The sequence below is a fragment of the Tetrao urogallus genome, assembly GCF_951394365.1.
Source record: "Tetrao urogallus genome assembly, chromosome: Z".
Lineage (NCBI taxonomy): Eukaryota > Metazoa > Chordata > Aves > Galliformes > Phasianidae > Tetrao > Tetrao urogallus.
This window is the reverse complement of record NC_136816.1, coordinates 14,662,069-14,806,247: the sequence shown is the minus strand read 5'-3', so window position 1 is coordinate 14,806,247 and position 144,179 is coordinate 14,662,069. Positions and strand designations below refer to the sequence as shown.

The 144,179-nt window shown below is 39.2% G+C and overlaps 2 protein-coding genes across 2 annotated transcripts; one reads left to right on the top strand and one right to left on the bottom strand.

The window, feature by feature from the left end:
- Positions 1 to 46,073: 46,073 nt before the first annotated feature.
- Positions 46,074 to 54,384, top strand: CCNH (cyclin H; the record flags this gene model as incomplete). Its single annotated transcript, XM_079548224.1, has 9 exons — positions 46,074 to 46,190; positions 46,311 to 46,433; positions 47,383 to 47,456; positions 47,722 to 47,932; positions 48,201 to 48,364; positions 50,173 to 50,243; positions 52,013 to 52,124; positions 52,670 to 52,730; positions 54,349 to 54,384. 9 exons carry the CDS (start codon positions 46,074 to 46,076, stop codon positions 54,382 to 54,384), a joined length of 969 nt encoding a protein of 322 aa, XP_079404350.1.
- Positions 54,385 to 62,580: 8,196 nt separating this feature from the next.
- RASA1 (RAS p21 protein activator 1) lies at positions 62,581 to 121,650 on the bottom strand (the record flags this gene model as incomplete). The annotated part of the gene is made up of 25 exons (XM_079548578.1): positions 62,581 to 62,664; positions 64,374 to 64,508; positions 65,731 to 65,808; positions 66,649 to 66,737; positions 69,950 to 70,017; positions 72,725 to 72,811; positions 73,976 to 74,091; positions 74,876 to 75,018; positions 75,215 to 75,374; positions 75,572 to 75,744; positions 79,353 to 79,429; positions 79,709 to 79,866; positions 81,756 to 81,833; positions 84,324 to 84,411; positions 86,755 to 86,911; positions 89,458 to 89,578; positions 92,289 to 92,367; positions 95,893 to 96,043; positions 96,696 to 96,748; positions 98,446 to 98,477; positions 99,522 to 99,639; positions 101,843 to 101,913; positions 102,530 to 102,665; positions 106,344 to 106,493; positions 121,271 to 121,650. 25 exons carry the CDS (start codon positions 121,648 to 121,650, stop codon positions 62,581 to 62,583), a joined length of 2,982 nt encoding a protein of 993 aa, XP_079404704.1.
- Positions 121,651 to 144,179: the final 22,529 nt, after the last annotated feature.

The following is a 144,179-nucleotide window of genomic DNA, read 5'->3' as shown; positions in this document are numbered from 1 at the left end:
TATAAAAACTTATATTGACTCAGGTGCAGAGCAGCATCAGAGTGAAGCCAAACTCAACCTGTATAGATCTGTCACTCAGAAACAAAACTCACAAGCTACTGGTTTATGACACTGGCGGAAGAGATCCCTGGTGCCTAGTTCACAGCAGTGTGAACAATGCTTTATCAACGAGGCACAAAAAAAGACTGAAAAATTTAACTCTCAAAACCTAAGTACAAGCAGATATTACCATTCCCACCTTTTTCCTTTTTCTCTCTTTTTCATGTTTTTTTATTATGTAGGCCTGCTTATCAAAATTATATTTAATTTTAAATATGTATTTAAATTTAATTAAATTTAAGGTTCCATGCAGACCTTTCACAGTGCCAGTATTTTTACAGTACAATGACAGTCATGGTATGGTCATGACTGGAACACACTCTTCACTATCTGTTTGCATGAATATTTATGAGTTAAAGGAGTTGTATGCTAATGCTCATGATACATGAGGCAAATACTGGTTAACAATGGCCAAAATTAAGGCATAAAAGATCAGCTTGCTATCAACAATAGCAACAATAACAACATTGTAAGGAAAACAACACCAAAATGATTTCACTGGGCCCTTTTTTAAAGTACAATTTTTAAATGATTTCAGTTTTTATTACTCACATTTCCTGATCAGGTAGAAACACTGCTGTCAGCACAGCAGTCCACATGCTATGGGATTCAAATAAGTAGATCTGATGGTAAAAATTTGACCTGGGATTGTATTTGCTGATGTGCTTAATATGTCTGTTGTGTGCTCAGCAACCGCTCAGTCTGAAGAAACACTAAATATGCTGCTAGAGTTTATTCTGTTAAATGTTATCATGAGTTCTTGCTAAAAAAGTAAATATTGAAATGCACAATAAGGTAAAGGTCTCTTCAGTGTTTTTAAATTACAAGAACAGAGCATCCTGTCAAAAGTTAATTGTTAGGCATTTTCATTGTGCCTACTGTGCAGGTGCTTGGCATTTGTTTAATTTCAAAGCATGAAAACAGACTGTAAAATAATAATGCAATACTATAAAGCTTTTCACTGTAATAAGTCGGCTTGTGACAAGAACATCAGCATTTTAAAAAGGTCTGATACATCACATTCTGCTTTGAAAAAGAAAAGAGAGATTCTCTGTAACTCCTGCATTCAGCTTGGTCATTACTCTTGTAAGCAGGATGTGCAAATTAAGCACTTTTAGACATAATTATATAGCAAACCTACCTTGGAGAGAGGAGGTGGAAATATTCCAATGACAGTATCTAAATTGTTCATATTCAAAACACTACCTTGTTAATGCTGCTCCAAGAGAACAAAACAGCACAGTGAATATAAAACACATCTGTATACAAAGGATACAATTCAAACCTCTTATTCTGGATGTGATCATATGAGTTTAACTCGTCATGATAGAGAATTTGTCCAGATCTTCAGAGCAAAGACTGGTGATACAAGTGAACCTTATGAGCAGAATAAAAGGGGGTAAGATTCACAGTCAGCTGCAATAAACCACAGCTACTTTCTCTGGATAGCTGTTAATATATGTAGCCCATATCTTTATGTATATACTACAGCAACTGGGACAGCAACAGAACAACCATAATATGACTCTCTGCCACCAGGGATACTGTTCTCTGAGGACAGGCAACAAAAGATTAAGGCAAAAAATTCATACATTCGCGTTAGGATTAATATATCTTTTATTTCACTCCCACAGAGGAATAGAAGGGGGAAATTGATGGTGCTGTCACCAGCTTGGCCCCACCATGCCCACTCACCTCTTTTAGTATCCAAAGATGAAAGACACCTTCCTCATAGGTTTCAAAGGTTACCTGCAGTGCACATGTGTTATTTAGATCACAATGATGCTATTTTGCGTAACAAACACACTTATTTCTGATAATGTAGAACAGTGCTTCTGTTTAGAAATCAGAGTAAATGCTATCTGTTTTTGCAGAAGTGCATCTATCCCACTCTTCTTTTGTCACCTGCAAAGTGGAATTAAGGACACAAAATGAAGAAGAGGTGAAATTAAAAAAAGAAAAATAATATGGCTGAACTAGTATTTTATCTGACCCTGTCCAGCAGTAAGCCCAAAAAGAAGAGCAATGGTACAGAGGCAGCAGTTCTTAGCACAGAGATTGCTTATGGGACAGGAGGGAGAGAATGAAAGGATCCAGACTGAGTAAAATAAGAAGGCCATCAGCCAAGTGCTCTTGCTCTGTACCTACAGCATCTCTACCTTGAGATGCATTTTGGTAGGCAAGATCTGTTATCACAGAAGATCTTGTGTGATCATGATGAGCAGAACAAGGAACAAACAATTGCAAACTTGCTTCGGCTTTATGGTAGGAGATCTTCCCAAAGGATGTGGCTTCATGGAGACGATGAGTGCCAGATCTCTCCTCCTGGGCTGAAGCTTGTCTGTTGAACATTTATACACAAAAATGAAACACATAATTAAAGTAGCTCTACAAGCAATGTTGGAGGTTGGTTCTGCCCATGAATAGGTTCTGAAATGACCTTAAAACTTAATTTTGCTGACTGAGGGATAACTGGGATAAAATTGGTCAAACCTGATGAGGGAGACATCAGAGGTATGTACTTAACTTTCTGGTCTTATGGCATCTGTATTTGAAATCCCTCAGCTCTCAGAATATGCCAACTGTCAGACCCTAATGACAGTGACCTTAATCACCAGATTCTCTGTATTGTCTACTTCACTCTCTGGTATTTTTAATGTATTTTGCTTCCATTTTGCATCCACAAAGCTGTCGATTTGATGAAATGCTTCCTTCTCCGTCCTCTCCTTTTCCACATGTACTTATAATTCTGATGATATCTGAATAAAGAAAAAAAAGAAACCAGAGCATCCTATTTTAAAAGTGGGAATATACATTATTGCCAGCCCACTTCAGAACTTTTGAAGTGGCTAAAAATGTTGGTCTGTTTATGGGCAATTCTGCAGTGGGATCTTATGGACAGCAAACCCAACCCCTCATACCTCCAAGGAGCCACTGGCAACCTCTGCTGAAACCTTATTTTAGGATTTGTTAGATTTTGTTTATTTGTTAGATTCTTCTAATTCTCTTTCCACTGTATTTGCCCTTGATTTTTTTTAAAAAACATTTTGTACCATCATCCTTCAAATCTTTGCCTTTAACATGCTGTCCAAATTACTCACTCGTATATAGAGGGGGCTGATTTATAGATTAACTATAGCAGATTAGATGAATAATAGATGAATTCTAGCAGACTGACATCTTTTCTTTGTCAGAACCTTCCTGAAAAGATCTTCAGCCTTATCCTCAGTCTGCAGGAAAGCAAAACATCTCTAAAAGGCAGAAGGACAACCAATGTGGCAAAATCCATATGGTTGAATGAATCTTTTTTCCCTTTTGAGTCTGAGCACAGTGAGTGTCTTCTGTTGTGTTTTTTTTGTTTGTTTGTTTGGTTGGTTGGTTGGTTTTGTTTCTTTTCTTTCCTGTTCTTTTCATCTGGAAGGAGAAAACTACTGGTTGTCATCCCCTTCCGAGGGCATTATCCAAACCTGCAGGTGTCAGTTTGCTCTCCGTTCCTGCCAACATCCCTGCTGATCCCCCTTTCCAGCCCTCTATCAAACCACACTACAATGAGAAGAGTCCCTGCAGTCTACAAGAAACTGTATTTATCACTTGCTGTCCAGGAAATCAGCTCAGCTGCTCTATGCCTTCTAAAATCACCCCTCTTTTCAATGTTGGCATCCCAGATCTCAGTCCTACGTCTTTTACCTCGTGTATTCTTCCACTCTTTGGAGATCTCCACATGAAAACAACCAAGCAGAACAAAACCCACTAATTTTTAAAAAATTTATCACCTCCTGCATCTTATCCTGTGTCCTGGAATAGACTTTGGGATGTGTAGCTGGTGTTACAATCACTGCAATATTTCTAAAGATAGATTAGAATTTCTTGTGGAGACTATAGGCTGAGAATGGAACAAACAATGGAGAATCAAAGATTGCCTTCCCAAGTAGTTACACTGAGTAATTCAGGGTTGAATCCTGAAGGTGCTGACACTGGTTTTTAATGTATGCGTGGCTGTTTGGGATTTGGTCCAAAAAGAGACAGGCCATTGAAAGGCAGTTATTTCTAAAGCTAACATTCAAGCATCATCTGTCCTTTAAAGAGTTGAAGAAGGAATGAAGCTCTTTTTCACTAAAGTGAGAGAAACTTCCCAGATCACTGGCAAACATTAAGGCAGGTTTTCTTCTCAGATTTAATGATCTCTTTTTAAAATCTGCAAGAAAATGTATAAAATTATTTTCAAGCCAATATCCTCGGGCACACCCATGAAAGCACCTTTTAGTTACTTAATACCTACATGTTAAAAAGCTGGACATTGAATTGCCAGACTGAACTCTAAGGCAAAATACATTCAGTAAATAATTTGTTTATTTGCATGCTTGTTTGCGTGTTAGCTTGTTGTACTGTGATAAAAAAAAACGGAGAAGGATGTATTGTATTTTGCTGTACAACATCATTATACTAAGTGGAGTCAGTGCTATTGACATTTTTCAGTTTGTTGAAGAAGAAGCCATATGAACTGATAAATAAACAAAATAATGCAGTGGCAAAAATTGTTAATGATGTCATGTTATATTGTGAAATAATACAAAGATATAAATATTTACACAATTTTTTAATGTAATGAACTGCAAATTCAAGAAGTTAAAACATTTGGGGAAAAAAACAACCTTTTACAATTCATAAAATATAGCAAATCATGTCATAAACATATAAGACAATGTATTTTTTGCCTTAGAAATTGTATATCCTTAGTGTGCTCTAAATGGATAAATACAATACTTACAATTGTAAATGCAGTATTTGGAGTTTGTTATCCTTTGAGTATATTCCTATTACTGTAGTGAGTAGAAAACTGAGCACTCAAGAAGGAAGGACAGTCTTAAGTCCTTTGGCCCTATTCTCGGTTTACAGTTTTGGTGAACTGTGTGCTGTGTACCAATTACTGAACTTCACAGGCTTGTATCTCACCTGAGCCCTGTCCTTTCCCAAAAGTTCGTTTTGCTGCATCATTCTGTGCCAAGTATCAAACCTTACACAGTGATAAAAAAAAAGTCATTGCACACTATTGAGAAGTCATCTCTCATTACCAATGTGAACAAAATAGATTGTGGCAAAATCAGAAAATGATTAATGTAATCCTAAACTAAAATAATTATAGCACTTAACTTTGATGCAGCTTCTCATTACTCCAAAGTAATGAGTGAGGGCCTTAAACTCACCCTTCCAATGGCCCTTGAGGGAATGCCTGCTGCTATTTAGGTGAGAAAGCCATCAAAGTGACACAGAGCTGTGGAAAAATGAGTGATATGGTTACAGAAATCCTCCTCTGGACTTATAGGATGTATCATCTTCTCTCTATAATTCCCAAAGGGATAGAGAGCATCAGACAACCTGTGATGACCACTGTACTCAACTCAACCCTCCTCTTTTTCCGAGAAAATGGGTTCAAGAGGGTGACTGACTCAACTTGCATGATGAAAATATGAGGACAGTGAGTTTGGTGATGAGGACTGTGGTGAAACATAGTTCTACCTATCACAGTCTCTGGGGAAAGAGATTGCTGGATTACAATGTGCGGGCCAAGATTTTTCAATCAAACTGCTGCCAGGAATGAAAAATGGCATTTTCTGAGTTGAAATTCTTCTGTTGCATTGGATCAGACACACCAGGGCAGATCTCTGTTTCAGCAAAAAGCTGACTTGATTGGAGATTTTAAATGCTCTTTGAAAATTACACTTGAAAGACTCCAGAACTTTCCCACATCTCATCTCCTAAACCAGAGCAACGAGATAAAACCCCAAACCCAAACAGAGTAGGTGAACTGAAAATATACCTGGAAGCTTTTTAGAATTTAAAATGTTATTTTCTGCAGTAGAAAACATGATTGTTCCACAAGTGTAAAAACCCAGAACAGAACCCAGGGCTATTAGCCTTTTGCTCCTGTAGCATCACAACAGTGCATATTTGAAGCTTTTTTAACCTTTTTTTGTAATGTGCTCCACTTAGCTCCTGAGAATAATCTAAGTGTTTGACATTTATAGGAACAGAAATTGCACTGCTCTGATACACCCTGCAGTTCTGGTTACGTCTACAACTAATTCACTATGTAAAAATGATTCCTGCAGTTATAGTTATTTCACCATAGCTATTTTTGTATACTTGATAATCTATCAGAACTTTTGCTCTAAATAATTATTATTTGTTTGCAGCAAATAACTTCAAAAGTCCACGTGAACGATGATGCTGTGCCTGTGGCCCCAATTTGTTTAAAGGATTCCTGAGGCAGCACCTTTGTTTCCTTCTGCTGTGCCAACAAGGACATTATCAGAAGAATTCATCCTCTGTGAGGATGGCAGAGCACTGGAACTAACTAACCAGAGAGGCTGTGAATTTTCCTTCCTTGGATATATTCAAAACCTTCCTGGACACTTTTCCTGTGCATCCTCCTTTAGGGAGCCTGCTTTTGCAGAGGGTTGGACTAGGTGAACTCCAGACGTCCCCTCCAGCCTATAAGATTCTGTAATTCCTTCAGACAGGACAGCCAGGTGTCCAGCCCTGGAGCCCTTCCTTACTGTGTAATCCCATGCTGCCTCAAGAAATTTCATCATGACAGCAGCTACAGGTCAAGAGCAGTGAGCTGTTAACAAGCTGCTGCCTCCAGACACGGAAGAATGATTTAGCACAGGATAAGATGCAACATCTGTGACCACCTGCTAATAATATATTTCCAAATAGAGAGATCATTTACACAGTTTCTTTGATAAGTTTTCCACTTCTAGTGTAATAATACATCCTCTTTTACAACTACTAACTCTAGAATCCCTTTAATGTGCTAAAGATTGCTTTGTGTCTATTACAGTTGTAAACATTTAATGGCTGGTGATTAAATATACAGTGATATTACTAAATCCTGCAAGGTTTAATTAAATATATGTGGCATGAGATGTAAATTCAAAATTAGCTTTAATTATTGTACATAAATTGTATTTTTTATCTAATCACAAGGGGCATTTTTTATTTCGTTCTATTAATTTCTGTTTTTCTTTCCTATTTCCCATCCAAAACACCACACACCAATTTAAGGGAAAAAAGTACAGCAAAAAAATTGGCAAACAGGTCAAGTAATAAAACATGCTCCTGGAGATCTCCCAGCCAAGAACCCTAAAAATATTCCATTAATGACATTTAAGAAATCTCAGAAAAAATTATTTGAAGAAATAGCATGACTCCAAATGAGAGAAATAACAACTAAATTATCCAAGGCATTTTTGCTTCCTTCTCCATTCCTCCCGGTTTCAGCTTGCACCAGATTCTTAGGACTAGCTGATACCAGTAGAGAAAACACAATCCTTTATTCAGCATCCCTCTCATTACAGATTACTGCATGGTAGAAAAATACATCAGCTTCCCAGCAACTGCGTTGCACTGCTGGTTACCCAGAGTCAATGTAATTCAGTAATGATCCTTTGTTAAAATCCAGGCAGTTTGTTTGTAGAGGTGGTACTGAGAGGCTGAATCCACAGATAGTTTAGCATTCCTGTTGTTGCTTATGAAATGGAACAGCCTGATGGATACATGCTTTGATTACTCACACCATTTATTACGACTTTTACAGCAACTCTTACCATGCATCACACTTCTCTTTTGTTCTCTCAGTTTGTCCATCCCTGTGCTTGCACTGGGTTTATCTTTGGACTTCCCAGTGGCCAGCTTGTGACAAGCCTTTGGATCAGAACTATGAGTAACAAGCGGGCTCTGGGTACAACTGCTTTATCCCCCAGGGGCTCATTTCAACAGATGAGACAAAGCCAAGGGCTGAGCTAAGAATAAGAATAATTATGCTAATTATCTCCACCATTTAAATATACAAACTAGCTTTGACAGTGAAGGAGTTATGCCACAGAATTAAAATACTAAAGAGAGAATGTTCATTTCTTACAGACTCCCACTGGCATTTCTCTGTCCTTTTGCTTGAAAAAACAGCCTTGCATGTAGGTCTTAATAAAGCATAACAGAAACATCTAGAGTTCGTTCCTATTATGTGCTTAAGGACTGCGCTTACAGAGCCACAAGATAAAGCTGACAAGCACTGCTGATATTGGCTTGTTACAATGATGATGATTACAGATTAATACACTGCAGAAAAATACTGGATAGGCCTAAAATCAATATGACTAAATAAAGCTTTTAAAAGCTGTAATTCATATTTTAGTTCACTCTTTTCTGTTCTTCCCAGCTACAGTTTTCAAGGTTTATTTGTCATTTTTCCCTATTTTTCTGCTACACACAATGTTTTTGAGCTATGGCAACCAATGCTCTTGGGCTTTCTTTTGCTTTAATTTGCATAAACACAGCCATCATATGAATATTCAGTGAATGGGTTTGCATTAAATAAGTGCCCTTAATCAGCTTTTCAGTTCAGTTCAGTCAGCTGTTTCATCCAGAAATTCTGAGGGCCCCGCATAGCAACCCAGTAAAGACTATAATTCTTTGATGTATTTAATGAAGGAAAACTATCACTGATTACACAGATTCTGGAGAATGCTCAAACCTTGCTGGTTTGCTCATGGACAGGCTGTGTGCTATTTTTTTACGTAGTAGAAAAAAAGATCGTTGCTGTTTTTAACCCATGATGGCAAGGTGGGCACATGCCTCTGCAGTTTGTATAAACATTAGCTTTTAATGACTAATAATGCTTGAGGGCTGTTTTGAAGACCAGGCTCTGAGCACAGTGTACACTGCAGTGTGATTGGCTCTTCGGTGTTGTTGTCACCAGCAGATAACCCTATAACATGGAAGATGCTACAGAAGCTGAACTCAACATGCTGTGTTTGTTTTTGGAAAATGTCAGCTATCTTCTTGTCACAAACTGCACAGATTCCCTGCTCCTCCACCCTGGTTATTATTGCTCCACACTTTCCATGAAAAAAAATTACCAGCTTGGCCATGACCAGTGCCTTAAGGTTCTCTGTCTGTAAACTTGTATCAACATGAACATCATGTAAAATAGGAGCCAAGGAGCTGACACACATTTCATGCTGGAGACCTCTCCACTCACCACCATTAAACAGAATGCTGATCTGGACAGGGGATGGTTACACGCACGTCTGTACTGCTGGCCTGCTTCTTCCAGTTCTTTAGGAATGTAATTTCAGAAGGAGGAAGGAAACCTCTTCAAAATGAAGGAAAGGTGAAAAGGAAAAAGTTAAGGAATCACCACTTGGGAAACGCCTAGGTGGATGGCCCCACAGAGGCCATTTATAAGCTGGCTCACAGGAGCTGTTTATAGCTGGCTCACATAAGCTGTTTATAAGCTGGCTCACAGGAGGCTCAGGAGAGACACCGAGACGTCGGGTGCAGTGGCAGGCACAGGATGATGCAGTGCCCTCCTGCAGGAGCCGTGCCTGATGTACCTTGCCTTTTGAGCACCACAGCTTGTGTATTTCCACAGAGCAGTGACACCAAGCAGCATTTGTAAACTTTAATATGGTGTAGTTATTTCTGGGGAAGGGCTGTGTATATTGTGTTACTCTCAAGCACATAAATATCTCCTTCACTGTGGCATGACTCCTTCATTCCAGACACAACCTTGTCTGTGATACAATTAATATTATTGTTATTCACTATTAGCTCTCTTTTTAACTCAGTCCAAAGTTGCAAAGACCAAACTTCTTCACAATTAAAAAATAAGAGAAAAAAATATATAAAATGCTAAATCAGGTTCAGGCCTAGCTACACAAGTCCTTAATAATAATATTATCCTAGGCAATCACCAGAAGTGATATTGATATTTCACAATAAAATATTTTAAAATCAGAATGACGCAGTGTATCAGCATTGCTACTTCCTTGATGAGAAATCTTTTTGCTTTTTTTTAAATTCCGTGTGTTATATTTAAGCCTTTTCAATTTATTTTCAGCAATAAATCACACTTGCATAGGAGCTTTCCATTTGCAGGCTATTAATAATGTCATTCTTATTCAAGGTTCAAGCAGGGTCAGATGAAACTAACTCCAACAGAGATACTTGAATTATGGATCAATAGCTGCAAAAGGCCTTTAAGTTCTGTGTGACTTTCACCAGTGTCTGTTGTTCACAGCTAGCAGGCAACTGCCACTGAAATTCACCACAATCATCAAATGCAAACCCAATAGAAACAGCGTCCCTGTGAGCACACATAAATGGTAATCAACTGTTTCAGGTATCTGATGGACTCCCCATTCTGTCAAGGCAAGTTGAGATAAAATTTGTGTTCTCAGAAAATACAAAGTGATCACATATTTACCAGTGGCTGGGACCTCAACCGCTGAAGAAGAAGAAAAAAGTGCCTGGGGACAGCTGTCTTCAAAGACAGAAGGCAGAGATGGAGCCCAAGGAGAAGAGTCCAAAAGAAGAGTCGTGAGAAGAGTAGAGTCTTACACTCACTCAGAATGGTCTCACTAGCAGTAATAAATATTCAGTAGATGAACAGTGGTCAACTGGTGAACATAACTGTGTACTGAAACAAATAGAGTGGGAAAGGCAGTCACAGGAATCTCTCCTCTGTATTTACAGAAAATAAAATATGCAACACCTTACTTGGAATATGCATATCTTCATATCAGAACTGCTGATGAAATAGGTCGCTTTTCTTCAAAATTCTGATGTCTCAGAAGGGACTGTGCTTCATCTCCTCCAATAACTTTATCTGTCTTAGGAATTTCTGAGGAAAATTTGATGACTAAATAACCTCCATGTCTTGCATCTGTCCAATGTAAACTCCACTCATCAGATTTCCTATCCCAAGTTCAGTTTAAGACTCAGTTGAGATATTTCCAAGAATAAATGCTCTAACTATTGAAATTAATGACTCATTTTTTCTTTTTTTCATTCAGTCCCCCTCAATGACAGATAGGGACAAAACTCTCAAAATTCCCATCCATTGAATTACACATCAGCCCTTCTTTCAGAGGAGGTGAACATCTCGCTTTCCTAAGAAAAGAAAGCCGCAAAAATAATATTTATTTTTTTTTTCAGAGAAGAATCATATTCCCAGGTTGGACACAGAGCCAGCTGCAACACTGCTAGTATTCAGCCACTGACAGCTAGATGTGCATGTGAAGGCTGATGCAGTGATTTAGCATAACAGGATGTCGTTCATAAGATACATGAGCACACAGGCGAGCAGGCATATTTAAGAGGTAGAAATGATGTCAGAATATGGAGAAATTGCAAGGAGATTTAATTGGCTTTGTTTACTTCACAGGTAACAGAGTTTACACCATTTCTGGGAGATTTCATACTGCATTCTGTGGGGTGGGATAGGATGTGGGTGAAATAGGCAGCTGCCTTGAGTCCTCGCATACTCTTATATGCATTTGTTCTTAACATTTGTCATGATGTGATTCAGAATGTGCTAGGATGCCATTTTATTTTATCTTTTTTCTTTTCAATATTTTTAAAGAAAAAGTTAAATGCAAACAGAAGGTGACAGCAAGGTGGTAACCTTGTAGTGAAGATATGCATGTACGACCTGATTCCGTGAAATGATACTGCTGCACTCTGGTTCTGTCAATTCTCACCTTTTGTGCACACTAAACCAAGAAAGTAAATTATTTTAAAGAATAAAGAATCAGCCATAGTTTGATCTACAAACTGACTTCTTTGTTCTGACAATTGACTGAATGACACTTAAGTCATCTCTAAGTGCAGGGAAGAAAATAAAAGGCATTTTTTAGTGAAGCTGATGAGCAATTAGGCAATTACAAAGCATGAATAGCAAATTGGAAAATGCATAGTAATAATGTTTTTCATTTTCCTCTCCCCCACTTTTTTCCCTCACCAAATACAATAATTGGAGCAGCAAAAGATTTTTACTTTCTCATCTCAGGATTATTGATGATGCTGGCAATTCAGTCTCTTTCCAGAAGTGCATAAATGGAGTTGACTCTTCCACCTCTGTTTCATCATTGTTTACACTAGGAGGGTTGTGCTGGCTTGCTCTTTCCAATTGAGACCACACTGTATTTAACATTGGGCACTCATTCACTTTCCAAAGCCAAATGGTAGAAATAAATGCAGAATTCACCATGTAAATTCATTCTTTCATCAGTGTAGTATATCTCTAGGATCTACAGATTAATAAAGCCACAAACTCAGACCACAAAAACCTACTGATGCATGATTCAAACTTTTCAGATCTTTCCACCATTCCAGAGATTTCACCTCACATTTTTGAAAAGATGCTGTTGAAGAGCTCCATAAATGACAGGTTTCCTACTCCTTGTCAAAGATGTATATCTGTATATCAGTCAGAAGTGGTGTGTCTACTCACTTCTAATCTTCTTTATTTCCTTGAGTAACATTCCCTGTAAAATTATTTTCTCTTTCCCTTCTCTTTGACTTTAATCTCCACTGCCATTAACTGTTTACCCCTAGTCAGTAACTTCCTTTCTCTTCTAACCAACATCTTGAGAGATTCAGGTTGGACTTAAAGAAGTTTTTTACAATAAAGGTAGTGAGGCACTGATCAGAGAGGTGTTGGTTCCCCCTTCCTGGAGATATCCAAGGTCATGCTGAGCAGGGCTCTGAGCACCCTGATGCAGCTGTAGGTGTCCCTGTTCACTGAAAGAGAGTTGAACTAGATAGCCTTTAAGAATCTCTTTCAACTCAAAAGATTCTATGATTCTATGATCTAAGCTCATTTGAAATCCTCTCTTGGAATCATCTTCAGTTACTAATGAAACAATAGAACATCTCTGTGCCCAGATATGTCACATCAGGAAAACTAGATTTCATGTAATGTAGACATAGATCAAGTATGAGAAAAAAGCTTGAAAAATGCAGAGACACAAGTAAGAATCTTAATCTTGTCAAAATAATTGAAGAGTCAATAGAGAAGACTGAGAGATGGTCACCTCAAAATTATATGAACTATTCCTTATCTATTTTAAAGAATAACATGATACTGTAAGATCCATAAGACTCGTTCATATAAAATAATTTTTTAAAAGTGTTACTGTGAGTAGAAAACACTGAGTTTAGAGACCGAAAATAAAAGGTTTACTTTCAGAAAAAGGTAAAGATTAAAAAATGTAGAGGACTGTGGGATTGTGTGAGGTGAGTAGTAACGTCCTTTGGAATGTTTATGACATTTTCTTGAATGACACAAAAATAAATTTTCAGAGCAAAATTACTGCAGCAGGGATAAGAGAGAACTTGCTTTAGTGGAAGATATTTCTATTAAAACTGGTACAAAATAGAGGGCAAATAGGATACCATACATTTATTTTTATGACCTAAAAGGATTCTGAAATTAAGCACAGCAGGTAGAAAGATTGTGTGCAATTTCAGAAGAAAAACCAACACATTGCGTGTCTGTACATGAAAGCAAGCTCACTTTTCAAAACATTCTGCTGTCCCCAGGAAATGGTGATGGACATACAGTCATTTTCACAGGAAAGCCATACAATAAGGGCTTTTGGACCCAGGCCTGGAATCAAAATCCAGACTAGAAATACAAAAGATTGAAGAACTTTCATAAATTGACTCTGAATTCCAGCATCTTGATATGCTACTGCACCAGGAGGTCTGCTAAGAGGTTCTTTGAAAAGTGTGTGGTTTAGGAGGAATTTTTTGTGATCACTGAACCTGCAGGTGGCCCTGTGAATGGGCACACAATCTAACATGACTATAAAAACGTCTCCCTCAAGCAGTATAAAAGACAAAGGGCCACAAGTAAAACTGTTCAGAAGCAACCAAAAAATAAAAGAAAAAGGAAAGAAAGAAAAAGGAGAGAAAAATAGATTACCTTCTGATTCAAGTCCTGAAACACTGTTCTGTTACATGGAAGCAGAAATTATGTGCTGTGAGAAAAGTCCTGTGAGGTCTGAAAAGTAGCTGGGTTAGAGCTCAAGTCCTCTGTGCAAGATGAAATTTTACATAGGAACTGAAAAATGAAAGCAGTTACCAGAGTCTGTGCATGCAAGGTGTCAAGGCTGGCAGTGCTAGTAACCTGATATATGTTCTATGCCACCTCCTTAGTGAATGAAATGGTATGATATTCAGAATCAGGGATAAAAATGAAAGAATTTCAGTATTGGTCCCTTTTTTTCCCTTTGAATAGCAGGTAGTTTACATCTCCAGGTAATTGGGCATGAATGACTGAGCAAGGGAAGATCTGGATAACCAGTGAAAAGTTTCTACGGATTTTAATCTTCCCTTTCAATAAGAAAAATTCAGAAAAAAAAAGATTTTTGCTTTTTCTTTTGCTCATTCTCAAGCCACAAAAGAATGTTTTTCTCCTCTATTTTATGATGGAATTAATAATGACCTAAGACTTAGCAAGAGGCTGCAGCCTGAATCTATTAACTGCCAACTTGATTTTTGGAGACACGAAAAATCTCCCGGAGACAGGAATGTTTGTGCCCACTCATCCTTTGTGAGAACTTCTGTGTGAGTTCAAGGTCAAGCACAACAATAGAGTTGAACATGGGCTCAGTGCCACTGGGATGAAAGATTCAGGTGTCATTTTTCCTCCTGTCTTTCAGGCTTCCCATTTATTTATTGTTTATTCAAATTTATTTGATTGTTTATTACAAATTACCTGATGGAAGGCAGTGGGTGCAACAGCCAAATTCCATCTGAGAACCATGAGATTTCCATACATGTGAATGCTGTGTTCTGTGCACACTACTTAATTGTTACTATTACTATTGCAATTACTTTCCTGATTGAGAAACACAATGGTTTCATAGAACACATAGAAAAAACTTTCCTTTTTCTGAGATGAGTTAATAGTTCCCATCCAAGACGTCGTACAACAGATTTGCCAACACACCTAATAAGCTTGAGAACAATTCACTGGAGAACACTGGGTCTCTGTTTGCATTGGAAATACAAACCATTGCTTCCTCCGTACTATACACTGTGCATAGCAAGGTTAGTGTTTTGATGAGCTGGCAGCATATGACAACAAAGCTAATGCATTTGACATCAAAAACTGTACCAAAGTACATTTCAGATAATTTTTCTTTGTTTCTCAAAATCATTTCAACAGCCAAAGCAAGGTGAGAAATGTTTCTGTTATGTAAAGAATGAAATAGAAAGAAACGATATGTCTGCTTAAAATAATTTTTCAGAAAAAAAAAGAGATGTTCCTTGGGAAGTGAGGCATTCAGACAGGTAGAAAACGGCATGCTGGCTATATAATTCTTTGTTGTTTTTTGTTTATTTCTTTATTAATTTGTTCCTAAACCAATTCCTAAAAAGAGTGTACATTCTCAGTCTTGTCAAAGGAGGTGATCTAAGACCAGTCTTACTTCTCTCTTTCTTGACAAAAAAGTTAATGACAAAGAGGAAAGCAAGTCACCAAATCAGTTGTGACGTGGTAGGAGGTGAACCTCACAGCCAGCAAGACCCAGGTCATACATACTCCATGAAGACAGAAGGTGCTGGTGTCTCCCTGCATGTCCTAGCAGATCTCAGAGGACTGCATTTGCTTCCTACATTCAAACGGTGCGTGGATAATGGTGTGGCTAATGCGTCATACCTTGCCAATTTAATCTATATACAATTGTACAGTTACAGGTCTTAACAGAACTTATTCATGTCAAGAAATACTACTTTTAAGAAAAACTTACAAAACAGAAATTGGCTAATATTTATCAGTCACTATCGTTCTGATGGAAGTACAATGGAGGAAAAATAAATATCTTTGACGAGTGCTTGAAAATCTTCTTGCTAGAAACCACAGCACTATTGGATGGCTGAAGATCTCCAGCTCTGGTGTTGTGTAGTCAAACACTTTTCAGCTACAATTATTATAGACTAAGTTCAATGGAGATGTCGCTTTAATTACTTAAATGCAATACTAATAAATGCAATTTCCATGACTATAAAATGGGGAAAAAAATAAGAAATGAAGAAAGAAATCAGAGCCCTGTCAAGATTTTCTAAGTCTGTGAGCATGACAGATTTCAACACTGTCTATAGGTGTGTTGGGTGCTTTGCACCCATCAAAAGTTATGCTAAACATAATAACCATGTGTCAGAGTTCAGGAGGTAAAAATAACAGTACTTCAACAGCACTATTAGTTGAGGGAGTGCATTCATTACAGTGTCTAATTTGGGAACTATATGAACACTGGAAGTTTGCAAAGTGTGTTTGAGCATCATTGGAATTTTATCTTCTGCAGAAAGGACTGAAAAGAAAGAGTGAAGAGTGGAGAAGAGTATAGAAAACATGCAGAAGAAACTTCAGAAGCCCTTATGGACAGGCTCTGCACAAGGGTCTAAGGTCTGTGCAGGAGCTCTGTGTACACCCTGTGTGGGCTTCACATTCATGCTTCAAAGAGACATGTAAGAGTCCTAACTTAGTTAAATTTCCTGAAACGTCAATTTTTTTTTTAAATCTGTAAATAACTTACAATTCTCAGTTTGCATTAAACAACAAAATTGCTAACAGAAGTGAGTCCTCACTTTCATAACAAAAGGTAGAAACTCTCTGCAGGAGTATGAACCCAACTATTATAAAACAGCTAATTCACAAGATGTCCCAAATAAATTACACTGAATTGCAACAAATGGAAATCAGAGAGGATCACAACACAGTTTTTAACGGAAATGTTAGAAACACCATTTGATACTCTACAAACATAACCAAAAATTTGTTTCATTAACTGCATGTTGGTTTCCCTAATGCAGCACAAGAACGAGCACAAGAGCATTACAGCTGGTCATATCTAGGGCTTGTATAGCCCTAAACCAAGTTACCCACCTAATTAGAAAAAGATTCACCAGCAGAGCTTCTGTCCCTTATAATCAGAAATTGTTGCTCTAAAAATCTGGCAAGTAACATCTTCAAGTTTCTCAATAGCAGTTGAGATAGGATACTTTTAATAGTTTTAATAGCTTTATTACAATTCACCAAGAAGAAGTAAACCGTTGATAATTGAAAATTGGCAGTGACTTGTGAGGAATATTTTCTAACCAACACTGCATTTCTCTACGTTTAATTGAAATATACTGAACACATTGTTCCCCTGAGGTCATGCATTTCGTTGTGATACATGATGTTTAATATTATAGTACACATCACAAGACTTCACTTACAAAAGTTAAATTAGGAATAACTACCTGGAAAAAAACACTTCCGAAAGAGGTTATTTTTGCAAGTAAAAAATTATGTTCTACGTATATTACTATTTTTTTTTTTTAAGGCTATTTATATATTTTTGAGATGGTAAAAACAATTTTGAAGCCTTGCATTTCAACTTTCTGTTAACTGAGAGAAAAATGTCAGATATCTGACAGCTAAGATGGGGATCATTCAAAAGGGAAAGAGAGAGAAAATGCTGCAGAGATGATGTACCAGCCTGTCAGCATTCAGAATAAAGGAAACTCTTGTCACTCTTCCAAGGGTCTTTTATTCACACTGGCCACTTTACTAGGGGAAAACAATATGAAGAAAGTGGATTTTTTTTAATATCAGATTTTCTGGATGATCATGTGGCATAAACTTTAAAGGGGAAAGGAATCTGATTCAATTCCAATGAATTTTGCAGGTTTGGGGGCAGCAGCTATAACTCTTATGAGTCCATCACAAGTCTCCTGCTATTTGTAGATTTTCCTAAGGACCTGCTGGTTGAAATCAAGAGATTTTGTATGAATTTCCAGCTTCATTTTTCTTTTGAATAAAGGGAGACTTGCTCTCCTTGTAACAATTTCACCAGCACACTGTTACCCATGCAACAAACAACAAAGCTCACAATAGGGACAGCTCAAGTGGCTGCTGTACAGCTCATGAGATGGAAATATGGCTTAGTTAAAATAACTTGAGAAACAATAAAAATGGAGATCTTCACTTTTCCTTGCTGTATTAAGAAAATCAAGATGTTCAGAGGAGTATCGATGTGCCCAAATGCAATCAGAAGCACTGAAGCTCCAGAAGGGTTTTCTACTAATTTTGGCAAAGGCACACAATGGTTGCAGAGTTAGTTTTCTTCCTTTTGTTGACTACACATGAGGACAGTGTGCCTCAAGAGGAGATAGAATAATAGGAGTAAAAGTGCAGGGAACAGATTACCTTTGATTTTGTAGGAACTGGGGCTACATTTCAGAGGGAGTAAGGGGAGTAAGGCATAATTTCTGTACAGCTGGATACCCAAGTTCATTTTACTGTGGTTAGCCTCAAAGGGACCCATGCAACCTTCCACTCCTCCCATGCCCAGCATTCTGTGTTACTCAGTGACAGTGATTTTCTCTTGGTGTAAAAGCCCTCAAAATGGCTGAAGCTAACATAAGTGATAAGGAAGAAGTGATTTTTACACCCAGAAACTTGTTTTTGGGGTTGTTCTTGAGGAATGTTTGCCATCCTAACACCTTGTTTATCACTCTTCTTCCCCCCCTGCAAAAAATTCAACACAAAACAATATTTGTAATATTTGTGCAATACCTAGATGTTCCTATGATCAAACAAAAATGTATATTCATCATACATATAAATATGTATTCCTAATGTTAAAAAACACATCACTTACTTCTATCTAAACTGACTCAACACTTAATGTGTACAGATCACCGTGAACTTTTATTATCATGGTTGTGAACAAACCAAGATTCATTACTTCCAACTGCTGAAATAGATCTATGGCATAAAGGACATTATCATAGAATCATAGAATCATAGAATCACAAGGTTGGAAATGACTTATAAGATCATCTAGTCCTACTGTCCTCCCATTACCATTGCCACCACTGGCACTAAAACATCTCTCGTACCTCCTCATCCAGACGCCTCTTGAACACTGCCAGGAACAGCGACTCCACCACCTCTCTGGGCAGCCATTCCAGTGCCTGACCACTCTCTGAGACAAAAAGCTTTTCCTCATGTCTAACCTAAACCTCCTCTGATACAACTTGCGGCCATTACTCTTTATCCCGTTTGTTGCCTGGGAGAAGAGGCCAAACCCCTCTTCACCCCAAACTCCTTTCAGTCAGTTGTACAGTGCAATGAGGTCTCCCCAGAGCCTCCTCTTCTCCAGACTAAACAATCCCAGCTCCCTCAGCTGCTCCTCATAAGACTTGTGTTCCAGACCCTGGGGACAGGGAGGTCATGAGGCTGAGCATCTGTAGTTAACTGAATGGGGCTGTTGTAGTTGCCAGGATCCACAGGGGTCCCTTGGCCTTCAGGAAACCATGGCAACTGGTACCTTGAAGACAAGACATGCCACATGTCCATTGGGCACAGATAACTGTAATTAGGGTGATTGGTAGCAATAAGATATGGGGAAAGCTTTAAGAAGTGTGTGTTGCTTGCAACAAATGCCATTTTGCCGCTCATCATATTGGTGTCATAAAAAGCATGTGAAACTGACCGGGGCTGTTGGAACACTTTCACAAAGGGACTTCAGCCAGGGTCGCCAAAACAAAGGCAACAAGCATCCTTCCTGGCAAAATTTGTGTTGGAAAGGCTACTGAAATGGTGAGCACACAACTAAGGACTGTTTTGTCCAAGCAGTAAACCTCAAATATTATTTTACATTTCTGTTGCTAACTAGTCACACTGTGTTAGCAGCAATAGTCACAGACAGACGTAGACCCTCTCTGCTGAGATAAAATAAAAATACTCAAAAGAGTGTGTGGTAAACTAATGCAAATCAGAGATTCTACCTGAGCAAGGAATGACAAAATTTATATATGCATTACTATATTTTCTACAGATACACCCACGGTCATCTTAGGAGTCTTTGACTTGGATGTTGGTCTCCTCTATGTCCCCTCTATGTCTTTCATTCATGGAGCATTGTACGGAGTAAGATGTTGCTCAGATGAATTGCCAGCACCAGAATCAAGCCTCTATATTTTGGGATAAGACAAGGAGAATGGTTTAAAACTAAAAGAGGGGAGGATATTAGTGTTAGGAGGAAATTATTTACTGATAGAGTGACGAGGCACTTGCACAGGCTACTCAGAGAATCTGTGGATGCCCATCAATGAAGATCTTCAAAGAGAGGTTTGACAAGGACCTTCTATTACTCCATGATTCTATGGTTTTATTCTCTCTTTGCTGATTTCCCACTGATTTGTCTTGCTTTCCATGTTATCTCACATCCTGTCAATGAAACTTGTTGCCTGGCAAAACTACTGCTCCTGACCTTTCATTTTTCCGTCTGCTTCACCATCTGCCACATTTCCAGACCTCAGCAGCTTCTTACTTTCACTTTCACTTGAACAGGGTCTGCTGCTCTCTTATGTTCACATGCCTTCTTTCAAAAGGTCCTCACTTCTGCAGTTGATGTTACAGTGTCCAGAATCCCTACAAAATAATTTGTGTTTGTGTTGTGGATTTTGTGACTGCTAAGGAGTTCAAATACTACTGAAGTAGCTAAGAAAAATATCAGTCAAGCTCTTCTTACTTACACCAGGTTCTTGGGCATTTTCCTTTTCCTTTTTTTTTTTTTTTTTTTTTTTTTTTTAATTTTTTAAATTTTTACTGTATAAAACCAGTCAATACCATTGCAGATTTGGTGACTTTCTTGTAGCTTCAGCAGTTTGTTATGGTGTATTGTGTGAATAAAATGACTGACCAATATCATGAAGCTCATGTACTATAAGCAAACTGTGAATTTAGAATGGTTAAAAGCAGAATTTAAATTGGATAGCTAAATATCGAGTTTGAACTCTGCACTTTCTTCTTATTTTCATCTGATGATTGAGTGTTCAGATGTTAATGTTAGGAATAGATGAAAGGATACAGAACTAAACCAAATAGAGGCTGATTTTCAAAGTCAAATATTTTAGAAATAGTTTTCTGCTATATGATCATTTTCATTGGCTGGTCAGTGACCAGGGACCTAAATCCTAAATATGCTCTTTTATGCTTTGGTTCTCATTCAGTTCAGAGAACAAAGCACCTCTACAGTTTTATATTACTTCAGTGTCATGTCCAGGGTAAGAGCAAAAATTCAATAGCATGTTTCAAATGACGGACTTTCAAGATATTCAGGGTAGAACTATCTTCCTGTTCCCATTTCTCATGGATTACACTGCTCAGAAATGTTTTTGGAGACAATAAAATGTTGATGCTCTATTCTTTTGACTGCTTATTTTTCTGTCTCCCTGCCTTAGATTTTCTTTCTAGCACTAATTTTAATTCTCACTTTTGAAGCCCTGCACAGACTTGGAAGTAATCTCTTGCTATCAGTTACCCCATGATGCCCTTTCCCTGTGGATCACTCAAATTATTTCATACATTTCCCATCTGACACTTCACACTCTTGCAAGGAGGTCCTGGAAACATTACATTCCTGTTTTCAGCAGTGAGATGGATGGCAGAAACAGGAGTCCTTGTATGTGGGTATCAATTAAAACTCCCCAGACCATAAGTCATTCCCATTTTGTTAGGAAACAATGATTTCTGCAGTTCTGCCTCTCAGGAAAGAAGTGCAACAGATCATCTGAAGACATCCTGCTCAGGAGACAGCAGATCAATGTTATTAGGAGATCCCCCCTGCGTACCAAAAATGCCTGGGCCAGGTTCATATTTTACTTGTTGCTTATGGACCTCTTATTGCATCTACTGTAGACATGGTCATCTTGTCTGAAAAGGGGAGATGGATGCACTTCCTTATTTACATGAATTGTATCTGTTTTGTTCAGGGATATCAGAGGTCAGAGTAAGAATTAAAGAATCCTTTGGACAGACACATACTCCTTATTTCTCTCTAAGAGTGGATACCTGATACTACAACCACACTCAGACATGCAGTTTAGCTTTGACTGCTATTAACCACAGAGGCACTTCATAATCTAATTAGTTTTAATGCTTATGAAATCCCAAGTCTGGATCTCATCATCTAAGCACATGTGACAGTCTGGCTCTGAGTTTAGTCAGCTCAGCTGCAGTGGCAACATTTGACATTCGTGTTTTATATTTTATCACTTTTTACACATTGAAGAGCAGAATTATTACTGCCAAGCAAGTTTTTTTGTTTAGTTTTGTTTTGTTTTAACAAGACAGTTGTTGCATCACAGGGCTGGATTCATTCTTCTTCTGTTGCTTCTGCTTCAGATTTCACTTTATTATTTACAAATGAAAAGTCCAGAAAGCAGACTGATTTTGATGGGGAAAATTTAAAAAAAGAAAAAGTGATGTAAAAAATAAAGGTATTAAAAGATGTGCAAATAAAATAGGAGATAATTACTTTGGACTGTTTAAACACATTTTTAAAAGTAATAAATAGGGCTATTTGTCTGTATCCCCAAGGACAGTAGTCTTCTATAATGGTGAAAGTAAAGTGTAAATCAGTGCTGATAATGTTACTGTGTACTTCAGCATCAACTTGTGTGTTGCAAAACATTTATATTATCAAGTTCATAGGTAGTACTTTCTTCCAAAATTTTATAATTTTTTTTTTCTAGCTTAAAGCACAACTCTAAATTTCTCTCTAAATAATTGTATCAATTTATACCCATGAAGCAATTCTTCCCTAAAGGCTCTTTCACACAGAGGTGTGCAAACCTCCAAAATCTTGCCATTAGTCCAGTTTTTCAGAATCCATCCATTCTTCAGATCACAGAATCATAGAACCATAGAATGGTTTGTGTTGGAAGGGACCTTCAAGATCATTTAGTTCAAACCCCCTGCTACAGGCAGGAACACTTCTCTCTAGACCAGGTTGCTCAAAGCTACCTCCAGTCTGGCCTTGAATGATTCCAGGGAGGGGGCATTCACAGCTTCTCTGGGCAAATACAGTCCTTGTGCTGGAAAAGCATGTGAGTGTAATGCTTTTCTATACCACCTGAGGAGCCCTGCAGATTCCTCAAAAAATGCTTGAAAGGTCTTGGCCTCTATGTTTTTGGCTTGACACAGTAGATAATGTGTTGCAGTAATATGAAAGAATATGAAAGAATGCATGCAATGGAAATGCTGAAATATTTTTTATGTTGTTTGACACCTTTCAATGAAAAGAAAGAAGAGATGGACAAGTGAGTGACACTGACGTATAGCAAATGCAAGACAGACACAAGAACACAAAAGCAGTAAGTTGTGGCACAAAGGGCTGTCTATTTGCAGGGATGAAGTAGAACAGAAAGCAGAGTGATAATAAATGAGATGCATATTAAATTATTGGTACGATAGGACTGTTAGTAGCAATGCACAGACACGCTCACCTAATACCTGTCTAAATTTATCCAGTGGGCAAAAGTATCATTTTTCTCACTGCAAATATACACTAATTAGTGATACAAATGCTTGATTTTCATTTCTCACATGCACAAACATAAATCGAGAATGACTTCATATAAATAAAGTTATACTAATGCAAGCTGATATAAGAAAAAAACATCTAGAAAACCTTTTTCTTTTTAATGTTTCCCTGCTATTTTTGTCTTTTTATTTATTACAAATCACATACTTGAGTTTCTGATTTTATTTATTTTTTTTTTTATGCTCAAAGAACAAAAAGAAAGCATGTGAAAGGTTTACAGTGGTGAAAGAAGTCAGAGTCTTGCTGAGAGTAATACAATAACTGCAAAGATTTCATAAATACCAATAGCCTTTTCTGTTTCTATTATTCACACCAGGGCTAGAGTTGATACATGGAAGAGCTGGGTATTCAGGACTGATTATTATGTCCACTGTAATGTCTGAGGAAGAAGGAAGCAAAGATGGAAGGAGGAAGAAAGGAAAGAAAGAGGGAGAAAAGGAGGGGAGAAGGGAGAAAAGAGGGAGAAAGAGAAGGAAGGAGGGAGGGAGGGAGTGGGGAAAGAAGAAAGGAAGGAAAGAGGTAAGAGGGGAAGGAAATCTTCAGTTCCAAACATCTCCACTCTTCAAGTTCTACTACTTTTTCCAGTGCTCAGTATTTTCTAAATCTGAGTTTTCCTGAGTGATGATTTTGTCCAGATATTTTTAGATGAGTTATTTTAAAAATGCTGCTTGTGGCATACAAGTCTACATGTGCCGAATACCTTTCATGCCTACAAATGTCAAAGGGAAATAAAAGGTGTTTCTTAATTTAAGGAATCAAACCATCAGATGAGGATTACTATGTTTCCTGTGTTGTTTTCTATTTTTTTTAAATCCTTTCCTTAAATGAAACTTAGAAGACATTTTCTGTAAAAATTATCATAATCATTTGTACTCAGTAGATACCATTGCATGTAATTAGAATAAAGCTGGTTGATAATTATATCAGCCATAATGAATTCACCCCAAGATGCAGCTGTGCTGTATCTGAAGCAGTTAGTAAAATTGTGCTGAAGAAAAATAATTGCCACAGATGTAATTAAACAGTTCACACCCATTCATTCATTCATTCATTCCCCAATTAAGTGACCTACAAGAAGTGCCTATTCATGCTGTTGAGAGAGAAAAGAACCAGTTATTCTAGCTATCTTTCACTGTACTGTTTATCACAACTTTTAAAAAATTTAAGTAGGAATACCTAGCTGTGCAAATCTATCCATAAATGACAGTCATGATAGTAATGATGTCATAAAACTCTCTTTACCTGAGTTTTCCTGTGGGCTGTTTTTCACCTGACTAGCTGCATGGTTTTAGCCCCGTTAAAATGAGGCTGACACTTCAGAACAAAATAAATTGTGTTTGAAATTGGGACTGTTAAAATGTGATAGTGCCAGCAGGAAATCCACAGTGGTAATACTGAAGTCCTGTAAAGGGCAAAAAGTAAAAACGTGAAAGGTGATACTCTTTTTGTTTTGGCATATCTAACATTTTTAAGCTTCTAGAAGCTGGTTCATAACATTTTGTCAGGTTATAACTTACCAACCAAGCTTGAAACATAACTGCAATATAATAGTTATAAAGATTTCATAGCAAGTGGCATTTTTCAATGGCAAATATTGGTCTTTTTCAACCCTTCGAGTATTTGCAAAACAGTTTAGCTAGATCAAAGGTAGTAAAAAATCCCACTCTTCAAAACTTCCCCATGGTTTAGTAAGAAGAGATCTACAGCAGGCAGATATTTTTCAATACACAGATTTTACGTCAATCACTAATCTGAAAGGGGGAATATTCCTGTCTTTTCGTCTGGTAATAATGGAAAGATGTCATGTCATTGTAGAGTCTCAAAGGAAAAGAAAGGAAGGTTGAGGCTTTCTGGCTTCCTAAATCATCCTTCTCTCCCTGTACCTCGGTGTGCCATATTTAATAATAATGTTCCCTAATGAGAAAGCATTCCCTACACATTTAATGTGATTCACAGTCTAGTGCAGACTCTCCTCGTAACACTTCTCTCTCAAAGATGCACTTACAGATCTCTGTTTTCAAAAGAGCTCAGCATATCACAATTGAGCCTAAATTTTCAAAAAGATTCAGTTCCAATTTGATCTCCCCAAAGGAGTGCCAGATTTTCAGAAAAGCACAATACCCAACACTTTAGCTCCTATTGTCATATGCACAGCCTAGATTTTCAAGTTATTTTAACATGTGAATTCCTCTTAAAATATAATTGCTAATTTAATTCCTCACTGGGACTGTTTCATTCCATAGTTGATTCTCATCTGTTATTGCCAAGATTTTATTTTGTAGGAAATGAAAAAATAGCATTCTGTGGCTCAAGTGGATATTCATAAAATAAAATTAAGAAAAATAATTTAAAAATATATATATCAAAACTCTTCCTAAGTGGAAATAAAGTTCCCTTGGTAATCTAATTTTGATGTACTTTTCATTCAGAAGTGCTCTGAGGTCCTGAACTCACAAAAGGAAGTGAAAGGCTTCTCTCAGTACTTAGGGGTGTTTATTTGGGTTATGGACATGACAGGTTCCTGACTGAAATGGTATTTTGTTTTCTGGTCAGCTTTGTTTGTGGGCTTTCTATAACAGCACAGGAGAAAATGCTCCATTTAATCTGATAGATTTCACCTTCCCAATCCTAGATAGTGTGATACATAATTCAGGAGTGTTGTAATGGCCATTTTAAACCAATAGTATTTTTTTTGAAAGCGTCTTCTATTGCAATAATTCTAAAACTTTCCAAAGGGAAGACAGAGATACCAAGCAGCTAACGAATTGCAGTTCTCCAGGTTTATCAGGGTATCCAAGAGCATTCCCAGACGTATCTTCACCTCTCCTCACCTTCCCATTTCCTCCTACACCCTCTGGGAACTTCCCCCTTGGGGATTCTGAAGAACCTTGCTACTATCCATCATAAAGAGGGTGGCGATACACTGGAATAGGTTGCCCAAGGATGTTGTGGATGCCCCCATCCCTGGAGGCATTCAACTCCAGGCTGGATGTGGCTCTGGGCAGTGTGGTCTAGGAGTTGGCAAAACTGCCTATAGCAGGAGGGTTGAAACTAGATGATCATTGTGGTCTTCTTCAACCCAGGCCATTCTGTGATTCTATGATAAGTCTCTCTAAGCTGAGTCTATTTTGCCCATGATGGTAATTGAATGAGAGATCTCCTTGTCTTTACCTCAATCTGTGAGCAGTTTTTTTTCCATTGCATTTTCTCCTGCTGTCCTTTTTAGGAGAGGGAGTCAGAGAGCAGTGGGGTGGTGCTGAGCTACTTGCTGTTGTTAAATCAACTACTTGGGAATGGTTTGCAGACTAACTTTGTAAGTGTGGCGTATTTATTTTTTTTTAAATATCATTTCAATTATTTTAATAGTAAAACAAGTTTTCCCCTGAACTGTCCTGGCTTCCCCTGAAAAAGCTTGCTTGGCTTTTGACCTGGAGAAGACATTGGTATTATGTCTTTATATAGTAGATTATAGATAGCAAATAGCTATCAGTGTTTTTCTGTCAAGTGAGGCAGATGTAGCCAGAAAGATTCTGCAAGTTGTGTCTGGATCTATCAGTATTTGATGTTTTAGTTTTTATCAGAATTGTTGATTTTATTTTATTTTTTATTTTAAATAAAAATAGAACCACATAATGGCATTATAGGATATACCTAATAAATCCACAGACAACAGATAACTGAGACGGACTGATGCTGCTTGATTGGAGACAGGTTTAGAATTCAAAATAACCTTAACAAATTGGACTGAAAGCAGTAGGGAGTTAGAGTATGACCTGATGAAAACTATATCATGACCATGGGAAAAGTGTAACTGAGGAGAAGTCACCTGCAGACCAATACAGAAAACCTAAGATGTGGCGCATACCTGGGCACTGCCACTGCTTCTCTTCCTGTGTGGCCATGAGGGATTTTCCCATTTCTAGTTCTCTCCTTCTCTTGATGTTCATATACGAACCCTCCCAACTAATCTTAATGTGTGTGAACTTAATAACCTTTATGAAACATGGGATGTTGTTCCTGCACACCACCCTTTTAGCACAGTATTGGCTCCCTGGTCAGTTCAAGCTGAAATAAATCATAGTTGCTGCTAGAAGGGGAAGAACTGCTGTGGCTCCTGCATTTGGATGTTGCTTCAACACCTCAGTTATGACAGCAAAGTTTGTATGGTTCTTCAGTCTACCAGTCCTTTCACTCCTCAAGCTTTGTTTTTGAATAAAACTACTCCCATATATTGACTTTGAAAGAGGAGGAGACTTTTGGTGGTGAAAAGCTGGAGACAAACCTTCAGCATGAGAGCAGACTAAATCATCCTCAGCCACTTGTGCATCTCATCCTGAGGAAGAACAATTAAGTCTTTAAGACACGGCAAGAGCCTTCAGATACACAAGAGATGCTAAAGAAAGTCCAGGAATAGTATCTCCATGTTTTAGCAAGTATGACTTGCATTAGCTAAATTCAAATACTAAGGGTAAGGAAGAATTGAAACAAATTACCTGAGAGTTTCATGGCTCCTCCAGCTTCGGAGATCTTTCTAAATGGTTGAGATAAGAACGTATTGCAATCGCCATAGATGCAGTCAGTCCTGTCCTTGGAAAAGAGGGAGAGTTTTAGCAGCTTTTGGTTTTGCAGCAGTTACTGTTGGAAAAAGCATTGTGGTGTTATTATTGGAAAGAATATCATAGAGAAATGGAAAGAAACAAACAGAGAAGGAATGTTCACCCACATTCAAAGAATGAGGCACGCAATAAAAGACTTCACAAAGAAGGGATCTCTAGAAAGAGATATTTCCCCAGTCGTAGTTAGCTGTTAAATGGGGCCAGGCTCCACCTCTTCTGGTCACACAGGTGAATTGCCTTCACCTGTGCTCCAATGGCTAACCCAGTCCTTGCCTCAGGTGATCAATCGGTGGTTCAGGCTGTGATTCAACAGTTCCCATGCAGCAGCTGAACAGAGATCAGCTGATGGGCTTCTCTCTCCAGCAGTCATTGAATAGCCTCCAAATGCCTCCTCTCTACCACCCAATTTTCTTCACCATGTCCTGCAGGTTCCCATCTAGATAAACTCTGAGGTATCAAAGAAGGCAGCCCCTGCATCCAAATTCTAATTACTCCCAGTACATTCGAAGAAAGAGGAAAAGAACACTCAACTTTTTCTTTTACAATGCCTTTCCCACGCTACATACCACTGTACACATATCTGATAGCAATCAGCTAGTCTGACAAAATAAAAATATGTATGCTTCTGAGAATTTATTCTCAGAATATTCTCTTATATTTTCTCTTTATTCTCTTATATTGTCAATAAGATAATAAGATAATATATATAAGATAAAGAATTATCTTCCCCATAAATTATACATGACCCATTTTAAATGCATGTCTGAGGAACAGGCAATAATACAAGTGAAATAGGCAGTGAAACATTATTTCAAAGGAAATACTAGTGGTATTAGATCCCTTTTTTCTGTTTCCATCCAAAGCACAGTGCCTCCTGGATCAGAGCATCACATCTATGCACTACTTTTTACAATGAGAATTGTACAAACACCATGGTACTAGATGATCCCATATAAGCTGCTAATATTTTCTGGCCCTTCTCTCCTCATCCCACTGCAAACAGTACAACAGATGTACAAAAATGTTCAGTGAAGCACAGTGACAGACAACAAGAAAAAGAGAGGCTAATTAAATCAGAAGGCAATAAGATGGGGATTTACACTAATATAGTAACTAATGGACTATATACTGAGCATGGTTTAGGTATATTCTGCTGCTCTTTCATATACAAAATGACTAAGGTGTTTGATTAAATATAAAGGCAAGACTTTAAAAGTTTATGATATAAGGCAACAACTAAGTCCTGAAGACAAAAGGATTCTTGCCCTTTTGCCTTTTTCTCTACTATCCCAGGTCAACATTTTTAGTGGGGTTAGGCCCATTGCTCAACGTAAGAAATTATCAAAACATCAGTAAAATAGCAGACGTAAGAACTTTGCTGAAATGTGAATGCAGATGGATTGAAGATCTCAGCTTAGATGAATGTTTCCTTAAAAGAGAAAAGGAAAATGAGACATCTAAAGATGTTGGCTATTCCTAATTGACTCACAAAAGAAGTAATGATAAAAATATAACCTTACTGAACATTTTGCAAAGTAATGCTATCAAAGCAAAGTATATTCACAAAATCTGGCTTCAGTTTGTACTGCTGAAATATAAAGACTAAAAGAGCAATAGTCCACTGAATTTTTGGAAGATCACTTCTATATGCTTTCTAATTTTTATTATTATTACTTACACTTCAAATACAGAAAATCTACTTGGTAAACAAGGCTGATCATTTTTAAAGATCACCAAAATAATTAGACTTAGAAGCCTGAGTAAATCTGATTAAATCCAGTAATGAATTTTGAAATGTGGTTTTAGCCATCCTCTATCAAACTCATGGGGTCTTCCAAAGTAGTTGTTGGCTTCTGTCATTCTGTCATTCTGTAGTTCCTTTCAGAATAACAATCCCAAACCCTTTCAAAAAGTACTTCTACCCTTTGAGCGCTGAATTTTTGTCTGTTATATATCTGACTATATTATACATAACTAGCCACTGAAAGGAGCAGCAGTGGAAATCACATCAGGACTATGGGCTGAAGAGCAGCTGTTCTTCAGCTTCTCATTCTCATGTTCCTGACCAAGCTCTCCAGACTGGACACGTCGTGATGGTGAGGTAAAGAAGTTGTTCATGGAATTAAACAGTAAATAGACTAAGATCATTTTTTTCTGAGGACATGTGCTATGTCCCCTACTTTTTCTTGCTTCTCATCCTCTTTCCTCTCCCATTCCCTGCTTGCTGTGCTTGATACCGTATGACATGACTGTGTATGTGCTAATGGATCAGTCAGCTCATGCATGCTGACTGACCAGATGGCTGATGTCTCTTAGGGGGCGTCTTAGGAAGAAGCTGAACTATAACTACCTTTGCCCCTACTGGGGCATTAATCCGGATTTCTGTTTCCCATCTTGCCCTCTGCTTGCAGCTACCAACTAGAAGAAGACAGCCAAGTTCTTCCCCTCTCTCTCTTGGCACAGCTAGATTCAGGTCCCTTTTTGTGAGTAGCTGCCAGTTTCTTACAGTATACATATGAAATAAATATCTTTGAGCCTCTGACCATCTGTCAGAACAGGCCAAAAATTGCTGAAAACTAACAGGTAGGTTGCATGGTCAAATATGATTCAAGTTCTTCAGAGTTGGGATGACTGTATGTAGAAAAACTGGAATAAGCAATTATGTTCAAAATTAATGCTCAAAATGACAAACAAAACCTGATTTTTGGGTGACATCATCCATTAGCATCTGTCAAATGAGTCACTGCAACCACCTAGGGACACAGAGTCATCATGTCCCAGCTTTGAAAATAAAGCTCATTAGCCAAAACCTCAGTATGTTTCTGTGAACAAGTACCTTTGCAGGTTTGGCTCTTTTGAGTTCAAAATCATATTTTCTTAGGCAATTACAATTTTCCCCTCTTTTGAAAAGCAGATTTATCCAGCTCCAAATATTTTTGACAAGAGGTTAGCTTTTGGCTAACTTTGGCTATTATATGATTTAGTGCTCTAGAATTGAAGTTTGCAGTGCAGCACAGTGACCCTACCCCTACTTCCCAGGATAGCGTATGGTCTTAGCTAAGAAAAACAAAAAATCCCAACAATGATCTCCATGGACAAAAGAAACACAGTAAGTATATTAGTTTATTCTGAAAAGCCTCACATTTTCCTTGCTTTCAACAGATAATTTATTTAACTGAGAGTCTCCTAATATTAGACCACTAAAACTTTTGGAACATTTGCCACCACTGACTTCTCTGGATTACTAACAGCATAGAAACATTCAGTAGAAACAAAAGTAGCAAAAGTACAATAACAAGGACTGAAATAAGATTTTAATAAGCATAGTGAAATGTAGTATTGATCCTGGGCTGGTGGTTTTATGCATATGATATTAATCAGAAATTCTGAAGCCTAGAGAAGCTGCAAGAGTCCTTCAATGTCCATTATGTTTTAGATGGAATATGCTGCTTTTATTGCAATTAAACAAGCCTTGATGCTTAACTAGTTTGCAAGTTGCCTTATGATTTTCTGTGCGAATAGAAAAACAATGGAGCAGACTGACAGTATTTTCCACTATCATACAGACTGCACAGCTGTTATTGACAAGGTACTCAGAAGTATCTGTCTGTGTGCTCCTCAGATACTTTTTCTGTTTTGCTCCTTAGTTTTCACACACTAATTCAGTGCTCATTATTACTTTAATATTGTAAAATTCCAGTGAATGGAAGACTGAATCCAGAGAAGCACAGCGCTTTTTAGTCGTAAATCAGCAGCAGCCTCATAAATACCATGATCATCACTTGGCTTATTTGATATTCTACGCAACAAGCCTGCTTTTAGTCCTCCACTAGAAAGCTAGTACTTCTGGATTCCCATGTGAGTAAGTCATGCCTGCAAAGGCTCTATTATTGCCATTATCCTACCAGCTAGAAATGGCAGATTTAAATATTTTAAACAGGAAAGGGACATAAGATGGAAAATAAATATTTTGTGGGCTAATAAATTTCATTTTCTGTTTGGAAATCTGCTGTTCAGAAAACGTTTAAATGCTAAAAAAAAATGCTAGATTACAGAAACAAATTTTATTCTAGCTTCTCACCCATCACATACAAACTGAGGAAAGAAATAATATGCATTTTTGTAGAAACAAAAGTGAGTAACAAGATGGAAATGCCTTTTAGAAGAGGAGGATTGGCAGTCAGTATTTAACAATTGTTTGCAAAGCAGATGGAGCTTCCAACAAATGGCCCCATCTCTCTGACCTGCACACAACATCTCCTTACTCCAGGAATATGCCTTGAAAGTGCTGCTCTTTTTAGGTGACATTTTACATTCATGCTCCATGACTGTATTTATAAGGAATGGGCAAGGAGCTAGCAGCAGTAGTTCTGGTGGACGGATAGAAATTGAGTGTCACGAGAAATGTGCTCTTTCAGCTATAGTCCTCTTCCTCCTCACTTAAATGGATATGGACCACAGTAAAGGTATAAAAAAAAATTAAGAGAGAAAAGCCCTTGCTAGCAGGGATATGCAAGGAAGCATCTGTACTTTAAAGAATTGAGGCTAAATTCATAGGCAGGGCGTTTATGATTAACAGAGATAGTTGCTGAGAATAGAAGACTATTTAAGGCAAGGTTTCAGTGAAGGACAGCTCCTTTGTCTGCGTCTAGAGAACAGCAAGAGCACCTGTTCCAGAAAGATAAAATGGAAGGAAAATACATTCTTCTTCCATTTCTTGCATGAAGAGTGGTGGAAACAGATACAAATATAAGAAAGCACAGTACAAGCCAACACGAAGACTTGATTTAACACAGTCTTGAACTTTTCTGCTTGGATGATGCTATTAAAAACCTCCATGATCAATACATTTCATTTCTGCTGAGGAAAAGAGGGAGTCTGAAACCATCAGCAGTTTCTAAAGAATGTGCAAACAGCAAACAGCCAGTGATTCATTCAGCAAGTGACCTGACTTCTTAAAGATTCTCTTCTAAATCGAGATAGCCTGCTTGAGAAAGCACCATATTCATGATGAAAACCTCTGCTTTGAGCTTTTCAGCAGGATCAGATGTAGCCAGAATTCTGGCATCACGCTGGAGGTGACCTGCAGCAGCACAGCAGGTAACAAGCCTCCACGTCTCAATCCCATCTCATGCTCTGAGCTGTCCCAGGAACCCAGGCACCACTTTGCCTCGAATTTTATCTTTGCTGCAGATTAGTTGCTGTGTTTCGTTTGTTTGCTTGTTTTCGCTTTTGCCTGGTTTGGTTAAACATCTAAAACCTGCAATTGCTTTTGTGCAGTGTGGTTCCTTTTCTCCGCAGCAGTCCCGGACAACAAAGGCATCATTTGTAAAGCAATAGGTTAAATAAGTGGCTTCAGCTTTCTTTTTATCATATGAATAGATGCAGTGCTGGTCACAGTAGGCACGGACTTAATAGGAAGACATAAGGGACTCACACTGGCATACAGCTTTGTGTCAGTGTGCTTCTACAAGCTGTGCAGAGGGAGAATGTACCAGCTGTGTCAAAATAACAGCAAGTATGAAAATGGTGAAGATTACTCAAATTTTCTTAGCCACGATTCCCAGGAAAATAGTGAAAACATGCATGTTTGGAAAAAAACAGTCTTCTGTAGATGAGCAGCTTTTAAAACCAAAGGAACTCCCTTATTACCATCACCTTTTTATGGGAACTCATGTTCAGATAAAGGTTTGTGCAGCAAAATGCAGATAAAGTCAGGAAAAGCAGCTCTGAGCACCCTGATGCAGCTGTTGGTAACCCTGATTGTTGCAAAGTATCTGGACTACATGACTTTTAATTGTTCCTTCCAACTTCAAAGATTCTATGATTCTATGAGATAAAGAGCTAGTGGTTAGCCTCACACTAGCTGAGCATTTGATGTACAGATATCATGCAGTGTTCGGACATCACAAATTAAATAATTTCTCAGATAATAGAAACCACAAACTTACTCTTGCGTGTTGTGGACTCTGGAAGAGAGAGTCTTGTGAATTTTGGATCTGATTTCAGGATGACAGTAGGATGGGCTTATTTTTCAGATCTTAATGTCAGCTTAAAAAGTTAGCTGAAAAAGAAACACATTTGTCACTGCCCCACAGGGTGTGACTGATCAGCCCTGCCCTGCTGGGCTTTCAAAATAGGAAGGTTTTACCTCGCTTCCAGGAAGAAAAGGAGTCTGACAGAGATAATAATAATCAAGATGGCAGTTCTGCTCAGGCTGCAGCAGAAGAAAAGACTCAGACAGTCACAGGTGGCCCAACAGCATGATTTGTTCAGACATCTCTAAATCTTTTCTTAAGATGATCATCATGATGCTGACCTACATGGCAAAGCAATTGTTCCGTAGAGCACGAGAGATGATACCTCTGACGGAGTCAGGCAAACTTCCCTGTATTCACAGCAAGTGATAGACCCTCCTAGATCCAACAGGATGCATTGATGGACACACATTCCTGGGCAGCTCTGAGACAGTAAATTTTTGTCTGCCTGAGAAAAATAGTCCATTCATACAGTGTAAAACCCAATGCCTGCTTCTCTCCTCTCTCCATCTGCTGCACACGTCAGCAGCATTCACCAAGGGCATTAGGCAGCTTCTCAAACCCCCAGTGAAACTAGCAATGAAAATAGATTGAGGATTAGAATCTGAACTGTGTAATTTATTTCAAACATTATGTGCATCTTAGTGAAAACAGTTCTTGAATGGGATTCACACAAATAGCCAACAGCAGCATGCAAATAATGGGAAGAGCTACATGGATGATGGAATGAATGCCCTGAAGAGTTCCCTCAGAATGGTAAGGGCCTAAAGAATTAGAATACACAGAAATATAAAAAGCAGTTACCAAGAAAATGAGGTGGTGCACTTCTTTTCCCAGAAGACTGGAGGCTTGCCAATGTGACTCCCATTTTCAAGAAAGGTTGTAAGGAGGATCCGGGAAACTACAGGCCTGTTAGCCTGACCTCAGTGCCAGGGAAGGTTATGGAGCAGATTGTCTTGAGGGAGATCATGCGGCACGTGCAGGATGACCAGGGGATCAGGCCTAGCCAGCATGGGTTCATGAAGGGCAGGTCCTGTTTGACCAACCTGATCTCCTTCTATGATCTAGTGACCCAGCTGGTGGATGAGGGAAAGGCTGTTGATGTGGTCTACCTAGACTTCAGCAAAGCCTTTGACACTGTCTCCCACAGCATTCTCCTGCAGAAGCTGGCAGCCCGAGGCTTGGATGGGTACACTCTTGGCTGGGTGAGGAGCTGGCTGGAGGGCCGGGCACAGAGAGTGGTGGTGAATGGAGTCAAATCCAGATGGCGACCGGTCGTGAGTGGTGTTCCCCAGGGGTCGGTGCTGGGGCCTGTCCTCTTCAATATCTTTATTGATGACCTCGATGAGGGCATTGAGTGCACCCTCAGTAAATTCGCAGATGACACCAAATTGGCTGGAAGCGTGGATCTGCCTGGGGGTAGCGAGGCCCTACAGAGGGATCTGGACAGGCTGGAGAGCTGGGCTGAAGCCAATGGGATGAGTTTCAACAAGGCCAAATGCCGGGTCCTGCACTTCGGCTACAACAACCCCAGGCGACGCTACAGGCTTGGGGCGGTGTGGCTGGAGGACTGCGTAGAGGAAATGGACCTGGGGGTATTGATTGATGCTCGGCTGAACATGAGCCGACAGTGTGCCCAGGTGGCCAAGGCCAATGGCATCCTGGCTTGCATCAGAAACAGTGTTGCAAGCAGGAGCAGAGAGGTGATTGTTCCCCTATATTCAGCACTAGTGAGGCCGCACCTCGAGTACTGTGTCCAGTTTTGGGCCCCTCACTGCAAGAAAGATATTGAGGCCCTGGAACGTGTTCAAAGGAGGGCAACAAAGCTGGTGAGGGGTCTGGAACACAGGCCATATGAGGAGAGGCTGAAGGAGCTGGGAATGTTCAGCCTGGAGAAGAGGAGGCTCAGGGGAGACCTCATTGCTCTCTATAACTTCCTGAAGGGAGGTTGTAGTGAGCTGGGGGTCGGCCTCTTCTCTCGTGTCATTAGTGATAGGACCAGAGGGAATGGCTTCAAGCTACGGCAGGGGAAATTCAGGCTGGACATTAGGAAGTATTACTTTTCAGAAAGAGTGAGAAAGAGTGGTCAGGCACTGGAATGCCTGGACCAGAGAGGTGGTGGAGTCACTGACCCTGGGGGTGTTCAAGGAAAAGATGGATGTTGTGTTGAGGGACATGGTTTAGAGGGAGCTATTGGGAATAGGAGAACGGTTGGACTGGATGACCTTTTAGGTCTTTTCCAACCTTGGTGATTCTATGATTCTATGATTCTATGAAAGAAACTAACACATGCTAGCTAGCATTCCAATACCACATGTAGGGAAATTGACTTTCTTCCTCAGATCGCTCAGGCCTGCAGCCATTAGACCGGGTGCCGAGCAAATGGCCCCATGGTCAAAAAGCCCAAAGTTCTGTGGCGGCACCAGCCTCTCAGCCACTTGTCCATTACCTGGGCTCTGCTATCCCACTCCGTGTGCCTCACCGCCCCAGGAAGGATGGAAGCAAATATCACTCGTGCTCCCACTCCCGCCACCAACCGCCCTACAGCCCCAAAGTCCTTTTGGTAGTTTGCAGGCTTCTCTGAGCTACTTCATGGCTGCTTGCCTGCACTAATGAAGTAATGGGTAGTAATCAGAGGGATGAACCAGGTCAGGGAGTTTTCTAGCTGTGTCCTGGACCTGGGCCCCAGGGAGGCGGCACACCTCCCTGTGAGTCGGGTCCGGTCTGCATCCGGGGCCTTCTGTTCCCATGCGGAGGGAATCATCACCAACGACAACCCTAAGTCTGTCTTTGCTGCAGCACCTAGCATTTGTCCTTGTTGAATATCATGAGGTTCAAGTGTTCTCACTTCTCCAGCGCGTCCAGGTCTCTCTGGATGCCTTTCCTTCGTTCCAGTGTCTTGACTGCACCGCTTAGTTTGGTGTCATCCACAAACTTGCTGAGAGTGCACTCAATGCCATTGTCTGTGTCATTGATAAAGATGGGGAAGAGCACTGGTCCCCTGACTGAGTCTTGGGGGGCACCACTTGTGTTCGGCTTCTGCCCAGACATTGAACTGTCTATCTCAACCCTTTTGCTGTGACCAGCCAACTGGCTCTTTATCCATTGAATGGTCCGTCTTTCAAAAGTATACCTCTCCAATTTAGAGAGAAGGATGTGGTGAGGGACCATGTGAAAGGCTTTGCAGAAATCCAGGAAGATGACATCCATCACTCCTCCCTATGCACTGATTGCCGTCACTCTATCACCGAAGGCCAGCAAACCAGTCAGGCGTGATCTGCCCATAGTGAAGCCATGCTGGCTGTCTTGGATTACTTCTTTGTCTCCTATGTGCCTTAAGATGGTAACGAGGATGATCTGCTCCATGATCTTCCCAGGCACACATGTAATGCTCCCAGGCCTGTAGTTCCCCAGGTCTTCCTTTCTCCCTTTCTTAAAAATGGGAGTAACTTTTGCCTTTTCCCAGTCACCGGGGGGTTTTCCCCCAGTGATTTCACAGCTATGATTTTTCAAATATGATGGAGAGCAGCTCAGCAACCACATCAGCCATCTGTCTCAGAACCCTAGGATGGATATCATCTGGCCCCATCAGTTTCATGAGGATGTCTTGGATTTGTTCTGTTGTTACAGTGGGATGAAACCCACTCTTCTCACCCACACCTAGAGCACTATTTCAAGGACTGACAGCAAGAGGAGTGAAATGAACACAGAATAACACCATAAGAATCAGAATTTGTGAATGGATACATGTGACAGTAGAAGTTAATTGGAGATTCTAGGTAGTACCTGTAGTAATATTCCATAGGATCCACAATACAGACATTCTATTTGTCTGACCTCTATAACAGCTCAGGAAGATGTCTGCCCAACTACATTTAGGCATTTTTTTACTTCACGATTTCATCAAGCACTGCACATGAATGGTATAATTTAGAGAATAAATATCAGTTCATAACGGCATGTAATGAGTAGCAAATAAAACCTACAGACAAAGAAGATGCTCTCAGCAGCCAGAGACCAAGTGTCTTTGTGGCATAATTTTACAGTCACCCCTGGTAACAAGCACTGACACTGTTCTACTTTCTAATACTGTGTTTTATGTATGTACAGTGACTGAGCAGCATTTATAAAGAACAATCTCTAGAGCAAGATTGGTTAGTGATCTTGCCTGTCTGCCTCTTTTTATCCATCTAATTCTTACACACTGTAGTATTTTAGAAAACATCTGAACAGCTAAACTGCTCAAACTGGTCTGATTTGAATCGCTAATGGGATGGTCCATATATAGCAGCTTTGATTACATTTCTTTTTGTCACAGTCTTGACTTTATAGATTTAATTCAAATGAGGGGAGGAAAATCAGTTTTTTTGCCATTCTTCTGCTTTACTTATTGAATTCATTCCATAATGGGAGGAAAAGTAAAGTTTGGAATATACCCCTGGGCAAAACCTAGAATAGCAATGACTTTATACTTTAAAAAAAATAACTTCAATTGAGGAGCATCTGTATTTGCTCTGTGCTTATGACTTACAGTAATGTCAACAACTCATAGGTGGTGTGACTGAAACACAGTACCTAATAAGCAGAAAAATATTTTAGATTAATTTTGAAGATAACAGCCTAAAGCACTGAAGGAATAATGGGGTCAGAGCACCTCTTCCAAGCATAAATTCATCTCCACATCTTTTATTGTTGCATTTGATGTTCACTTTTTTGGAAAAAAAAAATATTTTAGAGGTACTATGGAATGAGAATAAACTCAACAGAGTTCTATACTTCAGTTTACTGAGAATAATGTAGCTAGCAGAAGATTGAAAAACAATGCAATCAGATAAAAGAACAGCCCATTAATATCAGAATAAAAAGGTAATCAACCACATGAGTTCTCTGTCTTCCGTTTCCTTTTACTGCTTTGTACTAGTGTCAAAGTGATTTACACTAGCACCATTGATACTGTTGTGCTTTTGTAAATGTATTTCCAAAAAACGAAGACATTTCTAGCCTTTGTGTAAAAAACATGAGGTTTCTTTAAAGGAAAATGAGGACAGCTTCTGATGCATAATTGAGTTGAGGCACAACTTGTTTTCCTGATCAAGTTCTCTCACACAAAAAATGGGTCATATTCCTTTACTGTTGAGGCGAGTGGCTTCAGTACAATACCTCCGATATTTTCCCCCAAAGCCATACACTAAATGTCTGGAGTTAATATGCGATTCTCTCCTAATATCAGGAGAATCTATCAGCTCATTTTCTACCAAGTGTTTTGAATCACAGATGTGAATGACATGCTGTGTATTCCATCAACATCTCTCTTAACATTTGAAAGGAATGCTCTGCTTAAGTTCAACTTGTTTATGTACAGGAAAAGATACCATGTTTTACGTTTTCCATAGGTAATCTTTGAAACAGGGAGTCCTCTCATGCCCAGATTGTATAGCAGAGGTTTTAGTAGATCCAACTTTCTCCTTTGGCATACACATTAAAGAACTCTAATTTTAAGCATGAAGTGTCTGTCATCCTGTTTTATAACCAAATGTCATTATTACATGTTCACTTTCGTATTTCTGAATTAGGTGTATTTTGATATTTCCAGATGCATCATTTCAAAAGTAGTTCAAAAGTAGAATTTTGGAGTAAATAATGATTCTTGAATTACAATCTGACATAGTCCAAGCTTGAATTATGTTTGAAAATGTATTTTGGTGCTTCATTAAGCACCCTAGAATAATCAGAGCGTAGCGCATTTCACGGAATTAAATGACTATGATTATTTCACTCAAATGAAAAGTGGATTATTTCACTCAAATGAAAAGTGGATTATACCTATGAATGGATATGTACAGTATATTGAATGACTATTGAATAGTATATGAATGGATATGTACAGTATATTCCAATCATGTAACTTATCTAATTACTACATTAAAATCAAGAATATTCCATTAATAAAGTGTGTGTGTGTAAAATGTGAATAAAAATATTCATAAACTCTAATCTTAGTAAAACATTCTATCTCTGCTGTACAGACAAAATGCTAGCATATGACATCAGTTTACATGGCAAGTAGTATAGGAAGCCCTATACTACAATATAGAATACTATATTATATTATTATATTACTATACTATATAGAAGGAAGGAAATTTTTAACTGTTTGGCACATACCTGACTGGCCAAGGGAAAATCACCTCTTAACCGTGGCATTTCTGACAGATAATCACTAAGTAAGTGTTTAACAGCAATCTAATGAAATAAAAGAGTTAAATGGAAGAAAACAAACAAACAAACCATTTAAAACCACTTGCAATGATCTCAGCAATAAATAAAAAACAAACAAACAATCAAACAAACAAGCAAATAAATAAATAAATTCCATTCAGTTCAGCAAAGAACAACTCTCAGAATAGTATAGGTCATGGCATCCTAAATGGCCATGCAAATGATGTGTGAAAGTAACCTGTGAGACTCTGCACTGCTTTGGACAGCATTCTTTCCTAAGCTCCTGTGAGCAAAACAAATATCGAATATCCCAGTTAAAACACTGCTGTGGATTCAGTGATTTTACAGTCATGACAGAGATATGGCCACTAGCAGATTAGCTGTTTGTATTTGTAACATTTATTATATTTATTCATTTATTCATATTTTTATTCATATATATTTTTATTCATTTTACAGTTTCTTATAACCTCAGTAAACTTCAGTAAAATCACTGAATTGTGGAATTATCTAGATTGGAAACGATCTTCAACTTCATCAAGTCTAATCATCAGATTGACTGATAGATTCCCGTCACTAAGTCATGTTTAAATCAGGTACCACAGATACCCGAAGGTGATTTCTGAATTCTCCATCCAGTCTCTCAGTTCACTTTGTCTCAAACACACTGCAAAAGCAGCGCTCCTTCACAGGAGGAAAGAAATTTTCAAAGCAGTCAAATACTAGCACATAGAAGAGAACAGTAGAATAATAGAATAGTAGAATCATTTGAATTGGAAGGGGCTTTTAAATCCAAATGTTCTGCTATGAACAGGCACATCTACAGATGGATCAGGTTGCTCAGAGCCTGGTGCAGCCTGACACTGACTGTCACTAGGAAAGGGCCATCCACAGTGTCTCCGGATAACCTGTTCTCTATAATAAAAAGCCTTTTTTGTCCTTATATCCAATCTAAATTTCCCCTCTCTAAGTTTGAAACCATTTCCCTTTGTCCCATCACAAAAGGCCCTGCTAAAGAGTCTGTTCCTTTGTATCTTACAGGCCCTCTTTGGATACTGAAAGGCCACTCTCGAGTCACCTTGGAGCTTTCTCTACTCCAGGCTGAGCAGCCCTAGATCTCCCAGCCTGTCCTCATAGGGGAGGTGTTCCCACTCCTTGAATTATTTCTGTGGACTTCCTCTGGATGTGCTCCAAGAGGTCCACATCCCTCCTGTGCTGAGGACTCCACATCTGGATGCAATATTCCAGGCAAGGCCTCACCAGCAGAGTAGAGGGGTAGGATCACCTCCCTCTCCCTGCTGGCTGTACTTCTTTAAAGGCACCCCAGGCTGTGTTTGGCTGTCTGGGCTGTGAGTTCATATGTCTGGCTCAGTGTGTCCAGCTTGCCACCCATCAGTACCCCCAGAACCCTTTTCGGCAAGGCTGAACTCAGTCATTTCATCTCCTAGCTTGTATTGATGGTAGAGGTTGCCGTAACCAAGGTGAAAGGCCTTACACTTGGATTTATTGAACATTATGAGGTTCTCCTGGGCCTAGTGCTCGAAACTGCCTAAGTCTCATTGAATGGCATCCCGTTCCTTGGATGTGTCAACCACACCAAATAGCTTGCAGTCATTCACAAACTTTCTGAGGGTGCATTCAATTCCACTGTCAGTATCATTGATATAGATATTAAAAAGCACTGGTCCCAGTACAGTGCTCTTAGGGCCATCACTCATCACCGATCTTCATTGAATCATGGACTAGCACTCCAGAAAAAATCTCCCCAGCATCATGAGTAAGACGAAACAAAAAGTAAAGCAATACATAGCAAAAGTAACAAAGGAGAGAATCTAGTTTTAGCTAGTATTTCAGTAGTAAGACTGAGGACTAAAACATAGTACTTGAAACACTGAATTCAACACCACTGACAAATTTGCAGTTGTAATAACTATGGTGAATATTAAAATAATATAGTAATAAACTTATGTGTTTTTTCCCCTTTCAGGCTTTTAATCCTCTCCAAGTACACAAGATTAAACCATCACATTCTAAGCTAAATAACAAAAGGTAGTATTTGAGGTTAGGCTTAAAATGAAACTGACTATCCTCAGACTCTGTGGAATCACGGGAAAAATGAATTATCTCTCTTGGAAATCACTAGGAGTGGTGCCACTGATTTTAATGGAAATGGAAACGTTTGATTCTAAACTGCTGGGGACCTGTAAAGAACCTGAAATGAGGAAAATACAACTGGCAACAACAGTCTGAAAACAATTTTCCTTGGCAGTAGCTTCACAGCATTCCAGTTCTTTGACCAAACTAAAATTTAGATCGTTTTTTAAAACCTCGGGAAATAATTTTACCATCATACCACAGACTTGTTCTGTTTTTTCAACATTTGCATAATCCAATATATTTTTTCCTTTACTATTTGATGAAATACAGCTCCTCTGAGCTGTTGCAGAGTTTTAGAATACACACAGCACTGATTTTTCTGCATGTTTCCCATCTCTGGTTTATTGTGAAAACACTAATATTATATTCAACTTATATCTGCTTTCAAGAATCAGCATAATTCTTTCATACTCAGAGGCCACTGAATAGCACTTTAAATTTATGGTCATTAAAAATAAGCAACAAATACAAGGCTAATTTGCCTCAACTTTAACAGAAGTATTGGAAAACTGAAGATAAATGACATGACCCATGTAAGATGGTAGATCAAGAAAAATGGTAGCCATAGTTCCTAATTACATGGTAAACATGTAAACATGATAAACAGGTAAACAAGTAAACATGACTGTACTACAGGAAACACTATTATTTCCTTCACGAAAACTGGCCAAAACATCCCTTCTAGAGGTGGTATAGATTTGGTTATGGCTTGAGCAAGGAAACATCTTCTTCTCTGGCTTGTGGATGACACAGTCTTTTTCTTACATTATTGTAATAAGGAGCTTCATCTAGAACAATGTTTAAAAACTCATTCTAATAATCTAATTCAAAATGGTGATATATTTTGTAAAATAATGAATAAGGAGCTTTCCCTGTGGATACAGCTACTCAAAAATACTTATCAGAAGACCCACACTTGCAATTCCAGTAATGATTTGCATACAAGGAATTTGAATATTATGAATATATTATAATTATGTATCATTATACTATATTATATTAAGTTATACTGGAGTACCGTGTCCAGTTCTGGGCTTCCCAGTACAAAAAAGACAGGGATCTCTTGGAAAGAGTCCAGCGGAGGGCCACAAAGATGGTGAAGGGCCTGGAGCATCTCTGCTATGAAGAAAGGCTGAGTGAACTGGGTCTGTTCAGCCTTGAGAAAAGAAGACTGAGAGGGGACCTGATCCAGGTCTATAAATATCTAAGGTGTGGGGGGCAGAATGGCGAGGCCGGACTCTTTTCAGTGGTGAGTGGAGACAGGACAAGGGGAAACGGCTGGAAACTGCAGTATAGGAAGTTCCGCACAAATGTGTGCAAGAACTTCTTTACAGTGAGGTGACGGAGCACTGGAACAGGCTGCCCAGGGAGGTGGTGGAGTCTCCTTCTCTGGAGATGTTCAAGACATGCCTGGATGCCTACCTGTGCGACCTGCTGTAGGGAACCTGCTTTGGCAGGGGGTTGGACTCGATGAGCTCTGGAGGTCCCTTCCAACCCCTACAATTCTTTGATTCTGTGAAAATAAGTCTTACAACTCATCTGCATGCAATATGCTTGTAATAACTATTCTCACCCCTCCACATGTTGTTTTATGTTTTTTTGTTTGTTTGTTTTGGTTTTTGTTTTTTTTTAAAGTAGAAAACAGACAATGAAGTTTAAAGTTTTTACGAATACTTAATGCTTCAACAATAGAATTTACAGGGCAAACAACAAAATTCCTCTCTTATGTGGTGCATGTGGTGATTTTTGGTCCTCCTCAGTTGCCTTTAGATGATCTAAGAAATCATGAGTTTTGTGTATTACTCATGACATTACCTATGCCTTTTGAATAACGTAAGAAAGGATTGACAGGAAATTGCAGACCTCAAAGCCCACCTGGTTTCACCACCCCTGGCCAAGATCAGGCTGTCCAGGACCCCCATCCAACCTGCCCTTGAACACCTCCAGAGATGGGGCATTCACAGCTTCTCTGGACACACTGTGCCAGGGTCTCGCCATCCACTGAGTAAAGAACTTCCTCCTAAAATCTAACCTAAATCTCCCTTCTTTTAGTTTAAAGCTATTCCTCCTTGTTCTCTCACCATCTGCTCATGTAAAATGTCAGTTCTATACCTGCATGTACTCCTGCTCCTATTAAGTGCTGGAAAGCCAGAAAGAGGTCTCCGTGGAGCCTTTTCTTCTCCAAGGTACACAATCCCAACTTTCTCAACCTTTTTTCAAATGAGGGATTCTCCAGCCCTCTGAGCATCCTAGTGCCTCCTCTGGACCTGCTGCAACAGTTCCACGTTTTTCCCGAACTGAAGGCCCCAGGCCTGGATGTAGTACTCCAGTACTCCTACACATGAGGGCAGAGAAGAAAGAGACAATCCCCTCTCTCCCTGCTGGTTACCCCTCTGTTGATGCAGCCCAGGTTACTGTTGCAAGCACATACTGCCAGATCATTTTTTCATCAACCAGCACCTCCATGTCCTTTTCCATTGGGATTGGGGAGATGTGTAAAACACCAGATAGAACCATACAGTCAGCAAAATGGTAAGACTAGCTAACATGACAAGTTGTTAAATCACCTTCATAGAGATATTAATGGAGAAAATACATCAACTTACACGATACAATTTAGCAATAATGACACCAATCCTGGCATTACATAGGAGAACAAAGAAGAACCACTAGAGCATCATTTGTTCTGAAATATTTCATTGAAAAATCCTGAAGATTGATTTCATTTGGCATAACGTAAATGATTCCTTACTTTTTCCCCCCTACATGTATCACTATTTGATGTTGATAAATTACATGGTTTCATAGCTACATTGACCAAAATGAAAATGAAACACATTAGAAACAGCATTCTAGCATACTTCTCAGCAGTTTTAAGAAGCCTGAAGAAAGAAATCAGGAAGCTGCATCAGGAGGGGAGAATCAGCACTGAGTTCTGCAGTCTGTGACAGCAACAGGGCCGAGCTGTGTCGTGGGAGGGGCAGCTCGGGGTCAGGGAAAAGGTCTGCACCGGAGGGCGGTGGGCACGGAACGGGCTGCACAGGGCAGAGGGCACGGCCCCGAGCTGCTGCAGCTCAGGGGGTGTTTGGACAGAACTCAGACATAGCGCTGGCGTTTCGGCGCTGCTATGTGGAGCCCAGGGCTGGGCATGGTGATCCCCATGTGTCCCTTCCAACTGGGGATAATCTGTGATTTTGTCGTTATTATTAACAAATAAATGAAAACATAAGTCCAACCATAGCAGCAGCAGCAAATCCTCCAGGTGTGTGATTGTCAAAAGAAAAAGCAGATTACTCATTTCTGAATTTTCCTATAGTTGTACGTATTTCAAGCTGCACTCGCCCCAGACCAGATCCCAGTTCCCTCACTCCCCGAAGCTCGCATTTCGTTTTCCGTTTTGTGGAAAGATCCAGCAGCAGATTAACATTTACGGTTGTTTTTTTTTTTTTTCGGTTTTCCGGATTTGCAGCCAGTTGGCTTACCTCCCCCGTTTCCTTTACCCAGCCGACGCCCGTGCAGCCTGGTCTCACCCTCCCGCGCTCACCGCAGCCTGCGCGGCCCGCCCAGCCCGCGCTGCCATCTTTCCCCGCCCCCGAGTGCCGCCATATTGGGTGCCGCGGCGTTCCGCACTACGGCTGCCAGCGAGCGCTCCGCGGTGCGCGCTGCAGTTCGGTCCCCCGTCGCGGCCGATTGGCGGCGGGGAAGCCATGTTCTACAGCAGCACGCAGCGGCGGTACTGGACCTTCCGAAGCGAGGAGGATCTGGCGCGGAGCCGGGCCGATGCCAACCGAAAATTTCGCAGCAAAGCGGTTGCCGGCGGGAAGGTGCGGGGCGGGGCTGGGCGGAGGGTGGGGGGGGGGGGGTGGGCTGGACCGCCTCTGCGGGGCTGCCGAGGGGAGGGGCGGCTCGGGCCGGGCCTCTTCAGATCGGTGTGTTTCCCCCAGGTGCAGCAGGGTGACTCTTTCTTGCTGGAGGCCCACGAGGAGCTGGCGATATGCAAGTACTACGAGAAGAGGCTGCTGGATTTCTGTGCCGTCTTCAAGCCAGCCATGCCACGGTCTGTGGTGGTAAGCAGAAGCGTTCCGTCGTGAGGTGTTCCCTGCTTCCTCATGGCTCTGCCGTCCGGGAAAAGATTGGTTTCCTTAGTGGTCCTGCAGGAATTGAGCTCGGTTGGGCCTACTTCCGTTTTGGTTTTGGTTTGGAAGGGCTTTCGGAGCCCATCCAGCTCCCCCCCCTGCTGTGGGCAGGGCTGCCCCCCCAGCTCAAGCTGCACAAGGCCCCGTCCATCCTGGACCTGAGCAGCTCCCGGTGCAGCCTCACCACCCCCTCAGGGCCAGGGCCTCACTGCTCCCTCAGTGAAAAATTTCTCCCTCTAAAGTTTCCCCAGTGACTTGAGTGCATTGAGAGGGAGGAAGGAGGACTTACAGCTGAAGCAGGGAATCGAATTGTGCTTCACTTCTAAGCGTGTTGTTCGGAAGCATCCCACCAGTAGTCCCTCTTTTTGGCTGCTGTGGTGAATAACAAAATGATGAGCGTCTTGTTTGTATGCACTTTGGCTGTGTCACAGTAGGCACTGTTACATGCTGTGAACCCCATCTTTGCATTTGAGAACTGGGCCCAGTAAGGTACATGTGCTGAGTCAAACTTCGCTAGTAAGAGGTTGGAAATACTTGATCTGTGCTGATGGAGTTCACATTAATTTGGAAACTTGGCACTGACGGACTGAAGTATTCCATTTTAATGTGAGATGAGATTGTAATGAAGGTATTCTAGACTGCACATTGTATTCATGAATAAACATCTAAAAATGATGTAAAACTGCTATTTTGTAGGGTTTTTGCATGCATAAATGAATTAGACTTTGAATGACATGGCATTCTGTGAATTTTAGTGTGCTTGTGTATCTTGTATGCCAATAGTACGCATTCAGACTGTTTTATGAATTTTATTATTATTGTTTCTTAATCCACTTTTATTTCTGCGTTTAACTCTTTCCTTCTCTTTTTAAAAATTAAGGGAACAGCTTGCATGTATTTCAAACGTTTTTATCTCAATAACTCAGTGATGGAGTATCATCCTCGGATAATAATGTGAGTTTTCAACACATTGTGAGTTATTATACCGATCAGAATAATAGAAGTATTGCTTTATTTGTTAAGATATGAACAAAATAGGAAAGGAAATGCAAAAAGTGTGGTCACTTTCCGTTTCCACTTGGAAAAGTTTATTATATTCTTAATGTAGTACTTCAAAAACTTTTAAAATAATAATAAATCTGCGCGGAACTTTCGATAAAAGGCTGAATGCTGCATGTATTAATTGTTTGCTTTTTTTCTTTCCCCCAAACTACTCAAGGCTAACATGTGCATTCTTAGCCTGTAAAGTGGATGAGTTTAATGTGTCCAGCTCTCAGTTTGTTGGTAACCTTCGAGAAAGCCCCCTTGGGCAAGAAAAAGCTCTTGAACAGATACTGGAATATGAACTACTGCTTATTCAGCAGTTGAACTTCCATCTTATTGTGCACAATCCATACAGGCCATTTGAGGGAATTCTAATTGATTTGAAGGTAATGCCGTTTTATCTGCTATGTACTTTATATTTTAATGTAATACAAATACGGATTTTATGCTTTTGTTTCTGTGCTCATAAAGGTATAGATTCTAAAGTGATAGGCAGAAAATATCTGAAAGGAGGTGTGTGTTGTTGTGGTCTTTAAACATTTTAGGAATGAGATGGCTTGTCACTCTTCTGCTTTACAGAAAATTGTTGAATTTTGTGTGTTGAGCTCACAGACTAACAGGAATAGCTGCTTAACTTTCCCAAATATTTCTTAGACTCGGTATCCATTGCTGGAAAACCCTGAAGTTTTAAGGAAAACAGCTGATGACTTCCTCAATCGAGTGGCTCTGACAGATGCATATCTGCTCTTCACTCCCTCACAGATAGCTCTTGCTGCTATAGTATCTAGTGCTTCAAGAGCAGGAATTAATATAGAAAGGTAGTCTTTCATTTTCTTTGAAATTTTCGTTTGTGTCGTCTTTAAAATTGTTTTGCTCTAGACATTCTTGGCTAACAGAAATTTGTATCTATTTCATAGGTAGCAATCTGCTACATTCTTTAAATGTGCTTCAAAACTAAAGCAGTAATGATAATTTTTTAATCCTGAAGACTGAAGTAGAGAAGCTGGAAATACAATAGGAAGTGAGAGTATGAAATACATAAAGAATCGTTGAAAGAAAAAAAAAAAAGTTTTTAAGAGATGTCTGAGGTTGTGGGGTCAAATAATATTATTCTGAACTGGTGGCAGATAGGAATGCAGAAACTGTAAGTGCTGTACTTGACCTCTGAATTTCCCTGGAAATAGACTAATGTTAAGGCGCTGTTCTTCTGAATGGTCTGTCTACTTCTGCTTGCAAAGCTGTCATGAAATGCTTTGATACTGTTGCTGAAAGACATAATTTATTTTGCTTGAGGACTCAAGTGACCTTTTTTCTTTAGAAATACAATTGCATCCGCTGTATTTGGACTTTTATAACCACATGATACTCCATTTGAGTTTTGCATCAAGAGTGCAACCACTGCTGTCACAAGGGCTGATGATAAAGTAAAACAATTCTGTTTAAATAACTTATTTTCCACCTGACCTGTACAAATGACAGGTTGAGGTTAGGATAGAGTTCTAGAGGTTTGAAAATCTCTTCCTCCCACAGTGTTAGTGTTTGTATACAAAAAGTTACAACTTAAGGAAAAAAAAAACTGCAACTGTGCACTGGCAAATAGTGGCTTCAGTTATGGGGTCAGCACAAAAATTCATTTAAAGTTGCACAAGAGTAGGTGTTATAAACTGGACAGCTCTCAGCTTACAACAGTTACTGTCTTCATGGTGGCTGGTGCATCAGAAAGCTGAGAGCTGCAACTGACTGAGTTGAATAAATTGTTATTTTGCACAGACCAAGCCGTGAATTTTATCTACAAATTTTGTTTCCCAGCAAGGAAAAAAAAGAGATGTTGGCAAGGATTGCTGCTCATGTATTTTGTGGTTTTGGCCAGGTGCTGTGTGCATCTTATTTTTTTGCTTGTTTTATTTTGCTTTAAGGTGTGGAAGCACAAATGAGAAAGCAAATGCTAATGCTAAAAGTGAAATCACTCCAAATTTCATGTTTTTTCTCAGAAGCCACGTAGAATATGTTCAGTATTGTCTCATTACTGAAGTGCACCTTCTAAGGAAACGTAAATTCCTTTTTCTTTAACACTGGAATGTGATAAATACTTCTGTGATAGTTCCTCTGCTGTGTTCTGTTTCTTGCTAAAAGGAAGTTTGAATCTGAGAGGACGGTGCACACAAACTCTGAGCGAGCGCTTGGGATTTTTTTCCAGTGGTCGAGCTCGCTGCCAGAGTTCATCTTGCAAGCTTTCCTGTCAGTTAATCTGCACGAAGAGTGCTCTTCTGTAGCATCTGCTTTGCCTGTAGTCATACTATGCATAGTGTGATACTTCATAGAATCTTAAGTTGACTTAACTGTTAATAGTCTTACTGAGTTGTTTAATTCTGCAGTGCCGGTACCTTAGGTTCTTTATGTGGTTAGGAAATACTTTTGTCAAGTTCTTCGTAGAAGAATAATGCTGAAAGTGAACAACTCACTTTTTATCACTTTATAACACTTGTGCAACAGAAGTGTTTTCATCAAATCGAATTGTATAGCTTTAGCAGATAGAAATTACAAATAATGCATTTTATTAAGTAATGCTAGGTGTTGCAAATTATTACAGCACTTTAAGAGTTTATTCTTTTGCTTTGTTCTGCAGTTATTTATCAGAGTGTTTTATGCTGAAAGAAAACAGGACATTCTTGACCAAAATACTGGAGGGCATGAAAAGTAAGTAAATATTTTAAAAAGTATATATGAAAGAAAATGTATCTCTGAAGAGGAAAAAAAACAAAGAAAAAAATCAACCCAAAACCTTTTTCACTTAAAGCTTTTGCTTTTTGAATAAAAGTGTGCTTCAAACAGTTTTCTTCACATCAAGGCTTACCAAAGATAATTAAAACATTAGCAATAGAGTGAACTTCCTACTTGATGGATGCAGGGGGAGAGACAGTCAGAGTTACCTTTGATGTTAAGCAAATGAAATTAAAATAGCAGAGGACCTGATGATTCTCAAATCATGTATGTTGTAATGAATTAAGTGTTAGCAACTGATGTACTTTCAAAAGTGAGAGATCCAATTTGGGCAAACTGAGTAATGTTTCTGTGTAAGTCTTGGGTGAATAGCTTTTTTCCATTCACTGACTTGAGAGTATAGCTTTTGACAAAAGCTTGCAGATAACTGCTTCTACCACTAGAGGATGACTTGTTAGCAAGTGATAAGTGATCTGCCAGGATTTATAACTCACTTTATTTTGTAGCCATAAAGGTAGTTCAAAAGATGCTTAGGTTTGCTTATGCAAAACAAAGAAAGTACATTATGTGAAACACCAGGAGTGGTAGCATGGTTTGATTTTGTTAGGACAGTGGAAGTATGGTGCACTGATTATTTATTACCTTTTTTAATTGAATGGCAGGATTGGAGTATGGAATTATATGTAATCACTTCTCTTAATATTCTAAGCTAATGCATGTATTTAGAATGGGAGAGTATTAGTATTTAAAAATAAAAATCTGGCCCATTGAGTAAGCCGATTTCAGTAGTGAGTACAAGTCACCAAGGTCTGCAATTCAACTTGAATTTATAAAGCTTTGAGGTGTTTTCCCCTCTCTCTTCTTGCTGAGAAAAACAAAAAAACAAAACAACCCCAAAACAGAACAAAAAAACAGACTCATTTGATCTTTCGGTTTCTGTTAGTAAAATGCAGAGGGAACTTTGGGATCACATAACTTTCACTTGCAGTCCCGTGGAAGATAGCTTTACCCTATAGGCTGCTGTTCTGCAAACGCAGGATGACAGGCAGAACATTTTGAAGCAGTGGAGGTGCTAAGTCTGTGAATAATTTGTTTTACATAGAAGTGGTGGTAGAGGAGGTCATGTTTCCTCTGTAGCAGTTAGAAGTTTGATTTTCTTTCTCACAAGACAAACTTTATTAAGAGTAAGGTTCCGTGCTGAATACAAAAATTGCCTATTTTGAAACTTGCTAGCAGAGCAGTGTGAATTCTGTAATTTCCTTTGAAATCCAAACCTGTGATGCTGACAGCCAGTTTCTGTGTAGTTCTCAGTGCTGGTGTATCTTGATGTTATTTAGAATTAAACCACTGTGGTAAGATGATAGTCAAGTCATATGTATGTAATCTTGGATTCTCCAAAGTTGGAATGCTCTGTTAGATGGAAAGTTTCATAAGCAAATGTTATGTGAGCTGGAGAAGTTAGTACCTGGAACACCTAACGCTTGCTTTGAAAAAATACAAGGATTTTATTTGGAAAGCTTTCTGTTTCAACTGCTGTAATACTTGCCTTATAGCTTGTTGAAGTCTATTTTAGAAAACAAGTAACAATATTTTCAAAACCTAGCAGAAGTTTAAAAGATGAAACAATATTTGAAGGTTAGATCCAAGGGATAAGCCATGAAAGTAGCCACACTACTGATTGATACTGAGCTTGTGTAGTTCACTTTGTGAAATAGGAGTTACCTAATATGTTGTTGCCACCACAGGCATGAAAAATCTTATAAAGAAGTACGAACTGCCAAGACCTGAAGAGGTTGCAGCTCTAAAACAGAAGTTAGAGAAGTGTCACAGCCCGGAGCTTTCACTTAACACTAACATGTAAGTAGATACTGCTCTGTAATGTATTATCCCTCTTTTTCTTTTTTTTTAATGTGGTGGGAACATTACTTGATGCTGGTCTTGCAGTGAATGAAAATGAAAACATGTCAACATATTGTAAGAGTGTCAGTTCAGATTCTTGGTTCTCAGGATCAGGTAGTTAAACAATGCTTAAATACGTTCTGTGCTGATTTGCATTGCAGGCCCTAGTGGTGCTTATTTTTTAACACAAAACTGGAATCCCGAGTGGCTTCTAAATATGATCTCATATGTCTTGAAAATCATGGTCTTCAGAATTATGTGAATTCTGTAAGGAGTTAATGCTTTCTTAAGAATGATGTTGCAGGTAAAGGACTTGCTAACATGTTCTATCTGCCCTTTTCATTTTAGTACCCACTGTGAGCTTCTAGTAGGCTGCTATTGTTGAATTTTGATAGCTTTTTTTTTTTTTTTAATGTGACAGATTTGTTCATAAACTAATCTAAAATACTGTACCAGATAATGAGTCTGACTCTAAAACTTGTTTTTTCCTATTTGGGGCTTAGGAAGAAGAGGAAAATTGGTGAAGATGATGAATATAACTCAAAAAAGCCTAAAATGGATGAGGTCAGTTAATGTACAAGACATTACTTTTCCACTCAGTAGTAACTGGCAAAACCCGCACATTGTTGAGACAAACTTCTGCCTCTCACATTACAAAAGTTGCTCAGAATATTTTTAAAGTTTTTTTAAACATCTAGTGTAAATCTCCCTTCTTTTATTTGTAAACCATTTCCTCTTGTTCTGTCACTACCAGACCACTTAAAGTCTGTCTCCCTCATGATTATAAGCTAATTATAATTACATTACTGTAATAATTAAAGTACTGGAAAGCCATGATGAGGTCTCCCCAGTGTCATCTTTTCTCTAGGCTGGTCTTGCCTAGCTCTTTAGCCTGTCTTCGTAGGAGAGGTGCTCCAGCCTTTCTTGTGCTCAGTTTCCCAGGCCTGGACGTGTGGTACTCCAGATGAGTAGTCCATTCCAGTGGCCTTCTGTGGTGGGAGTGATGTTATGAGTAGATGAAAGGCACCTGGTGTCCTCTACCTGCACTTCTGGAAAGTCTGACATCATCCCACAGTTCATTCTTATTTCTAAATTGGAAAGATACAGATTTGAAGGGTGGATTTTTGGATGGATAATGAACTTGTTGAAGGCTCTTTCAGGGTACATTTAGAGCTGCGAGATGGGATGTCTGAGGAGCAGATGCAAGCAAACTGCACTTAGAGCAGCACAGAGGGTTATAGGTTTTATTCGACATGCACAGACTCATACACACAGGCATCCATTTTAGATAATGCCCATAAGCAGGAAGCAGAAACTCCCTAAGCAAGTGTACTCACTATACTTGCTGACCCTTGAGAGATGGCAAAGCGCTGAAAGGAGAGAGAAGGAACATGCTGGTGGTACACTCAATAGGTGGTGCCAGCCAGGCGTCCCCTGCTTCGAGGTGCACTTCTCTCTCCCCTGCTGCAGCCTCTCTCCTGCTTTTAATTCTCCTCAGGCTCTGCAGGGCTTTTTTTCCACCTGCACACTGTACCTGTGTGGCCAGTGTGTGATGCAGAGCCCAAGTGGAATACCTGCTTGCAAAACAGTTACATGTGGCATGCTTTTGTTTTTTGCTCTTGGAAATGCACAGCTTATGGTGGTGATTGTGTTAAAAAGTAGTGTTTTGTATCAGAATTTTCTCTATCAAACAGCATTATTGTGTGCTCTTTGTATCTTTTGTAGTTTCCATGGAAATAAATGGGAGGCATTATTTTCAGAGCTGTCCATATACATTTGGTGTAGGACTTGAAAAAACTTGTATTTCTGTTTGGAGCTTGGTCTTACATATTAGGTAGGAATGACAGTGTTTCTTGCTGGTTGTCAGGAGCAAGAAGATTGTCAGTATGCAAGAAAGGTATTGTCAATCATTAATGTGCTTCTTTTGCACCAGCGTTTTGGCAGAAGGGCATCCCTCAAGAAGATAAAGCATGTGTTTTAAAATCAGTTTAAACTTGCTGTTTAAGTTATTTACTTGCAATAGACACAGTGTAGAGATTAGTGTGAAGTTGGTTGTATTACTTGAACTCTCTTTAAGCAACATGTATATAAAAGATATTACTACATGCAGCACTATCATGTGCACAGTTTTGTATTGCTTGGTCACCTTACTGTAAAATGACACTTGTTTTCCTTTCCTTAGGAAGAATGGACTGATGAAGACCTTGGGGACTTGTGAAGCCTATTCCTTTGCTTACTGTTCTGTGGCACATGTGAACCTGCTTATTGAAGGTTCTGTAGACTGAAGCAGGAGGTATTTTTTTACATCGCTTTTTAATTTCTTTGCAATAAAACCTTTATTTTAAATTTTAGTTAATTATAGCTCTATTTTAAAACATCTCACCATCCAAGGTCAGTAAGAAGTATTCAAGTTTTGGTTTAGCAGCACCTTCAGATGCAACTTAAGAATTGGCTTACAGCACAGCAGTACCTAACGTCAATTCTGGCATTTAGCAAAGTGATTAAATACATGGACAACACAGATCTGCTAATAAATCCTTAAGTACTTAAGAGCAAGATGTGCTGCTGTCCTCTGCCCAGGTTTGCCAGTGAAACTGCTAGAAGAATATAACCTTGCTCATAACATTTTTTTGCATTTGAGAAGCTCTTCTCAAGTGTTCTAGATTTATTTTCATCATTGCTTTTTTTTCATTATTATTATTATTTTATATAAGCAGATGCAAATTTGTTCAGTTGTTTTATTTTTTTGCTGTGTTATACTGATGATACCCAGCCAACCACATTTTAAAAATGACCTATTCTAGACAGTATGCTTTTCATAAGTCATCATTAACAGTGGCAAAGCTGCTTTTCTTCCTTGACTGCTCAGCCTATCATAGCTTCACCTGAGGAGGCCTCACCATTTACATAGTACCTAGCAGCTAAGGGAAGAGTGATTTAACTGAAACACCTTTTAATGGGCCATCCTTAATATGTTCTGAACTAGCTGTAACCTGCTAGCAGAGCACTAAAAAAAGGAAAGTTATAAACTGGCCCTGTGATTTCTGTATTTTAATTAATTACCTTGCTGTGTTACATAAGCAGGCAAGCCTGGTAGCGAAGAAAACAGTATTGTTACTTCATTTTTCCTATGAGCTGCAATTTAAAATGGACTTGACCAGACCTTACTGTGTTCTGAGACTTGTGCTCCTGACCCTTTGCCAGCTCTGTTGCCCTTTCTTGGGCATACTCACTGCCTCAGTGTCTTTCTTGTAGTGAGGGGTCCAAAACTCAAGAACACAGTACTTGAGTTGCAGCCTCATCAGTGCTGAGTATGGGTAATAATCACCTCCTGCTAGCTACAATCCTGCTAGCTACAATTTCTGATACAAGCCAGGATGCTGCTGGCCTTTTTGGCTGTCTGGGCACTGCTGGCTTGCATTCAGCTGGCTGTCAGCACTCCCAGATTCTTTTCCACTCTACAGTTTTCCAGCCACTCTGCCCTAAGCCTGTGGCTTTGCATGGGGCTGTTGTGACCAAAGCAATAGTTGGTCTTGTTGAACCTCTTAGAGCTGGCCACAGCCCATCAATCCAGCCTGTCCACATTGCTACAGAGGGACTTCCTACTCCACTCCTACTTGGTGTCATCTGCAAACATATGAAGGATGCACTCAGTCCCTCATTCAGGTCATCAATCACAGAATCATAGGGGTTGGAGGGGACCTCCAGAGCTCATCGAGTCCAACCCCCCTGCCAAAGCAGGTTCCCTACAGCAGGTTCCCTACAGCAGGTCGCACAAGTAGGCATCCAGGCAGGTCTTGAACATCTCCACAGAAGGAGACTCCACCACCTCCCTGGGCAGCCTGTTCCAGTGCTCCGTCACCTCACTGTAAAGAAGTTCTTGCACACATTTGTGCGGAACTTCCTATGCTGCAGTTTCCAGCCGTTTCCCCTTGTCCTGTCTCCACTCACCACTGAAAAGAGTCCGGCCTCGCCATTCTGCCCCCCACACCTTAGATATTTATAGACCTGGATCAGGTCCCCTCTCAGTCTTCTTTTCTCAAGGCTGAACAGACCCAGTTCACTCAGCCTTTCTTCATAGCAGAGATGCTCCAGGCCCTTCACCATCTTTGTGGCCCTCCGCTGGACTCTTTCCAAGAGATCCCTGTCTTTTTTGTACTGGGGAACCCAGAACTGGACACAGTACTGCAGATGAGGCCTTACCAGGGCAGAGTAGAGGGGGAGGATCACCTCCCTCGACCTGCTGGACACGCTCTTTTTAATGCATCCCAGAATGCCATTGGCCCTCTTGGCCACAAGGGCACACTGCTGGCTCATCTCAGTAAAGATTTTAAACAGGACCGGCCCCAGTTCTGATCCTTGGGAAGCATCACTTGTGACCGGTCTCTAACTGGATTTAATTCCATTCACCATTGCTCTCTGGGCCCAGCCATCCAGCCAGTTCTGTGTAAGGCTCAGGGTGTATCTGTCCAAGACACCGGCTGTCAGCTTCTCCAGGAGAATACTGCAGGAGACAGCATCAAAGGCTTTGCTGAAGTCTGGGTAGACCACATCAACAGCCTTTCCCTTATTCACCAGATGGGTCATTCGGTTATAGAAGGTGATCAGGTTTGGCAAGCAGAACCTGCCTTTCATGAAGCCATGCGAGCTGGGCCTGATCCCCAGTTGTCCACACATGCTGTATGATGGCACTCAAGATTGCCTGCTCTGAGGTAAGGCTGGCAGGCAGCTGGAAAGCAATTGGAGATTTTGAGATTTTGATTTTGCGGGCTCCTGACTCACTAGGGGCGGAGCTGACACCTCGTGGCAGTTTTCAAGGTACTTACCACGAGTCATCAGCCAGCAGACACTGCCTGCTCTTTATCTCTGGAGCTTGCCCTTGACCCATTTTTTGTGTGGATAAAAAGAGACCAGGGAGGGTGGGAACCGGTTCCCGCCCACACAACACAGCTGTGTCTTGTGTCTGCACGGGTGGGTGCTCTTGTCTTTTTCTGAGGTGACTGGCTCTCCTGTTGACAGGCCCTGACACCACCTCTTCAGTCATGGTCCTCACCAGGAAACGTGCTTCCCATGCAAAGACAGTGGCAACCCAGACAGAGGGTCTGCTTAATAATGTGGCAGTTCAGGTCTCTGGCTGCCAGGAGTGCCTCAACCTGCTGCTGCCGGGGGAGGATGGGAAGGATGCCACTTGTGTGCGGTGTGAGCAGCTGGACGAGCTGCTCAACCTGGTGGTGGAACTTAAGGAGGAGGTAGGTAGACTGCGGACCATCAGAGAGTGCGAGCGAGAGATTGACTGGTGGAGTGACTCTCTGTGAGAAAGGCGCAGAGATTGCACTACCCAGACTGAGGGAACAATGGACCCTCTCTCTCATTGTAGTCAAGCAGGGAGAGACAGCTTGAGAGAACATGAGGAATGGCAGCTGGTCTCATCCCGGCGTCGCAGGCAACCCCCAGTTTCCCGACCTACCTCGGTTCCCCTGGTGCCTCTCTGTAATAGGTATGAAGCCCTGAAACCAGAGGGAGTGGTGACTGATGATAACGTGGGAGCACTGCCCCCAAGCTTGTCTAAGGTGAGGCGGTCAGCTCCGCGTTTAAGGACTGCCTCCTCCAAGAAAGAAAGGAGAGTGGTAGCTGTTGGTGACTCTCTTCTGAGAGGAACAGAGGGTCCAATATGTCAGCCTGACCCTACCCATAGGGAGGTGTGCTGCCTTCCCGCGGCCCGGGTCAGGGATATTTCTAGAAAACTCCCCAGCCTTATCCGCCCCTCTGATTATTACCCTCTGTTGATAGTTCAGGCTGGCAGTGATGAGATCCCTGTTAGAAGCCTGAGGATTATAAAAAATGATTTTAGGAGACTGGGGAAGTTAGTTGATGGAGCAGGCATACAAGCAGTGTTTGCCAGTATTCCCTTGGTGGCAGGGACGAGCACTGTGATGACCAGGAAAAGCCATCTTTTAAATGCATGGCTGAGAGGCTGGTGCAAGCGCAAGAATTTTGGATTCTTTGATCATGGGGTGGTCTACTCAGCACCTGGCCTGGGGTCTGCTGATGGGAATTGCCTGTCTCCAAAAGGGAGACGGATACTTGCCCAGGAGCTGGTGGGACTTGTGGAGAGAGCTTTAAACTAGATAGGAAGGGGGAAGGGGATAAAGCCAGGCCTGCTAGAGAGCAGCCTGGGGAAGTGGTACTGGGATTAGGTGAGAGGCGAGGGGCTCAGCTGAGGTGCGTCTACACTCATGCACGCAGCATGGGCAACAATCAAGAAGAGTTGGAAGCCATTGTGCAGCAGGCAAACTATGACCTAGTTGCCATAACAGAAACATGGTGGGATTGCTCCCATGATTGGAGCGCTGCAATGGATGGCTACAAACTCTTCAGGAAAGATAGGCAAGGAAAGCGGGGTGGCAATGTGGCTCTCTACGTTAGGGAATGCTTTTACGCTACTGAGATTATGACTGGGGACGATAATGTTGAATCCCTATGGGTAAAGATCAGAGGAAGGGCTAACAAGACAGGCACCCTGGTGGGTGTCTGTTATAGACCTCCAAATCAGGATGAAGAGACAGACGAGGTATTCTATAAGCAGCTGGCACGAGCTGCACAGTCGCCTGCCCTTGTCCTCATGGGGGACTTTGCTGGGAGTACAGCACAGCACACAGGAAGCAGTCTAGGAGGTTTCTGGAATGCGTAGAGGACAACTTCCTGATACAGCTGGTCAGGGAGCCCACGAGAGGAACTGCCCCACTAGACCTGCTGTTCACAAACAGGGAAGGTTTGGTGGGAGATGTGGAGGTTGGAGGCTGTCTTGGACAGAGTGACCATGAAATGATAGACTTTGTGATTCATGGTGGAGCCTGGAGGGGGAATAGTAAAATTGCTACCTTGGACTTCAGGAGGGTGGACTTTGAATTGTTCAAGGGACTAATAGGGGGAGTCCCCTGGCATTCAGTCTTAGCGAGTAAAGGGGTCCAAGAGAGCTGGTTGCTCTTCAAGAAGGAAGTCTTAAGGGCGCAGGAGCAGGCAGTCCCCCTGAGCTGCAAAATGAGCCGGCGGGGAAGAAGACCGGCGTGGATGAATAGGGAGCTATTCCTGAGGCTCCGGGAGAAAAAGAGAATCTACCGCCTGTGGAAAGAGGGACAGTCCCCTCAGAACGAATACAAGGGAGTCATTAGGATGTGTAGAGGTGAAATCAGAAAGGCAAAAGCCCAGCTTGAATTTAACCTAGCCGCTGGGGTGAAAAGGAATAAGAAACTCTTTTATAAATACATTAACAGTAAGAGGAGGACAAAGGAGAATATCCACTCTTTGCTGGATGAGGCTGGGAATGTGACCACTGAGGATAAGGAAAAGGCAGAGGTTTTGAATGCCTTCTTTACATCTGTCTTTAAAAGTCAGACCAGTTATCCTCAGGATACCCCTCTCTCTGACCTGGTAATCTCGGCTGGGGAGCACACTAACCCCCCTGTGATTCTGAAAGAAACAGTCAGAGACCTACTGCTCCAACTGGACTGTCACAAGTCGATGGGGCCAGATGAGATCCACCCGAGAGTGCTGAGGGAACTGGCGGAGGTGATAGCCGAGCCGCTTTCCACCATCTGTCAGCGCTCCTTGTTGACTGGTGAGGTCCCAGAAGACTGGAGGCTTGCCAATGTGACTCCCATTTACAAGAAAGGTCATAAGGAGGATCCGGGGAACTACAGGCCTGTCAGCCTGACCTCGGTGCCAGGGAAGGTTATGGAGCAGATTGTCTTGAGGGAGATCATGCGGCATGTGCGGGATGAGCGGGGGATCAGGCCTAGCCAGCATGGGTTCGTGAAGGGCAGGTCCTGCTTGACCAACCTGATCTCCTTCTATGATCTAGTGACCCAGCTGGTGGATGAGGGAAAGGCTGTTGATGTGGTCTACCTAGACTTCAGCAAAGCCTTTGACACTGTCTCCCACAGCATTCTCCTGCAGAAGCTGGCAGCCCGAGGCTTGGATGGGTACACTCTTGGCTGGGTGAGGAGCTGGCTGGAGGGCCGGGCACAGAGAGTGGTGGTGAATGGAGTCAAATCCAGATGGCGACCGGTCGTGAGTGGTGTTCCCCAGGGGTCGGTGCTGGGGCCTGTCCTCTTCAATATCTTTATTGATGACCTCGATGAGGGCATCGAGTGCACCCTCAGTAAATTCGCAGATGACACCAAATTGGCTGGAAGCGTGGATCTGCCTGGGGGTAGCGAGGCCCTACAGAGGGATCTGGACAGGCTGGAGAGCTGGGCTGAAGCCAATGGGATGAGTTTCAACAAGGCCAAATGCCGGGTCCTGCACTTCGGCTACAACAACCCCAGGCGACGCTACAGGCTTGGGGCGGTGTGGCTGGAGGACTGCGTAGAGGAAATGGACCTGGGGGTATTGATTGATGCTCGGCTGAACATGAGCCCACAGTGTGCCCAGGTGGCCAAGAAGGCCAATGGCATCCTGGCTTGCATCAGAAACAGTGTTGCAAGCAGGAGCAGAGAGGTGATTGTTCCCCTATATTCAGCACTAGTGAGGCCGCACCTCGAGTACTGTGTCCAGTTTTGGGCCCCTCACTGCAAGAAAGATATTGAGGCCCTGGAACGTGTTCAAAGGAGGGCAACAAAGCTGGTGAGGGGTCTGGAACACAGGCCATATGAGGAGAGGCTGAAGGAGCTGGGAATGTTCAGCCTGGAGAAGAGGAGGCTCAGGGGAGACCTCATTGCTCTCTATAACTTCCTGAAGGGAGGTTGTAGTGAGCTGGGGGTCGGCCTCTTCTCTCGTGTCATTAGTGATAGGACCAGAGGGAATGGCTTCAAGCTGCGCCAGGGGAGATTCAGGCTGGACATGAGGAAGTATTACTTTTCAGAAAGGGTGGTCAGGCACTGGAATGGACTGCCCAGGGAGGTGGTGGAGTCACCGAGCCTGGGGGCGTTCAAGGAAAGACTGGATGTTGTGCTGAGGGACATGGTTTAGTGGGAGCTATTGGGAATAGGTGAACGGTTGGACTGGATGATCTCTAAATCTTTTCCAACCTTGGTGATTCTATGATTCTATGAGAACATGTAAGGAAGTGTCACAGCAGAGACTCAGATGAAGTCCTTTCACATTAGAGTGAAAGTAAAAGCAAAATGCTTAACAGACAGGAAATGCTGTGTAATACCTTAACAACTGCATTTGTATTACACAAGAATTATTTGTGTGATTATCTCATTAGTCTTGTCAGTGACTCTCAGCATCCTTTTACTCCTTATCAGATCAGTCCCAAGAGTTGCTGTGAATGAGGAATGTAGAAACACTCTGAGCACCCACAAAGGTACATACTGAATATTTTTCCCCTCCCTTACTCAAACTCCTAGCTTCTGTGTGTTACACTGCATACCAGTATGGTAGTACTGTTCTGCGGATTCATAGTAAACACTAAAGTGATGCCACAAAACTAAAGGGACAGTGGGTACACTTTAAAGTACAAAGTATAATCATGTGTGCAGACAGGAGAAAAAAAATCCCACAGCAGCCAAAGTTAGCCACTTTTCATAGAGTTGATCTGCAGCTTGATTTATTTCCAAAACTTACTTTTCATGTATAAAAATAAGATTCATGGTAGACTTACAGTACACAAGAGACCAACCAATACATATTTTATAAAATGGTTTAATGAATGCATGCATGTCTGATACAATGATCAATAAATTTACTGAATTCAAATTATTTACTGTTGTAAACATTTTACAAAAGCATTGTGATTTATCTGGATATACAGTCCTTGATGGAAGAACTATTTCAGACTGAATCAGTGGCACATCAAAAAATAAAGCTGATGAGATCCATTCTGCATATTCTCTTTCAACATGATTCCAGCAAGAGAAACAGTATGGTATAAAAGTGTACAGTAAAGATTGTTTCTACCATAACATCAAATTCTGAAAACTGTAAATACAAGTTAAAGTGGTTGAAACAGTCAGAAGTCATAATTATTGTAACCAGTCAGAAATTACAGTAAGAAATGTTATCCAGTTATATGTAGCTGTCAAGACAAAACATTTCTTTCCTTGTCAGTTGATATATTTTCCAACAAGACAGCAAACTTTGGCAATTAGAGGTGTTGAAAGTAATTTTCAAAGTTCAAGACATAGTCACAGCATTTTCTTTGCAGAAGGTGAATTGTACACCAAGGCTCAGAGGTTGTGAAAACTCTTTCCAAGTGGAAAAAAAGTGCAAACATCCTGCACAGATAGCTTAAAAAGCTGCTGGTACAATCATTCACCAACAGAATCTTTGTTTTCTTTTTGCATAGTTCACACATCACTGGGAATGTGACAGGGTGTGCTATTTTTGGCAAGAGCAAGAAGAAAGTGATACTGGTGTGAGTTGCCATGTCAGGCATGCTGGATCCATGCAGAATTCAGGTACAGGGCTGCTACCTGATGTTATTAGACACTGAATACTGATTCTGTTTTTGTTGAAGCAGTTCTGTAATAGCCAACAGCTTCTTAAGAACATGCTGTAGAAAAAGAATTGGTACAAGACATTATTAACAACTAGAAAAAAAGTCTTGATATGCATTTTCAACAGCATCAATTCCCTAATTAATAAGACATTATTTATTTCAAAAAAGGAACTTGAAAACAACACTGTGAAATTTAATCATTGTGTGCACTGATCTTATTGCTTTCTGGTTTACCAGAGGCTAAGAAAATGTACTGCCAACATACTGTTGGATATTCAGACTATTTTCTTTCTTGCACTCACTATGGTAGAACTGTTTTTAACTAAAATAGGGTGACCATGAATCATTAGGGCATCGATGGAAAAAAAGAGAAAAAACACAAGGGAATTTTGCCAAAGAAGAAACCCATGAGAATAAATTTGTCCTTTGATGTAGAAAGTTAATTTTTTGCATGACACAAACAGAACTACATCTTTCATCATCTTGTATATTAGATTTTTCTAAAGATCTACCTTGATTTTTTTTTTTAAACTTATAGTATTCCATGAGAGGGTTTGTGAACGAAACAATACTCGTTTGTACAAGCACATGAATTTAGTACTGAAAGCTTCTTCTGTGCTGCCTTGCCAGCCCTGCCATTGTTCTTCTGCTGTTCATCAAGAATACCAGTTGCAGTGACTGAATTATGAGCATGACAGATTTTTTTCTCACTATTAAACTGCTGGGTTGCCCTTATTAACCTGGATTAGATTGGAGCTGCTGCTAATAGAAAAGATCATTTTAATATTCCTTGCGCTTTTTTTCCTGCCAACATAATAAAGTTGAATAAAAACATGTTGTCAGGCTGTGCAAAATCATCACGCAAGTTCTTTCCTCTAGTTTGGAAAAAAATGTACTGCTGAAATACACATTATTTGAGTAAAAGGCCTCATCTGCTTCCAGAAGAATCCGCCATACAGATTTAGGAGTTTAAGTTAAGGCCTTGAAAATAATTTTTTTAAAAAGGTAATTATGAGAGAGTATTTAGAAGCAGTGGAATTAATTATCAATCTCCAAATCTTCACCTACAGCAGCTGCCCCTGCCCTGAAAAACAAAAAAAAGCCATTTCCTGCATAGCACCACATACTGCACATTACTCGTGCAATAACAAGAAATCCTTACTTGAGGTTCACTGTAATTAATAGACGAAAAGGAGGCGTATTACTAAATACCTTATCTCAAAAGTCTACAGAAGTAATTTGAAGTTACTCCTTTTTATGTTTTATAAAGCTATTTGTTACAAATTAGTCTGTAGGCTTAGCTACTTACAGTAGCCCTGCTTAACAGCTGGCAGACTAATAATGGTTCACAGTGGGTTCGGTAGAAAAGTTTGCCATGTTTATCGATGTACTAGAAAACTAGGAAGGCAGCAATAGAAAGCTAAGGAAAGCAAATTCCATCCAGCTGAAAACAGTAAGACCACTAAACCAAAAATCTAGAGAACCTGTCATGAATTTTGTGGACTTAAGTCTTCCTCTAGAAATTAAGAACTTTCACCATAACTGTGAAAAAACATCCTTGTTTTTATTTGCATGAAGAAGCAGCTCACAACTATGGGCTGTTTGGCCTTTATAGCTAATAAACTGCTGGTGATAAGCACATTTTGAGATGTTTACCAGGTATAATGCTCTTCAGAAGTACTACAAAAGAATCCCAACATTGCAGAATAACTTGAGATATGCTGTTTGTACCTCTGATTTGACTGTTAAGCTTTCTAACTTACCTGCATTACACCTCTCTCATTACTGAGTGTCCGAAGTTCATCTGAGTGTGCCACGCAGATCTCATGCAGGGCTGCCAGATCACGAGATAGGTCAGTTCGAGAGTGCTCTGTAGTGTCTGGAAGCTCAGGGACATTCTTCAAGAAAAGCAATGAGAGCAGATTCAAGGGTGGTGAATACTTGGATATACAGGAAATTATGCTACTGCTGTACAGATGTGTCAATTCAGTTGTTTTACACTGCAGAGTAGTACGGCAGTGTTAAGTCTCCTGAGCTAATTCTTCTACCCATGTTTTCTGTTTCTTCCTCTCCAATATAAGCAATTTCTATTCCTGCTAGAATAGCTCAATAAAAAAAAAAATAAAAAAAAATCTTGTTTTGCTACACTACCACTAAGTGAAGAAAACTATTAAGGATAAAGACTCAACCTCCCAGTAAACAAGGAGATAATCCATCTATTATGTGCCCTTTTCAATTTAAATAAAAGAACATCAGCAGCAAAAAATAGAGCAAAGTCTGTAATATCAAGTAGCAGACTTGTTAAACCAATCATAAAACAGTAACACCGTAATTAAAGCAGATTAATCCAACCATTATTCTCAAACCAGTTGTTATGACCTCATACAAACTAATTTAAAGAAAACTGACACATAATTTCATACAGAAACTAAAGTTGAACCAGAAGAGGTGACATACAGCAACCTACTGAGTGCCAGAAAAGAATATTCGTTTTTGAATCTAATCAAAACATTCTAGGACATCCTTTAAGTCACTTTAAATGAATCAGTTCAGGAGGGTAGGCACATATCCTTCATCTTCATTTATAAAATAAATATTTGTTTCAAAAGATCTACCCATGAGCTTCTAATTCCTTTTACAGCTGTCATACAGAAAACAGAGTTTTGTAATAGAGCAGTTCTTGTTCTACACTGCAATATCTAGTGTGCTAGCAGACATCTGGAAATGGTAACTGAAATGCAGCATACTGTTTGAAGAGAAGTTTAAATCTTCGATAAAAGCTCTGCAACAGATTATAGGCAGGAATTTTTTGGTTTAAGATACATTTGTAAAGGTTTTGGCCAGTATATAATTCTTACGTAGATATTTTAGCTTCTCACTTCTACTTCTTCAGAGGTGCTAACTGAATAAAGTCTAATGACATCTGATGGTTTTAGTTTTGTGTGACCGGACACTGATCTGCAGGTTTTAAAGATGCAGAAGACAAATTTTATTCAGTAACAAGCATTAAAAATCATCTAAGAGCTGATATGTTTTTGAGCTAGTTCATAAAAAGGGTAAAGAAATTTTCATTTATGGTGTAGCATGTAACTTCCAATGAAGAATTCTTTAATCACTTACCCCAAGTTCATCTAAGAACATGATCATGCGGTGTTTGTTGCTCTTGATGAATGGATTTACCCCTTCCATATATGGCTCCTAGTAATTTTTAAAAGTCTTCATTAAATTATTCATACATTCATTGGATGTATTCATAAAAATACATACTGGCACGCAATCCAAAATTTCTGAAATATGCATGTTCTTCCAACACTAGCCTCAATAAACAAATACTACTTTCAAAAAGTATAATAAAAAATGATTGTAAATTTACAAGACTGTAAATTTCAAAAGTGTGATTTTTAGCAATATTTTCCTGGGTGTAGATTGGGCACAGACTGCATATGTGACAACAGAACACAGTGGAGGAGAGAGCACACTGCAGTGCTAACTGCCTCTTGTGCCCACAGCGCTCAGTCAGATCGAAACCCAAGTGCCTTATACGATACGTACAGTTGTGCCATTTGGCAGGTACCATGCAGTGACTGCCAGTAATGTTCCAGCCTACCTACATGCCTGTGTGTGAGCCTGTGAAGACGTGGGGTTTTTTCCAAAACTAAGCAGACCTGGCAAACCAAAAGGTTGGATGCTCCTGCTCTACACCAACCTCAGAGTTTAATTTGAAAATGAATTACTATATACAGAGATGTCTGCTGAGTTTCTTGTGTTCTCATAGCATCAGTATGTAGAGGCATCACACATTAAGACAGGTTTCTTTCTCCCAGAACAGTATGGCCTCTCTTCCCAAGGCAGCTAGACTACTACTGCCCTACTTCAGGTCAATACTTCAGGTTCAGTTCCAAAGACAGAAAACACTTCAAGAACTAGGATAACACTTCAAGAACTGATGAGGACAAACATGTCAGGTGACAAGCTCTGCATATGGAAATGGCAGCAACACAATCCTAGTTGGTGTGTGCGTGCGTGTATAATATTCACCTTAGCTCCAAATTCAACCAGATTTGCTAAGTTCTGCACAGACTTGGCGACCAGCGTCAGTGTTCTTGCAGCAGTAGGGGAAGGAGAATCTGATAGGAATACAAAGTATAGTTACTGGCTATAGCATACAGATCCAACACCAGCCAAAAGAAAGCAAACCTCTTCTGCAGCTTGTATTTTTAATAGAATTAAATGCTTTGAATGTTGTAACGGAGCAGTATGTGGAAAATGGCACCTGGTGAGGCAAAACTTACAATGCTTTAGTAATTATATCCACAAAAATAAATGTGAACGTGTGGATTTCCTTTATTATTTTTATACTGAAGAAATATGCCAAACAAACTTTAGTATGAGTTATGTGAAATGAGAAACATTTCAGTAATACGAAATAGTTCTGCAGAAAGGAGGATTGCTTGTTAAAATATTAAAAAAAGTTTACACTTTTCCTTATTTGTGTATACCTACCTAAGCAGTCTCTTAAGCATCACACAAGTTATACTTTAAGTTACTTGCACCAGGACTATAGAATAAACACAGTGTGCTATCCTAGCTTGTATTTCCATGAAATTACATTTACTTACTGTACTCAGTATTGCACTTAACACTTTACATTAACCTCACAGTCAGCTAAAACTTTTTTTTTTTTTTTTTTAAAGTGACAGAACCAGGTGCATCTCTGCTTCCCCTACTTTACAGGAAGCAGCCTGGTCAAAAGCCAGGTTTTAATTTTTTCAGATTTGGCATATAAATTCAGAATTTTCTAATTCTCTGTAAATATGGTGCATACTGTTTGTGTCTAACTGCATCTTTGTCTTCCTGCCCTCCTACTTACTAATCCAGCAATGCACTGAAAATAAGTTCTGTTTCTCTCTTGCGTAGCTGGAGTTTAGATTGAGCCACTCACTGAGCAACTAAAGCCAGCTGTTGATAGTATCTAGTGTTATAGTGCAATTCTTTGAAGAAGTGCTGGGTAACCTTTGTACCTTGCAATCCAGAACATCAAGTCCACTGAACCAGTGTAAACACATATATTATTTCAAACAACTCCAGTATGCTTGGAGCAAAGATTCTTTCAGGACAGTTACGCAGGGTATACGACTCGCTGCTGAAACTGAGCTGTAGCTCCATACCCAGCCTTCAGGATACTTTTTTCTCATTACTGAAGTTGAGGTATGTTGGAAGACTTGCTCCCAAAGAAGAAGCCTCCCCCAACATTTTTTTTTTCTTTCCTCCCAGCAGCTCTAAATCCTGTAGCTGTATCTGCGAGTTTACCTTAGCAGTAGTAAATTAGCTGAACATATCCAGAGGACTTCGAGACAAGCTTAAAAGGAGTTACACATTTTGATACTTTGTGTTTGAGCCCTTCTTATTTAGATATCTTAGAGTATAAAAGAGAAAATATGCTACATTGTCTGAAAAATTAGAAAGAAAGCTTTCCTGTATCCAATTTCTTATTTCCTCTTATTTCCAAATCAGCATCTTACTAGTAAAATCGGGGAAGGAAGAAGAGCCATGGCTCATGCAAGCTACATGTCCCCTACTCTGGGGTCATCTTTGCCAGAATATATGGTAACAATATATGGTAACAAAGATGAGGTACAATTCAAACATTTAAAAACTGAGTTTTAATAATTTTCCTTTCAGCATTTCACACCTTTCCTTTCTTTTTCCTACATAAGGAATACAGCAAAATCTCAATTTTCATTTTCCTCAATACATCCTTTTATCTAAAACACACATAATGATGTTCCATCTTAAAAATCTCACATCTGTAAGTTTAAAATGTCCACAAACATTCCTAGGTGACTACAACAGAAGTTCACTCCAGGAAAGTCCCGTGCCAGCTGTGTCAGACGTGATTCCTGGTTATGCCAACATCTCAGTTTCTGTCAAAGAGTTGGCTGAGAGAATGCTATCTGATGCTGGCCTGCACTGCCACGGATCAATTTTGCAATTCTGCTTTTGCAAACAAGAATGTTCCCTTGCCATTGTTGTAGTTACTACTACAGATGCACCCTACCAAGAGAGCAGCAAAATTCCAGGTTAACTAAAATGTGGTGAGAATATTTACTTGGGCAAGTTCATGAGAACACTCTTATTTATGACCTGCAAGTCAAATGAGATTACCGATTCAAGTCCATGCATCCCGCCTTTTCTAAATGCTTCCCCTCTTTCATCTTTAAAATTAAGTGACTGCACTTAATGACTAAAAGAGACTTCTACAGTGTGTGGCAGTTATCTAAGCAGCAGATTCAATCCAGAAAATTACTCTTGAATAACTAAGGGCCCACAAGTATTCCAGGCTCTCCAGGCACACTTCCACAGAATCATAGAATTAGCAAGGTTGGAAAAGTCTCCGAGATCATCCGAATCCAACCATCTACGTATCACCAACATTTCCCACTAAACAGTGTTCCTCAGTACATCTACAACACCTACATGGTTCTTGAGCACCTCCAGGGTTGGTGACTCCACCACCTCCCTGGGCAGACCATTCCAGTGCCTGACCACCCTCTCTGAGGAGAACTTTTTCCTAATATCCAGCCTGAATCCCTCCTGCAACTTGAGGCCATTCCCTCTAGTCCTGTTGTTAGTTACATGGGAGAAGACTCCAAACCCTACCTCTCCACAAACTCCCTTTAGGTATGTAGAGAGCAGAAAGGTCACCTCTGAGTCTCCTCTTTTTCAGACGAAACAATCCCAGCTTCCTCAACTGTTCCCCGTAAGACTTGTGCTCCAGACCCCTCACCAGTTTCCTTGCCCTTCTCTGGACACACTCCAGAGCCTTCATGTCTTTCTGGTAGTGAGGGGCCCAAAACTGAACACAATATTCAAGGTGCAGCCTCGTCACAGCTGAGTACAGCCTCTGTAGATCTTGCATAGCTCTCCACAGACTCTACACGTCAACTCTATAGATCTTTTTCACATAAAACATATCATGAAGTTCAGCCATGAAGTTCAGCGCTGCATTGTATTCAAAGTGAAACCTGAAGATCACACGTTTAATTTTTCCACACTTCTAGAATATACTGCACATTGCTAGACTTCAACTCCACAACGTGTTATTAAATTCAGCAACACATTCTTCTGGGGTTTAAAATGAGACACTAGAGATAAAAACCATCTAATCTTTGAGGGTGAAAAGCACATGCTTATCACTTTAGGGAAAGACATGAAGTGATGTGGATTACATGAGTTTGGACACTCTTCAGTAACTTCCTAATTAGCTACATTAGACACTAAAGTAAATCCATGTCTATTAGTATACAATGCATGAAATTGATCTGAAGCATATAGTCACCTGAGATGATATTAAACATCCTTGGGTTCAGGATAGCAGGACAAATCAGTCGGAGAAAAACAAAGCCACTGAAATTGAAAGAAATTTGTATTTTGTTTAATAGTAATATTAACGTAAAATTGTGTAATCTTGAACAGTTCAAGTTAATGTGGAAATCTTTTTGAGACAAACAACAACAAATCAGCCTGCACTTTGGGAATATGGTTGTTAATTAGGAATGTCGTGGTATGACTTCAGCTACCAAAAAAACTGGAAGAGGAGGCATACTGATTTCCCAATTAAGGTGGATTGCTGAAACCAACTGGGAAGAACTTGACTGTGAAGTCACTATGAAGCTAAGACCACACTGGCTTCAAAAAGAATAAGTCCCTGGTCCTCTACCATCCAGAGGTTTTCCAGTTTTCTACAGAAGGCATAATCATGCAGCCTTTGACTTCCCCAACCAATGTAAGTGTTGCAGGAGTACAAGGGCAGAAGGAAAGCTCTTTTTTGGCAGCAACACAGCTAAGCAGATCCAAATCCTGATGACAGTATGCTGTAGTAGAATAGCATGGGATTTGCTGTGTTCCTCCCAGAACTAAATGCTGCCACTTAGGAAGCTGAAGAAAAGTATCATTCAAGATAAAACAACTTTCAACTGTGTTGAGAAAAATCTAATTTTCTTCAAAAGCAGAAGTAAAAAACATCTAATTCATGTCAACCTTAATTCTTACTAACTGCTGTAAGAGGAAGTTACGTAAAGACCAGCTGAGGTGATTTACATCATGCTTCATTTTGCTTGGACCAGCAGACTGTTTTTCACTGTAACGATAACAAAACCTTAACTGACAAGGAAGGGAAGGGGATGTCAAACAGCCTTGTTTGCTGTTGAGTGCAGAGTGACTGACATTCACATTACTTGGAAATGATGCATGGGTTATTGGTAATGTTAGCATATCTTCCATATGCCCAAGACATCTGAGTTCTAATACATACTTGTAAGGAAGTTTCTTTTTCCTCCAAGAACCACAAATTATGGGCTGGTAAAACAACAGTCCTGAACCTCAGTGGAGCAAAAAAAAAAAAAAAAAAAAAAAAAAAATTGTCTATGGTGTGAATATAAAGATATGAGAAAGTATGCAATCTGGAAATCATGGAATACAGACCAATCTCTCCTAAGTGCCTAACACTGAGGACCTGTGAGGTATGAATCCTGCTAATACAGAATACTTGGGGGCTCTTACTCTTTCACCCTGTGTTAATAACGAGTCTGATGTGGAGTCCTGAAATAACGGATAATATAATAATGAATACTGACATGGAGTTTTGGAAATCAGGTAGAAATGGCAACATTTTTTGAATGAGGTAGCTGGTAAACTATTCAGACATCTAAAAATTAGTCTTATAAAACAGTTTCCTTCATAAAAGGTTGCAACAGTCTAGTAAGAAGTTGCAACTATCCACTTATGAAGACTAAGGTCACAGGAAAGAGATTCAAAAGTTAGAGCATTTAGGGAAACTTAAAATGTAAGCTGCATTCACCTAAGGAAATCTATGTAGTTCTCTGGAGCTGAGTAAGTAGAGAAAGATGTCACTTTTCTTGAGCTCTACAGCCCTGCAATATGGTAGCCCTTCAGAATAAGCAGGGCTCTCCTAATAGGAGCAGCTCTGATTTGAAGGCAAAGCCCTAGCTAGCATAGTACCCTCAATTCTGTAAGCCACAGCTATTAGTGTCAAAATGATTTAAAAAAAAAAAAAAAAAAAAAAAAAGGGGCAAAAATACAAATCTTCTGAAAATCCCCAACAGGAGGAAAATCTAACCTCAGCAAATCATGATTGCCAGATACCGGGGAAGGGAGGAAAGTGCAGGATGGGACTTGCCCATAACCTCAAACACTAACATCTAGGAACAGATTCTCAAGGTCACATCTTTTTTTTGGACTGGCAATAGGCAGTTAGAGGAAGGACTTGTACATGGCTTTGGATTATAAATACAGATTGGAGTTTTTGTACCCAGTGTAATTTCAGAGGAGTCAAGCTGGATATGTTCCAGTGTGGCAAGGCTGGAACAGAGAAATGAGGGATACTAATACAGTATAGAATTACATGGTTTCAGAAGCCAACACTGTTAATAAGAGTGACTGGCATCAGATCATGCAGCACCAGCAACTGGCATCTCTCTCTGATGCAGTAAACTAAATACTGCAATACAGACAGTAGCTCAGTGAAGCCTAATGACACCTGGATTACCTTTATGAGAAGACTGCACACCATGCTGGTTCTGCATTTTAAGGGGCAGCAACCCTAACTTGTGTAGGTTTTCTCCAATAATCAACATATGCTTACATAAGTGTAGCTGAATAATGTCTTCTCAGGTGGCATATGACAGGATCACAATCTCCAGAAGATATTACTCTCTACAAGTATTACAAAGGCTAAATATTGCTTTGAGAGAAGTTTTCTTTTTTCCCCCTCTCTCCCCCACATGAAAATGGGAATCATTATTTAAGTCGTAAAGCTTAACATAATGCAAGTAAATTTGAAGTTAAAACTATTACGTAAAGCCATCCTGACCTCTGTGCTACATCTTATTCTGCAAAAGTCTATGAATGTGCATCTTGCAAGCTCATAATCCTTAATTGGGATATCATGCCTCAGTATCATAACTATCTTCAATGTCATTATCTATGTAAGTATTACAAAGTTTTGTCACAAAGAAAAATAGATTAAGCACACTGAAGCTTGTTAGAGGAAGACATTAAAAGATTACTTTCAACACAGTGACACACAGCTTACCTAACAACTCTGGTTCTCATGGTTGTATTAGCAGGCCACTTGTTTTGAACAGACTTCTGCAAGCACCCATAAATATACCTCAATGTCCTGTAAAAATGGTAGCTAATTACTCATCAGATAAGATCGGAGAATAAAAAAAATCTAGTCAGAAAGGATCCTGTCCAACTGCCTACTTGATACACAAATGTTATCAATTCCAAGTCTACTATTTAGACATTTAAATTAATTAAAAATTTCTAAGTTAATAAATCTGTAAAAACTCAGCTTATAATTGTTCATTAAAAAGTAGATTTATAAACTAGGAAAATGTTTTCAATGATGCATAATAGTTCTATTCATGTAGGTAACATTAAATGTGCATTTAACGTTTCATGTTTTTTTTTTAAAAAACCTATGTTTATTAAAAAAGTACAAATTTGATGTTTGGATTTATTTTTTACTTTTAACTCAGTAGCAACTTTTCTTTCCATAAATAAGGGTTACATTTTAATAGTTAAGTGCCTAAGCAACTACAAAATTTCTCCTCTCCAACACTAACTGTGGCACTTTCCACGTGTTTCCATGTGTTGAGAACTGCATGACATAAATTAAAAGGAACACACCTTTTAACCTTGCCAGCACTACCAGAAAACAAACATTTCTGTTATCTACTGTTAAAGAGTTTGTTTACTTTGAATGCAAATGGAAGAGAACTGTTAGTACTACCAAGTTCTTTTTAGATGGCTCAGATCTAAAATAAGAATACAGGGGTTGCATTGGCACTTAAAAAGGAAAAAAATTAACCTCTGCATTCCTTGATAGAAATAATCATAGCACAGCACACTAATACTCTGCTTATATTTTTAATGTACTGTTAACAATTCTGTCTCTCTTCCCCAGAAGAGGAATTATAAGAACCTGTTAAATTAAAATTAAAATTAATTAAAATTTAAAGTTAATTAAACTTTTTAAAATTAAAGTTAATTAAAATTGTTTTCTACACTCTTTCAGGAAACAAAATACTGATTATTTTTGTGCTTCTTTCCCTGAAAAGCAAGAAGCTTTTGTAAAAAGGCACTATTTATACCTGAAAATGTTGGTTTTAAATCCTTCTGTATTCCACTGTACAAATTATCCTGAAGACCCTACCAACTCTGAACAGTCTTGTGACTGATTAGCAGAAGGTGATCCCATAAAAATACCATTTTAAGGTGCAATGTAAACCACATAAGCAGGAATTTTCAAATACAAATCAGAAAAGTGCCAACTTACGGAGGCAGTATTTCTGCAGCCATGAATATTTTCTCTACCAGTTCTGAAAGTATACTGAGTAGATGTGCCAAATTAGTGTTAACATCTTCATTCTTCTCTAGTTTTGAAGGATTCAACTAAAAAGAGAAAATGATTAGGCTTCCACTCCTACCAGAACAACACAGCTTCATAATACTACACAACAAAGACTTCTTCAAAGGAAATTAAAAATTCTGCTACAGTAGAAATCTCAGACTCCTACAGAACTCCCACATCTGCTTCAGTGGCTACACAGGAAATCAAGAGCAGCAGAGGTTCTAGTATGTTACGCCTTTAATACTGAAGATATTTCACACTGCCATTCACATGACCCTTTCGTATCTTTTTAATTCAGAATTCTGAGGACCCCCATCCTTTCCACAATGAAGTTGCAGGAAAACACAGAAGTTAGGAGAATAATTTAAAATAAATAAATAAATAAATCCCCTCCCCTCCAACCCTACCCTGAAACCTGCCCCCAAAAATCAGCAAGATCAATAAGCAGCATCAGGGAGTTCAAAATCAGAACTAAAGTTCAGAAATTGACCTGTGTGACATCTTGAGCTTACTGGAAGTTATTCAGGTCACGTTGCTCAGTAACTGCTGCAGAACAACTTCTGTTAGCTACAGAGTAAATACCTAACTTGAAAGTTGTGAATTTAAAAATTCAGCACTTCAAAATCGCTACCATGAATATTGCTCACGGCAACACTAGAAAAAAAATGAATTTAGATCCTGTATCAATCACATAAATGAAGTTTTGTTCTGAGAGATAAATGAATATCTCTAAAGATAACATTTAATCCAAGCATAAAATATAACAGTCAGTAGATAGCTGTCTCAACAAACCAAGATGTTCACAAACATAGTTCAAGCTATCACCTCACAGGACTGCTTGCTCTCCATTATCTTTAATATAGAGTCTTTCAGTGCATGGTGAACAAAACGTGTTGCAGTGGCTTTCATATACTGCTCCATAAGTGTACTTGCTAAAGTGGTAGCACGAAACAAGGTAGTAGCTTCATCTGAAAGAAGAAAAAAAAAAAAAAAAAGAGTGAATTAAAAGGTTGAGAAAATGAGACAATAAAGAGCAGAGAAGAAAAAAAACTGCTGCTCACAACTGTATGTTGTAAATAAAGATGACAAAAAGTAAGACACCACAGCCCTCTCCTCCCTACCTGCCCAGAGTTTCAGTAAATTTCAGTGTAAATAGAACAATACCTTCCATGCTTATTTCCCTGTCATTTAGTGTTCGTAACAACAAGGACTCAAGCTTTTCATGAAGAAAAATCTTCAGTAAAATGCCAGCCAACAGTGTTCTATCCTGTCCACAAACATGTGATAAGGCATAGACTACATGAAGTTCTTTCTGGAGTATAAGCTGAAAGAAAAAGAATGAATTTATAAAATTCAGAAACTTATGTAACTATTCAGTAGAAACTGGTGTCATATATCTACAGTAAAATGGATGTCACTATAAATATAATTAAACTGTGTCAGGCACTGTTTTCAAAATTTGTCTCAAATAACAAAGTGAGCTTTGACAGGTGAATTAAGGAAAGTTAAACAGTTTTATACCTCTTTAAACTCACTGTATTCCTCCTCTGGCATGATCTTCTCCATAGAATATCGTGCTCGAACCCGCAGAGATCCTGGCTCAATACCCTTTAATGGTACATGGGAACTGAGTTGAAACCACTCATCTGTTGCATGTCCTTTTTGTAATCGGCTTAATTGGCAGCGCATAAATACTTCAGGAAAAAAGCATTATTCAATTAATTTACCTCCAGCAAAATATATCAAGTTGTTCATATCAAATAAAATAACTATTTTCATCACATGCCATCTTGCTTCACCAAGGGTATTAATAATAGCAATCAAGATTTTTGCCATCAATAAATTAGCAGGCTCTCTATTCACTGGTTTAGAATATTCCTGTGAAGTGGAAACACAAAGCAGTCTGTGAGTAATGCATAAACATGCATTCAAGAATGCCACACAGGTACTGATACTGTTTCCTTTGTAACACCCAAGCAGCAGATAAGTGAAGTGCTACCTTGCAATTCCCAGCAGGCATTAGAAAATAAAAGCAGATAAAGTATTCGGAATTCACTGTGATTTTTTTTTAACCAGTCTTGGGCTGATATCATCATCAGGCCTACTTCCTCACCACTTTCTTTTTACTTTTATTACAGTAACACTACTGAAATTACAATACTCCAAAAATTTTTTTTCCTTTTTAAATTCCATTACTGCAAAGTCAAGTCTTCCAGAAATTGTCAGCAGTTCTAGCAGATTTTCCATTGCTTCAGTATTGCAATGTTATCAGGTAATCACCTGATACCCCAATAGAATAGCACCACATTCATAATGCTCACTTCAGGGCACATCAGTTGCCTACTACTTCATGCTCTTTGGAGCTGATAAACTCCTGTGAGATAATTCATTCATGTCAGTTAAGTAGCTGGAAAAATAATTCTTCCATCTTCTACTTATTACCAGAATGGATGGGACCACAATCCTACTAATCAACTTTACAAGAATATTTCTTCCCATCAAATCTTATACACTGCAGCTAAGCAATGTGTTTGGTTTCTTTGGTTGCAAACATATGGCATGTGTCATACACTGGCACACTGATAGGGACAGTGAAATACAGGATCTAGAATAATGTATTTATTTTTTCCAGTGGCTACAGTAGTATTTTGTAATTGCAATATTGCCTGAACAACAGAGGAGCCCTTAGCCTGCCAGAGCAGACATAACTTCCCAGCGTACATTTGCCAATTCTGTGGCACCACAGTGACTTTTTTCCACCTGGCTGCAGCTGCATAACCTAAACGACCAGCTTCAAAACCAACCTGTGGCACTTCTGCAAATACAAACCACGCTCAGAAGAAAAACAAAGGCTAATACAGTGTTTTACAGACGTGCCCGCAAGTGCCGACCTCCTCCTTTATAAAAAATATTCAGTTTTTCCTCCATTAACTAAATGAAATTAACCAAATATTGTGGTGCTAAACCAAACCAGAACTTCCACTACAGTTCAATACTGTGAAGTACTGCCCTGGCAGACTGATTGCTTCAAATGTCCAATCAAACTTGAGCATCCCAGTTTTCAGAAGCAGCAAAACAAAGTCTAAATATTAGGACTTAATTGAATTTTTTTCATGTTTGTTTTAAAGACACTAATATATGCCTATGCAAATAAATCATTGTACAAGTTACTTAGTTCCTCTTTGGTAGAGAAATAAAGAGAAAAGGTTTGAGCAGAAATTATACCAAACTCCTTAGTTAAACTCGTATAATACTTTTACAAGGTGAGAATATTACAATAATTACTGATTACTTTTAGCAGACAAGCATCCAAGTCAAAAACTTGAGAATTCACAAAACATTTTAAAATACCGAAAACCAGCCTTCATGCTCTTATTTTAGTATTTAAAATGAAAGAAATGGTGGAAGAAATGAAAACAGTGAGACCCATACGTATTAGTGGGCCTTCAATCTGCTTACTACAGCAGAAGCAACAAGCAGGAAAGCTGACTTAACCAAATAATGGGGAAGAAGAACAGTGCCAGAGTCACATGGTTCCCATTTCAGGGCAATCCACATTTAGCAACTGCAGCTGGGAAGCAAAATATTTGTGGAAGAAATGAATTTTCTTGCTTTTGGAGAGTTCAGGTGTTATTCAGGCAATGCATCCTGGTCTGTTAGATAAAATCTGGTATTGCTCATTTATTTCCATTTACAATAGGGCAGAGATGCATACTAATTCAACTTGACTTTGTCTAATCCTTGTCCCCGAATTAAATTACTGTTGAGTTATGCTGTGAGGGGAGCTAAGTAACTCTACCCCTAATTAAACTTTCTATCACCTTCCAGCAGCTGGATGCATCCAAAGCCAATAATCTCCTTAATCTGGACAAAGAAGGAAATGACAAAAACAATTTAAAAGAAATTGAAACATTCAATTCACAAATTATCATTGCAGTGGTTCCTGTATTGACTGAACCACTGGGTTCCAGTGGCCAGATATTTTTTCTGCTCAAGCAAATATAAGAAGAGTGCAAGAACATGAACCATGATTAAAGGTGTTCTGTGTGTCAGAGGGACATCATTTTTCCTCCTATTATATGAGAATTTTTCTAGTCAGAGGAAGGACAAAGTTTTGGAATTGCACTCTGGAATTGAGTTCTACAAGAGCACTCAATCTGAGTAGTAATTCTACTTTGATCACAGTTTCTAAATCTCTTCTCTGAAAAAAATCACAAAATTAACAGAGACATAGATAACAGGCTACTAACACAATATATGCAAACTGAAACAACTGCAATAGACTAAGTGCTCTGCCAGGCTTTAAAGCAGGCAGGTCTGAACACAATGGAAAAGAAAAATTCTTGGAACAAACTGAGGGTGGGTGGGGTAGTGCTGCACTGCAGGCAACAAACAAGGAGGGTAGGGGCTGAAGCTCTTAGAGAAGCAAAACAGCAAGTGATAGTTTTACTAGGAAAAGAGGTTTGAAATATATTATGTGTGAAGGGAATTGAACATAATTTTTTTTTTTTTTTAAATATAGAAGAGCTCAGAAGTCATGCTTTTCAAAATGAGTCCTTTCTTCCTAGAAAGCTGATGTTGCCTTACTAGCTTGCTACTAACCTGCTGAAATACACAGAAACAAATCAACTACTGAAGATGCAGTTGTCTAGTTAATAGGAAGAGAAAAAAATCTTGTGAACTCATGTAAAAAGTAGAAGAACACATGGATTCTTTCCTGAAGTGATACTGAGGTAATTTCAGGTTTAAGCCTAAAAGTCATGCCAGGAAAGAATGGAGATGATGCGAAACAAAGAAAATGGCAAATTTTCCAGAGACTCTCAGGATATTTTTGATTCATTTTTAAATGAAGTAACACATTTGCTCCCTTACCTCATTCCCAGTAAATACAAAAGTATTAATGAGGAATTGCATACATGCATACTTAAAACAGCTCAAATAAGTTAACTCAGTGACACAGTAAAACTGAGCAGACTATTACTGATAGATTCTCTTTTGATCTTCCCTTTTTGTAAGCACAGTCACTGCATCACATAATGATGATTCTGAAGAACAGCTAGGAAAACCAGGAGATACTTAGGACTGGATTACTGTGTATCTCAGTACTAAAAACCATGCAAGTTCTCACTGTAAAAACATGAATGCAAAACCATTAACAGACATCCAAAACATACAAATAGTAGAGTGGTAGGTATAAAAATACACTTAATTCTCTTGTGATAATGTTTCACAAGAGCCATGAAAACTGCAGAAATAATCCATTGCTGCAATACATATGCAACTTTTACAGAAAAATACTTACATATATCTGGATCTTTACTTTTCTTTGTTTTGTTACTAAGACTTATCTCAAATCTGTTAATATCAGATGAAAGATCACTAGGAGAAAAGACAGAAAGCCTCAATTAATACTTACAGTTGGCTGGCGTTTAATTTTAAATAAACTCATTTCAAACCTGAACTCCATTTACAGACAAAGATACACATTAACAAAGATATTTAGCTGCCTACAGAAAATCTGCTCACACATTTATGGATAAAAAGCTGCTGGTCTTTAACCACACACACAGTACTTTTAAAAGCACATGCAAAACAGGAGACTGCTAATGATCTTAAATGCAAAGCATCTTAGCAGAACTAGAGAAGAGTAAGACTTACTCAAAGACAAATTCTTCTGACCACACAGGGTTCTGCCCTTCCCTGATATGTGTTTTTGCTACCTGAACACTGTTCAGGTAGATGTTACAATATGGATTAGTAAAATGCTTTACTGGGAGCGTATGAGCTTCTTCTACATGCAAAATAAGACTGCTGACCTGAAAAAAAAAATAAATAAAATTACTCCTTTTTTTCTGGAACAGAAACATTAAAAATATGAATTTTTTCTTCCTCTATGTGGAGGCTTAATGTTAACTTATGAGTAGTGATCACAAACTATTACTTCCTAATAGAAAGGGCAAGGAACAGACATAATGGATCAGTATTTTAACAAGTACCAGTGACAAAATAAGAGCAGTATCAACTACTGAAAACAAATCTCTGGCACCACATTTTTAATATAACCTATTTGTTTTTGTTAGTGGTGATGGTTTTTATTTAACTTACCTCTAACAAACATTAGGATTTGTAAATGCTAACTTTTCTACACATAGAAAATTCTACAGAAACCAAAACCTTGGTTTGGCATCTTGAGTAAAAATCACAGATGATTCTAAGCAGAATGGCTTACCCTGTGCTGTTCCAACAGATCACACAAAACTCTTGTTATGCAACACATTATAACCAGTTTTCCCCCTAAGCTGAAAACACTTGGTCCGTAATATGGACTCTCAAGACTACAGCAATTGGTAACCCCACATTTCCAAAGAATGAGAAGTGAACTTTCTGAGATCTTACTCATATCAAGGAAGATATTTTGATCTACTTTTCTACAAAATTCCAAACAACGTGTAATTCATAGCTCAATCCAACATGTACTGATACCAGCTAATACCAAATAAATATAGTAAGAACACGAATTACTGCATTTAATTCGGTCAACATTTCATTCAAATTCAAATATTCGGCAATACAAGTTTTGAAGGACAGTTAAAAAAACTGTAAGAATTCACATTAGTGTTTGTATATTCCCTCAGAAGACTGACCATGCCATATAAGTCACTATAATAAACACTAGCAAGGGCTTTACTTTCCATCACACTTCACAAGTGTGCAATACAAAGTAACTGATGAAGCACGTTTCTCAAACTCTGCTTCCTGATATAATTTCTGTAATTTTCCTCCAAATGGAGGTGTTTGTTTTTTTCCTGTCTTGATGATTCATACTTATATTTTTCACTTTTCTTCTGTTCTTCACCTTTATGCAGAAAAACACTGTATTTTGAGGGACAGAATTAGTTTAAAATGCCACCCTTCTTGCTTAGCTTCTGCAGCTTGCAAGCCTCCAATTTCACCTACCAATTCACTTAACACAGTTATTTTCTTCAGAAGCATTTAATCTTCTTTAATGCTAACTACAGAATAATTCCTTGTGTCCTGGAAAATGCATTTATTTTTCCACAGTAATTACGTTCACTGTTCCCAACATTCAGAATTATCAGGGATTGCTGAAGTACATTATGTGACTTTGCAATGATTACAGATTTGGTCATAACTGACCATCAGTCCTCCAACCTCTGTGACAATTGAGGCCAAAGTAGCACTTTCTAGAGGCCAAGAAATTTTAAGCCAAAAGCACGGCTCAGCACACACCAGTTACTAAAAAATGAGTAACAGTATTTGAACAAGCATTCTGTTCACAGTATTTGAACAAACATTTTGTTTACATCACACAAAAGATGATTTGAAGTCTGTATGGTTTTTTCTGGTTTTTGTTTTTTTTTTTGTTTGTTTGTTTGTTTGTTTAGGTCTCTCACAATGTAAAATATTAAGTTAAACAGATAAAGAAAAGCTGACTTTATCCCAGTTATATGACATCAGAAATTAGTATCTAGCATAGTATCTACAGATTACATAAAAACACTGTTCTTTATGCATACAGGTAACAAAACTGAAATCATTCTGGTTCTGCATAACTCCAAAAAGGAAAGTAAGAATGTGCAGAACTTACTAATACTGAAAGGAAGATTTATTTGTCAATATATCTGCACAACATAGAACTTTAACCCCAATAAAGCAAAACCCCTTAACATCTGTACAGCTTCACCTGGCGTAGACGTTTGTTTGATGTTCCTGGACTGGTTTTTCTTAAACTGCAAAACATCTGCAAAGCTTTCATCCAGTCCTAAAAGAGAAAGATGCAGAACAGCATAATAAGGCAAAGTCAGGTACAGCTTCTTGCAGGGGACTAGACATCTCAAAGGGTACATTAAATATCTTAATTATTCCTCAGCTTCAATTTTTATGCCACTCCAAATATCTAAATTTGAATAATAAAGCAAAATTATCTTCAATAAGTAAATAAAAATTAAGGATTTGCAAATCAGAAGCAATGTATTTTTTGGAAATATCAAACATCGTTAATTGGATATACACAGACAGTGCAACCTTTAACGAGTTTCCAGTCTAGTAACATCACGTTAAACTGTAAATGGCATATAAAATGAAGCAAATCCTGCTTACTTCTGAAAAAATAAGTTAACAAGACAAACTATGCTGTTTTTTTCCTCTCAATTTTATCTGTATTCCTGTCATAATACTGCATATAATTCCAATGTAAACTAAACAACGTTAACAGAAAAACACAAAAGAAGGATATCCTACATCCTCCTTTTGTCTTCTCATAGCCTGATGTAGTAGAATGGATGGATGGAATCCACTTTAATATAGAAAATGAATAGGCCACGTAGGAGCAAACTGAAGAAAATTTGTGCTTATTTTTCCATTATTATACAAATAAGCTGCTAAGAGGCACCATCACCTCACCAGACCACCTCCGAAAAAGTTGAAGAAACTTCCTAACATAAGAGTTTTGTATGGGAGTCTTAGCTTTAGAAGATAGGAGAAAAGGTACAGCTGCTTTCTCTTGTTTCTGTCCCACAGCCATCATGTTGTGCATTGCTGCTGCAAAGCTCAAAATGTAGGTTCTGATCAGTTGCATTCTAAAGTCTATCTCAAAGATCTGCCGCCAATTATCCCTGAAGTATAATTTAACAGTGTCATTAAAAAAACCCACAATATTGTTTGAATCTTCTCCTTCACTGCACATTCCACATATTAAAAAACAATACAGGAGCATCATCTACCGCAGCCATTCTTAGCGAGACTACTTTGAGTCAGGCTTCAACTTTCCAAGCCTTCCACAGAAGGAAAAGCTTCCAGGTGTGCAGCACGAAGTTTTAGTGGCTTGTTCCTTTATTCTAAAGTAGTAGCAATGAGAGCCAAAGCCTTCCTAAATACAGCGAACCAGTAAATGTTTTGTAGATGCACAGTGCATCCCTAAACCCAATCACTACAGGAAAACCTATCTTCTTAAATGCTAAAACTGACAGCAGTGAGAACAATGCACCAATAGCACCATTCTTCTAACAAAGAAACAAGGACAACATGTGACCCATTCCATAAGATGGCCGCTTTGATATCCATTTACACTATAAAGAAATAATCATTTTTTTTCCTTAATATGTAGAAAACTTAGTCCTCTATAAAATGTTTGACTAAAAAAAATCGTGATCTTCTCAGAACAGATCTAAATGAGAGCTGATGCGCATGAACCAAAACCGTATCATTAACAGAACTGTACTTTGTAAAGAATGCAGTGAACAGTGTGTTAGATCGATCAGAATCAGAAGTAGATTAAATCAAACCACTTGGGGAATAAGGCACACGTTCTGCTTTCTACACATTCTTTTAATTTCTAGAACTCACAAGACACTGGACATGGCAAAAATGAACCTACATGTTCATGATTGTAGAAATTAATGGACATACTCTCAATGACTGCATGCTGCTTCTCAGAGATGATACTGACAGCTGTGTGATAAACATCAGTGCAATATTCAGATGTTATCCCAGTGACTTTCATAAACTTTTGACAGTTCAACAAGAAAATGTGTTCTTTCCTGTGCATACAGCTCTACAAAAATATTGAATGTATACGGCCTACTGTAAGTGCTACTTTGAAAAGCTTTAATTCCACTCAAATTAAACCAAATGGAAAGCCTAACTTCTGATGCAACATGTATATTTCAAAATTGTAACCTTAATAAATAAGAGCATTGCCTCAACTTACACTCTCCTGCTGGTAAGAGGATTTTAGAGCACTAAGCTCTATACAATCACATCACTTCTCATGCACAATCAGGGCCCAAAACTATGAAAAATTACTGATTCAGGAACAGGAAAACTGTGGAAGATAGCCATCCCTTCTAATTTGGTCACAGCACACACAGATGTGCTATTGTTTTATTTCACATCAGGAAAATACTCTTGAAGGAAAAGTGTTGGAGAGCAAATTATTTTTCTGAACTGAATTATGCCAGAAGTTGTGTTCTGCAAAATGTACAAAAGAATATAACCTAAGTTCATTCCACAGAACAGGAACTTGTCCAAAGTAAAAATCCCCAAGTACAAGTAATATAGGTACTGGATTCCCAACAATAGTTTTTCCCTCCTCGACCTCTTACTCCTGTATCATAACACCTGCTGATATAAGCTCAACCACTATCTCATTTATGGTACCCTTGCTTCCTACTGAAGAATTGCTGAACACTGCAATGCCAACAAAAAATAATACATCACTTTAAAGATTATATTTACCAACAAAAGCTCTCACCTGTGCTTGTTCTGGAGTTTCGCCTGCAAAGTAAAAGATGTAATGCTCTTCACTAAAGTGCTGAACTACTATCTGAAAACAGTTTGGCCTTAAAGATAAACAGAACAACAAAAAAGTTTTATTAATCTTTGTAATATTTACAAACACCTTCACTTATTAATCTCAGAGTGGACATTAGGAATAGCTTCTTTACACCGTGAGAGTGGTCAGACACTCCCAGGCACAGGCTTCCTACAGAAGTGGTGGATGCCCCACGCCTGTCTGTTTAAGAAGCATTTGGACAATGCCCTCAGTAATGTGCTTTAACTTCTGGTTAGACCTGAGGTGGTTAGTCTCCAGGATCTCTGAAGGTCCCTTTCAGCTGAACGATTCTAATCCTTCTGTGCCAAAATTTACACTGAACTAACAGTTTTCTGCTCATTTTGTGAAAGCAACATTGAACACAAAATAGACAGGAAAGACTATCAAAAAATATTCTCAGGTATTTCAAAATTGCATTTTTGCTTGAACATGTTACTTTTAAGAAAATTATAGCACAGCTATTTTGTTTATGAGCAGTAAGAGACTTGTTGAATGTTAGAATATATATATAGATATATATATATATAGAATATATAAAAGAGCATACTGACTTACAGTCAAGACAATAAGTAATCACCTTGGAACATGAAAGACTTGCCACTAAGATCTATTCCCGCAAGCTTTTAAAGACAAGCAAAGGTTCAGCATTTGCTGCCAAGCAATTAAAGACACATTAAGGATTTGTTCTTTCAGGATTTCAGGAAATGCTATCATAAGAAATCCCCTACATGATTGTGCCCCACAGGTCTCATGACCAATAAAATGTTTATTGGGTCACACACCAATCATCTGATACATACCTCTAAATCTCTGCATGGAATTACGGTGTCTTGGCCATTTTGTATCACCATCCATTTGTCAAAAACACTACCAAGTGTTAAATTACAAGCTATTTTAAATGACACTTCATTCACAACCTTCCAGTTTGTCTAAGGAAACTTATCTGTCCCAATCACTACATTACACAGAATCTCATTTCCTTTTCAGCCTTCTGCTCTCCATCCATTTCACTGCCTGATGAACTGTGTCCATGTCACAGGATGGGGAAGAGCCGGAAGTAACCAGAGCTAGGGCTATTTACATCACTACCCTCAAAGAAACCAGCAGATCTACGAGCTTCACTGTACTTCTGAGAAAAGGGTAAAAACAGAGTTTGGGATTGTTCTTGTTTCATTTTTTTCCTTCTTCAAGTAGCAGCTACTTAAAGTACAGGAGGAACTTTATACAGTTCCTCACTATCAGCTTCCTATAGTTGATGCAACCATGCATTTCTTTCTATCCACATTCAGAACCACTTACTGCCCAATTTTACAGCAGAGTACTTCTTAAGGGGTAATCATTAAACAAACTGTTCTTCTTTACACTGTACGAATGTACACTAAAGCTTTCTTCATAATTGTTAGCTTACATACAGAAAATTTCAATAGTGTTTATTTATTATGGTTAGTTCCATGGATTTTCAGAATTTTTGAGAAAAGTAAAAAAAAAATATTGGAATAAGACAACAAAATATTTGTACTTTAAGAAACACCAGCAGTTTCAGACATCTAATATGACAGTTTTTTTATTGTTGTTTTTTTAATAGTATTGTCAGCTACAAATCACTTGAATTAGATATGGGAATTTCTACATATGTGTTTTGCTATCTGAAACTTCCAGTAGAAAGTATTCATACTGCTCTTCTGTGGCATTAAGTACAAATTGGTGGAATTATGAACTATCAATAAGCAAAAACATAACCTCTTTCTTGCTAATAACAAGTAATATCAGAAAGAGTATTTATTCTCAATTTCTTTGTTAGTAATCACTTGCCTTGCAATTAGCATAGTTTGATGAAAAATATTACAGTAAAATAAGACTTCATGCAAAAATGGTCTCTGAGTATAGCTCTAACAAAAACTTACCTTAAATAGAAAACTACTTTACAAACTCTGCCTAACCAAGGTAGCTTTCAAATATCTATCAAAGGTACACAGATATTTCAGAATTGATAAAATCCTTAATCTTGTCAGTTCTTGGTTCTAACTGGTTAAAACCCTCAGCATTAGTTCATCATTTTTCATCTATCACAAAACATGGAACAATTATTATGCTCAAATATTCAAAAACAATAATGCAAAAGTTTGAATAATTGCCACACCTTACTTCATAAAAAAAGCTTTAACTTAAAACACTAAAATCATTGATTATAATTTGTTTAGGAACAGTTACTACCAACTGAGTATGAATGAACAGTTGCAGTCAATACAAGCCAGCTCACTGGCAACAAATCTCACTTGCATTGTACATGTCTCAAACTAGCAGTCAAGTCTCCTGCTGCACATACAAGAATTATGAGCCAGCATCCTACCTGCCAAACAAGCTGTCATGTACTCCATAGACGGAACACACACTAAGGTCTATTAGTCCTTTGGGTTTTGTGGCTCGTTTTTCACTTTCAAAATAAATAAGCTGGGCATCATTTCCCTCTAATATAAAGTACAAGTTTTTCCATCTTTTTCCTTTACCTGTAGAAAAGTAAAGCCAGAAGTTATGATTGTTTTAAAGGAAATATCAATTTTGTAAAGTAAGATAAAACAGAGCAGTTTGTTTTCGTCAAGTGTCAAATAGAAGGACATTTAGCTAACCACTATTACAATGACATGCTAATCACAGTGAAAGATCAACAAAAAACACTTTCTGATCTAGTGGGGTGTACTTGATTATGTTACAATGGCACCCAGTCAAAGACCGATGTCAGCAAGTATAATAGCCTGTCCTCTGGTGGGATAAATCCTTCTCTGACAAACTGGCCCTTCTTCCCACAGTAAATTTTATCTATAAACTTCTTTTTTATAGTTTTGCTTTGGCAAACTTTCTTGTTTACAATCTTGGGACAAAGCACCTGCAAACCTAGCAGGCATCAAAAGAGACCTGAGAGAGTCCCCAAAGGGTCACCACCTTCATATTGTTGGTGGTCATCATTACTGTTTCTGGTTCAAAACTACAGTCTCTGGACAAGTGTACACACCCTCCCCCCATCCCTTCTCCAGCACTACCGGCTGACACCAGAACTCTTTGAAACAGACCTTTTAAATAGTCTGGTGACCCATCTTTTTCCTGTTACTTTTTCCTGACTCTCATTCCTTCTCTCTTTTCCTCAGTTTTTTCTTTTCATCCTTTTTCTCTCATAAAATTATTAAGTAATCACTAGATCTATTTCAATTTCTTAAAAGCTGTATCTCATACAGTTGTTAAGTCAAAGTTGTTAAGTTCCAGGATTATTTTGGTTCCTTAATGCCATACAGTTTAGAGTCCATCTTAAATTGTCCTGCTAAGTATTGGAGCGTCAGTATTTTGGGATAGTTGTTTGCCAGTATTTTGGGGATAATTGTAGCATGTAGGTTATCATGAAAACTGATGATTGCATGCGGACCTGTATGCATCATTTTACCTTAATCTAACCAGGAGCATTTGCAAATTTGGTCATCAGTTCCCTCCCCTTACAGGCAGGACGAGACAATCACGCAAGGCAGAATATCAGTATACATACTCAATGTTATGCAACACAGACCTCAATCTACACCATCACCACAGATTTACATACAGTTGCAGTAAGTTCTTCAAACATCTTAATTTCAACAAGATAAAAGCAAGTGCATACGAGCTGCTGGGACACTGTGTTCATATGACCATAAAGACTCCCTGTCTGTATAGTTAACAGTTTATGTCCTGATTCTCTGATCCTACTTATTACAACCTTTAATTAGGAAATAGACTCTAGAAAGAGAGAGCTACTCCTGAACTCTGAACTTCTGGAACTAATTCACATATAGGTCACAGTATGCTTTAGAAAAAAAATGCAGACTTATCTTTATAGTTTGAATATGATAAATCCACCACAGCAGCAGTATGCTTTTGAAAACATGACCCCACCATCCAGTTATCACACTGTCCGCTAGGTGGCGGAGAGATTACGTTACATTTGTTCCACACGTGGCTGTGGCCTATCTCTCCACATCTACACAGAACTCCTGTTTGCATTTTCAAGTATTTCATTTTCTTTCTCAGCTAAAAGGTTTTCACTTAATTCTCATCTGATTCTTCATTCCAGCACAGCCCTGTACATCTCTGAGAACTAGTTCTCTTAATAGAATAGTTTCCTTGTTCTGACCAAAAACTGTGGCTTTGTGGATTTTTTTTTCTCTTTTGTGTTTGGCTGTATTTAAAATCATACCTTTCTTCTTTTTTTTTTTTTTGCTTGCTATCTACATTACTATCTGAACTTACCATTTTAGCTATGGACTCCCTCTCCTCTAAAAAACACACCATTAATAGTTTTTCTCTTTTCATTACTGTTGATATAAAAAAAAAAAAAAAGAAAACAGAATTGAAAAACTTTCTAAGGGATTAGTTGCCTCAGAACTTTAAAGACTTCCTCAGTGACTCTCCAGCCTCACTGTCCCAAGCTTATGTGCTGTGTGGCATTGTTCTGATCAAAGCGCAATTCTTGTTGAATTCTTCAGGGATACAATAATGTGAGTCTAGCCATTAACTTTTAACGTACTCATTACACGTTGTTTGATGGTACCATGGTTATAACTCTAAAAAAGTCCCTATGTATCTTATAGGTAAATTTTTTTTTTTTTTTTTAATTTAAAATAGGCAATCTAGCCTGGAATAACAAAACAGTTCCCATCTTCAGTGACCAGATTTACAGCCTTCTAGCTTCAATCTAATCTGTCTGCAAAAATATGAGCTTCAAATAAAATATAATTGTTTCCTCAAAATACACATCATTTAATGTGCTTGAAATCGATTCATGACAAACATTCCTAATAGATGTAATATACTCCATATTTTTCCTGAAAAACTGCTAATCACCTTCATGCTGCATGTAGTTTTGGTTACCGTGCTTTTCACACTCTGCTTAGGAAACAGACTTTTTCATACTCTACACGTTTTCTCCATCTTGTTCACTTCTATTATGCCCTTTCTAGTACCAGTTTTATATAATAAGTTACTAAACATGCATCCATGTTTGTTCCACAACAAAATCTTCAGTAAGACTCACTTTTTTTCAGAAGATAGCCTTTTTTGACAATATTTTTATAGAAAGCATCCTTAGTTTTGCGACGAATTGTATTGTAGATTTCTTTTCCATCTAGTGAATCATTGAACACTTGCTCTTGGTGCTAAAAAAGAAAGAAGAAAACATTAAGTTCAGTAATTGCTATAAAAAAAAAAATCACATACTTTGAATGCTGCAACCAAAGTTATCTTACTAACAAACTCCTTAGTATTGCGTAATACATTGCTTTATTAAAAAGCATGAAATTTTAGTACAATACCCTGGCTAGAAATGCATTAACTGCTTTCTATGGAACTATCAAAGAAGTCTCCAATACAGACCAACGTTTACAAAGTTCCACCTGTGCCTTTTTAATATTAAATAGAAAGCAGCATCTCTCACAGCAACTTCTGTAAAACTTGTGAAAGTCTTGAAAATCACACCCATTTCTACTGAAGGTTTTCAGACAGAATAATAAAAGAAATTTATTCTGAAGCTACAAGAATGGTGCAGATCACAGTTAAAATTGACATGCTCACTACGTTGCATACTTCCTCTTTAACATCATTGAAATTCATATGTTCTAACTGGGTAGGACTGTAATAGAAGACAACAGAAGAAAGAAACATGAAATAAAAAGGATAAATCACACAAAGCTTTAAGATTTGTAAAGTCAAGTAGCAAATGGAAATGGACCAAAGACATTCTGTGCCCCTTCAGTTAGCCAAGCCAAATTTGACCTTTCCTAGTAATCTGATCAGTAAAAGGTCTTTAGCCGTAAGATAAATGAAAAACTGGACTGTCAAGTCCAGATGAAAAATTATATGAGCATTGGCTGGACAATAAGTATTTTACTTTTTCTCCTAGCTGTATAAAGAATTATAATTTTGAACAAAGCAATAAAGGCAAGGTGAAAAATACTTCCGTAGTATTAACAGGAATTGCAGGACCCACAATGGAAACAACATCAAGATGTTTATGACCTTAAGATTTCTGTAACTATGCAAGAACAGCAACCTTCCCATTGACACAGGAAGTCCATCACACCCACACTAAACTAAAGCTAATAAAGCATGACTTCTGAACTTTATTTTTTATAGAACATAGACTAATACATTAGAGCAAACACAGGCCACACACAGCAAAACCTAAAAAAACATCACTGGTCACTTTTTAAACAAAACTAAGTCACAAACATGAATAATTTAAAAGCATATAAAGTAGTCTCATGGAAAATTACAATAAGAAAAATTAACAGAAAAAAAATATCAGTAAAGGAACTGTAAATGCATATGAAAACAAGCTAAGATTGTTAATTTATTCTACAGTCCAAAAGTTACAGTCCATGAAGAAAGTTACTAGCAAAGCTTTCAATGATTAGTCTCCAGATACACATTTGCTGCTTATTCCAATCATGTTACTGAGCTAAAAAGCAGCAAACAATTGGGGAGCATCAGTGGCACGAGACTTTCAACAACACAGGAAAGATTGGAATGATGCTGCATGGAAGCTGTATGTATTGTTATTTATCACTAGAATACAGAAGATTTTGCCAAAACAGTGTTGATAACACACCAGGGTTTTGTCTGCTGCTAAGCAGTGCTTGCACAGAACCAAGGGAGTCTCTGTCACTTACCTCACAGTGACGGGCCTGGGAAAGGAAAAGAAGCTGGGCATGGACACAGCTAAAACAGCAGGCCTGAGCAAACTGAAGTGGAACTGAATGCCATCTAACATCTCAATGACATTAAAACTGGAGTTGTTGTTTGTGTTCTGGACCAACTGTTGCTCAGCTACCAGCTGGGCAACAGTCTGCTTGAAGGAAGTGGTGATTGCCTTTGCATCACAGGAACTGTGTATTTTTTTCTGTTCTTTGCTAAAAATTTGTCTCAACCCAGGAGTTGTTCTTTCTTAAGTTGTGCTCTTCCTAATCTCTCTCCCATTACATGGGATAAGGGAATAAACAAGCAGCTCTGCAGGCTCTTGGCTGTTCACTAGAGCCAGCCTACCACAAAAAATGACACAGATGTTATCACAGAATCAACATACAAGGGCTTACAGTAGAGGGGACCTTAAAGCCCATCCAATTCCAACTCCCTGCCATGGATAGGGCTGCCCCCAGCAGATGGGCTGCCCAGGGCCCCATCCAACCTGATCTTGAATGCCTCCAGGGATGGGGCTCTCACAACTTCTTCGGGCAGCTGTACCAGGGCCTCACCACCCATTCACAGAATCATAGAATATAAAGAATTTTTGTTAATTATTTTATTTAAATATTTAAGTAAAAAAAATATTTTATACGATATCATGATACCATTCATATTAATGATATGGCTGTTCTGGTCCATCATATTCAGGACAGATGAGCTTGTACTGGAATAAGTCACAATAGAGTAGCGATAAGAAGAAATGGTGTGAGGAGAAATAAATAGCTTCAACATCTTAACTTAGTGAGCTGACTAAGGGAGAATTGCAGGACAGAGTGACCTTCTGTGAAAGGGCAAGAGTACTCCTAAATAAGTCCTGCAACTGTAATATGTTTCCTCTGGGAGGAAAAGAACACCAGACACTATAGATTGGAGTGTATTATGGTTTTCCCCAGCACAAGATTAAATCACAGCATTGTTCAGCCATGGACCAAAGCAGGGGGCACAGATCAGAGGATGAACACTTCAGGGCACAAGCAGAACTTATCATATTTTCTGTTGACTACAAGAAAACTTTCGATAAGTGAATGCATGCAAAGATAAAACAAGAGAAACACACATTCTTATATCATAAATAGATTTGATAATGATCAGATCTTCAGCAAATGCTGAGAAATGAAATCTTACCTGCATTGGAACAGGATCTTTAAGGTAATATCCTTCAACAATTTGTTCTTTCCTATAGTGCTCAATGATGTCAGCAATACTGTTTCAATAAGAAAAATTGGATTTTAATATTAAACTTGTTAGCTTTTCCTGTGAATTTGCTTTTCCATTCAAATCACAGAAAAATTCTTACAGTTTTTAAAATTGGTATTAAATATCAAAAATCTCATTTGTAGCAACAAGAATTTACTAATACAATATATCCCATTAATACGTTATGAATACCAATACTACACTGAACTCTGAAAAATATTTTGTTGCTTAACATGCCAGTGTTTTTTCCATATTCAAATAGTGCATGTGCATTACCAGCTCTCCAAACAGGCTGAAAATTGTTATTTCATTAGCAAGAATTTTCAAAGTCTTCTACTAACTAGGGAAGGAGGATTGTAGATACTGCACTGATCAAAGTAATTTATTTCTAGGAGAGGAGGAGAAAATAAAGAAGGTTTTTTAGGAGATTATATTTAGAAATTGCACAGCTTTTATACTGAATGAAGTACATAATCAGTAGCACTCCTCAGAAGTCTGCATTGTAATTATCAGATTTAGACAAGTTGGAAGGCTTAGGAGAGAAACAATGACAAACTGAAAACCAAGGTAAGAGTGGCTCTAACTTATTTTTGCAGTTTGTGAAAATTACCACTGTATTCGTGTATCACACAAATACAAATATTAAACAGCAACCTGGAAAAAAACAAGAAGTAAGTAAGTAGACATAAGGGAAATATAAATAAGCAACATCATTATTAAACTTGTTTTGATATTCAATTGCAAAGATGGATCTTAATACTGCATTATAGTAGACATTTTAAAATGCGTTGCACAAGAGCTTGTTCCTCAAGAATTGGCTCCTTGGACAATTTCAACAGTATCTCATCATCACGAGCAGTATCTTTTTATTTTGTAATGCTTAAGAGGCAAATTGAGTTACCCCAATTGCTGACATTTCAAATTATGAAGAATCCAGAAAGCAGGAATAAGCAACAACACTCTACACATTGTTAAGTTGTAAAGAAAAAGAATGAACATACTTGATCCATAATGTTCAGACTTTGAAAATACAGACTAACTCATCAACTGGAAACAAAAATAATTTCCAGTTAACTAATCAATTTTCAGATTATCTCATCGCTGAAATTAAATCTCAAATTCACTCTAAAAATGTTGAGTCAGCATTTCTGACCTTCTTTGCAACAGAATCACAAGTAACAAACAAAAACCCTTAACTTCAACTGCCATGTAGGCTGAATTTAGTAAAGAAGATAGGTGGAAAGGGCAGAAGAAATGGCCTGATACTTCTCTCCTACCACATTTTCTGAAATTAAACAAACACTGACATCATTTAAAATAAACAACATCACATAACTGAACATTTATGAAAATCTTCCACAGGCCTGCTGAACATGGAAGGCACTTCTGGAGATTACCTAGTCCTGCCCACCTAGTTTAAAGCAAGGTCAACTAAGGCTGATCGCTTTCGGACCCTGGTCAGCAGTTTGTCTAACATTCTGGGCAGTGGGCTTCAGTGTTCAGTCACTCTTTCAGTAAAAGAAGTTGCCTTACATTTAAATGGAGTTTCCTGTATATCATTTTGTGCTCAATGCCTCTTGTCCTGCTGCTATAAAGCATCAGTAAGAGCCTGGATCTGTTTTCTGAGCTCTTTCTCATCAGGTACTGATGCACTCAAGTAAAATCCCCCAAGGCCTTCTCAAGGTTAAAGCAAACTCAGCTCTCTGAGTCTCTGCCTGTATGTTCCAAACTTTGCACTTTTGTAGAAGCCTACAGCACCTGGACATGGCATTCCAGGGTCTCCAAATCAACCTTACCTTGCTCAGTTTCAGAGACAGGATCAAATCAGACACATCTAAGATAGTGTTGCTCCATGCTGGTAACTGCTGATTTTACATTGAGAGTTTTTGACACAGCAACATCACCAACACAGCAAAATCACCAGTGCTAGGTCAGCTTGGATACAGTTACTTTTCTTCACTGCAGCCTTAACAGTATTTTGTTTTGGATTTGTGACTACAACACTGTGATAGTAGCACAACATTTGTTTTGGCTATTACTGAGCAATAGCTTCAGCATTCAGGCTCTACCTCTTGTTTCCAGGTCTATCCACCCCTCCACCAAATGGGAGGGAGATGGGCAAGATGCTGGGAGGGGGCACAGCCAAGACAGCTGAGCCAAACTGACGGAAAGGATATTCCATACTGAATGATATCATGTTCAGCAATAAAAGATGAAGAGGAGAATGAAGAGAGAGATGTTAAAAGGATGGCAGAGGGTAGAACCCAGCTCATAGCAGGACACCTAAGAGTGCCACCTCACTCTCTACCCTCAGAAGAACAGGACAGAATGTGAGAAAACTTGTGAATCAAGATAAAGACAATTCAGTAAGTGAAGAAGTGGCAGGGAGAGAAGATGCAAGTGGAGGTGAAGGCTCAGTGATGCAAAGACAAATCATTCATTACAAGCAGAACTGATGGCCAAACTCTGACCAGCTACCTTAGAAGACCAAACAGCCCTTCCTATTTCTATTCCTTCATGTCTCTCTTTGGTCAGTACAGGTCTCTGGAAAACAACACTGTACAAGCACCACACAGCAACAGCCTAAACAACGGAGTATATCAATCAGTTCATTACAAATCCCAATCATGTCACCATATGGCTGATGGTAAGAATATAACTAGCCAAACTCAATACAGCCACTAAGAACTGATCTTGTCAGTTGTTCCTAGAAAATGTACTAAGGCAATTAAAGGAGCAATTTGTGATCTTCTCCCACTATGTATGCTATATATAATATTATGTACTGGGACCTTCAAGCATATAGCTAAAAGACCATCTGGTTGTTCTGCAATGAGCTTTTGTCACTGTGAAGTCTTGCACCTACAAAAATTCTTTAAGTATGATTATCAATGATGGACTGACAGCTTCTTCAAAGAAAATGAGAAATACATCTCATTGTTTCTGTTTTGGTTTTTTTTTGAGATTGTTGTGTTGTTCTATCATTGGCAAAACAAATGCACTCCAAGTTTCCTCATTCTAAATGGAGTCATCTGCAATTCCTACCAAAGTATCACTTACTTACTACACTGCAATTTAGTAACTTTTTTCCAAAAATGAAAATATTTCTTCCCTTCCCTGTAAATACCCATTTCTCTTATTCACACTTTGAAAGTCCTGTGGAATATTTCAGATAAAACTAAAATCTTTATATTCCTCTTTCAAATGGAGAACTTCTACTACAAACAGCAGCTTCCAAGACAACGCAGCATTCTATTACACCCCCACAAACGACCCATATGATTCACAATTTATAGACTGCAGAAACTAGTTTGCAGAAGAGCACTTCAAAATAAAAAAACAAAATCTATGCACAGTCCTCAAAAACTTTCTTGGTTTTAACTATTAGAATAGCTAGGCAAAATATTCAGTATGCTGTTAAGAAAAACAAAGTCTTATACCAGTCAATAACTGGTATAAGATACAGGAATAAGATACAGAAATCTTACATGAACACAGAATAGACACAATTCTTCTTACCACAATAACTTACCTGTTATAGTATCTGCCTCCCATCATAAACTGATTGTTTGCTGTTGGACATATTTTAAATCGCTGAATATTTTCACTGGTCCGAAAATAAAGTGAATAATCACCGGGTGTATTATCTGAAGGCCTCACAAGAAAACTGCACACCTGGCCAACTGAAAAGATTTGACAGTGTTATTTAATGCTTTTTTTTTTTTTAATAAGTATTACTTATAAATCTCATAAATTTCAATATAAACCAGAAAGAATTGTCCACTTAAAAGAGATACAAAGTTGGTAAGTTTCAAGAGTGATCCCAAATCAGATGTTAATACAAAATTGTTTAGGTGTAGATGGCAACCTACTTACGTAGCGCCATTAAAACATCTCATAATTTGTTCTCAAAAATTCATTTTTCTTCTTATGTTTGAAGTATACATTTTACAGTAGGGGTCAGAAATCTTGATGTTTTCATTTCAGTAAGTATTTCCTCTTTGAAAAGATTTGGAAAGCCTTTATTATATTTTCTTTTGGTCTAAAACTATTGTTTTCTCCTGAAAAAACCTGGTATTTTTTTAATTCACGTATTAATCAAGAAGTATTTTATTATTTCAATGAAGATTATTAAATTAGTTGTAAATAAGAATTTAAATATACTTAATACTCAGCCTCAGATAGAAGATAGAGAAGAAGATAGTAGAAGTAACAATCGCAGAGTCTGATCAAAGACAATCGTAATACTCACACATGAAAACCCACAGGTTTTGTCACACAATACACACAATGGCTTTGAGCTGCTAACTACCACTATCTCAGAAATACAAGTACCTGTCATCAGCAAATTGTAAGCCTCTTGTTTGGAGATCTTCCCATGGAACCATCTTAACAAAGATGAAGAGAAAAATTAGAAAGCAAGATCTCTTTTTCGTTGTGGTGACATCCAAGGCTCTGGCACCTATGAATTTATTTTAAAAGACCTAATGCATAACAGATGAGATAAGATTATGCTACTCAATGCTTCTATTACACCAACAGCACGAAAAAGGTAAGATTAACAGGCATGTAAGTTATTTTCAAGAAAAAACATCCAACACATGGAGTTGATGTTCAAATCTGACTGCATTTAGAGATTTAAAAACAAAACAAACAAACAAACAAACAGAAACAACATTAAAAGGGTAGCTAACTTAATGGGCACTATGTGAAGTTAATCCTATACAGGAATTTCCCAAATCATGAAATCCAAGGCAAAAATAAGGAGGATAAACACAGTAATGAGGAAAAAAAAAAAAAAAAAAAAAAAAAAAAACAAGCTAATTTTGCCAGAAGCTGTGGAAAAAAAACCTAGGTTTTTCTGAATGAAAACGACTTCAATGTAGAATCTTTTATGCTCTGCAGAGCCCTGTGTAAGAGCAATGTCCCAAGAAATTTCAGTAGCCTCTGTCTAGTCTCAGCCTGATACCAGCAGTCAAAGAGCTGACATTATAGTTTAGGTTCAACACATCACGTGCCACAAGTTAAAATCTCATTCTACCCTATAAAGGGAATCTAAAATTATGGCCTACAGTTCATTACATTTACATTGGCCAGGGTATGGAGCAGAAGGCTCTCTTATGCATTAAAAATGAGCTCTATCTCTAAATCTTTTTTCTGTAAAAGATTTAGAGGATGTTTTCTTGCTACTGGAATATTTGAAGCAATGCTGTCTCCCCAGAATTCCTCTGAGTACTGCAAATCTCTGTAAACAGAGTCAACCTCCAAGCATTTAATTACAGATTTCTTAATAAATAAATATATGTTCCTGTATTTTTGAAAGCTCCCTGCTGCCAAAGTGACTAGCAGAACATTAGGAAGGAGTAAGCAAAATAAGTATCAGTGATGTTCTTTTGCCAATTAAGATAACAAGAAATGCCTTATTCAGCCATCACCCTTTTGGAGACTGCAAAGAGGGCAAGAGAGACAGGAAGCAGCAGTAGCAGTTACCACAGGCAAATGCAGGACAGACAACACAGCCAAGCCTAGAGATTTTCTGAAACTTGCTTTGGTCTGCACTACTGAAAACAGTGTAACTGTCAGCAGTCTGCTGTATCACTACAGAATTAAGCCTGAAATGTATCCACTCCAAAAAAAAATTTCAAATACTGAAGGAAAGGGCACAATTATCACACAGCCCTTGGTTTCCACCTTTAAGAGTTATTACATGGAGATAATGAAGATAAGATGCAATTATTACACCACCATTCTTCTGCTGGTACTTTACTCTGTCTCCAGCATCTGCAGCTGAATAAGTTCTGAATAAGGCTATCTCTAAGGCAAAAACTGCCTTTGCTCCACTGTGCATATTTTGGCTGAACATTACCATAAAAGATTCATTGAAGATTTTAACCCATTACCAATAGACATCACTATTACAAGACTTTAAGGTCTATTTTCCACGCATCTTCAGCAGCTGAAACAGAAAAAGAATTCTAAGGCAAAAAATAAGCATCTTCTGTTCACCCTTCCAAAAGCCAAGAAACCTCATAGCTGAAGTTTGTATTTTATGTTTTAATAAACAAACAAACAAAAAAATCCTTACATTTTGCCTTCATGTGGATCTTCTTCTCTTCCCTAATGAGAAAATTGACATATTAAGTGCATGACAACAGTACAGGTTAGGTCAGAAAATAAACTTCATAGGTTAAGATCTTCTGTTTAAAAAAAAAAAAAAAAAAAAAAAGACTCTAGGATACTTCTGAACTAAAAGGGCTAACTGCAGTTCTAGGCAAATGAGTTTTCCTCTTCATTCTGTAAGTGGAAATTCAGCCAAAATATGTTCTTTGAGATAATCCTGTCATGTTTCAAGTCCTTCTTTAAGGGTGACAAATTTTAAAACCAGCTTTCCTCAGGTTAACTTAATCAAGAATATAGAAGACTGCAGTTTAATATTCCAGTACTGCTGCCACATTATAACACAGATCTCTGAAAAGCAGCTGCAAGTAATTATGCTATTAGCAAAAATACTTAGACTACACAGGAAAACTTTATCAGGACTCAAAAGCAGTGCTGAGGTTAAAAAAAAAAAAAAAAAAAGCTCTTATTATTTAAAACATCCTTTAAACCCTCTTTTCCCTTGCAGTAACTCAATTATCTGCATGTCACCTGGTTAACTTCTTGAGCTCTACCTGTCTAGGTATAGTCAGTTCACTGGTATGCTTTTTTATCTACTATCCTTAAAAATCACCCTCCTACAACAACGCAAAATTACATTCTGTTTAGATTGTGAATAGGAAACAAAACCCAAATACAACTAAATAACTCAGATTGTTTATTAAGAGAGGTAAGTCTAGGAAACTGCTTAGTAAATCTGCAGTACCATTCATTTATATTTCTTTGGGCAATACGTGAATAAGAGCTTTTTTAATACTGAATTGGGCTTACAGGTCTGTTACACTATTTTTAAAACAGTCAGATTCAATTACTAGGCTTAGAAAAGCACATAACTAGAATAGAAATTGGGGGGTTGGACTGGAGGTCCCTTCCAACCCCTACAATTCTGTGATTCTGTGAAGCAGTGTCACTGGTTTAGATAAATTCCAGTATTTCACCAATTTACATTTACCATATATATGCGTACAAATATAATTTAAGAGACTTGAATATAAAATTACTTACCACTTCCTCTACCAAATCTTCCACAATAAGACCTTGTTCATCTGTCCGAAGGTTTGTAACCCACATCCAACCATCTTCTAATTCATTATGGACAATAAACATGTCTCCTTTAAGGAAACTGAAGAGTTACAGTAAGAATAAAGTTAGAAACAGGCTCATAATAAAAACTTTAAGACAAAGAATTATTGAGCATTATTTTGGCAAAACACTTGAGATAAGCTGCATGTGAAAATATATCATTTAATATCCCAAGCATGCACACATGTATTTTCTCACAGCTATCATATACGAATATTTATACTTTGATTTACATTCAAAATCTAATGCATACTTGAATTCTATCAGCTTGGAAGTATGTTAAGTAGGCACAGAACAGAAATAACACCGCAACAGTATTAGAAGATAGAAACAGTTTTCTTTTATCAAATAAATAATATGAAAACAATCAAATATGCCATTAATAGTTTATATGAAAATAGCATTCCTTACTCCTTAATATTGTTTAATAAACCTAATCTCTTATAATGAAAGTCTGTGGCGTACCAATCATTTATGTTTTCATATACAAAAACAAGTGCTACAGAGTACAGAATAGTTACTAAAACATCCATGCAATTAGCTACAAGAAAAACAAATAACTAGCAGTGAGATGCTCAAGCAAGCTTCGTTACTGGAAGGATGGGCTAATTCAGTGTTATCACAAACTCAGGTCATATGAGAACGTTTCACAGCAGCACAACAGGACTTCTTAGTTAAGTTAGATGTTAAATCAGGGTACAGGAAGTATCAACTGACATTGAAGCTCATTCATTAACTATAAATCCAGCTCAAATTTACATAGCAAATTTCAAAGAAAATGTATCTCGTTTGAGATAAGCTAACAGAAAAGTCTTCGAACAGCACGAAGAAAACAAACAAAAAAATCCCAATGAAACAGGGAATGAATTCAGATTGTAATGGACCCAAATTTTAAGAATGAGTGATTTCCAATTTTGATTCCATTGATTGCATCAGCTCTATTGCAAAGAACTACTCAATAAGTTAATGCATGGAGGACAGAATGAAATCAACCCTGCAATACTTAGAACTCTAATGTTGTAGTTAGAATTTACAAAATTCTAAATTATGATTCAGCCAAATAGCATCTTCAAGTGTATGTTAATTTGATCTAGAATAAACTGCGAAATCTGGTTGCAGTGTGCCAGGACCAGAACTATTTTAAACAAGCATGTCTCACAAGCCTAGCACAGAACACTACCTTAGGTCAATATTCCCTAAACCAAGCCAATTCTCAATTTAAGTGGAATATTAAATCAACTAAGTCAAACCAAGATTAGAAAACTCTTTCAAACCCTCCCACTTTTCCAATAAAAAATATATATATATACATATATCTTTCTAAAATATCAATAAAAAAGTATCAATTCCAAGTAACTAGCATATGCTCCTCACTTGGATGTGGGACTGTTGGTTCTGTTTCCTTCCTCTGTAGCACATAACAAAAATGCAAAAGAATCACAGTGTACAGACAACCCCCAAGAAATAACAGAGATACTACTGCTGCTAGAAAGGAAACAAGTAACAGTGTAACAAATAAGTAAAACATTAAGATTAGCAGAAATTATACATTAAAACATGGTTCATTCAATACAGAATTTTTGAAGGGGGAAGAGAAATTAGATGGGAAGCAGGAATAATTCTTCCACCATGTAAAGACAGACAATGAGTTAGACCTTAGCAACTGACTGTCACCAAGCTTCTACAAAATCTATGCTGTAACATTAAAGAACAAGGGTTTTTGTTTGCTTGTTTTTAACACTGCTCCATATTCTTATTTCAAAAAAGGCACTAAATAGGCTATTCTTAAATTTATGAGTAGTCAATATTCACATTCTGTTCCCAGCAATCGGGACTGATTTGGCCTCAAACACTTACCTGCTATTAGTTACTTCTGCAGGCAATTCAGGAAAAAAAAGCCTAGCCCATTTAGCTCAAACACACAACATACGCTTGAATAGAACTCTGTCACACACATTTACTCTCTATAAGAATGTAAGTCTTTGCAAATTTTACTTCAGAAACATAACATAACTAATTTTAGTTCAGTCTAATTCTTCATAAGTAATGCAAATCCACAGAAAAAAATGTTATTGCTATACCCAATAACAAAAAAAGACATTCTATAATATAACCATGTATTAAATCTAAGACATGTCTGGGAAAAAAAAAAATCTTGTTTATCTTGCACATGAATATACATCTTAAAGCATTAGTATTTATAAATACTCTGAGATTCACAACTTCGTGTTATTAAAGCATACCTTATTTCGTCTGTTTCTGGCACTTTGGTGTAAGGCAGAATTGCTCTAACTCTCCTCCTGTCCTCCACAGGCTACAATTTAAAATGAAAGCAAAGATAAAACTATCTCAGTATTGCTCTTCTCAGCACTTCAGAGTGTCTTAAGAAAAGGACTTGTAACAGTCACTTACATCCCTCCAAGCAGTGTAAAATTTTCAAAGCTCAAAACCACTACAAAAACCACAATTAATACAGCTGGCTTCTAAAGCTGTCATTTCATTTGTCTTTGAAGCACGACAGGTTACACTGGCATCTTCAAAATACATTACGATAGGGCAATTTTTATGTGAGGTGTAGTTCTAGACATTCTTCCACTTACAGAAGTTTAATTATCAGAAACATCTTTGTTTAGGGACATAGTTTGCATGGTTTTAATAAATGCTAGTAAACTGAGCACTTGGAAGAAGCCTCACTTTCAAAATCCTTTTTTATCTACAAAATGATCATTTAGAAATCTGTTAGACACACAAGATACCACAAACCAAGAAGTTACCTACATTACTAGATGAGAACTGCACACTTGTTCACTGACGTCATTGCTACTTTCAGAGATGTCAGCAATATGTAATAATGAGTTTTCTCACTGGAAATTTTCAGTAAAGACACTTTGGCTCTTAAAAAAAATCACTATTAAAATGTTACTCCTTACCTCTGGAGGTGCTACTGGAAATAGTAACTTTTCCCCCTTCAATAAACAGGACACATGACTGTAATAACCAATTAGGTCTGAGAGTGAAGCAAAGCGACGTCCACCAATGTAATAGTCCCCACACATGGCGATAATTCTGTTAATTAAAGAAGGAAGCTTGACACAGGAAACTTCTTGTCTACAAATGGTTTTTCCCTACTTTTTTTCTTTTAAGAAAAGACTTTGAAGCAGAGTAACTACATTCAGTAAAATATAATATTACAAGATCTCTACAAACAGATAAGCAATTATTAATTAATTAACGGGTATTTGGTCAAAAATTACTGATAAGTATCAGAGAAAACAAATACGTCAAGACTGCAAAGGAAGCATAAAAAATACAACTTACTGAAACTAAAGAAATTTAACAGAAAAATGTATTTTAAGACCAACCAGAAAAATGTACTTTAATTCCAGTGTCCTGGAAAACTGACATAATGCTTTAGTATACACAACAACATTATTATGTGCATCGTGCAGGACACACAAAAGTATCAAATGATATTAACAAATGAATCTACTTGATTACAGAACGCTGAAAGAACTTCAAAGATTAGTCACTTTCCTGAAGTTATTTAGTACCCGTGCTAAAAAACAGAAATTAAGAAATTACTTTGAAATAAAGAATAAGTAGATATTTCAATTTTTCCAAGATTTGCTATTTGACAGGAAAGAGCAAAGAAAAGCTCTGCAGTTGTTTAACACAACAACATTCTTACAGAACTGTTTGCTTATCTTTAAGGGGTCTGTTTTTGTTAAGATGCACATTCACGAAAACACTATCATATCAAAAATGGAAATCATAATCTGTATTCTCACTGCTATTCAGTACAAATTCTAAAAGGAGTCAGAAATAACGGATCTAGGTAAAAGGGTTAACAGCATTAAAAGCATTCCTGTTATGCTCAAGACTCATTTGTAAAACTAAGAAAAGACTCAATATGAAACAATCAGCTGTTTGGACCAGACTATCAGAAGAAAAAAAAAAAACCACAAGTATCTAAATCAGTGGCATCAGGCAGACCTGAATTTTTCTAGCAGTGCAGAGACCAGACAGCAGGCTAGAGAATACCCCACTCATCCTTAAACTGCTACCTGGAAAGTAACTGGGAGCTGGGAGAAGACAGTGGTACAGAGACCGAGCAGCTCGTTAAGTTGCACAGTGAAAATAAAGAAACACTCATCGATACAAACATCATTGTTTCTGGTACAACTATAAAACATCACTGTCTGGTTTTTGTTTAAATCAAATCTGCAGCTGAGCTTTCAAATGAACTGCATCATAAGTAGAAAAAATATTCCTACTTTTCTCTTGAATTTTGGTTGCAGAGTGTCAGTTGTTTTTAAAATCTTATGTACACCTCTACAAATTAAAGTCTAAGAATACATACTACTATTCATCATTTGATAAAAATATGAGTAATAAAGTCAAGAAATTGAGAAACAAATTATTACGAAACTGAGCACATTTTGCTTGTTAAGAAAAATAAAATCTAAGAGCTAACACTAATTCACTTTGCAGCTTCCATAATGGAAACAAATTATCTTTAGGATATTTCATAGTAAATTATAGTAGAAGTGCCCTACTTACTTCTTATTTTCTTCTCTAGCTTTGGAAGCAATTTGGAAACAAAAATAAAATCAACTGCCAAGAAACTTATCCCTCATCCAATACGAGTACACTGCTCACCTGCAACTGCTTTTGGAAATTCTTATTTCCATTTTTTTAACAAGTCACTATTTTCACACACTACAAATCTTTCTACTCAGTCAGCATTTTGAACTAAACGACTGCTTCCACACATCAGCATAAAGCATAAACAAACATGAACCTTCAGAAATGAAATTGTTTTTTAAGCATATTTGACTCTACTTTCAGCACTATAAGAATATAACTAATGATTTAGGCCAGATATTTTAGCATATTTTCTGCCAGATTCCTTGTGAAGTTACTAAACAGACTAGGTTCTAATTAAAATGTTGTGTTTCAGATTAGTAATTCAAGCATAAATTACATCTGTCTTCAAAACACCGAGCCAAACACTGTAGGAAGCCTTCTGTAATCACACAAAATCCAATAGGAAAGACTGAAACATAAATATTTCCTCCCATAATATGTGGTTATCACTCAGTAACTCACCAACACTTCTGTGAAAAAAATGATTTCAGCAGATTGATATGCTATCCATTAATTGCATGGCACAAAAAGCATTTTCACCTGATGTTGACATTTTACTTTTACTGTGGAAATCAATGGTAAAAAAAAAAAAAAAACAGAGGAAGATTGTTTAGCAGTGAACATTTACCCATTTCTAGTAGGCTATCTGCCCTGATGGAAAAACCACTTCTGCCCTGTGGGATGCAGGAGAATCATCCCCATATTTGCTTGAAAGTACTTAAAGACAATATTTTTGAGTACAGTACTTGTCTTCAATTTGACAGTATTTCTGAGTGCAGTACTTGTCTTTCTCATAACAAAGGAAAGCACACATGCAGCAAATAAATGAGATCTTAAATAACATACCCTATCTCTGAAGCACAGTATCAACAAACAAATTAATTGCTTCAGATAGTCATTTTTCTATGTGTGTATTTTAGGGATGCTGGAATGAATGATTATTTAAGTTCTTAATGGAACTTTCTTTATGGAATTGGAAATCATTAAAGACAATTTTCAACCTGCACTGCCAATATTCAAGTGGATGAGGTTGGCTTCAATAATAAGCTAATAGTGCAGGACTCCAGAACAATAATAGAAAGCCACTATTAGTATACTATAATTTTCTCCTATTGCTAGGCGAGAGGCTGCTCCTAAACCATTATCTGTATAGCTGAGAAGCCAAGATCGTTAGCTCAGATGACAAGATGCAAACATGACATAGTATATGTGTGGTACACTGTCTGCATTTAAGAGTTTGTGTCAATGCTAGATCAGAACCTATGAACTACATTTCATCACACAGCAGATGCATTCAAAAACTCCCTACATTTGTAAGTCACACACATAGTGGCTTATATGATGGTATCTTGGATAACTCCCTCTATCACGAGTAAAAGAATTTAGTTTGCATTTGTTGCTTCTATGAATTGTTCTCCTGTCAAAGGTTTCTTCTGTTTCCAAAGAAACTTGCTATTTAGCCTACGTTTTTCTTTATTTGCTCTCCTGTTTCGTGAAAATGAACACTGCATTGCAACACTTGATTTGTTAACTAACATTCAAGCTTTTCTAAGCGCACAACTCATTTACACTAAAGAATAAATGAACATATGTTCATTAACATACATACACAGCTTGCTAATGCTGAAATAACCCTAGTTAAGAGTTTGGATAAAGGGCTATTTGTTTTTGGAACAATTAAATCTAACACAGGCTGCAAATTGTTTCTAAGCAAACCCTTATTAAATACATAATCTTTTCACTTATCATTTTATTCCTACAATTTAAGGAGACAATCGGATTTGTTAGTACTTTAGCACTTAAGTATGCCCTGTGAACTAAAATGACAACTGAAGACCAGATCCAAAACCATCTTCATGTTACTTCAAGACTATTCACAACAGCTTAAAACGGGTGTCTCTCTTTCGATGCAGGGTTTCCTGCAAAAGGATTCCAGAGTAGCATGCTTTAGAATAACTAAGCACAAGTTAAAAAGTATACCATAAAATAAAAAGTCAAAAATACTCTATTATAATACAGTGCTTATCTGTTGGCATAAGACAATAAGATAAAAATAAGCAGATTACAGTAATTTAAAAGAAAACATTTTGTTCTCACCTGAAGTGATTGACATTTGTTTTACTAAGGAACGAAAGCACAAATGAACCTGGTCTCCGATCACTTTCTCGAATAAGGTAACTTCCAGGTTTTCCTGCCTGCCGAAGACGTTCTTCTGCAATTGTTCTGTCAAGCTTTCCATGATACCACCTGTAAGAAAAGCACAATAATATGTGTCCTTAGAAGTTAAAGTTTTTGTTTATTCTTGTAGAATAGACTTGCAAAGCCAAAGAAAGCTCTCAGAACTGAGGTAACTGCAATTTCATTTAAAAAAATATTTATTACATACTTACGTGTGTGAGCTCTTAATTTACAATAAGTGCTTCTAAGACAGCACAGATTTTAGACAACCTGTTTTGCCAGATAACTCACATTCTGAATGAACTCAAGAGGCAGAAGCTATATATGTCATCTTTTTCCTCCTCCCCGATTTGCTGTTTAAAACAGAATCAGAGATGACACCTGACTTGAAGACTCTTGCATTTTAATATAAAAATGAAGCCTAGGCTTCATTTCAGGCTGGAGTTGCAAAGTGCCTGTTCCCATCCCACACACACCAATAATCCAGCAGCAAAGCCTGCATCAAATAAGAGTGACAGTAGTAACCAAACCACTGTCCAGTCCCAGAATAGTCTTTCCTAAATCACAATTCATGCCCCATCTGCTAGTGCAGACACAAGCAAATTCGGACCATAAAATATGACAAGAGCACTGCAGTTTCAGTTTGTAAGGTAAAGACAGTTAACAGTGAAGTATTAATCAGCCGTACTTCAGTTCTGTGATCTATATAGCTCCCACCAGAACCTCTCCTAAATGACCCAGTATTGGGTTTACATACACACACAGGAAAATAAAAAGAAGTAAAGGAAAAGCAATTTAAATTTAAAAACTGGTGTTCTCATGTGCTAATCAAGGAAATGTATCCAGGCCCATTTGAAGGTTGCAGTATGTTCTAGAGCTACATAATGTAGTAATTTATTCGGTCTGCATCCATCAACTAATGATGCTTAGATTCAGACTTCAATTTCTACACTCAGGGAAACACCAGTTTTCATATTGCCACAGTTACACAGTAACTAAATCATTTAGTAATTCTGATCAGCCCACTTGATTCTGCCAGATATACACGAGCAGGTAAGAGTTATAAAAAACGAATTTTGGAACAGATGTGAAAAGTACCTTAAAAAAAAAATCCAAACAGCTGGGCTGCTGATGAAATCTAGCCAGAAACATTTGTTTTACGAAATGGAAGCAAAAGCAGAAATTTTCCTTGAGGGCAGCTTTTATCAGAGTGAAGATCAGTCGGACTCTGCAGATAAGCATCACATACTGCAGGAGCAGCAGCACCCGTGCAGATACTGTTTGCCCTGGCAAGGCTGTATTTTTGCTGGTATAGGTCTCCACTGCTTCTCTTCCTCATCCTGAGGAAAACAAGCTAAACCAGAAAAAAATGCCACATTGTCTGCACGCCCGCGCAGCAGCTGAGGCTCCGGCAGGCCAACCAGGCTGCAGAGCTGGTGCCTTGCTCACCGCATTCCAGAACCGCACGGCCTTGCTGGCAGGAACTGCCGGCTTACAAACAGCCTGCACACAAGTGGATGGCACTGCTCTGAGAGCCCTCTGTGTAACTGAACTAAATCAGGATGGTCTGTTCCAAACAACCTAGAACAAAATATTCTGCTCGTCAGTGGGCACAGTGTGGCTAAAATCCTGTTAATTACAAGCATGCCACAACCTGGCTTCGCTCTTCTGGACAGACTGGCTTTCTGAAAGGAATGAACTCCCAGGAGAACCAAGAAACTTTCCTGATCAAGAAATTATTTGAATCCAACATTCCGTGAAGTCTATTTTAAACTAACAATGAGCTCACTCAGCTTTTATTTGTTCCTACTTATCACCCACTTAAGAAAAATAATCATAGCTTCATTGAGAGACATTATCTTTGATGCCAAACTTAAGGCACATTTTCAAAATCTGGATGATGTCAATAATATGGAGTGCAAATAGGAAGAACAACAAACATACCAGATAAAAAAAACACAGGATTACTCGCCAATTAAGTGCTCACCTTTTTGAGATTTCTCACAATAATGGTCACTACTGACCTGGATGCTAACGCATTAAGACCAGGAGCTCTGAACAAAGAGGACACCCTTGCAGCTGTTGCCCTGCATTTAACTTACAACTGAAGGTAACACACAAGTGCCAGTAGAGCAGTCTATACACAGCAGTGATAACAGAAAACAGCTCAAGTGATATCCTCAGGAAGCCTCTGCAGATAGCACACATCTTCAGAAAACAGGATACAGACTGAAGTACAAGCTTCTATGATACCATGACAGTAAGCAAAATGCTTGCTGGGAAGCGACTGCATTTTTCCAAAGACTGAAGTTTCATCACTAAAGAAACACTTTATTCAAGTGCATAGATGATGTGCTTTTAAAAGCACATCTTTTACTTCACTCAGCTATCACTTGATCTCAATGAAGAGGTACTCTACAAACTTTCATCACTGCCTTCACATAGTTTAACAGTAAACATGAGTAAAGAATATTCAACAATATTGTCATACTTGTTCCGATTTAAAGATATCAAGTGCTCGGTTATTTTTTTTGGTATATATCTAGTAGTGTCATCTTTCTTAAAAAACTCTTGCTAAGCCATAGGTTGGCTTTGTTGTGGGTTTTTTGTTTTTGTTCTGAAATACATCCACAGATCAATTTTTCTTTCAACACTAACTAGTGTGACGAGCACAAATTCATACTAGTGAAAAATACCATAATTCATGGTGTTACAAAGGAACACCCACCCAACACACAATGCTATCTGGAAAAAAAAAATAATTACAACAAATAACTGAAACTGTGCAACCAGTCCTAATCATTGCAGTTTCAGAGAATAAAGAGTATAGACAACCTGAAGGACAGGCCACATCCTCTGACTTTCTTCCTCAATCAAGTATCTCCAGGAAGCTTGAGTTCAGTTTCTCCAAAATGCACTACTGAAACATACCTTTGCCTCTTAGAAGGCTCTACAGAACTAGAACTATCTGTCACAACTTCAGCATTTTCAGCCTAGTGTAATGTACGTGTAGCTGGAAGAAACACAGCCCATTCACAGGAATAAAACTGAGTCCTACCTACAGTACAAGACAAGATTCATTAAAGAAATTAAGGTTTGGATAGGAGGGTATCAAATGCAAACAACTGTGCAGCTGTTCCTGAACAGAATGTTGCTCCCCTGGCTGAGACTCTTATTGCTTGAGCACTCACAACAGTAACTCACTGCTGTTTGGATGTATATCCTTTATCGCTGCCAAAAGCGATACCCCTATCATTGCTAGTCACTTCTGTTTTCTTGTCTAATCCTACCTAGGAACACTTATTTTTAACATTAGCTTTCTAGATATTTATATGTTAATAATAAGCTTTTCTTGGTTTTTAAGTTAACATTATTAAACAGCACAGAATCGAACAGCAGTGATTTGATACTTCAGATGTTTTAAGGTATGAAAAAACATGAGTAGTCTTGTCACAGAAGGTTACGGAACGATTCAACTACAGAATGTCTTACCAGCTTTGGATCATAATCTCAGTTGTTGTTTCCATGACCAGCTGTTTAGGCACTGCTGTAACAAACTTACTACTCACACCCTGACCTTTATTTTAATTCTAAGAGTATCAATTACAGACTTCCTTGTTTCAGAAACTAGTCTGATGCTGTGCAAGAAAATACTTCCATCTGTTAGTTTAAATCAGAAGCAGAATATTCATAACTTCAACCCTGTGTACCATAATCTTAGTTACTGCAAGCAAACAAAGAAAACACTGCATCATCACAAGCAGCTTCTATGAAGACACATGCACCATGTAGCGACCCAGGAGAATGCTGCTGGCAGTGCAGCCACAGCAGAGGAGCCAGCACTGGTACCTCTGGTCAGCAGAAGAGGAGCCCAGTGGTTCTCCACATAACACAGAAGAAGCAGGGCAGCAGAAACCCAGTCATACCTGTCCTATCAAATCTAGCCAACACTTCCTTCTGGGAGCAGAAATCTGATCACATCATATCCCTAAAGAAGCTCGTGGTACAGTAACAGGACTTCTGGCCCCACAGACGTGCTACTAAGTCCATTCAAGAGGGACAGGCTGCAAAGCAGATGGTGGAGTTGCCATCTGGAAGGAGGCAGCTGCTACTGTGTGTGGAAGCATGTCACATTGTTCAAACAAGTACTTTTATTTGCATGTTTCCTTTTTAAGTGCAAGAAAAGCAAATGTGGATTTGTTGTTCTATTCAAGCATCTTGCTGTTGCAGCATGCAGCAGTCTTAACTTGGAGACAATGTAGACCAGGAAGAGGGCAAAGCAGGAAAAAGCACTAAAGGACTGCAAAAGTAATTTTCGCAATTTAGTAGAAATGAGGATACAGATAATAACTGGAGATCTCCCTTCTACTACTCAGAAACATATTACAGCGCAGAGGAAAAATCAGTCATCAAACGCTGTATCCACTTCACTCAAAGCTCATCTTAGCCACACACCTTGCTGCTAAAAACAAAATCCAAAAGAAATAGAGAATTGCTAAGAGATGTGGTCAGAGCTCCCTTCTTAATATTACACAGTCAATGGTTCAGTACTTTTTTTTTTTTTTTTTTTTTTTTTTTTTTTTTTTTTAAACACACACTACAAACTTTTATTATCACCTTCAGAGACCACATAAACTGTGCTCCCTTCATAAAGCAAAAGAGAGCAAAGATATGATTACCTTAGACTAGGAAAATCCTTCAAAAAAGCTTAAAATGGCATAGCAATCTTATCTTGAGTAGTCTCATGGACACATGAAATCAAATCCAACAAGATATCCTGTGCTGTTATTTCTTATCATTCTGTTAATACCAGCCATTCCCTCTCAAACTTTCCATTCTTGGTAATAAACAATGGCAGACCTGACATTCAAATCCACTGTCTGTCTCCTTTCAAATTTGTCAGTTCCTCAGTTTGAAGCATATTCTCAGTGCTACCATTTTCATTCCAATGCTGCCCCTTAACACCTTCTCCTTCATCTATCAGATTCATAAAGCTGCATTCTATGTAAAGCTACACTACATCCTTTATGTATTCTATTTGCAAAGACCAAGCAGTTCCACTCAGATCTTTGTAAATTCACTGACTAATTCTGTCCTGCTAAGTCTATCACTCCAGAGTCAGCAGTTTTTGACAGGGTCTTTGCAGTTCTCAGCAGTGCAAAAAAACTTCCTGCCTGAGAAAGCTCTACAAACATGGATCATTTGCTACACTGGCTGCATCTGCAAAATACTGGAAGAAGAAACTAAACTGAAGCTACACAGGTGTTCTTTGTCCAGTGAAATGGATGAAACTGGAATGTTCAGTACTACTGTAGGTTAAGTAAGGGTTGTTAATACCTTTCACATACTCACACATTTTTGTACAGAGGCAGAATGCAAGTAAACCTGATTAAGAATAAATATGCTTATATCTTTTTACTGTTCCAAAACCCCTTAGAAACGCTTGATAGAAACCAGAGCCATGCTGCACTTGAAGACTAGGAACCAAGCAACAGATTTCAGTCCCACTCTAGGACTCGCACATACCCCCCAAAAACCACTAAAATGCTTCCAGCAAAAGATATACCAACTGTGGACTTGGGAAAAAAACAGTCCCAACAAAAATCAGTACATCTTAATACAAAGACTAACCCAAGCTGAAAAAAGTGAAGCAAGCTTACATTCAAAAAGCAATAATCTAAACAACTTCGTTAAGACAAGTGAGGTTCCATAAGTTTTAGTATTTTAGGGATAAACAGCTTATGAACAGCATACTATTATTAGAACAGAGATGTGACAGCAGCACAACAGTACACAATGCAAGCAAAGGCGCATTTCCAACCCTACCTGGTACCTACTTGCTAAGAAGAACACTGACTGCTATTTCTTTTTTGCAAAAGCAACTTATAAACAAATGAAATACAACTAAAGACACCAAAAAACAACTTGTGTTTTCTTAGTAAAATGTCAGTTCAGATGTGAATTCAGGAACTCAATACAGTTTTTAGCAAGTAGTTTCTCATTTTTAAAAGTTACTCATCTTCACACACTTCCCACTAACACTTTCTAGTCAAAGAAAGGCCTTTTTCTATTTAAACTAAGAGCAGTGCTATTACAGAAACAACGTCAATATTGTTATGCAAATCAAAAGATATTCTTTGACAACAACTGATTAATTTCTAGGATAATAAGAATCTTTACTGCTGATAACTCCATGAAATGCATCATTAGCTCCTTAACTTTCCTTCTCCCTGCACCTTATCCTCTCCTGCATCCCATCTTGGACATTCCCCTTGTCTTTTTATTTTCTGCCAGCTATGCCAGATTTGCTCAATCATCACTAACTGAAACAAATTTCTGCTTCTTAGTGCCAAAGCTTGGCTTTCACCTCCCGGTCAGTGGTACAACTGGGTTAACACCCAAAGGAATCAAGCAGAGCTTTTTGTTCTGTGCTTCATTCTTGTATGCTAGAATGTTTCTTTGCTTCTTGCCCATGGAGAATTGCTCTAAGGAGAGAATCCTGGCAGCTCCAGACTTTCAAGCTAGGAACGATACATAAAGTAAAAGACATCCAATGCTTCCCACACACAATAGAAATAACAAGAGAATATACTCAAGTGCATACAATTCATTCAACCATTGACCCTAACAGTTATGACATCAATAAAATCATGTGTAGAGCAAAGACAGAACCTGCTTCTAAAACTGAATTACAGAACAATTACTGCAGAGGCTTTGTGAAGTTTTGGAAGAATTAAGATATTTCCCATGTATATCTTTGAAACAGTAAAAATAACAAGAAAACCTCTGCAGATTCTTAAAATGAACAAAAATCTCTCAAAGAAAAGATCTAGGGAAAAGGTACTGAGAAATAGCTGTGGTTTGAACAAGTTAATGTTTGTAAGTCACAGTGTTCCAGATTAACAAAATATCTAAATACAAATGCTGTAAGGCCTCCATTGTTACTCATTAACAGAGGGAGATGTACAAAATGAACAGATTTACTTTTGTTCTTAAATTTCATACACAAAAGCCTGATGCACTTCATATATAAAATAAGCATACAAAACCCAGCAAGCCACAGACAGAATATCCTTTTGTGTGTAGTACATGTGGGTCAACATTTATATATATGCTTAATTTTACAGGAAACAGGTGGACTCAAAACAATAATAGACCAAATATTTTAGGAAAAGAAAAAAAAAAAACTTAAATAAATCCTCACAAAATTATATGATTCTTGAGCTGATTATCAAAGACTGACTAAATCCCCACAGCTTTTTGAAACTACTTCGTGAAAGAAAGCAGTGTACTCTATAAGGGAAAGTTCACAGAAAGAACTCCTGTGCAAGTATCTCCAATAGCTAAGGATGAGAGAAATAATATAAACACTCCTGCTGGGGCAATGGCAGTAACAGAAAATCATGGCATTGCAAATACCCCCATGTACTTGCAAAGTCATCTTCTTCAAATACATGCAACTAAAATATTTCTGCATTAGCATGTATATTCCAGTGCAAGGAAAGTTTACACTTACAAACAAATAAAAACAGCTATCACTTGAGGATGGTTGAGTACTACTGTTTCGATTCAACAAAAATGAAAACCCTAAAAAAACCCAAACAAATTGAAACTTGAAGATGAGAAATCACTTTTTTGGGGGGAAGGGCGGGAGGAGGCGGCGCTTGATTACTACTGGTGCTTTCATTACCAGTGGCTCCTCACCACAATGCTGCTCTTGTACTCCACAGCTGGAGAAAACAAAATGATAAAGATGCTCATGGGTTGAGACATGAACAGAGAGATCACTCACCTAACCACCATCACATGTAAAACTGCCTCAACATAGGAAGATTAATACAATTTATTGCCTACTGCTAACAGATTGGGGCAGTGAGAACTAAGAGCAAGCTAAACTACCTTCCTCCTACCCAACCACTCCTACCTCCTCTCACTGAGCAGCAGAAGGGAATAGGCAATAAGGGCTGCCATCAGCCTATCGTGTTTTATCTCTGCCTGTCCTCCGTCGTCACTCTGCCCTTGTCTTCCTCCTCCTCTAAAATGTGCCTAGAGCTTTCATGTTCATTTACCAACAGTGGTTTCTACACAACCTTTAAAGTACACCTATTAAAGTAATAAAACGATAACTTAAAAGGAAAAGTTACATATGAAAGCAAACTGATTACATAATTAAGCAGCACTATGAACTATCCTAGAATTTATTTAAAAAGCAAATTCCTGAGCTTTTACAGTAAAAATTAGATTTGTCAACATAAAAAATATTGAAGTGCTATTTATTCTCCTAAGGATTTCTTGCACTTTAAAGCCTTTGCTATTAGCTGATGTCACTGAGGTGATTCCAGAGTACTTCAAGCAAAGAGGCATCATAACAGTCATCTTCAACTATATAATCAGCACATTTACATAGAATCATAGAATCATTTAGACCATCATTATGAAACAGCTACTGGGGATTGCCTGCCTGTACTTCCACCCAGTTCTGGAAGCAGATCAGATATAGCAGGCTGCTCAGAGCCACAGTTTACAGGTTACATGCATCTCCAAGGATAGACTTAATGATCTCTAAAGCAGCCTGTTGCAGTACTCTAACACCAAAGTTAAACAAACAAAAACAAACTTGTTTTCTGTATTCAAGTGTAATTTCAAGTTCTTTTTTTTCCTATCTTCTTTCTTGTCACCAGGTAGCAAGGAGAAGAGCTTTGTTCTCTTATCTTAGCTCCCTCCCACGACCTACAAGATGAGCAAGATCCCCTTTAGCCTCTTACACAGGCAAAACGATCCAAACCATTACCTCAGTGGTTCTGTGCTGGACCTGGTTACAAGCATTTTCAAGGATAGAGACTTCATAATCCCTAAGGGCAGCCTGTTGAGCATTCTGACTACCACCAAAGTTAAACAAATAAATATTGGTTTGGTTTTTTTTCTGTATTCAAGAGTAATCCCAAGTTTTTAATTTTTTCCTACATTCTCCTGTCCTATCAGTAGGCACCAAGGAGGAGAACTTGGCTGCCTTATCTTTGCTCCCTCCCATCATGTGTAAGATGGATAAGGTCTTCTTGAGTCTGTTCTCCAGGCAAAACAGTCCAAGCCCTTATCTTCGTGGTCCTGCAATGAACTTGTTCCCTCACGTCTGTCTCTCTCTTCTACAGGGAGACCAGCACAACACCTGAGATGTGCCTCAGCAACACTGATCAGAGAGGAAGACTACCTCCCCAGATCCACAGACACAGGTCCTTGTAATGTCACCTGAGACACCACTGATAACTCTCTTTTTGCTACTCTTTTTTGCTTGTCTGTCAGAACCACTTGGTCCTGACGCAGCTGTGAAGAGCCGCTTTCCCCCAGACACTCCCCTGCATGTACTGGTGCTAGCCCTTGTAAGGGACAGTTCTGCATTTCCTCTGCTGAACTTCAAGAGATCCCACACCACTTTACCTCACCCACCAGCTACATCAACCTCTTGGTTCTGTCGCTGTTTGTGAACTTTCTGAGGGTGCACTCTGTCCCATCACTGCGATCAATAACCACGCTAACACTATGGGCTCAAGGGTACAATCTGAGGAACACCTGCCTCCAACTTCATTTCATGTCACTGACCACCAAGACCCTTTGGCCCAACTTCTAAGTTGGGTTTTCAACCCACCGCACTTCCACTTACCTAACCTGTGTGCTGTTAACTTATTTGCTATATACTACAGGAGACAGTGATAAAAGCCGTACTAAAGACGAGGTGAACAATATTCACTAATCCTCCAGCACACACCAAGCCAAGAATCTCACTGTAGAAGGCAATCTGGTTGGTTAAGTTCAGTATTCTCCTCAGCAGACCGCTATCCATTGCCTTCAACACAAAACACAACAAAAAGACAGAATAAAGTGAAAACAAACTTTTCTTCCATTCTGGATGGAAAGAGCAGATGTTTTATGCAAAAGGTGAAGAATAGTAAAGGCTGTCTGCATACATATAAAACAGGAGAGGGAACCTGACAAGCATTTGAATAATACTAACATTTCATTGGTGCTGAGCATAATTTGAAGAAAGGCAGAGGAAGACAGAATTGTTCCACTGGGACACTTCTATGAAGCACAGGGACCACATTAAAACATGATGCCTCCGATTATATCCACTAGTGAAATAAATTCCAAGATTTCTTGGTTTAGTTTTAATAAAGGAGGAAGAAAGATAAGGGATGAAGTGGAAAAACTAATGCAGAAGTATGGAAACAATGGACAGGATCCACATTTGAAGAGACCCAAACCCATGCTGGTAAATTTGTGCTTCTCCCCACTGCCCCTCTACAAAATATTAAAATAACAAAAGGCAAAGGAACATAGCACAGTGCTGTATTTCTCAATAGGTCAGGCCAGAGACAGAGTCAGTCAGTCTCATGCTAATATTCTGGAAATTGATATATGACAAAATTCAAACAAAATAAAGTATAAGGGAACATTCAATCTGCAGACGAAGCAATGCCATCTCATATTAGCTAGAAATACTGAAAATTGCTCATCAAACCAGCATCAAGTGCTGTTCTACTGTCATTTCTCCTCATCTAAAGTTTCCTTTTGTATACATATCTATCACATCAGTTTACTTACTGCTTTGTTTCTTTCATATGGTTACATGCAATTTTGCTCTGCTGCTCTTAACCATGCATGGAAGACAGTATTTCTTATACCACATATTTAACCATAACTAAAACTACACTTTTTCAAACCAATTTTATAATTGGCCAATTCAGCACACTACTCAGCCACCTCAGATAATTATCAATTCCTGCTCCCCACAGAAGGTAAAAACCTCGTTTTTTTGAAAGAAGGAAATCCAGCTGCTAACTACAATAACATTAAACAGCAATGGAACCTCATACACAAAAACACAAAGATTCCAAAAACCACGTTCTTTTCGTATTAGTTACCCAAATAAACAAACGTTGCACAACTCTGGACTTGCCACCTTTGACAAACTTACCTGAAGAACCTGGAATTCACTCTACGTTTGGACATGAAAATATTATTTCCTGCAATCCTTGCTTGTTTACTGTTTCCTTACGCATCTCTTTTCAGCTTTATCTCACTATTATATTGCTTGAACAGAGCATTGACTAAAAATATATCTGCTTTGGGTAAGCTTTTTTTTTTTTTAAAAAAAAAAAAACAAACAGATAGTATTTTGACAGCCTGTTTCATTTCGTAATGTTGTTAGCTTTCAATTTCAACTGATTTCTGCTTAAAACTGAAAATATAGTTTAAAAAACACCATGTGAAAATGAAAATTTTGATGAAATACCCAGTAACTGCTTCTGCTGCTTTAATAGAACAAAGACACTCCAAATAATCGTGCCAAGTAAGATTTTTAGTCTAATATCCAAACATCTAGCCTATTTCACGTATCGCTGGTTGGTTACTAAATTAGGTAGCATTCACTAATTTTGAAGGTCAATCCCATACAACATTTCAGACCTCCATCAACTTGTCAGTTGTGCTTAGCAGATGAGAAAAAAAGCTGAGAAAAACCAAGAACAAAACACAGAATTGCCAATTTTATTCCTTAGCATCCTGTGTGCTTCCCACCCAGTATTAAACTACAACATAAAAATGCCTTTGCTACACTCCAGAGTAATGGAAAACTACACACGCATGCTTAACAGACAAGTCCTGAGTCAACTTTGCTCAGTATCAAAGAAGATGAGTATCAACACTACCTGGAAATTTTGAGCTTTTGGTTACAGAGAACCTGTTACATGCTGACAGTGTCCTCCTAATGCTGGAAAATCCTCCTAATGCAGGAAAACATATCGAGAGAAGACATGTTCTCTTTTTCCTTAGCATGTGGAAAAGAAGAAAGTAAGTGTATTTACTAGGTGCTTGCTATCAAAGATGAACATATCCTGATGCTCCAAGCAAACTGTATTTACAGTATCCTGATGGGAAGTGCAGAATTTGCATTTGTTTTACTTCTCATCTCTTCAGGTTAGCTACTGTGAAAATCTGCATATCACATACATGGTGCTTAGGAACTTACTCATACAAAAAAGCATGTCATTTATAACACCTCTATGGTCACAAACTAGTAAACTGAGAATTCACTCAGATATACTTTTTTTAATTTGCAAAGCAAATCAGCAAATGAAAAGGTTATAAAGTTGTGCTTAAGTTTCTACAAAAAGCTTTGTTTAATTTCATGCATAAAAGTCCAACTTCAGACTGCAGTACAACTAGGAAATACCAGCAGCAGCTTTTACCAGATTATTTTGTATAGAGTCAGTAACCATCAATTCAGTAAATCCTGAAATGCGATGCATGCCAAGGGAAGGCAAAGAAGCCCAGTGAGTTTTACTGTTGTGAAACAAAATCTCTTTTCATTCTTGTACAAGAGATAATGTCACATAAAGCAAAGCCAAGAGGGAAGAGCAGTTTCAATTTTCTGAAGTGCAAACACATTATTTATAAGCAAATAAGACAAAGAAACAAAACAAAGTCCCAGAATTATCCATCAAGCCGATCATGTATGCCTCCCATAAAAACTGAATGAATTAGGAGGAAGTGGGAAAGGGTGGAGCTGGCAGTCACATTTAAACAAATGGAACAGCAGTTTTGTAATCATATCCAACTGGACAAATTTAACCTTAACTGTAAATTCAATTATTGTTCCTAAAGACTTATAGCAGACCTTTTCCTGTATAAGATTATAGATAATATTGATCTTTGTTTTGGTAATAAATCAGGAGTTTAATTCCATAGAAGCAGATGGTATGTCTAGAAAGAAAGGGCCCTTCCAAAATAAAACAGCAGGACTGAGAGGATGTGATTTGCTATCAGCATATGGCCAATCTGAATGACTTAAATACAAACGATGAAAACTGACACCATAGATGAGATGAATGAGAATGCAGTTCTATTCAATCAATTTTTTACTGAAAAGTCACACACCAAGGGTTATGTGACAAAGAAAAAGCTGTTAAGAACATGGAGGTAGGAGGTATGAATAAATCTTCCACAATTCTTCATTTGTTGGATTTTTTTTTAATGAAGGATTCTTCAGGAGTAGAAAGCTCAACTCAGAGTTACGCTCCGGTTCTGCAAAGACTTCCGTCTCCCTTTTGTCTGAATAAGGTACTGTTAACCAGAGCAAACTGGGGCCTGTGCAGCCTTCCCCTCAGCACACACTTGTCAAAACTCTTAAAGACAGACATTGCTCCAGCACTTGAGTCATAGGACAATGCTCTGACAGCAAGTTCCGCTCCTATCTATGGATGTCCTAAGGTATTTAGGACCAAACAGGTGGTCATTTATAATCCATCACCCCATTTCCTAAAGACACTTCCAAAAAAGACTGCACTATCTCTGACTAACATAACTGAATCTGATGGGAAAAAAAAGCAGACTGATCTTCCAGAGAGAAAAACAGAAGCAGAGAACTGTCCATTCCAGTGATTTGACAAGACAATTATGAAGAAGAATTTTAACATTCATGTCCCTCTGTTTCCCTCCTGATCCTTTGTCAGAACTGCCTGATCATATTTCCAGTTCATTAGTGATGCCAGTCAAAGACTGTTCAAACGCTGTCTACACAAAACAAGGTCTTATGTTAGCAAACTTCCACAGAAAAAGTCAAGAAATCAGCAGATTACTAGGAAGACCATCAAAGTGAGAGATGAATTTAAAAAGGATCCATAATAGTGCACTTTTCTGTCCTCCTGATGACTTCAGTGGCTTCTGAAGCCATGGAAATACAACAATAGTGCAGAAGTCTCTGATAGTGGAATTAGGAAAGAATGCAACAAAGAATCCAAATTCAGATGGGCTTTCAGGTTGTCCTTCTGATCCATGCCTTGAAAATATCTGCCCAGCCTCATGGTTTCACAGAATCACAGACTCATTAAGGTTGGAAAAGCCCACCGCAATCATCTAGTCCAACTGTTTCAGTACCTCGAAGCCTAATGTTATCTACTGTCCCCTGAAACTCCAGGAACAACACATTTCCAGACTATTTGGTGCAACCAATGGAGCTTTTGAAGCAACTTCATTTTTTAAATAACCAGGCACCCCCTCAGAGGACTGTTTTCCTTACTAATACATGGCTCGCAGTGCTTCACACAAACCTGCAGACTTCCTACACTTCAATCCAAAGGTTGTGCATGGAGCACTCATTAATTAAACAAGCTCCAAACAGCATTATCTCATCCTATATTTTCTACACGATATAAATTCAGAACTGCTCTATTCGAAAAATTCTGTTACCAGCACCGCAGGACTTCCATTCACTTTAACAGAGAGATAAGACAATGAAATGCAGCAGGAGGTTTGCGAGATTTTTTTTCACCAATGCCTCCTGTCTACATATAGACAAACTGAAAACAGTCTTGCTTTAAACAGGCTGAGCAGCAAAGTCAGGCACTATTCTATAAGAACAGCCCGCCCACTATTTTAAAGCAGAGGAAGAATTCTACTCATTCTAAACCCGCGTTGTTCCAGAGCGAGCGAGCAAGCCTCATACTCCCTGCTCCACGAAGGCAAACACGTGCGTGCAAACTCCGTTTTATTCCTGTACGATATAGGAAAAGTTCTGTTGCTTGCTTTTTTTTTTTCTTTTTTTTTTTTTTTAAATAAAGTTATAAACAACGGAATGCAGAAAGATGACGCGAGGAAAGCCCCGCTTTGCACCACAGCGAGATCTCCGCCTGTTACAAAGTTACCGACGCGGTCCCGAGGCGCTCCGGGAGGCGCCCCCGGCCTCCCCCCGCCGCACGGACACGCGGCGCTGCGGGGAGCCGCGCTCTTCCTGCGCTCCGGGAGCGGAACCGGGGGGGCCGCGCGGTGCGGCGGAGGGGCGCGGTACTTACTGGTTGGTGGGGGGCGCGTTCAGCGGGATGGCCACCTCCTCCTCCTCGTACTCCGGCCCGTCCAGCGAGTCGCCCTCGTCCACGGCCGCCAGCCCGCCGGCCGGGGGCAGGGGCGGCGGCGGCGGCAGCGGGGGGAAGGCGGCGGCGCCCGGCTCGCCGGGCGGCGGCGGGGCTCCGGCCGAGCAGAGCGCCAGCAGCCCCAGCTCCGAGCACAGAGCCGGGCCGGCGCCCGGGCTGTCCCCGCCGGATCCGGAGCCGGGCGGGAAGGGGCCCTGCGGCCCCGGCGCTTTGCCGCGGCAGTGCCCCGGCTCTGCGGCGGCCGCCGTCCCGGTCGAGGAGACCGAACCGCCGTCCTCGGCCCCGGCCTCGGCCGCCATCATGTTGAGCCTCGCCCCCCCCTCCCCTCCGCCGCTCGCCCGCCCGCCCGCCGCCGCACGCCGGGAAGGTGGCGACAAAGGGGCCCCGGCCCGCCCCGCCCCGGCGGGGAACGGAGCCGGGACGAGGGCAAAACTCTCCTGGCGGAGACGGGCCGCGAACAATACCCGGCTGGGCGGGGGCTGCGCGCTCACGGCGGCTCCGCAGGGCCCCGGCGCGGCTGCCTCGGCCCCGGCGCGGCTGCCTCGGCCCCGCCGGCCGCCAGGGGAGCGGCTCCGCCGCCCCGCGCGCTCTCCCCGCCCCCGTGTGCCCGCGAGTGGGGGGGGGGGGAGGGGAGTAAGAAGGGCGGCGGAGGGAGGGAGAACGGGGGGACGGGTCGCGCATGCGCGCCTCTGCCCCGCCTCGTCCGTACGGGCGCGTGCGCGGAGCAGGGTGCGTAAAGAAGGGGGAGCGTCGGCGCCGCGTGGGAGAGGAGAATGCGGTTTAGGAGCGGCCCTGCGGCCCGCCCCGCGCTGATGCGGTGGGACGGGGCGGCGGTTCGAGCGACCGGTGGCCGACCTTCCTTTTGAAGGAAAGAAGTAGAAAAAGCTGTACGAGATAAAAGCGAGGAAAAGCGGCAGGTGGCGCGGGGGCACGCAGGGGGCTTGCGGGGACTGTGTTACAGACGGGCAATATACCGTGGAGATACTTTTTGTTTCTTGTTATCTTTTTTTTTTTCTTCTTCTTTTTTCTCTCTCAGTAATAAAAGAGCTGGCAAATAGCAGCACGTTGACACTTGCCTCTCAACAGTTCTCAGAAGGCATCTAAACATTCAGGTTTTCAAAGCCTTGTGTTACCAAAAGAATTAAGTGAATTTCTCCCGAGGCCACTAAAACAAACTCCTACTCCCGCTTCCACCGCCCTGCAGCCAACCTCCTTTTATCTACCGAAATGAACCTTCGTATCTTGCCTTCCGAAGGCAGAATCTGCTTCCAGAACCTGCAACGCTGCGAGTACTCGTGGGACTGTGCTGGGCTGCTGTCCGGCATCAGAGCAGACGCAGGCTGTGTCCCTCAGCTCATAGAATCGCGGCACGTTCATACCCTGCTGTTCTGTTAAAGAAATTACAGTCTCAGCAGCCATCTCTTGCAGTCTTGATTTCTGCATTGCCATATTTCGATCATATATGTAACTCCAAGTTGTCTTGCAACCCACACCCAGGCTCCGTGGACTTCTGTTTACTGCTGTTTGCTTTCACTTACAGGTTTTTAAATTAAACGATTTTAGCACAGTCTTGTAAAAGTGATATTCCTAAACATAGAGCTGCAGTGTAAATATTTATAAGATTGCCTTGAGTAGGCAGGCTTTTCTAAGTGCCTTAAAGGATGACAGCATGTGCATATGAGGATGGAGACCAGGATATTTGTGCTAGGAATTTCCTGCAGCACAGAAGTAATGTAACTGCAGCACTCCTTCAAGAGATTTAATCTGGGGAGAGCAGTTCTAAATGTGGCAAAAATTCCACAGAAAAGGAATTTCTTGTGAGGTTGTCCAAGTTGATGCATCCCTGCCCCTAACACACTGCTTCTTTCCACTTTGCCAACTAAGTCCCACGTAACACACACCCCTTGCGTTTCCTCTTTTTTAAAGGCTTTCAAGTTGAATTCCAGGCTTTGATGAGGCTTTATTTAAAGGAAAATGTTTGGGTGAAGGACAAGTGTAACAACACTTTCCTTAGTACTTGTACATTTACAGTTCTGCTTTCACAAAAGCTTAGGTATAAACGTTGTAGTGGTATAAACTTAGGTATAAATGTCTAGGTATAAAAGCTGAGGTATAAATGTCCCACTGTGGATGATGCTGGGCTAGGTTTTCTGAGGAGTGTGTTTGCATATGGCCCAGTGCAGGTTTGCAGGATGGCAAATCTGAGAATACAGGCAGTTTTGTTCTTTGCCGGCTGCTGGGTGTGGTGTCTCTGAGTCTCGGTCTACTACTGAAATATTAGAATTTCAATAATAGAGTTTTTCTGTTCTAATCTAAAGAGTAGTCAGAGAAAAGCCAAAACTGACTCTTACACATTGTTGCATATGATAAATGCTGCCATTCGTTATTGGTGATATCCCCTGACAGTACTACCAAACCTCCTTTGAAAAGCATACACAACTGGGACTTATATGATAGTGTGCACCATAGAGATGGTGACGGTGGTGGCGTGCTCCAGTTAGGTGAATATATGATTAAGAACTCAGGAGTTTTCATTCCCTATTTGTTGCATGGCCTTGGGTAAATAATTTCTACGAGGTTATACTTCCTTCATCAGTAAAGTTGTTATTTCACACAGACACCTGACAAAGAATTAACTAGCTTTAAAAAAAAAAGAAATTGAAAACTGTTAAGCATTAGTGCTTATTGGGTTGAAAGGCAGCGTAAATTGAATGACCCAGTATGTCAGTGAGCTGCTGTTTATGGAGTAGATGTTACTTGAATCACTGATGTAAGCTCTGCATAACTTTCTCTTTTACTGCTCAGTTTAGTGCAAAACCTACTTCTGTCTTCTACCAGAGATTATTTCCACCTTCCAAAGCTGTTATCCTAAAACTAAACTAAAAGGTAATTATCACTATCTATATGTTTGAGTCCATCAACTCTCCCATGGTTCAAATTAGAAACTTCTGTATTGTTATGCATGAATATTGCATTTGTATCAAATGAAATATCAAATGAGTAGATTTTAACAGTAAACCTATTCTAAAATTATTTCCCTTTGTTTTCATATGCCATTTTTGTTTCATGACTTCCAGATTACTATCGATTTGGAACACCATTTTTGTTACTTTGTTACACCACTCTTGTTACCTCAAACTGCAAATTCTTCCGTCTTTTGTCCCTTCTCACTTTGTTCTCATATAGTTTGCATATATAGTGTTTAAGCTGCAGTTCAGATGAATCAAGCACAGCTAAGAACCATAATCCCCTGAAAAGTTTAAATTGTCCTATCTTAAGAATCGGCAATCTTTCTTTATAGGTTTCTTTTTCTTTTTTTTTTTTCTTTCCTATATTCCAAAACAACTTTAAAAGGTTTTGTATGCTTGTCTGTAATTTTTCACTTTCTCTCCTCAATTTTAGAACAGCAGCATTATATAGAAACACAGTTTTTTGCTTGTCTCACTCTACTTCAGGCTGCATCTGAGAAATAATTTTGCTTTTTTTTTCCCCTAACTCTGCATATTTCATGTTTTTGATGTTGTAAATAGTGTGGTATTTCAGTCCCTTTTTTTATGAGTCCTTTGCACGCAGCAAATCTTCTTGTTTTCAAGAAGAAATTGATATCACAATTTGATACTCAGCATCAGCATAACATGATTCTGAATCTTACAACTTATGTTAGAACAGTGAGGCTCGAAGTCTTCCGGGCAAATCTTGTTCCTTGCTGATCTGAGTGTAGCAGTATTTCTTCCCATCAACCTGCTCGTGAACATAGATGGAAATATTTTTATACTGTTTTTAATTGACAGAATTTTCTCAGAATTTGTTGCAATTTTATTGAGAATTAACTTTGGAAAATGTAAAATTTCTGTGTCATACATTTTAAATGTTATGCAGAATTCTATAATTTAATCAGGGAGCAGTTGTTTAATTGTTAATTTCTTTAAATCCATTTGTTTTGTGTGTAATGCACTGATACCAGTATATGTCTTTATCCTACCTATTCCCACATTAGCAATGAATTCTCAAAATGCCTGTACTGTATTTTTCTGTTTATAAGATTTCTAGTCTTAGACCACTTATTTTGTGGTAAAATGTTGGGCTTTGTACGCCTCCTCTCTGCCCTCCTGAGGCCCCATCTGGAGTACTGCATCCAGGCCTGGGGCCCCCAGTGCAAGAAAGATGTAGAGTTGTTGGAGCAGGTCTAGAAGAGGGTCATCTAGAAGATGATCAGAGGGCTGGAGCACCTCTCTTAGGAAGAAAGGTGGAAGGATTTGACCTTTTTCAGCCTGGAGAGAAGGCTTTGGGGAGACCTTACTGCGGCCTTCCAGTACTTGGAGGGAGCATGTAAACAGGAAGTAAGCAAACTTTTTTACATGGGCAGATAGTGATAGGACAAGGGGGAATGGCTTTAAACTAACAGAGGGGAGATTTTGGTTAGATGTTAGGAGGAAATTCTTTACTCAGGGACTGGTGAGGCCCTGGCACAGCTGCCCAGTGGAAATGGGTGCCCCATCCCTGGAGGTGTTCAAGCCCAGGTTGGATGGGGCACCAGGCAGCCCCATCTGAGGGGTGGCAACTCCGTCCATGGCAGAGGGTTGGAACTGGGTGGGCTCTTAAGTTCCATTCCAACAGAAAGCATTCTGCGATTCAATGATTCTATGATTTCAGATTCACTGTACCTGCCAAGTTGAAATTGATGCACTTCACATGCACCTCCTGCAGCAAACATACTAAAAATAAGCATATATAATGAACACTTTGCTGGTTCTTTTGTTTATGTGTTCTTGTTGCAATTATTACCTTTCAGTGACTGCTTGCATTTATCAAAACATTTTGACAAAAGCAAAAGTGTTGACAGCTCAGACTGTTCAATTCAGATGGAGCACAGCCAAATTGCACCCCGGCACAGCCTTGTGTCAGTACAAAGTGTTGTAATTTGTGTGGGTTTTTTTATTGACAATAACAATTTATGTGTTTTTATTTGTTTATTGGAAGTGTTTTAATTTAATTTAATGAGGCTGATCAGTAACTGCACGTGTATCTGGCATTCATGTGATAGGTTACTGTTAGAAAGTTGCTGTCTGTAAACTTGGAGTGTGCCTTAGGTAAAATGCTGATGAACAGTTAAGTTGCAGTCAGACAAGTAGTGGCATGCCATCTTAATACATAGTAATCAGTAAGAAGTTTTCTTTTGAGGTAAAAGCATAGAAGTTGTAATTGTCCCCATCCATGTTCTATCTGAAAATTAAGCTTCAACTGCAAGTGTAAATGAATGTGGGGCCCATAAAATAGACCAGCTATGAAAATAGTCTATTTTTTCAATGGAGATTTTGTTGCCAGAGTTAGTAACAAACTAGAAAACAACAAAAACTAAAGAATGCATTTTATTTGCTTCGAAGATTTGCTAGTGATTTTCCAGATGTGATTTTTCATATATACCTTGTTTTCTCATCAAGATTCTGTCTGATAGATTGGCTCTCTTCTTTTAGATACAAGTTACTTAAGCAGAAGTAGCATTATTCTCTTTCCTGAGGGCTAAATTTTATGTCCCTGAAAGATATGGCAAAATATCACCTTAACTCGAGTAGTACAAGAACAAGTGCTGTTTGAATGCTCTGTGAGTCTTATATCACAGTTCTTTAACTCCATAGTGCTGCATATTTTTAAATGGGAAAGATCTCATTTCTATTTGTCTGTATTTATATTTATGCCTTCACATAGAGGCATTTCTCTCCTGAGGTATTTAAGAATTCAATTTATAAACTTACCCACCAGTTAATTTTTAATTAAGCACAAAAGTATCCTTGTTTTCGGAAGCTGATTTGTTAAATGCTGACTTTTCCTGTAAGAGACAAAACCTGCGTTACAAACGACAAACAATTTTTTTCCCATTTTGAATACGAATATATTTTGCATGTCACGATTTTCTCTGCTCCACTAATTATGGCTCATATCTATAAAAGCTCTCAGTAATGAATGACTGTGTGTTTATGCAGTGTATCTCTGACTGTTGATAGTCAAAAATTTACACATCGGGAAACATCTTTGTATTTTTGCAGCTGTTTAGGTGTCTCTTGGATGTTTGTGTAGGTGCTTTTACAGGAGCGGGAGAAAGGAAAAAAGTCTGATAAGAATGAACAAACAGGAAAATGTGATTACACTCATAATACCTACAGAACTTCCTCTCTCAGAACCATTATGTAACCAATGCAGGATAATCCCAGCCATTGCATGGGGACAGCCTTTCATTTCAGGCTGGGGCAATTTTTCCTGTTTTCATTTTGAGACTGTGAAAGAAACATGACAGTATAGAGAAATATATCTTTTACATTAATTTCAGTAGCCTAACTTTGCAGTTTGTGACTGTTAATTGCAATGGCTTAATGGAAGTCACCTACCTATATCCTGTATTTAATTAAAGGGTATTTCTGTCAAACACTGCTAATGGGTGTTTATGGAAACTGGATTATATACATCTGTAAAAATAATTTAAATATATATATATATTACTCAACAGCCTCAATCTGCATCAACTGTAGAAAATAATATCTATTTCTAAATGTAGTTTTAATATAGCTAATAAGTAGCCATATATTGGTATTTTCAAGCTGTTTTATATGAACATATGAAATAATAATATATCTTTCGATTTCAAATTTTCAGTTCAGTTTCCAGTTACGAAAAAGACATTGTAATCAGCACCTTTGGCCTGATATTTTTAAAAGAAGGTCTTCACAAACAGTGTTGCTGAAAACTTTAAAAAATATCAGGAAAGGAGGTAGTGTTTCATATGGCCATTCATATATGTAACATGTAAGAATATATGTTACGTTGTACAGCTAAATCTAATTTCATGTACATCAGGTCTGCATGAAACCAGGAGTCATTAATGAAATGGCTGCTCTCATGATGCCAACAAAATTTATGAATATGTCTACTGACTGTACAAAAACCCGAATTTGTATGTGAGCCATGAAAAATATATTTGCAAAATTGGTAAGAGTCTGAGGTCACATTTACACATCTAAAGTATCTATTCTGTGCATGGAGATTCCTGTTTCCTTATGGGTATGTATATATTGCTGTGAAACAAGTTCCTTCAAGTATTACACTGGGATAGTTCAGGTGTCCTATTCATCTGCCTACAGCTTAGTTCCCGTATGTCTCCTGTCCTACACTATGCTTTTCATTGTGAAATCTTCCTGAAGTAGACAGAAGAGATGTTAAAATCCACTATGCCAAAACCAATCCTTAGTTTTTTTTGTTGTAGGATACATGAAGGTAGTTACACTTAAGACACGGCATATTAATAGCAGAAGTTGCTAAGTGAAATGCTACTAGGTGTATGTTAGGCAATTCCCCAGCCTCCTAACCTTCCCAGCTTTATAACACATTAATCCAATTGTGTACTTTTTAGTCAGAAACTCTAGTCTATGAATTTAGTGTGCATTTCTGTTCTAGAGAATATATGGCCTATCCTCATTCCAGAGTGTATTAGCCTAAACTAACTGCAGAGTATATATAATGCTAGAATTTGTTCCAGAGTAGCATAAATATAATGACACATTAGTTACTCTAATGGATTTCAATAAATTTTTGACCAAATGCTGGACACATTGAAAAATATTTTAATAGCTGTCATCCCATTGTTCTGTTTGATTTTAAGTCAGGTACTTGAGAACCTAATGGCAATAATGAAATCACTGTGAAATTTATCACTTTGAGAAGAGTAGAAGTGTAATATGTATGCTTCAGCATGACATTCTTGATGATTAGGAATATGTAATGCTCAAAAAATACCTGAGGTATGGCAACTGCTACCTAATAGTAATTATTTTAGCAGTGGTTCATTATAAACAATATTAATTACATTTGACATTTAGTGGTAACTTTGTACTGATCGTATTTTTCCTAAGATTTTGCTAGAATGTGCTGTTGTGTAATTCATTTACTGCTTCTGCATATACCCATAAGTATCTTTGCAACTTTCATTGGCATAGTACAATTTGCAGTTATATTCATGTCCTTGTAATTAAAAATTATACACAGGTTTCTCTATTTGTGTGTATGTAGAAATGTGAAATGTGCAAATGCTTAGAGAAATATGTCAGAGGATAGAACAGGAAGATACAAAGATCTGTCTCTACTCTGAAAACTTTAGCACTATAAAATGCAATATATGCATTGAATTTACAAAAAAACAGGGGCTAGGGCAGTAAATGAAAAATTAGGGGAGGCTATATGTTAGAATTCTTCTCTTCAAACTAATGAGCATTTGCAATGTTAGGAGGAGTTTTAATACCAAGAACCCCCTTGACACACACAAGGAATAAGCACATTCAGATGATGCATGAAATGGACAAAATGTATATGATGAAATGCTCCATATTCTATAAAACTAAGAAAGAAAACAGTTTAATATTGTTCAAAAAAAAAAAAAAAAAAAAAAGAGGAAGCAAATGATATAGATACTGTTAATATTAGATTTTGAGAGGCTTTGCTTTCTGAGAAAAGGAGCTTGAAACTGAAAGAATGCTATGAGCTAAAAGTAGCTCTGCTTTTCATGGTCAGATGGGCAAGAAAGCTTGGAGTAGACACTCAGTGTATCTCTGATATGGAGGGTAAGAAACTGTAGTTTTTCCTCTGGGTCTTGTGAAAAAAGCTGCAGCCTATTTGAAACAGCTGCAGTAGAACAGAAGCTGTTTTCTCTCTGGGGAACAAAGGTCTTGTGGCTGTATTTATACACAACAGTCAGCAGCTCCAAAAAGAATAAAGTTAGATTGGCAGTCTTCTAACGAATTGAAGTTAACTTCAGGCTGGAGTTAGAGATGGCAGTGGGAGTGCATCTTTAATGGTGCACGTCTGTAGGATTTTGAACCTATTGCTCCTTCATTTAAATCTGTTTTTCCCTGTAGAAAGAAACCTCTCTCTAGTGACAGATTAGGTCATATTTTGCCTACACAAGAAAACAAAGTTGTCCCTTCTCACTAACAAAGGGTGCTTCTTAGCATCTGTGCTTCTTAGTTTTTGTGTATGAGTAGAGGCATTGTGTATACCAACCACCTCCTACTTCTACCTCCTACCCATAACTGTCTTTCCGCGTCTGGCAATTTCATGCCTCGAGTTATACGCTAATTTAAAAATAATGGGCTTGCATGTATGAGAGATTCACAGCAGTGCACATGATACTGTGCTCCAACTTAAGTATAACTCACATTTCTGCGACTAGATTTTCCTCCATAAGCTTTATTCTCGTCAGAATGAAAAGTAATTTGCATTGAAATAAATTTGTTTAGTTGCATCTGCGCCAAACTTTCTAGTAATTCTGCATTTGCTTTCCTGTTCTGCTTTCTCACACTTCCAACCACTTTAGTGTCCTAACCAGCCCATCCACCTATTGGTATCACCACTATTGCCCAAGAAATAGAGCACCTGAACAATAGGAATGTCCACAATTCTATTGTCCATGTAGGAGAGTGACATCTTTTTCTGTATGCCAGAGCTTGGCAGTATGCTACTTTTAAGTTTTATACTTCCAATATCAGCATAGCTAGCAGATATACTATTTTAGTTAGACTTCAGCTGAGCTAAGATTATGGATTGTACTAGGAAAATACTGAAACCAAATCCTAGATACCAGAAAATGTTACATATTTAGGGTTGGTACAATGGCAATAGAGAAGCAAGGTCTCAGATGAATTGTGTTACAATGCCCTCATAAAAATAAGGTGCTGACAAGAAGGTTACAGCAACCAAGCATTGTTGTGTGTTCCTGTGCCTCTTATGTCTTCCCCCATCATGACCATCTCTTCTTTCCTTCCCTAAATACTCCTTGGGGAAAATACAGAATAAGAATTATTGCTGTAGTTCTGAACTACATGTAGGCTATTTGGTTGTAAGCCAAGTGCAGAACAGGGGAGATCAAGGAAAGAGCTGAACTAGATGACTTTCTTGGTATAAAGGAAATGGGAGGGAAATTGCTTTTCTGGGTCTTTCACCTTACCTGAATTTTCCTGAGTCTTCTGTAAAAATAATTGCTTCTGAGGTATGGTAAAGACTGGGTCAACAATGGGCCCTTGCAGGAGGCAAACACATACATGCATTCATAATCATGTTCATTTGCTTATGTGGTACATATATGTTTTCAACCCCATAACAAATTTGTTCAGTTAATTGCTGCTGTTTATCAAGAAAAGCTTACTGCTCAGTTAGAAAGTTACACTTTTCTTTTACTAACATCAAATTCAATATTTTTAGATCAACAGGAACTCACATTTTTGTTTTTTCTCCTTACAGAAAAATGGCAGCAATATGAAAATAGTATTGACAATATGTGACATAGAATGTTTTATGAACTGTCAATTAGTAAAAAATAGACAGAAAGATAGAAGAGAATCACAGTAACTGTAACAAACAGTGATGGCAGGGATGTCATCTTCAGCAACAAAATATAGAACTATAACCATGAAAACCAGAGAGGTGGTTGGTAGAGACACCAAGCAGGTAATACTATTCTTGGAGTTTGTGGTCCACCTGGTCACTGTCCATTTTCCTCAGTGAGATTCTGCTACAGTCACAGTGATGTATTGTGCTCACTTATGCTCACATGCTAACTGTAAGAAAACTTTCTAGAAAATAAATGCCCACCAGCATATATCTCTGGGAAAACATATGAAATATCATGCTTATTTTTTCAAACTGGGCACACAGACATATTCTTGAGCATCTTTTCAGCTCTGCAATTTTTTTTCCATTGCTTTTGAGAAACTATGAAGGTCTGAGTGTGCACTTATAATTCAAGGCAGGTATTACTTGCTCATATCTATCTTGCCATCGACCAGTATCCCAAGATCATTTTTGGCAGGGCTGTGCTTTTTCAGTCCCCAACTTGTACTGTTAGTGGGGATTGCCACAAACCAAGTGCACGACCTTGCACTTGGATTAAATGAATCCCATGTGGTTCTCCTAGGCCCACTGTTCAGCCTGTCTAGGTCTCTCTGAATGCCATCCCATCCCTCAGGCATGTTGATTGCACCACACTGCTTGGTGTAATCTGCAAACTTGCTGAGGGTTGATTCCACTGTTGATGTCATTGATGGAGATGTTAAAGAGCACCAATTCCAGTACAGATCCCTGAGGGACACCACTTGTCACCCATCTCCATCTGGACACTTAGCCACTGATCAACACTCCCTAGGTACAATCTCACAACCAGTTCTTCTTGTATCAAGTAGTCCACCCATCAAATTCATATCTTTCCACTTTGGAGAGAAGGATGCTGCGGGATACCATGTCAAATACCTTACTGAAGTCCAGACAGATGACATCAGTGGCTCTCCCATGTTCACTCCTGCAATTACATCATGACAAGGTTGATCAGGCAGGATCTGTTCTTGGTGAAACCAATATGGTTATCCCATATCACCTCCCTCTCTTCCATGTGCCTTAGCATTGCTTCCAAGAGGATCTTCCCCATTACCCTCCTCAGCACAAACGTGAGGCTGACAGGCCAGGAGTCCTCTTGGTCATCCTTTCCGTTCTTCTTAAAAATGGGTCCAATTTGCCTTTTTTCCAGTCACCAGGGAAAAAAAAAAGTCATGATCGCCATGACTTCCCAAATATCATCAAGAGTGGTTTGGCTCCTGTATCAGCCAATTTCCTCAGGACTCCGGGGTGCATTTCATCGGGATCTGTAGACTTATGGATGCTCTGATTCCTCAGGCAGTCATGAACCTGATCTTCACATACAGTGTGAGGGGCATCATTCCCACAATTTCACTTTCCAAACCATCTGCTAGAGTTCCGTGTGTAAAGCAGTTGCTAGTGAATACTGAGGCAAAAAAAGTTGTTGAATACCTCAGCCTTCTCCTTGTCCATTGTTACCAGCCTGCCTGTATTATTCACTAGGGAGAGTACGCCCTCCTGGAATTTCAACATGCCATCAACATTCATGTTCAAAGCAAAACTCTGTAACAATACTTTTTCAATTACAATAAATAGATGAAATGCTTGGAAATTTCAAAATTACTTTTTTTTTTTTTTTTTTTTTAAATTAGTCTGAAATAATGCACATGAAGCATAACAGTGATCAAAATGCATTGAAGTACATACGGACTTTGAGAATTATAAACTGGCCATGGGTTCTGTTAATTGCATGAATGTATCTGGAGGACAATTAGAAGTTGTTAAAAACCTCATAGCAGAAAACTACCTCTTTAGTAGCTGCACACAACTCTACTCCAAAAGAAACAGAGTATGTCCTTGTCAAATTGCTTAGAGCTTCATAGCAGCAGTGGTTGGGGACTGAAGGCTAGCACGCAATAATTGTTTTGAATTGATAAATGAATCATGTTTGCTTCTCATCTCATGTTACCTGCATTAAAATTTATGAAGGTATTCAGTAAGATGCTTTTTATAATGTTTTTAGAATTTAATTTGCAATTACAGAACAAATAGATCACTGAAAAGATTCAGTCATATATCTCCCTGCATGTGGTAGAAGCAGTCATTGAGAGATACATGATAGTTATGTATAATTTAGAGGAAATTCCTTGCATGTGGAATCAATGACTCTCAGCAAATAGCAGCTGTTTGCTTGAACTGCTCCAGCTAGGATTTAAAGCTTTCATGAATGCTTATATTTTTAAATAGTTCCCCAGCTACATCAAGACCATCAGTTGAAAAAACAGAAGGAGGGGAAAAGAAAGAAAAAAGGATTGAAGATTTTACGGCCTGATAATGCTGTAAGATTTTAATGCTTCAATTAATAGCATAATTGACTATAATGGTATATCTGACATCTGCAGTCTCTTTCATTGTGAAATGGAAAAATAGACAATTAGAGTAATTTCATGCAGCCTGTAATACAATTGAATAGATTTTATTTGGCCTGAAGTATCTGGTATAAGGCTGTAGACAAAACTGACACAATTGCCATCCTTAAGGGTCATGCACAATGTGCTTAGTATAGCTCATTAGGTGTGCAAAGGAACTGATTCAAATAATGCACAAAGGGTGTCTGCTTATGTGTTTTCTACAAGTTCTTCTAAACACGGAAGACATGCAAAAAGCAGTGTTCACTTATCTTCTCAGTCTACATGTAATTCCACATGACTCTTGCAGGGACAGGATGTAAATTCATTGTCAAAAAATATTTTGCAATTCATAAAGTTAAGATAATTTGGTTTCTGTTATTTAGAATTTGTTGTGTAAATGACTTAATGATAGAAAAATAATTCATCTAATACTATATATAATATTTCCAAGATGTTAATACAAAATATGCTGTGGAATCATAGAATGGCTTGTGCTGGGACAATCCTCAGAGGTCCCCTAGTTTCAGTCCCCTGATGGGCAGGGTCACCAGCCACCAGATCAGGCTCCAGGTGAGGCTGCCCAGGTCCCCATCCGGTCTGGCCTTGAGCACCTCCAGGGCTGGGGTAAACACAGCTTCTCTGGGTGGCGTGTGCTGGGGCCTCACCACACTCTCTGTGAAAAATTTCCCTGACATCTAATCTAAATCTTCCCTCATTTAGTTTAAAACCTGTCATCCTTGTCCTGTCATAATCTGGTCATGTAAAAAGTTGATTTCCCTCCTGTTTATGAGCTCTCTTTAAGAACTGGAAGGCTGAAATGAGGTGTTTCCTGAGCCTTCCTTTCTCCATCCTGAACAAGCCCAGTTCTCAAGTTTTATTTTTTCAAATACTGTTTATTTTATTTTATTTTGGCTAATAGAAATATTACCTTATATAAACCTAGACAAAACAGAGTATACAGTTTATCTTACCTATTTATGTGAGTTTTGAATATCATCACAGTTTGCATATTCACCATTCAGTCAGTGTCAAAGAAACAAGATAAAGATTGTGCTAGCAGATAGAAGAAACTCATATGAGATAATACCAAATCAGAAATGAGAAAACATCTCAATTCATATTCTCAATGTGGGAAACCCACAGATGTTTCCATTTAAAATGATTTCTAAACCATCTCAGTATTTTTAAGGTGTAATTTTCTTAGCAATTTTTTCTTAGAATCTCTTTCTAGAACTTGAAATTGAAAGAAATAGAAAGAAATTGAAGAAAGAAATTGAAGATGAGTACTTTCAGTGTTTAGAGGGAGCTTATAAGCAGGAGGGAGTCTGACTTTTTACACAGTCTGATAGCGACAGGACAAGAGAAAATGATTTTAAACTAAAAGAAGGGAGATTTAGATTAGGCACTAGGAAGAAATCATTTACACAGAGTGAGCTGCCCAGAGGAGCTGAGGATACCCCAATAGTTGGAAGCATTCAAGATCGTTTTGGATGGGGCTCTGGACAGCCTCATCTGGTAGTGGGCGATCTGCCCACAACAGGAGGTTGGAACTGGGTAGGCTTTAAGGTTTTTTGCAACCCAAACATTCAAGGATTCTATGATTCTCTGAAACTGATTAAGAAATGCAGGTGAGATGAGAGGTTGACCCTTAACACCTATTTAAATAGGAAAAGCAGCAAAGTCTGCTATAATTGTTCCTCTATATACCATTCATTCTAAAAGATTTATTTCAATTAAACAAAATGGTCAATATGGAACCATTTAAAAAGCTTTGAGGAGCATTTTCGTGAATTTTGCTCTCTAGCTGAGGTTAGTTACTGTCTCATTCTGGATTTGACTGTTGAAGATCCTGGTCCCTTTGGAAAAAAAAAAAAAGTACACATTCATTTGAAGTAATTTGATTTGGCTTTTATTTCCTCATTGCACAGAAGATACACTGTGTTATCAGAAGAAAAGATTTTGACCAGTCCCAAACTTGTTCTTCTTGAAGTTTCCTTTGCAGATTGTTTGAAAGAGCAACACTGTCATTCTGACTCAGAATTAAGCAACACATGAGAACCTCTGTGTATTTTAGGAGACATGTCCAACCTTTCTATTCAGTTCTACATTTCCATTCAGTAATAATAAAAATTGCATTATAGTGTCATCTTTACATAACATTTCTCAAAATAGTCTCTTCAAATGATGTTTCATCTACTTGCTTTTTCCACTTGTTATAGTGAAAGCCGCATATAATTTGGCTTGCAGTCACAATGAATGTATGATACACTACTGTTAATACCCTCTGAATGTGCAATTATGTAGCTGATTTTTCAAACATACAAACTGCTAGCTATTGTGCCATGAATGTTTTGCACACATCAAATTGTCTTACATTTACATAGAAACAAAAGGTTGTGAGCACAGGGATTCAAATTGCCCCAAATTTTGTCTTAAAAAAAAAAAAAAAAAAAAAAAAAAGAAACCAGAAAAAACTCAAAACACAATCACAGTTTTTCCTTCAGTTTTTTGGGGTTTTTTTTGAGTGCAAACACCTATATATGTATAGTCTTCATAATTAAGATGCTAGTATATCCATACATCCATTGTGATTTGTACATTTCAGAGTGAATGGGATAGACTAAAGAATTAGGGGATGCCTTATTATATATTTCATGTTTTCTTTATTTGACTGTCAGAACTCCTTACCCAAACTAATTAATCTGATCTGAGGAAGAACTGTCCGAGTTTTAATCAAACTTTGTTAGGGGTTGCTGCATCCTATGGCTGTTTCTCCAAGCAGTCAAACCTCTTCTGTGTGCCACCAGTGGAGACTCTATTAAAATGCAGGATTTGTTATCCTCTACTTGAAAGAAGCAGGATAAATCAGTGAAACACAGTTGCTCTCCTAGTGTGCTTCTGCGTTCTTCCCAGCACAAATCTGGAGATAATGTACTTCATTTTCTGGATAGAGGTGCATCTAAACTACAAATAAACATACAAACAACAACAACAACAGCAAAACCAACCAATATCACAGTTTGTGTGAGAACACTCAAATTTTCTACACTGAAACACAACGGTACTGTCTGCCCAAATATGCACCTAAGGACAGGCTAGGTTTGCAAAAATCGAGGTGTGAGAAGACTTGAGTAATAATAATTTTAGACATATCTGAAAGGAAAGAAGTCCTAATGTCCTGAAATTTTGGAGAAAACAATTTGAAGAATATTCCTTTTAAATCCTACTATCTACTTCAGAAGAAATGAGTTAAGCATCCATTCATCATGTATTTTTATAGTGATGCTAGGAATTTTAAAAGTAGTCTATAAAAATAAAGCATTGGGATTGCAGATTAGCAAAGGAATATTTGAAGAGAATTAACAATAAGGTTGTCTTGAGTCCTACTTGAGCACAGAGAGTGGGAAAGTACATAAAAGTGAGGTAACTGATGAAAAGGAGATCAGATAAACTGCTTTCAATCATACACTCCTAACACACACACACACGCATACAAGTGATTTTATAGTGCTTGATTATTTTGCTTGATATTAATAAAGAATATTTTCTCACTCTGGCAGTTAATACATAAGCCTTGTTTTACAAAATAAACATATTTTCTTGTTTATTCAATGTGAAATTTAAATGAATAAGTTTGCTGAAATTATTTAATAGATTTAGATGGATTTACCTGAAAGATAGTTTTAGGCATGCTCTGTCAGGCCAAAGGAAGAGGATCTTTAGATCATGGCTGTACTAATTGGTTTCAGAATAGTTTCCTTCTTTCTTGATTGAAGAGTATTTGAATTTTTACAATGGTGAAACTCTGCCGAGGAAACTATGTCCCATGCAAAGCAGAGATGCCAAAGAGAAATACCTGAGTAAGCTCTGAACAACCTGTTTCTGCTTGTGTGGTACTGCTCGGCCCCATGCAAAACCACAAACTCAAACTCTATTGGTTACTCAGCACAATCCTTCTCATGCCCCGTTAAGTACAACCTCACAGAATGGATGAGGCATGTGATTCTTTCTTGTTTAGAAGACAGGATGACAGAAATTAAAATATGTCAGAAGTTTTTATAAAGGTACTTACTTTAAGTTATTTTCTGCTGACCTTTTGACATGTCTTGACAAAACGTTATCTCACAATACATATCTGTAGCTTTAGAGGAAACCATCAGTGAAGCTACTATATTAATGTTACTTTGTTTATTTGGTAATTCCAGTAAAACTATACATAGATTTCATTTATCAACTATTTTTACAATAAACAAAATCATTATGATTCATTGAGAGTCCTAGCAGTTTATGTTTATCATTAGATGAATGCCAGTGTGTCCTAACTGAGTTACTCAGTGTTCTTTGTATTCATGACATGCCAAAAGATCTCCTGTTTTCTATGTTCGGTTGTGATGTCATTCATATTAAAGGTAACAATTTTACCTCATGACTGTAACTTTTACACTTATATTTGTTTACATTTCAGATTTAATACAATGCTTGATTGTTGTCATTATTTGCTGGTTCATTACTCCAGTAAGATCTTGTGGGCGGGAAAAGAGTGACGTTTGCTCAGACATAACTCTCTTAAAATAATGATTTTATTATTAATCAAACAAGATAGTGCTTTTTCTTTCCACTCCTTGTGTTTAATGGGCTTGGTTTGACTTGTCTTTTTGCTCTTCAAAGAAATTCAGAAAGAAAGGGAAAAGCACCCTGCTTTCTCCCTTTCAGTTCTTTATGATGTGGATAGTTTTCATTTTCTCAACTATACATTTTAACCTTGAGTTTCACTTTACAATATGCAACTGAAGTATGAGCTTTTCCACAGAAAACCACAGTGTTCTCACGTTTGGAGAGTGAAATGTGGAATTTTTAGTGACAATAAGAGAAAAACTGGAAGGAAGGGAGGAAGGGAGGAAGGGAAGAAGGGAGGAAAAGAGGGAGAGAGGAAGGAAGGGAGGGAGGGAGGAAGGCAGGGAGGGAGGGAGGGAGGGAGGGACTGAGGAGGAAGGGAGGAAGGGAGGAAGGGAGAGTGGCAGGGTGGGAGGGAGGGAGGGAGGGAGGGAGGAGGGAGGGAGGGAGGAAAGGAAGGAGGGAGGAAAGGAGGGAGGGAGGAAAGGAGGGAGGGAGGAAAGGATCGTTAACTTTATGACACTTGAGACCTTACTTTAACAACCTTGTTGTCCTCTTGCTTTATGTTTCATAGGTGAGATGAAGATATAGTTGGCAGCTGCTTATTTTTGGTGGGCAAATGTGGTACATCATCACAGAAGGTTTGATCTGGGAAGGAACCTCTGGATCTATCTGTCCCAGCTTCTGTTCCAGCAGAGACACACAGAGAAGTGTGCTCAGGCCCATGTCCAGGCGGCTTTTGGAGATCTCCAAGGAGGAGACCCCACTCCTGGAGCCTCTGGTCCTGGCACAAGGCATTTTAGATAGGTAAAAGATCTTCCTTGGGAATTCTCCTTTCCAGGGTGAAGAGTCCCAGCTCTGAGGTGCTCCTCATTGGAGAGGAGCTTTTAATCATCTTATGACCTTTTGCTGGACTCACTCCAGCATGTCCATGTCTCTCTTCTGGGATGCTCAGAGAAGGTCATAGTAATCCAGATATGCCCTCATGATTACTGAGTACAGGGACAAGATTGCCACCCTCAACTGCTAGGAACACTTTGTCTAACAGCCTAGGAGGTCATTGATCTACTTTGCCTCAAGGGCATACTGTCAACTTGTGCTCAACTTGATGCTTACCAGAATCCTCAAATATTTTTCTGCAGAGCTCCTTTCTGGTGGGGTGCCCTCAGCATGTGTTGATGCCAGTTGTTCCTTCCCAAGTGCGGGACTCTGCCCTTCTTCTTGCTGAACCCCATGAGGTTCCAGTCAGCCTATTTCTCCAGGTTGTTCAAGTCCCCATCAATGGCAACACAGTCCATTGGTACAGCCACCTCTCCTCCCCATTTTATGTCATCTGCAGACTTCATGAGGGTATGCTGCCCATCACTCTGGTCATTAATGAAGAACTTAATTCCATTATGTCACTTTAGCATGGAAAAGCATGGAATTAACTCCGTTCTTACAAAAATCTAGTCTCAAAATACCAATAGTAAGTGTCTGTTCTAGCATCTGAGTTGAGGCTAAGGTATTCTTTTATGACATACAAAATTATATAATAATGTCAGTGTACTGTGATCATTATTCAGACAAAATCTACAGCATCTCTAAACAGGGAATGAATGCATGACCTACTTTCTCCAAATCATAGAATCATTGAATGATTTGAGTTGGAAGGAACCTTTAAGATCACCTGGTTCCAACCTCCCTGCTGTAGGCAGGGACACCCCCCACTACAGCAAGTTCCTCAAAGCCCCATCCTGCCTGACTTCCAGGGAGGAGACATCTACAACCTCTCTGGGCAACCTGTTTCAGTGTCTTACCACCCTAACAATAAAGAATTTCTTACTAATATCTAATCAAAATCTACCTTCTTCCAGTTTAAATCCATTTCCAGGCCAAAATTCAACAACCCCAGGCAACCCTACAGGCTTGGGGAGGAGTGGCTGGAAAGCTACCTGATGGGAAGGGATCCTGGTGTACTAATGGACAGTTGGTTGAATATGAGCCTGCAGCGTGCCCAGGTGACCAAAAAGGCCAATGGCATCCTGGCTTGTATCAGGAATGGTGTGTTGAACAGGTCTAAGGAAGTCATCCTGCCCCTGTACTTGGCACTGGAGGCCTCATCTCAAGTACTGTGTTCAGTTTTGGGCACATCAGTACAGAAATGATATTGAGATGCTGCAGCAGGTCAAAGGAAGGGCAAGAAGGCCTGTGAGGGGCTTGGAGAATATGCTCTACGAGGACAGAATGAAGGAACTGGGGCTGCTTACAGAGGAAATACATGAACAATTAGAGTTGGTTTAATCAGAGAAAAAGAAAGGCCTGTGCACTAATGTCAAATGTCGAGCATAAAAGGTGGATGGGAATGAAGGGGAGGATACAGCAAATCAGGAACAGGAAAAGGAGGTAATATCTGAAACACGGGTGGGTGCTGCGGGGGCAGACAGCCCATGGTGATGTCCCTGAGCAACAGGCTGTGACATCACCGGGTGCCGGATTGTGACAGCTCTGCCCTCACAGCTCACAGTGGGGTGCCGGCAGAGCCTGGCTCAGTCTGGCTCGTTCCTGGACCGTGCTGAGCAGCTCTGCGAGGCTTGCAGGTCGAGCAAGGTTTTGGCTGTGCTGTGCTGGGCCGTGCCTGGGGCTGCTCGCAGCATCTCAGTGCCTGACCCCGCAGTATCGCTTCTGTTCCCCCGGCCCTGCCTAGTGCAGGCAGCCGGGACCCTACTGAGCGCACCCGCAGCAGCGGAGGTGAGTGGTGCGGGGACACCTGGGTCCCTCAGGGCAGCCGTGGGGAGCCTGGCCCTGTGCCAGCGGGGAGCACGAGAAGGCCCAGTCATGGGCTTGGGAGGGCTTTGTGCTGAGGACTCGCACACCCTGGCACAGCGAGTGACTGCGACCTCCCTTCTTTTGCAGGGCAGACAGCACCTCTGCGGCTGCGTTGAAGGAGAACAGCTCGTCCTCCTGAGTTCTCCCAGCCCCTGCAGCGGGAAGACCATGGCTGCAGAAGAGGCGTGGACGTGTCCTGTGTGCCGCGACGTGCGGCAGGACACGGCCCGTGTGATTCCCTGCAATCACACCTTCTGCCTTGGCTGCATCCAGCGGTGGGCGAGGCTGAGGGACAGCTGCCCGCTGTGCAGGACGGCCATGCAGACCATCCGGGTCTCTGTGCGGGGAGACAATCAGTTCGTGGATTGCATCGTCTCCCCGCCCGCAGTGCCGGTGCCCGCCGGCTTCGGCGCCACCACCGCCCCTGACCCTGACAGCGAGGAGGCCCTTCTTCCACCCCTTCCACCGCTGTCCCCTGTGCCCGTGGCCGAGGAGCCGGAGCGAGTGGGCGGCCTGCTGCCGGAGCAGTGGGCGGCACTTTTCAGGGACCGACGAGACATCCTGGACCCGGTGCTGCCCTGGCTGGAGCAGGAATTGCGGCGCAACGGGGAGCTCCGCTGGTGGAAGATCAACTGGCTCAAGAGCATGATCCTGGCATTCCTGTGCCAGGTGGGGCCGGACCGGGACGTCCTGGTGGAGTGCACAGAGCACGCCCTGGGACCCAGCTCCGCACCGCTCATCGACGGCCTCGTCACAGCCATCGAGAGCCGGTGCGGCCCGGGGGCCCGGAGGCTGCTGGGCCTCCAAGATCCCGGCGCTGCCCAGGAGCAGCAGGACGGCCCCGCGGCCCCGTCCGGTCCCGCCGCCTCCCCGCAAGAGGCCGTCGCACCCAGCGCCGTGCCCTCCGGCAGCTCCTCCGGTCCCGACGCAGAGGAGCGCCCCGGCGCGTCCAGCGGGGCCCTCGGCACAGGTCCTGGCGAGGAGCCGGCTCCCGAGGCAGCCGGTCCCGCCGAGCAGCGCCGCAGCCGCGGCCCCTCCGCTCGCGGCCGGGGCAGGAAGCGCTCGGCTGGGGGGCCCCGGCGCCCCACCAAGAGGAGGGCCGGCAGCGCCCAGCGCGCTCCTCCGCCCTGCAAGAGGCGGCGCCCCCGGCGCCCCTAGCGGGGCTTACGCATTTCCAATAAAAGATTAGAACGCAGAAGCACGCCTTGTTCCCAGTGTCCGTTTTTCTAGATGGTTTGCCCTTCAAGCCCGCACCCAACACAGGGTCCACTGCTTTCAGCACCTTTATTGCTCTCTTCAAATACCTGAAAATGATTGCATCATAAGCCGGATTGGTCTCTTCTCACTGGTGACAGGTGACAGGATGAGGGGAGATGTCCTCAAGTTGTTCTATGGGAGGTTTAATTTGGATATCAGGAAAAGCTCCTTCACAGAAAAGGTTGTTAAACGCTAGAATAGGCTCCCCAGGGAGGCAGTTGAGTCACCATCCCTGGATGTGTTTAAAAACTGTTTGGATGTGGTGCTCAGGGACCTGATTTAGCGGGGGGTTGTTAGGGTAGTATGGTTATGCTGTGGTTGGACTCAGTGGTCTTTAAGTCCTTCTGCAATCCAAGCTGTTCTATGATTCTATGATTCTGTGGTTCTATGATTCCATGATTCTATGATTCTATGATTGATTCTATGATTCTGTCCTGTCTCGCATTCTGTTTTAAAATTTTCCCCCTAGCTTTCCTGTAGGCCCCCTTCAGCTATTGGAAGTCTACTGTAAGGTTCCCTGGAGTCTTCTCCAGGCTGAAAAGCCCCAGCTCTCTCAGCCTCTCCTCGCTGAAAAGCCCCAGCTCTCTCAGCCTCTCCTCATAGAAGAGGTTCTCCAGCTCTTTGATAATCTTTGTGGCCCTCTTCTGGACCCCCGTTAACAGCTTGATGTCCTTCTTATGTTGGGGGGCCCAGAACTGGACACAGTACTCCAGATGGAGTCTCAAGAGAGCAGAGTAGAGGAGCAGAATCACTTCCCTCTACTTGTTGGCCACACTTCTCTTGATGCAACCTAGAATACGGTTGGCCTTCTGGACTGCAGGCTCACACTGCTGGCTCACATCGAGACTTTCATCAACCAACACTCTCAAATCCTTCTCAGGTCTGTTCACAAGCCATTCTCCACCCAGCCTGTATCTGTGCTTCTGATTGTCCTGATTCAGTGCAAGACCTCATGTTTGGCCTTCATGAATTTGGCAGTTGCCCACATCTCAAGCCTGTCCAGGTCTTTCTGTATGGCATCCCTTCCCTCTAGCTGTCACTCAGCCTCGCCCACCACCCAGCTTGGTGTCATCAATCTATATGCAGTAGACTTCAGCAAGCCTCCCCTGAAAGCTGTGCTTATGATCTCTAAGATTTGAAAGCTGCTACGTTAGAAGTTCTACTAAAAAAAGTAAATTCTGTCTCATTGCCATTTCCATTTATCCTGCTTCTATTTAAATAAATTAATACTCAGAGAGAAGAATCAGGTCTCATCACAAGAATCTGGCACTTTCCCTTTAAAATCAGAACCTTATCATTTTATTTTCAGTGCTAATTGTAGATAAGGAAGGGAATATGCTGAAAGAGGATTA